General features: G+C 38.8%; 5 protein-coding genes across 13 annotated transcripts; 1 reads left to right on the top strand and 4 right to left on the bottom strand.

The window, feature by feature from the left end:
- Positions 1-16,151: 16,151 nt before the first annotated feature.
- Positions 16,152-23,982, bottom strand: MEIG1 (meiosis/spermiogenesis associated 1). Of its 2 annotated transcripts, XM_037511487.2 has the most exons (4): positions 23,802-23,982; positions 20,775-21,070; positions 19,687-19,853; positions 16,152-16,464 (listed from the first exon to the last, which is right to left on the bottom strand). In XM_037511487.2, the coding sequence occupies exons 3-4, from the start codon at positions 19,822-19,824 to the stop codon at positions 16,336-16,338; spliced, it is 267 nt and encodes an 88-aa protein (XP_037367384.1). In that variant the 5' UTR covers positions 19,825-19,853; positions 20,775-21,070; positions 23,802-23,982; the 3' UTR covers positions 16,152-16,335. The 2 variants fall into 2 exon arrangements, with proteins under 2 accessions (XP_037367384.1, XP_037367385.1); XM_037511488.2 differs by lacking the exon at positions 20,775-21,070.
- A 3,205-nt stretch (positions 23,983-27,187) lies between these two features.
- Positions 27,188-67,513, top strand: DCLRE1C (DNA cross-link repair 1C). The gene is made up of 14 exons (XM_037510655.2): positions 27,188-27,356; positions 31,174-31,225; positions 34,205-34,289; positions 36,310-36,369; positions 37,673-37,728; positions 38,530-38,631; positions 38,990-39,062; positions 39,226-39,366; positions 41,429-41,530; positions 43,803-43,939; positions 44,801-44,855; positions 51,264-51,352; positions 51,985-52,079; positions 59,151-67,513. Exons 1-14 carry the CDS (start codon positions 27,248-27,250, stop codon positions 60,074-60,076), a joined length of 2,082 nt encoding a protein of 693 aa, XP_037366552.1. The 5' UTR covers positions 27,188-27,247; the 3' UTR covers positions 60,077-67,513.
- On the bottom strand, positions 54,582-83,354 carry SUV39H2 (SUV39H2 histone lysine methyltransferase). Of its 5 annotated transcripts, none has more exons than XR_008551815.1 (8): positions 82,847-82,970; positions 80,476-80,621; positions 68,321-68,992; positions 66,162-66,308; positions 64,579-64,708; positions 62,999-64,356; positions 59,394-59,472; positions 54,582-59,278 (listed from the first exon to the last, which is right to left on the bottom strand). XR_008551815.1 is itself a non-coding variant. In XM_037510650.2 (6 exons), the coding sequence occupies exons 1-6, from the start codon at positions 83,270-83,272 to the stop codon at positions 64,250-64,252; spliced, it is 1,233 nt and encodes a 410-aa protein (XP_037366547.1). In that variant the 5' UTR covers positions 83,273-83,354; the 3' UTR covers positions 61,703-64,249. The 5 variants fall into 5 exon arrangements, 1 of the variants encoding a protein (XP_037366547.1); XR_008551817.1 differs by lacking the exon at positions 82,847-82,970 and adding an exon at positions 82,777-82,792; XR_008551816.1 differs by lacking the exon at positions 82,847-82,970 and adding an exon at positions 82,593-82,642.
- Positions 83,355-90,514: 7,160 nt separating this feature from the next.
- Positions 90,515-114,944, bottom strand: HSPA14 (heat shock protein family A (Hsp70) member 14). The gene is made up of 14 exons (XM_037510649.2): positions 114,780-114,944; positions 113,321-113,401; positions 113,164-113,246; positions 105,070-105,118; positions 104,831-104,936; positions 103,997-104,087; positions 102,978-103,082; positions 101,082-101,243; positions 99,698-99,853; positions 97,685-97,787; positions 95,720-95,932; positions 94,521-94,694; positions 91,470-91,540; positions 90,515-90,732 (listed from the first exon to the last, which is right to left on the bottom strand). The coding sequence occupies exons 1-14, from the start codon at positions 114,834-114,836 to the stop codon at positions 90,654-90,656; spliced, it is 1,530 nt and encodes a 509-aa protein (XP_037366546.1). The 5' UTR covers positions 114,837-114,944; the 3' UTR covers positions 90,515-90,653.
- Positions 105,464-113,203, bottom strand: MSANTD7 (Myb/SANT DNA binding domain containing 7). Of its 4 annotated transcripts, none has more exons than XM_037510645.2 (4): positions 113,164-113,193; positions 111,589-111,697; positions 110,442-110,930; positions 105,464-109,934 (listed from the first exon to the last, which is right to left on the bottom strand). In XM_037510645.2, the coding sequence occupies exons 2-4, from the start codon at positions 111,623-111,625 to the stop codon at positions 109,411-109,413; spliced, it is 1,050 nt and encodes a 349-aa protein (XP_037366542.1). In that variant the 5' UTR covers positions 111,626-111,697; positions 113,164-113,193; the 3' UTR covers positions 105,464-109,410. The 4 variants fall into 4 exon arrangements, with proteins under 4 accessions (XP_037366542.1, XP_037366541.1, XP_037366539.1 ...); XM_037510644.2 differs by having other exon boundaries at positions 111,589-111,700; positions 113,164-113,192; XM_037510642.2 differs by lacking the exon at positions 111,589-111,697 and having other exon boundaries at positions 110,442-111,199; positions 113,164-113,203.
- Positions 114,945-120,027: the final 5,083 nt, after the last annotated feature.

The raw sequence follows: 120,027 nt of genomic DNA, 5'->3' as shown, positions 1-120,027 counted from the left end.
AGAAATGATTAAATGAGTTGTTAAAACAAAGATCTGGAGGCAAAGACGGGTGGTAGGGATATGGAGAATTGCCGGTCATTACAAAGAAAAACCCCAATCCTTGCTAATTAACTCAACCAGATCTTAGAGGTGATAGATTCCACAATAAAAAAAAATTCCACAAAGGACACATCCTCCCCTGAGACCCACAAGAATGCTACATAAGAATACCCCTTATGTAGGGGTATTCTGAAAAACACAGCTCTCTGCCTGCCTTTGTCCCTTCAGGCTCCTCTTTTGTCCTTTCTGTTTTTCCTAATAAACCAGCCATTGCCTGTTTGTGTCTGTGCAAACATTTTCAGACAAGGAAAGTTGCTCAAAACAGACCACCCTAAGATAGGCAGAGTTGGCCCTCTCAAGATGCTCCACTCTGGCAGGATTCTTTTGAGCTGAAAATAGTGAAGAACTCTGGAGCTAAGAAAAAGCTCTACAACCTTTGCTCTACACCTAATCCAGGAAGCTATCATTGGTCCTCTACAACCTTTGCCCTACACCTAATCCAGGAAGTGATCACTGGTCCTTTTATTTATTTTTTTAAGATTTATTTATTCATGCATACAAGAACCGGGGTACAGGCCAGATGGGCAGAAGGGTGAGAGGAGTCACCAGAGATAGACGGGGGAACAGAACAGGCAGACTGGCTGAAAACACTGCTGAGGGGAGCAGCAGGTGAGACAGGAGAGGTCTGCCGCTCCATGTGGGTATCTCGCTGGCTGTCCGACTAGGATCGAACATGCGCTGTAGAGCTGCAGACCACCTCAACTGCCTGTGTCACCAGGGAAGGCCCTCACTGATCCTTTTAATGTACTAGAAGATTGTGGTCTGGAGTCACCACCCACTATGAGATCATTTCCATCTAAGAAAGACATCTTTAGGGTGAAGGGGATGTCATCTGCTCCTTGTCATTTGAAGTCCTCTCCCTCTCTCCTTAGTGCCCAGTAGGCCCCTTGCCTCATCCCATCGTTTAGGATTTAGACTCCTTTCTCCCTACATCCAGGACGGGATCCACATAATCATTGTTGCTCCCATGTACAGGTTATTAAATTAATCCCCCCACCCTGCTGCCAACTGCCCAATGCTATTTTTGATTACTTGAAACAGCTAGAAAAGGACCAGAAAGATTGGGAATTTTGCCCTGGGCACTGACAGAAGTAAAACCTAAATTTGTCACTAGGCGAGACCCTTTTTTAATGAAATAAAGGAAATAGTTCGGGCAAAAAGTAAATGATCTCAGATGAAAGATCTGAGATGCAAGAAGGAATGAAAAGTAAAGATGCTGGTTAATATGTAAGCAAGTGTAAATGAACTCTGATTGCACAAAATAGTAATTGTAATGTCTCGTAGGTATACACACACACGCACACATATATATATGTACGCACTATTCACAGAAAGGATGATGGTGTTATTTTCTGCATTTTGAAGATTTGAAAAAACCTAAAAAAACACAGAGAGGTTAAGTAACTGACTAAAAGGTACCTGTTGGCAGGGTGCCAACTCAGGCAGTCTGCTCCAGTTGTGCTGTTTGTGCTAATGCATCCCAACATTGGGCTGAGACACTAGCTCCAACAGCTAGTTCAGACCCTGCGGAAGACAGGATCTAGTGATTTATGGGATGTGGGGAGAAAGAGTGCCCAGGTTTCTGGCTTGGTCCGCAGGGTCCATGGTGGTGTCATTTACTAAAATAAGACATGCATGAGGAGGAGCAGATGGGGGGTGGGGAGGGAGGTGGGGATGTATTTAGCTTTGGATTGGTAAATCTGAGTTACTTATGGAGTCTTCAAGGGGAGTTTCCCAAAAAGTCTTTGGCCATAGGCATCTAGGTCTCAAGAAAGTGTCTGGAATAGAATAGGGTTTGTCTATATCAAGGGAAGTTGAAGCCAAGGTGATCAGTGTTCTTACCGGGGATAGGAAGTGGGATCAGAATCTCTTCCAAAATCAGATGTGTTGTATGGCTTTCTTTCTAGAATAACTGCCCCTGCCTAGTTATTGTGTCAGTGTGAAGTAACATTCTGTGCTGTGGGGTTGTGGATCTTCCCCCCAAAACCCACCAATGGACTCAGAGTCAGTGGATTTCAGGCTAGGTGTTACAAGAAAATGGGCTAGGACAGAGTCCTAAGGACTACGAGTATTTCAATGGCTGAAAAGCATACTTAGATGCGGAGACTGAAAGGGGGGATGAAAAGCAGAGAACTGGGCCCCTCAGGAAAGGGCCTCTTTGCAGCAGCATGTACCCCACATAATAGACAGAGTGCACACAATTGCATAGGACAGTGTTGGATATGCACAAATCCAGCTATAGGGGATTGCTAAAACTCTAACTTTTCTGAGTTATTATTCCTTCGTTAAGAAGTTAATTAATTTTGGGGACCTCCCTGGTGGTGCAAGGGGTTAAGCGCAACCTATGAAGCTGTCCATCGCCTCTGCCACACGATTTCGATCCCCAACCAGGGAGCTACCCACACGGCGAGGCAGACCTCTCCTGTCTCGCCCGCTGCTCCCCTCAGCAGTGTATTTCAGTCAATCTGCTTATTCTGTTCCCCACTCTTGTCTCTGGTGAATCCTCTCACCACCCCCCCCCACACCTCTGGCTTGTACCCCATAAATAAATAAATCTTTTTTAAAAAAGAAGCTAATAAATTTTGTAAGAGTTGCAAAATAGACAGCTGGCGTGATTGGTTAACATTCTTAAAACCATACTTTCATCACTCCTTCCACAAACCTTCCTATGACATTAAAATCTGTTCTGTCTCCTGAAGTCTCTTCAAAATCATTCACATTGCCCAAGACTCCTGTGAGGTGTGGTGTGTCATAGTTGGCCTGGGGGACTGGGCTGGGCAAGATCTCTCCTGAACTCCTGACCAGAGATGTTGCTGGCCTCTGGCAGTTTGTTTTGGCTGTACAGAGAATGCTTACAGCTCTTGCTCACAGCCAAAGTTTTAGGTAAACTGTGTAAAGGACAGTGCTCACAATGGTGAGGCCACTTACATTTAATGACCCTCAAATATAGAGAATTCAGGCCAAGGTACTTAGAAGAATGTAGGATTTCCATACCGTTCTTTTGCCCCACTCAGACTTTCCACTAGATGTGAGCAGCTCATGAGACATGGGTTGGGCCCAAATACTAACATAATTACAGTTATAATTAGTAGCAATTAATAGCAAGACAGCTGTAACTTCTTGCTCCTCTCTCTAGTCCCCCTCTACCTCTTGTCCTCTCCCTTCCCTTCCTTCTCTTTCTTTTTTTTATTTTAAAGATTTATTTATTTATTTATACAAGAACTGGGGTACAGGTCAGAAGTGCGGGAGGGTGAGAGGATTCACTAGAGACAGAGTGGGGAGCAGAACAGGCAGACAGACTGAAGTCATTGCTGAGGGGAGCAGCGGGCACGGCAGGAGAGATCTGCTGCACCATGTGGGGTTCTCCCTGGCCAGCGGGGAATTGAACTGGCGCTGCAGAGGCTGCGGACAGCTTCGCAGTGCGGCTCTCAACCGCTGTGCCACAGGGGAGGCCCCCTCCTCCTTCTCTTTCTTCTCCTCTTGTCCTGCATCTCTTCCTTCCTTTCTCCTACTCTACTTCTTACTATACATATGCTAATAATGATAAAGGGCAGAATCAGTGATGCTTTACCCTGGAAGTTAAGTCATGAAAGGATTTGACCTTCATTGTCACCCACTATCTTGATTAAATAGATCCAGAAACCAAAATTCATGAATTAAGAAATTAAATAACCGGCGCCTCCTTGGTGGTGCAAGGGGTTAAGCGTAGCACTATGAAACTATCTACAGCACGAGTTAGAGCCCCAGTCAGCCAGCGAGCTACCCACATGGCACAACAGACCCCTCCTGTCTCGCCCACTGCTCCCCTCAGCAGTGTATTTCAGTCAGGCTGCTGTTCTTCTCCACTCTGTCTCTGGTGAATTCTCTCACCCTCCCAACCCCACACCTCTGGCCTGTACTCTAGTTCTTGTATGCATAAATAAACAAATCTTTAAAAAAGAAAAAAAAAGAAATTAAACAACCACTGATCTCCAGCAACAATTTCTGCTATATATAAAATCCACAGTCAGTAAAATTGTTAAATGACATGAACTCTTTCCTTGCTTGCTAGGTATCAGAATGAAGCTTTCCCAAGAGACAGAAATATAGGACCAGATGTAGTTACCACTCCCTGAAGGTAAGAAGATGGTGACTTTCATGCCTTCTAAGAAAATCTTCAGAAATTATTCCCTCTGCTAGAAATGGCAATGGTGAGAAATCTAATGCATCCAGTGCTTGAGCAAGTAAATCACCCCCGTCTTGGTGGGATGGTTTCTATTTTGCATGGTTTATTTATGTTCTGATCAGAAAGTCTCATTCTAAGAACCAGGCAAACTGTCTCCACCTTATGGCAACAAAGTCATGAGCAAATAAGAGGCAGTAGGCCGGATGAGTATTCAGGTGGTTCTCATTAGTGTAAACACTTCCTAACTCTCTTTTATAGATTATGTTCAATAATGAAAGGATCTTAGGTAAACCATTGAAAATCATTCTGGAGCTTCCCTGGTGGCCAAGGGGTTAGGCACTGCACTATGAAGCAATCCACAGCCTTTGCAGCATGAGTTTGATACCTGACCGGCCAGGGAGAATCCCACATGGTGAGACAGACCTCTCCTGTCTCGCCCACTGGTCCCCTCAGCAGTGTATTTCAGTCAATCTGCCTGTTCTGTTCCCCACTCTGTCTCTGGCAGATCCTCTCACCCCCCCACATCTCTGGCCTGTACCCCAGCTCTTGTGTCCATAAATAAATAAATCTTTAAAAAAAAATTTTTTAAATCATTCTGGAAAAGACATAAAGTAACAGCATTAATTAAGCATAACTAAAATACATTTTCCCATGCAAAAAGTCTAGGTAGCTTTAGTTTAGAATGAATAGAAAAGCTATAGTGTAGACTTTGAAGCCAAGCTCTCTGGATTCATATGTGACTTTACCATCTAACCAGCTCTGTGACCTCCAGACCACTAATCTCTTTACTTATTAGGTTATTGTGAGAATTTGTGAGTCTCAAATGTTAGCTATAGTCCTTTTGGTTGGAAAGATACACCAAAAGTGTAATATATGGTAATATATTTTGTGTTTGGTGATGAAACCATGGGTTACTTTTAATTTTCCTACTTAGAAAAAGTTCTTAACGCTCTTCAATGAGTTTGTACCATTTCCAAATGAAAACAAGAAGAAAAATATTTTCAGCATATCCCACTTCATTCTGGTAATAAATTATTGTTATCTTTATACTATAGACCTCTATTAACAGCTTTAAACTAGAATCCTCTTTTGTTAGTAATCAGTACAATGTAATACTCATTTGGCTACCTAGCCATCTGGATTAGAACCATAGTACCAAGAGATGTAAAGAAATTAAGCTCGAGATTTCTGTCTCCATGAGTTCATAGTCTGATTTTGTGGGGTGGGGTAGGAAGATAATAAAACATATCTACAACAGCTTTGGGTAAGTGCTAAAAGAAAAAATTCGGTGAGAACTTGTCCAGGGCAAGGCCTCTAACTAAATAAGAGGGAGTGAGAAAAGCATTCCTCTGAAGTGAGATGAGGTTAAGCAAAAAAGGAAGAACAGGAGCAGCTCAGCCAGGGTGGATCATAGGAAGAATGTCGACCAACCAATGAGAAGGCTGGTTTGTACAAGTGTTATAGAGCAACCCCAATATTAAAACGGGTTCCTGGCTGTGGGTCCTCACCCGCGCGCTTTAAAGGGACTTATGAATACTCTACTACACACACACACAAAAGGTTAATAAAAGGTTTATTTACAAGAGAAAAGGAAATAAGGAAAATGTACAACTCAGGGAAAAAATAGGGAAATAAAGTCTTTAATGCGTCCTACCCGATCCGCCGACCTATAAACCCAAAGTCACTCTCAGAGCTGGGTGGACGCTGCGAGCTGGTGGAGAGCCAAAATGGGCGACCCCCTCCAAAGCCCACGTGTCTGCCTTTTGTATCCACCTGGCTGCTTAACCCCACCCTCAGGTCCCAGCCACCTTCCCTTTGGTGGTGATGGGATTTGGAGTTCCCAGTGTCTTTGGCTTTGACCTGGGGTGGGGGTGGAGTCCACAAAGCCTATATGGAATTAGCTTTGGGACAGCCTTTTCCCCTAACAATTCCCCCCTTTCACTTTTTGCCACCATTTCCATGGTGATGAAGATCGAATATATGGAGGTTGGGATGCAGTCTCAGATGAACATTTTGTCAGGTTCCAGTGTGAAAGAAAACCAGTCTCTCCAGGTATTTGTCCATTGTGGAAAGCAAAAGTCCTCCACTCCAGGAAAAATAGTTTATCAGTTTAAGCCAAAAAAAAAATCTGGAGGCATTAGCCAAAACAATACAGCAGATATGTAAAAATCACAGGAAAAAAAATCTTAAAATGGTTCAACCGATGTAAAACACAAATTTTCTCAACCTTGATCCCAAACTTTTAACAGCATAGCAAAAGTTTGCAAACTAAATCTACTTTTTAACCATTTTTCTTATTTTTGCATAAAATCACAGGACAGAAAATAACTAACAGCAATTTTTTAGCTGGCTTTGTTGAAATACTCCATACAGGATCAGAGCGAACCGGTGGCATCCAGTCGATGTATGCTTCAGGTATAAAGTTGGTCTCATCAGACTCCACCTGGGCTTTCCTCTTCTCGAGGGTACCAGGGCATTTTCATTGGCCGGGTTGTCCAGTCCTGCCAATGGAGGCAAGCTTCCTCACCTTCTTTGGAGGTCTCTGGAACCCTACAAACAAGGCAAACAGGTTCTCCTCTTCTTGGTTCAGTTCTTTTTTAACTTTTTGGAAGAACTCCACACAAAGCCACACAATCAAACTCACGTCCAATTTTTTTGTTAAAACAGACAAAATCCCTATGGAAGTTATGCAAAAACAGACTCTAAGATAAGTAGCAAAAATTACTACCACTATTTGTATGCCGTGTTGGTATCAAGGGGAGAGAAAATGTGACAAGTTAGCTTCGCTGGAAAAAAAAATTGTAACCTTGCTGCAGATCCTTGTTACTCAAAACAAAACAAAACAAAACAAAACAAAACAAAACAAAACAAAACAAAAACTTTGTGGATTCAGGACAGAATGCATAAAAAATTTCCAATATTATGTCAAAGAAACCTTAGTAAATGTCAGGTGTATTTTCAGGTCTATTTAGTCCTTTGTAGGAAAGTTTTTTCTCTCAGACAGTTCCATCAATAGGAATCTGTTGAGACCTTTTCTCCCTATATTTCCAGAAACAATTTCTGTAGATGTGAAACAATTGAATTATACAATCTTACAAGGTGACAATCACCATTGACAATTTACATACATACCAGATACTGAGAGGTTTTTTTCTTTTTAATACACATTTTAGAAAACTACTGTTAACATTTTGTACATACCAAAGTTTTACCATTTTCCCAAGTGACAATGCTTCCCTTCCAGTTTTACTCCATTAGGTAAAAGCCAAATAGAACAAATTCATGTAATGCCTTCCCAGGAGGAAAGGGAGAAACTTCGTGGAGTGTCTCAGGAGCTCTACTGAGGTTCCACAAAATTTCCTTGCATCAGTCAAATGACAGGCTACCAAATTTGTACTTGAATTTAGATTTCTGGGAAGCTTTGCCATAAATATCAGAAAATTAACAGAAACAACAATATTCAATCTCTATGAAGGCACCGGCTTAGTTCAGTAGCACAATGTTGACAATCAAACCATAACTTTTTTTGTTTTTCTCATAACTGGAGACTCTCTTTTTTTTTTTTTTTTTTTTTCCAACGTCTATGGGCACCATGTATACCAATTTGTCAATCACTGGAGGTCAAGACGGTTAGACACAAGGACATACAGACAGACAACATATAGACACAAAGAGCTCTTTAGTTACCATTCATCACGCGTGGGATATCCCATACAACTGCAGTTTGTCTGATAGGCCAAAGTAACAATAAAAAAAAACAAGCAGAAAAAAAAACTTCAAAGTAAAAAAAAAAACAAAAGTTGATAGGAAATAACAAAATCAAGATTAAAAACCTTTCTATGTAAAAAAAAATACAGTCAGCATATGCATGATCCTAGATGTTATTTCACATCTCCTAAACTTTGAAAGGAAGAGATTGGTTGGGCCTCCCCTGGTGGCGCAGCGGTTGAGTGCTGGCCTGCAAAGCTGCCCGCAGCCTCTGCAGTGCTGGTTCGTTCCCCGGCCACCGGCGAGGGTCCCACAAAAAAAAAAAAAAAGGAAGAGATTGGTTAGAGCATGTTAGTTTTTTTTCTCAGGGTTTCTTCAGAAAAAAAAAACGAGTTCTTGGGTATCCTGCAACAATAACTGGAAAAGAAGTCAGTAACATTCAAGTTTTTTTTCTGTTTCTTGAACAAATATCTCAAGTCTTCAATGGGTTCACAAGACCAATGGGACTTCGTCTCTGGGTCCGTTCCTTCTGGCACTTTCTTAACTCTGGAATGATGTACCCAGGGTTTTATACCTGCAAGTTTCAGAGAAGTATGTGTGCTTAGCAAAACGTCATATGGACCAGTCCATTTTTCTGACAGCTGGTTTTGGGCATCCCCACTCTGCCAGGTCTTCAGTAAGACCTGATCTCCAGGTTTGAAGGGATGCAATGGCTGATCAGGAGGCATAGAGATCCTTGAGTTTGCAAAGTTATGAATTACTGCCAGAACCTCCTGGATGTGTTTCACATATTGTGTGATCCGGCAATCTTGAGCTATTTCCGGACTGGCTTTCAGAACTGAGGCCTGGAAGGGTCTTCCGAACACAATTTCAAAGGGGCTTCATTGTAGCCCACTTCTAGGTGCCACTCTTATGCGGAGGAGGGCAAGGGATAGTACCTGGTCCCAATGAAGCTGTGTTTCTTGGCACAGTTTTGCCAAGGTTTTCTTTAAGGTGTGGTTCATTTTCTCCGTTTGTCCAGAAGACTGCGGTCTCCATGCAGCATGCAATTTCCAGTTGATCTGTAACGCACTGCTCACTGCATGAGTGACGTCAGAGACAAATGCTGGCCCATTATCACTCTGGATAGAATCCGGCAACCCAAAGCGAGGAATTATCTCCTTCAGCAGCTGTTTTGCAACCTCGGAAGCTTTTTCCGTCTTTGTGGGAAATGCTTCCACCCATCCCGAGAACGTGTCCACAAAAACCAACAGGTATTTGAAGTTGCCTGCCATGAGAAAAGGTAAGGTTGTGGAGAGCTTGAAGAAATGTCCTCTTTAGGGAGAACCAGTAGGATTTGGGGGCCAGGAAGGGCATTAAATCAATTCTGACCATCAGATTTAGGGCCTGGGCTACTGAACGTTCCTGAAAGGAAAGAAGAAATACAACAGCAACAGTCAAGTGATAAATTAACAAGTCTCTGAAGAGACTTCTCTGTCTCTGAGAAGCAAAAAGAATGCAGCCTTACCTTTGATGCCTACTCGAGATAATCACGAGGAGGTTTTGGGTGGTTCAAAGTTTCTTCTTGCTTGGCTTTAGAATTTTTCTTGTGCTCCTGATAAAGTTGACGCATTTTATATGCCAAGTGAGTTGCCAGACAGCCTGTAGGAATGCTGTGTGAAAAAGGACTCTGGGCTCAGCATGGGGTGAGCTGAGGTCACATGAATGTGCAAGGGCCAAGGAGTAGAAAATGTGCAACTGGTCCAAGTGAGGTTGTTGCCAGCACTGTCAAAAAGGAACATGCAAAGCTCTTCCAGAGAGTGAGGCTGGAAATAATTGCAAGAAATAAAACTAGAAACTCTGGTGATCTTCAGCTCCTCAACTATTATCATCCACATCTGAATCCCTGCTACAGTAGCCTTTGAACAGAAAGCTGTCTTTCTGCAAGCTTTGGATATTATGATATATTTGCTGTGTACCCTCAAAGCATGTTCTCCTATAAATAAATATAACCTGTTTGATTTATCTACATAGTCTTTTATCAATCTAAATCTATCAGAGGATTCTCTCAATATGGCAGCTAGACCAATATTTTCCTTCCTCTATTTATTCTTTATTTAAATTTTCCTTCTTTTATTCATTAGCAAACATTTCCTGTATCAGGCACTATGCTGAGGACTGGATACAAAAATGAATAAGCCATTATTGCTGCCCTGAGCAGCAAATCTGAGTAAATCTGAAATTCATGTGGTGAGACCTGGTAAGGTCTAGACTAGATCTGTTTTGCTCAGGTTTCATCCTTCAGGATTCAGCTTATGTCCCAATCTCTCCAGAAAGATTTCCTTAATTTCTCCAGCTCATTTTTCTTCTCTATTCATATTCTGGCATAAAATGTGCCACTGGACCCATTGTTCATTTCATCATGAGTTTATTTTATCACCTCAACTGGATTGTAAGGTTGTGTTAGTCAGGGTTCTCCAAGAAATAGGACTATAAGAGATGCAAGGAACCTCTTTTAGGGAGTTGGTTCAGTTTTATGGAGATTGACAAGTCCCAAGATCTGTAGTCAGCAAGTTGGAGAGCCCAGAGCGTGAGTTCCAGCCTAAATGTTGGTAGCCTCGGGATGTGAGAAGAGCTGATATTTTGGTTCAAGTGTAAAGGCAGCAAAACTCTATTGTCCTAGCCCAGCAGTCAGACAGGAGGAGTTCTCCCTTATTTGAAGGAAGGTCAGCCTTTTCATTCCATTCATATCTTTAGCGAATTGGATGAGGCTTACTCACATTTGGGAGGACAATCTGCTTTGCTCAGTCTACTGATTCAGTGTTTAATCGCATCCAAAAAATGTTCTCATCAATGCACAATACTGTTTGACCAAATATCTGGGTAGCCCAGACCCCAGTCAAGTTGGCACATAAAATCAGTGGTTATGAATGAAGGTCTAACAACGTTGCCAGTCCCTTTAGAAGCAGTAGCATCTGACTAGTGTCCAGTCCCCCGAGACAGGCCAGCCTAAGCTCAGTCATGGAATCTGGGAAACGTTTTCTCAGTGACTGTGCCAGTGATGCAGTCCTTTTATTTAACTTTTAAAAAATGATTGTTGTGACTCAATGTATTAATCATGTGAATTTCTGCTACCTGGATTCTGGGCCTTGCTTGCTCATGCTCACTCTGATGACTCAATGGAAAAATCCTCCCCCTTGACTCTTTTTTTTTTTTTTTTTTAAAGAGGCACGTATTTTATTTATTTATTTATTTGTTTATACATGCACTGGGTACAGTCAGAAGCGCGGGAGGGTGAAAGAATTCACCAGAGCCAGAGCGGGGAGCAGAGCAGGCAGAAGGATCGAAGTACACTGCTGAGGGGAGCAGCGGGCCGCAGGAGAGGTCTGCGCGCCATGTGGGACCCTCCTCCGGTGGCCGGGGAGCAGCTGGGGATCGAACCGGTGCCGCAGAGGCCGCGGGCAGCTTCACAACCCAGCGCTCAACCGCTGCGCCACTGGGGAGGCCCCGTGACTCTTCCTGGCTTCTGGTTGCTAACAACTCCTGGCATTCCTTGACTTGGAGATGTATCACTCCAATTTCTGCCCCTGTGTCATGTGGTTTTCTACGTCTTTTAATTCTCTTTCTTTTTATAAATATACTAGTCTTCAGATTTAGAGTCTACCTAATCCAGTATGACTCCTAATCCAGTATCTAAACATGATTTCATATTCAAAGACCCTACTTTCAAATAAGTCACATTCACAGGTTATAGGGGTCAGGACTTCAACATATATTTTTGAGAGTGAAATTCAACCCACAGCAGGTGATATTAGAATATCCACTGGACACAGTGTCACCCAGGATCAGCCTGAGACCTAAAACAAAACAAAGTAAAACTATGGGCTATAAAATACATGAATTAATGAATGTTGAACTATATGTCTATGACAAGTCATAAATCTATTTCACTAAAAGTTAATTTTGGGGGAAAAAACTTAATTTTTATATTTGTAAAAGTATTTATAAAATACTATGTGGCCTAGGGCCTCCCCTGGTGGCGCAGCAGTTGAGCACTGGGCTGCAAAGCTGCCCGCAGCCTCTGCAGCACCGGTTCAATCCCCGGCCGCTGGCGAGGGTCCCACATGGCGCCCAGACCTCTCCTGCTGCGCCCACTGCTCCCCTCAGCAGTGTACTTCATCAGTCTGCCTCTTCTGTTCCCCGCTCTGTCTCTGGTGAATTCTCTCACCCTCCCGCGCTTCTGACTGTACCCAGTGCTTATATAAATAAATAATCTTTTAAAAAATTAAAAAAATACTATGTGGCCTAGATTTTTGACACTGCTCTGTCATTCCCAGAAAGCATGAGCATTTGTCAAAACTTTGAAGGGAAAATTTAAAATTCTTTTAAATATAACAAGAAAAAAAATTTTAGAGTGGAGAATGATGCGTTTCAATCTGTTGCATGTGATATGGATGGGACCTCCAAAAGTAAGAGTGTCAAGGCTTGCAGAGTTCCTGCAGTGGGCCTTTCTCTTCCCACACATGCTGTCTACAGATGCCCAAGTTTGCAAGGCTAGTGAGCTGAAGTCATGAACTAGGAAAGCTATTCAGAACTGCCTTGGGCAATCCTCCTGTAATTAAGGACTGACTGAATTAAGTTATCCAGACTGAACTGGGTACTCTGGGAACAATGGGAAGCTATAATGGGGATACTAGAAAACATACCAGAAAAAAAGTTGCACTTCAGCCTTGGTAGAAAACAGCCCTAGCAGGTCTGTTAGCAGTAGCCCAAGGGATTGAATTTTAGATTCAAGCTTCCTAATTAAGACAACACACATCAAGAAAAAATAAATATTTGCCATCTCCCCCTTTCTACAGAAGATCCTCTTCATCAAAAGACATGAAGAGAGTAGACATGATCACTTTAAGACCCTTGCCTGGAGCTGAGGTCAGCAAAGAAGGTTATACATCTGCCCAATGACTCCTAGCTGAGCTTTCCTTTCTCTTTTGCCTATGTGCTTTGGCATATTTAGCAATCACCTGAATATGTTCTGTATGTCTGGGGTCATTAAGATAACCTCCCGAGTTGATGATTTAAGAGAGGGCTCAGAGGATTCAGCATATAGCTGTGCCCATGGCTATGATTTATTAAAGGGAGAAGATACAAAGCAAACCAGCAGAGTGAAACAGAGCAAGGCAAGGCACATGGAGATGAGAGGAAATGAGGTTCAGCATACAGAGTGTCCCAGCAGAGTCACACAGGATGTGCTAAACTCCTCCAGCCGTGTCACAATAACACCTATGGAATGTCTACCAGGGAAGCTCATTAGACTGGTGATACAGGTACCCCCTGCCTAGCAAGTTTCAGACTTCTAGGCAGAGTGAAAGCAGAAGACACCATACAATTGAGGTACAACGAGCCACTCTTATAAGGAATGGTGGGAGCTCTCCTGAAATCAAAGTTACCAGGTGCCACCCAGGACCAGCCTGGCAAAAAAGCAAAGCAAAACAAGCAAATGAAAAAAATAGGCTTTCTGAGGATTGTAATTTTAGCCCTGCTATGTTAATTTTTTGCTGCACACTGCTACTTTTGGCCACCTCTGCCTGCTTTTGCCACTTCAGGAGAAACACAACTTGAGGCCATATGACCTCAAAACAGTCAGATTACCCTCAGACAGGCTTTTTTAGAGAACCTTCCCTAGCAAATGGCAGGTGTCCTAGTTTCATAAAGTTGTCCCATAGGAGATTATCTCAGTCAGTCACTGATGGGAGGAATACAAGTTTCAGATAATGCCATGGTGATCTTCATAGAAGAGCTCGCCATTTTGGTTTACATTTTGGATTATATACCAGAGCGCCCAATGGCCCTGCTGTGGTTTGCCTTAATAAGCTGGCCAAGAGCCTTTGTCAGACACCGTTTCTACATAATTGCAATTAGATCTTGCTCAAGGTGAATTGTAGTACCCCACATGCGAGGGATGCTTCTCATAGCCATGCCTAAAATGTCTTTGTATGTACTAAGTAATTTTATGCAATGCAGGCCTGATAGTGGCAGTCAGGAATTGGTTGAATTTGGGTTTGGAATCCCATAGAAGTCAAGAATCCAGGGCAATTGTTTTCATGGAAAAATTTTGCTTTTGCATTTCTAAAACAAAAATCACTGCCTGTGTCCCATCTACAGTATAAATGGAAAAACTAAGTTTTTCCTTCCTCTGGGGGAAGTTTTCTTAACTTCTGAGCTTTTGCTTCTGGTGACCAAGTGGGTGGATCTTTAGCCCCACATCAAGCAATTCTCTTCAATACCAGTTGGGTATCCTCCAGCACAACTCAATTCTGACACTATCTACCCAGATTGCATTAGAGCCTACACATAAGGGCTTAAACTTATAAGAACTTCCCTCCCATTCTCTTATCACACATCCTTCAGGTGCCAATTGCAAGCCCAGGTTATCACTTTTTTCTTTTGCTTATTGCTATGGATCAGTTGTTCCTATTCACAAACCTTAAGGAAACACTTGCATTTACAGTTTATTAAAGGACGTGATAAAGGGCATAGATGAACATCCAGATGAATGGGCACATAGAGTAAGGACAGGAAGGGTCCCAAGTATAGGAGAGTCTGTCCTCCTGGAGTTGAATGAATTTGTGAAATTACATTTACGTGATGTAGGCTGAAGCAATGAATTTGTCAGAGGTAATGACAAGTTAATATAAAGAAGCAAGTCTTGGGCCTCCCCGGTGGCGCAGCGGTTGAGCGCTGGGTTGCGAAGCTGCCCGCAGCCTCTGCAGCGCCGGTTCGTTCCCCGGCTGCTCCCCGGCCATCAGAGGAGGGTCCCACATGGCGCGCAGACCTCTCCTGCCGCCCGCTGCTCCCCTCAGCAGTGTACTTTGATCCTTCTGCCTGCTCTGCTCCCCGCTCTGGCTCTGGTGAATTCTCTCACCCTCCCGCGCTTCTGACTGTACCCAGTGCTTGTATAAATAATAAATAAATAAATCTTTAAAAAAAAATTCCTATTTAAAAAAAAAAAAGAAGCAGCAAGTCTAGTGTATCTCCCTGCTGGTGCATGAATGTGTGTGCCCACACACATCAGAGGTTCTCTGAACCCCCAACTATTAGGCTTTTATGGGGGCTTCCTCATGTAGGTAATGAGCAATTTTTCATTGATTCATCATTTCCAGCCTTTCTGTCCTCTCTGAAGGACGGGAGTGCTGAGAATGCCAAGTTTCTAAACATGATTTGGTCTTTCTGGTAACCAGCCCCCATCCAGGAGCCACTGAGGAAACCACAGTCACCTCAATAGAACAAGAGATACTCCATGATGTTTGTCAGACTGAAGAAGCTCAACTTTGAATTGGGAAAACTAATGAAGTTCATGGCACAGATTGTTCTGGAAAATGGGAAGCTAACTGGATGGACAGGATCTCCTATCCAAAAGCTATTTAATGTTTTTTAGCCAACCCAAACCTATTTGTAATTTGATTATAAATGGTGACAAAAACTTGTATCATTGAAATAATAGTTACAGTGAAAAGGATGTCTTTCATCTAATCTCAAGCATTCAACACATACTCATTTCTCAAAGAGAGACTCTTTCCATCTTGAAGAGTAGTAATTACTGGCTTCCGCCCTGATTAGCACACAGACTGTTTCTGCTGATTGCAGCAGCGCTGGAACATAAGTTGTCCAGGTGGGGAACCCAGATGCTAACCCTCGATAAGGCTTCAAGTAAAAGGAGGTGATTCCAGAGGGAAAGAACCCTTGGCCCCGAGTCCAGGAAGCAGTGAGGGAACAAATGGACGATGTTTTCCAGTCTGATACTGTCGCCAGTGCCTAGGCTTAGTCCTGGGGAAACTGGGCACTGGTGCAAAACACACAACTCAGGTGGATTCCTGGTGAGGTGCTAGGTTGCTGGGCCTTGGTACACACAGCATTTCCACATCAGCCATTGGCTGAGAGCTGCTCCCATCACCTCTTTGCTGCTCCCTTCGCAGCTAGAGGCAAAGGGCTCCAGAGGCAAGAGAAAGGCCTCAGGCCACAAAACGCAGCTTCTGCAGTTCCCATGATGATCTTATAAAGCGGTAACCGCTGGGGGTTTGTGTGGCTGGAATACTGACATAGCTGTGACTAGCCTAACCATGGAATGGTTTCAAATGAGATCTCCTCCACCCCTCCTTCCATAAGGTTATTCTACACAGTTAAAATAGTCAGGAAGAACAGGACCAAAAGGAGTATACCTTTAATGCTTCTGCAGCTGTATCTTGGAACAGAACAGCATGATTAACAGACACCAAGTTTCAAAACTTCTGTTTTAAAACATGCCACTGCACGAATTATTTTGTAAAACTGCATGTATGTGATGTGTACTGAAACAAAGCAGTGACAAGACCTATAAAGTAGCAAGGCTAGTAGGCATAAATTTTCACTTTGTGGACTTCCTTGTCATCACATTCCCTCTGTTTGTTGTAGTAATAGAAAGTGTTGTCCCTTCTCTGAAGTTTCTTCACATATCCTGTCTCAGGCCAACGATCTACCTGCACATTGGAAAAACCAGAACACATATACTGTGATGCCAGTTTTATTTTTATGTTATATTTTACTATCAACTAGTTAAGAGTACCACTCATAGTGAAAAATTAAAGTTAAAAATAACTGAGGGCTTAGAGTCACACACACACACACACACACACAAGACATCTGAGGTTGCAACCTTACACTGTAGACCTCATGCGGGGCGTCTCTCGAGATCCCAATTTTTACATTTAAATTTTTACTCCGGTGCTCTGCACTCAAGGTGAAAATGTTCAAACTCTTTCTTAGGTTTAAACAAATGATTTCAAACATTATTACTTCCTAGCCTCCAAAAATAATACCCCAGGAGGAAATTAGGGTGAGGCACAGGTTCCATTCTCAAAGGACCTAGCTTCAGATGCTGCCACAGTCACGAAAGGAAGCAGCTGGACAGAAACTACTGGAAGTGCCTATGTATTTCTTCACATCATGTTGCCAGGGCACTTGAGACTCAATTTGTAATAGAAATTTGAGGTCAGGAATATAGTTTTTGTCTTCTCCCCCCTCCAATCACAGCCCACTTTTTCCTTGGGTGAACTTTTTTTCTTCGTGGCTTGTTTTATCTGATTTGGACATTTTCTTCCCTTTCTTTCCAAATTCATGTTGTACGTTTTTGATTAGTTCAATGAGTTTCTGTTGTTATATATGTTTTTCTTTCTGGATTTTGTGAGATACCATCTATCATTGTCTAGAAATCAAATCCTATTTTTCAACACCATCTACAGACAGCAGCTCTTGGCTTCTCCTAATAATGCCCCTTATAAAGCACAACTCTCAGCTGGAATATGACTGCATCATGAATACAAAGGTATATACATCTTTTATTTTCTAACAACACATTTTCATTTTCTTATCTCTTTTATTTAGGAATTAGTAAAATAGGGAACAGCATAGCTGATAAGCTTTGAGAGGTCTCTGACATACATTCGAGAAAAAAGCATCACTTCCATCTCTTAGCTCAAGCCTGCCTTCTGTTGCTTCCATTACCCTCAGCAGGGGATGGAAGGTGTTTCCAAGTCACCATCTCTTCCTCGCCCACCTAGTGGATATTCCCCGGAACCATCTCATTTAGTATGGGATGAGTCTCCAAACAGCCTATTGGTTCTCTGCTTATCCACCTCCACACAGTTTTCATTTTATACCTTTGCTGTTTGCATAATTTTGTTCTTTGCTTTTTACTTGACCTGTTTTATCTAGGAACCAACTGTCCTCAAGGAAGGAGACATGCAAACACTCAGAACAACCACAGAGATATGTGTAAAGACAAAAAACTTGGCTCAAACCCTTCAGAACACTGTATACAACTAAACACTCACCAAACTGGGTGAATATTTGCTTCCCCTTCTTCTGTTGACTGTGGAACATAAAGTTCTCTTTGTCAGAGGTAGGGCTGCGGGGGAGGCAAGGACTATCTCCAAAAGGAAGCACTTTATCTTCCTCTAAATCCCTGTGCTTTTTTTTTTTTTTAAGGCACATATATTTGATGTGCATTAGGATTTATTGTTCCTGTACTCAATATTCTCCGAGACGGTAAGAATTAATAAAAGCTATCATTTATTAAACACAGTGCATTCATTAAACAAATTATGGAGTTCCACATTGTCAGGCACTTTAAACACATGATTTCATTTAATTCCTGGGACACGTTTCTAAAGCAGTACTACACTCACCGTTTCAGAGTTGAGCTAAGGGAAGTTAGGAACTTTGCTAAGGATTGCCCAGCTAGTGAGAGACACAGCCAGGAGCAAACCTGGGACAGAATGTCCACCCTGCATTCATCCCATCAGCTCATTAAACTTCTTGGAATCAGGCATTCACTTATATTTTTATTTTCTAATGCACGTGGCACAAATATTTTGCACATTGCAGATGCCCAATAAATATTTACTGAAGTGAAATAAAGAACATTTCCATTTTTGCCAAATCATGTAATAAGTAAGGTGGCTCTTCCCTTCATCACCTTCATTCCTGCTCTCATTTTCTCAGACTTTTGGGGACTTCCCTTTTAAGGAGGATCTTTGTGTTTTCTTAAATCTAATTTTATCTCAGTCACAACAGTAAGGTTTAGGAGTGTGGATGCAGCCTAAACAATCACATTGCCTGTATGACCCTGAAGTATTAAATGGAGATCAAAAAATAGAATGAATGAATGAAAATAAAGAGATCTGAAAAATCCACACATGAATTAACAGCTAAAGATAACAAAAATAACTAAAAATTAAAAACCAAGGTAATAGTAAACACTGTATTGTAGCTCCAAACTCAGAAATTAAAATACATTTATGAATACTACACCATATTCACTAATCTCCTTAAAAACTGAGTCTCCTAGCATCTTGTAGATTAAATAAATGACAAAAAAAAAATCACATTGTAAACTGGTGCCATGTCTAGTCTAGTCTTGCCTAGTCTTTGGTCTAGTTTTTGTAAAACAAACCCATGTCTCTTATCTCTCAAGAGAGCCCGGAATTCATAACCAAAGTCAGGAGTTGTTCTCTAACAGATTTTTGTCACCTAATATTTAATAATTTATAGTTACTTATAATTCATGGTTAAAAATTTTAAGAACCTGGAAAGAAATAATATATAGCAAATGGACTATCTGATAACAGAATTACCTAAGTGAGGGAAAAGACTCCGATTATGGTCTACCATAAAAGATTAATTTAGCATAGCACATAGAAAATTCTTAATGTTTTGGGCCTCCCTGCTGGCGCAGGTGGTTGAGCGCAGAGCTGTGAAGCTGTCCACAGCCTCTGTAGTGCTGGTTCGATTCTCGCCCCGGGGCGGAGCAGCCCATATGGCACAGCAGACCTCTCCTGTCTTGCCCGCTGCTCCCCTCAGCAGTGTATTTCGTCAGTCTGCCTGTTCTGTTCCCCACTCTGTCTCTGGTGAATTCTCTCACCCTCCCATGCATCTGGCCTGTACCCCGGTTCTTGTATAAATAAAATAAATCTTAAAAAATTTTTTTTTAAAAAAGAAAATTCTTAATGTTTCTGCACTGAGGGTCTTCCCCTAGTCTGGCTGAAAATCACTCTTCTGGGCTTCAGATTCCTATCAATAAAATGAAAGAGTTAGAGTGAAATTCCTTTTTGATTATTCTCTGGTTCTTTAACACTTTTATTTTTTTTTAGCCAATCAACAAAGTCGTTTTGAGTTCATGTTTGTAGAGGCAGGAATCTTACCATAGAAACTTGTTTCACTTGTTTATATTCGATTTCATCCCGATAGCCTGCTTGTTGAAATCTGTACAGATTTTCTATCTCTTCTGACCATTTTTTGGCACGATGTATTGATTTTGGTTTCACATCAGAACTAGCCATGGCTATAGAGGTCTTATTACCAATTATCTCTGAAAAATGTTAAAATACATTAGTAGATAATAGTGACAATTTTGATAATATCTTTAAGAATGAGCAAGATTAATATTAAAAAATTTGGAATTAGGCCTCCCTGGTGGCACAAGGGGTTAAGTCTCAGGACTATAAATCTATACACAGCTATTACAGCACAAGTTCGATCCCCGGCCAGGGAGCTAACCCACATGGTGCAGCAGTCTTATCCTGTCTTGCCTGCTGCTCCCCTCAGCAATGTATTTCACTCGATCTACCTGTTCTGCTTCCCACTCTGTCTCTGATGAATCCTCTCACACACCTCCACACACCTCTGACCTACACCCCAGCTCTTATATGCATAAATAAATAAAATAAATCTTGGGCCTCCCTGGTGGCACAAGAGGTTAAGTACAGCACCGTGAAGCTATCCGCAGCCTCTACAGCACAAATTTGATCCCCAGCCAGCCAGGGAGCTACCCACATGGCACAGCAGACCTCTCCTGTCTCACCCACTGCTCCCCTCAGCAGTGTATTTCAGTCAGTCTGCCTGTTCTGTTCCCTACTCTGTCGCTGGTAAATCCTTTCACCCCCCGCACCTCTGATCTGTACCCCATCTCTTGTATGCATAAATAAATAAATCCTAAACAAAAATAAGTCTTTTAAAAAATTGGGATTGAGAATCCCATGAAATATATTATATTTAATATAATTCCAAGATTCAGACGGGTTCATGCTCTATTTTGGAAAGCAAATAAAATGGACCCTGAAACATACATAGAGAGATGTTTATTTCTTCATTTCTTCATTAAATAAAATGTATGCAGAGTTATGTTGTCCTAAATGCTGTATACCAATTCTAATGATCTAGGTAAGAGCTTAGTATACTTCCGAAACCACACTGTATTTTAACTGCTTAGTAGATTGTAAAAATATCTTACCACCATTTCATTTAATCATATGCAAAGCTGCATAATTCCCACTCCTTATTACATCCCCCCTCTCTCTCCAAAAAATCAATCTTCTGTTTAACAAGCAGAGGTTTCTTCTTCTTTCATTTTTAACTGTTTGAAGCCATCCCAATCACTGTGGTCTGTTTACTCAGGAATCTGTGGCCCAGCTCCTGTGATAGCCGAATGGGAGAAGACACACGAGCACCAGGTCCGCGAAGGCAAGGTAGCTGTCGCAACACTGAGGCCAGTGATTTTAAAACCACGTTGGAGGTCACCAAGAGTCTCTGAAATTCAAATATTTAATTCCAGTTCCTATAGTTGTCCAATCACCAAACTTCTACAGGCAGCCTGTCTAAGACTTAATTTTGTACTTGTTTTCTTAGCTACTTCTTAGCTATTCTATTATCAAAATCTGTCAGGCATTTTAATCACAATAAAATGCTTAGAATTTTCACCACAATTCCTTGAATCCATTCTATAAAAATACACTTCCATTGGTTGGAATACATTAAAATCAGATCTCATAAAGTAGACCCTCGAAGTGAATTTGCAATTAAAAATTTTTTTCAGGGCCTCTCCGGTGGCGCAGCGGTTGAGCGCTGGGTTGCGAAGCTGCCCGCAGCCTCTGCAGCGACGGTTCCATCCCTGGCTGCTACCCCGCCACCGGAGGAGGGTCCCGCATGGCGCGCAGACCTCTCCTGCCGCCCACTGCTCCCCCCAGCAGTGTACTTTGGTCCTTCTCCCTGCTCTGGCTCTGGTGGATTCTCTCACCCTCCCGCGCTTCTGACTGTACCCAGTGCTTGCATAAATAAATAAATCTTTAAAAAATTTTTTTTCAGTTATAATTATGTTATGCTCATTATGCTAAAGAGGTCAAGAAATGCATTAAAGTACAAAAAAAGGAAAAGGCAAAATAACATCATAACACTTAGAAATAGCCATCTTTGTCATCAGGTGAATATCATCCCAAACAAATGATGAGCTAGAAGAACAGATTTAGAATACTATAATAAATGCTTTTACAAGTGTGATCAATTTAGCTTTACATGAGAGAGGAAAGAGATGGAAAGGAAATGGATAACATTACCGAATTTCAGATAAATATTTCTTCAATATGAAAGATGCAGCATAAAAGTTCCCTCAGTGTTAATATAAAAACATAATGAAGGCTGTTGGGAGGCTAAGTCATTTGTTTGAACTCCATGTATAAATCACACACAAGTACTAATTAACTTTCTTCAATGAAAAATAAGAAAGTGGTTTTATTGCTTCTTCCAATACTTATTTTAACATTCTAAAATATGGCATTTATATTCTATTCCTAAGACATAATTCTCACAGTTGTCTGGATTTATTTAAATTTACCAGATTTAAATAAATTGAAAGCAAGTTATTTAAGTCACAGTTTTCACTTTGATATACGGTAACAACTACCTAAGTTAAGATATCATTAATATTGTTGCTTACATTCTTTCAAGTGTGCATATCAACATGTATAGTGACTGTACCAAAGAAAATTAAGATATTGTTAACATTTGACTAATTATCAATCATTATTAATTTAGGCTCAGGCTCATGTTAGATTTTAAGGTAACATGCTATTACGTTGTATATATATTTATATAATTTATATAAATTTGTAATACCTGACAAAACAATAAATAAACCATATTTCAGTAAATTCTTTGTCCTTCATTCCATTCATTTGAATGGGGGGGGTCACTACTTCATTGCTGTAAAATATACTAGAAAAGTGACTTGGACATATGTGGTACAGCTCGATAATCTATTAACATATATACTCATATATATCTTATATATAATATATATTCATAAAAAGACACCAAGAAACATAAAAGGAAGAAAGTGCACCCACTATATTAAAACTACTTTCGAAATCAGTCATGTTTTTATATGAATTTAGTGGCTGTATTATATTGCTTTTACAGATGAAGCATATTTTCTGAAAGTACTGGTACTGATAGGGGCTGGGAGGTGAGGGAGATCGGGGGAGACACTGAGCTGGTATCGTAGGAAATCTGCAGACACATACTTCTTCTGGTCTGCCTGCTCTGAGTTAATTTTCCAGCCTAAGGACACGTCTGGAGGAGTGCAGGGTGCCAGTGCTATCTGAAGACCAGCTTCAGCACACTGGGACGATGCTGAGGACAGGAAAATCTTAAGGTGCTAATTTAATCTAATAGAAACCTTTGATGTAGTGGGTCATTTCAAACTCCCTTCTATGAGAAAACCCTTTTCTCTCTGAAAAGTGCTTTTACTCTTAGTGGTATGAAATCCCAACAGTATTCGTGTCCTTTCTATTCCATTTCTTCCCCGTTTTTTTTTTTTTTTTTGTTTGTTTGTTTGTTTGGTTTTTTCCTGTTTCTATGTGCAGCAGGATAAGGGGGCGGTGGAAAACCTTAGCCAATGAATATCCCTGGGCTCTAGTTTGCTGAACTGCGAAAAGATATTCGTCTCTCAAGTCCTCACACGTCTAAAGTTTTGGGGATTCAGCTGAAAAACAAAATTGTTTCTCACCACAGGCCAGGGGTGTGAAGCTACACTTATGCAGCATAAAGCTCCTCCTTTCTGGGAGCACCCCCACCCCCACAAAGGACAAACGTGACTTCTCCGGTTCCTTAACCATTTTTTTTTCCTGCCATAAATTGCATCTGTAAAAATATGCATGCATAGGCTAAGCTGGAGAAATTAGTCTAGAAACTGGGGATCAAAATGATGGGGGCGCAGGAAGAAGTCTGAAAAGAAACCCCAGCATCGAGGCCCCTAAAGCCAAAAGAGGCGCAGGGTAGCCGGGAAGGTACTAGAGAATCACTCTCTGAAATTCAAGAGGATCAAATAAAACCCCTCCCCAAAAGAGGGAGCCAACTGGAAATCTGGCAGCTGGAGCAGCAGCAGAGCCAGCAGGCAGCCCCCGGGCGGAAGGGGCGGAAGGGGCGGGGCAGGGCGGGCTTCCGGGGCGGGCAGGCCGGGCCCTGCAGCGGCGCGTCCACCCACCGAAGGGTCCAGCTCGCGGGGCTTTCCCTCGCCCGACCTCCAGTCCTCCAGGTCGCCGGGGAGCCCCGTGAGGAGCTTGCAGGGAAGCGCGGCTGTGCTCGTCTTCCCCCCTAGGGATCCTCGAACTAGGCAGCGAGAGGCCAACTGTTGGGGCCTTGGCGACCCTAGCGTCTCCTAGCAACGCGTGGCCCCGCCCAGACGCCTAGCTCGCTCAGGCCCCGCCCCCTCGAGTGGGCCTTTGTGCGCAGGCGCGGGAGCTTGGCGGGGCTGGGGCGGGACCCAGTGTTGATCCAAGCATGGGAAACTTGCAGGTTGTCATCCTTGTACAGATGTGCACAGAGGCAGGTGTTATTTGCCCGCGTTTTCAAAGAGACAGAATCTTAAGATTGTGGCAGAGAACAGAGACCGTTGGTGTTTCTGACCCTGATAGTAGGTCCCTCCTTTGTCCCACCCCCTTCTCGTTTTGTTGGAGTTCAACCAACCAACCAGGCGAGCATAGTGCCTGACATGAAGTAAACTTAGAATCAACAGCATCTATAATTATTTTTGTATAATTATCTTCATTATTACATTTAAAATATTGTATTTTTGGGCCTCCCTGGTGGCGCAAGGGGTTAAGTACCGCACTATAAAGCAATACGAAGCCTCTGCAGCACGAGTTCAATCCCCGGATGGCCAGGGAGCTACCCACATGGCACGGCAGACCTCTCCTGTCTTCCCTGCTGCTCCCCTCAGCAGTGTATTTCAGTCTGCCGGTTCTGTTCCCCACTCTGTCTCCGATGAATCCTCTCACCCCCGCCATTTCTGGCCTGTACCCCAGCTCTTGTATGCATAAATAAATAAATCTTTAAAAATAAAATAAAATACTGTATTTTCTTAGATCCCCAAATGTGTTTCATCAGCCTGAATCGCTCTGAAATCTAGACTTGTATGGAGGTATATTCGACATCTAACAAAACAAACCCCCCTCCGAATGCCTCACCCCAAAACCTGCTCCTTCCACAGTCTTTCCCTTTCAGTACGTGGTCCCTAGAGTAGACTATTTCTCTTGTCCTGGGTAATCATCTGTCAGCAAGACCTGTTGGCTTCACTGCTCCAGTCCAGTGGAAGCCACCATCATCCTTCCCCGCTCCTTATTATAATAGTGCCTAATAGGACTTTTTTGTCTCCCCCAATCTATTCGCAACACCGACAGCGTGATCCATTTAAAACACAAATCAGGTGATATCATTTGTTCTGAATCCTGTAACTGATTTTCAATTTATAGAGTAAAACTCAGCAAAACCCTACAGGATTTGCACACAACTCCTCCTCCTTGCTTTGCAGAACTGAGTCATTTCCTCCAGTCACACTGGCCTCTTGGCTTTTCCTGACTTACCGCCCCCGGCCTGGTTGTAGCTGCTCCCTCTGCCTAGAATGGCCTTCCACCATTAATCCCCTTGGCTGGCTTCCTCATCTAAGTTACAAATACACTTTTTAATATATAGTATCTCAATTGTAGACTTCTAGTGTGATGCTTTTTTTTTTATTTTTTAAAAGATTTATTTATTTTATGCATACAAGAACTGGGGCACAGGCCAGAGGTGCAGGGGTGGTGGTGGTGGTGAGAGGACTCACCAGAGACAAAATGGGGTACAGAACAGGCAGACTGAAATACACTGCTGAGGGGAGCAGAGGGCGAGACAGGAGAGGTCTGCTGCCCCATGTGGGTTGCTCTCTGGCTGGCCGGGGATGGAACTCGTGCTGCAGAGGCTGCGGATTGCCTCATAGTGCAGTGCTTAAACCCTGTGCCACCAGGGAGGCCCCACATATTCATCATCTTGATGAGAAAATATATCATTGAGCAAATTAATATAATAAAGATTCCAGCAGAACTTCCAGCCCACGTGCAATGAACATTCCAATGCAGGCATAATCAACAAGTTTGCTTACTTACAGCTCCTTCCCTTTCAAGATTCATGGCCAGAGCCTCAGCACTCTTATCTACAAGGTTGGGCAGCTGGCCAAGCTGGTCTCTCTCTCCAAGGCCATCCCTGAATGCCTGCATCTTTCCACCCTTGCCTTTCCCCGCTTGTCTGGGGACTTTGCCACAAATGGTTGTGCCTGCTGAAAAACGATGTTATCAATGTAACAGATATGGAGACAGTTGTGTATAAAAGGAACCCTTGGTCTTCAAACTGATGCTCAGACCTTGCGGGGCTACCCAGGTCTGGGACATCATGCATGAGTAAACAAGCTTCTCCTGACCTCACCATTCCTGAAGTCACGGTTATTCTTCGCCTGCCTGGGTAAAAGTCTAGAATTTATTTCTACAACAATCTATGTAATCATTGCAATGAGTGTACAGTGCTATGCACCAACTAGGTCCTCAAAAGTGTTTGTGATTGATAATAATAAGTTGTCTAAGGAGACACGCTAGGAAAACATGTAGTTAATGCCTTTGTAACTACCTGGTGATTCTCAATACTTTAACCAACTTTTTCATAAAGTTGCTTTGGTGGTTAAAACATTGCAGATAATTGCCCCATCACCCTACTCTCCCCTCCACTTTTTATAAAAAGATTTTATTTATACAAGACCCAGGGTACAGGCCAGATGTGTGGGGAGGGCGAGAGGATTCACCAGAGACACAGTGGGGAACAGAACAGGCAGAATGACCAAAATACACTGCTGAGGGGAGCAGCGGTGGAGTCAGGAGAGGTCTGCCTCCTGATGTGGGTTGCTCCCCCAGCTGGTGGCACTGCAGAGACTGCGGACAGCTTCGCAGAGCTGTGCTCAATGTCCTGAGCTACCAGGGAGGCCCCACACCCCTTTTTTTTTTTTAAAAAAAAGATTTATTTATGCATACAGGAGCTGGGGTACAGGCCAGAGTTGGGGGGTGTGTGTGAGAGCGGATTCACCAGAGACAGCGTGGGGAGCAGAACAGGCAGATTGACCAAAGTGCACTGCTGAGGGGAGCAGCAAGCGAGTGAGGAGAGGTCTGCTGCGCCATGTGGGTAGCTCCCTGGCCGGGGGATGAAACGAACTCCTGCTGCAGGTTCATAGGTTGCGTCTTAACCCCTTGTGCCACCATGGAGACCCTTTTCTCCCCTTTTATACATCTAATTTGCTCTAAAAATAATTCAACGGAGTCGGGGAGTGAGAATGCGACGGGAGCGCCCCGCGCCACATCCTCCAGCTCTGGGCCCCGCAGCGGCTTCCATCAACCGCAGGGCGCAGCCGCAAGGGTCACCCGCGGATCCCCGCCCACTGTCAGTGACCGGAAGCCGCTCCGCGCCCTGGCCCCGCCTCCCACGCGCCGCGGGGCTCCTCTAATTGGCCGTGGCTGCTCCCGCCTGTCCAATGGGGAGGCGGCGGCTGCTTCCCGGAAGTGGCGGCGCGTTCTAGGAAGGAGCTGGGATCCCGGTGCTGGCGCAGGGGCGGGAACGCCGGGCTTGGCTGGAACGATGAGCTGCTTCGAGGGACAGATGGCCGAGTATCCAACCATCTCCATAGATCGTTTCGACAGGGAGAATCTGGGGGCCCGCGCCTATTTCCTGTCCCACTGCCACAAGGGTGAGTGAGCCCTGAGCGCCCCCTGCGCCCAGCGACCTGGGCTGCAGCAGCTCAGATGCTCAGGGGCCTGGAGAGGGGGAGGTCGGGTCGGGGTCAGGGCAGGTTTGGGGAGACCCGCGGAGACTAGCAACTGCTCCTTTTTAAATTGTGGCTGTTAAACTTCCCTGAGGTTTTATTTCCTCACCTGTACCGCGGGATATTGCAGCGACTGCCAATTGCGCCTGCATCAATGAGGAGGAGGTGTGATTAAGCACAACTTTCGGATCTTTGGAAAGCTCTCCTAGCGAGCCCCTAGCCCGAGGCTAACGAGGATTACTTAATTCTTCACCCACATTTTCGTTACCATGTTATAAAGAAGACTAGCTTCAGATGGAATTATGCCATGCCCCCCCCCCACCCCAACGTTTATTAGAAGTAGACATCCACACACTAGGCTATCTGTAAGCTGACCAAGTGCAAGCTCCTCTTTAGATGCCCTGTCCATATCCTGTATGAAGGGTTCATTTTAATCTAGAGGCAGCATGTGGTTTTCCTCACAGAAGGCAGGTCAGGCAACCAGAACTGGACACCATTAAGGATTAAGCCTGGACTCTCACTCCTGGTAAGACTTCCAGGCTAGGGGGTTGGGAGCAAGGCTGGACTCTGAAACTGTTTAGCAAATCTCCAGAGCTGGAATGCCATTGATGTTACAACCATTTTCCATTTTTAACATGTTATATTGACTAATATGTCTTTGACTTTGCCTGTGACAGCAGTTTTGATTTTCATGATGCTAATCAGCACAGTCTTTGGCTCAGATTAGAGATGAAGATAAACTGAAGCACTCTAGTAGCTGCCTGCTGGAGTGTGGACTTCCAGAATAACCTGTATAGGATGCTCCCTACCACTCCTTAGAGGAGTGAATCAGAGTGTAACAACCATGTGCACATACCTATCACAGGTTGTAATTTTAAGGTAAATCACAGATATTGTAGCTGGATCCCCTCCATTTTGTAAAACTCCTTTAGACTGAAAATTACAAGTGAAATTAAACTCTAGCCACCTTTTGGTCTCTCTTCCCTCTCCTTATGATTAACCATTAACTGGCTCTACCTGCTTTTGTGGGAACTTGGGAATGTGAAGCCCTGCCGGTACCTCGTATGTAATACCAGCGCTCCAAGCATTTCAGGGGGCCTGTTTTTTTGGAGGCCTATCCCGCCAACTCTCTTAATGGCCATCTGGAATAAAGTCCATGTGTAAAGACATTTCTTGTGGTTCAGAATTTGGCTTTTGATGGGAGGGAAGGGGGAAAAAAAGAATATGGCTTTCTGGGTGCAAGCAAAAGATCCAATTTGGTGGTTTACAACTTCAAAACACTGCCCTTCCTCACGGGGTTGGTGTGAAAACTAACATCGCTCTCAGGTGGTGTGAATTGTTGGTGGGACTACTTTCTTACACAAAGCCACCACTTATCTCTACTGAGGAAAGCCTGACCCTCCTTTCTTGATTTGCTAAATTGCCCTGGGAGCTTCCTTTCACCGTCTCTCTGCTGTGTCTTGAAAGCGTTTTTTTTTTTTTTAATTTTATTTTTATATTCCCCATAAAATTGCAACCCCCTTATTTTGACCCCAATCCCTCCTTTCCCCACCCCCCATTCCCCAGAGAGCGTTTTTTTTTTTTACATTTTGCTTTGTTTTTCATTGACTATCCCTTGCTGGGTGAGGACACCCCACTTTTATTACGTTTTGTGTTGTTTCACTGAAGTTTCTGAACTCAAAATAATGATATCCATGGTGAAAGTGTGGCTTGGAGGCCTGCTTTCATGTCTAGGAGCAATGAGTTTGAAGGATGTAGCACAAGCCCTGACGGTTGGGTTTTCTCTTTTTGTAGCTTTCATGCTGTGGTACCCACTTCAAAGAGGGCTGTGCCAGCCACAGGACCTGATACAGAGCCAGGCCTCCCTCCCAACTGAGGTGCCTTTGTTTTAGAGATCTTGGCTAATTTCAGCACTTGCCCTATTTGAGCTGCTTATTTTCCTTTCTCTTAACTGTGCTTTAAACTCATACTTTTATGATTTTAACACACCATTAATGAGGCCTCTAGGCCCCAGACCTCCACCCTTGGCCCCAATAATTGCGGAACCCTAGACCCTAGCTTTTGCTTCATCTCCCTCTCCTCCCCCACCCCACCTCATTGTTTGGCCCCAGGTGTGCTGGGTAATACCCTCCCCCTCCCCCAACCTGGGGCCAATACACTATTTTAATGTATTTAATTTGAAAAAACACTTATTTTTTCAAAGCTTCTTGATGGCTGTTGCTAAAGGGCTTCTTGCCATCACATTAAGAACCTCCAGAGCTCATTCAGCTGCAACATTGTTTATTGATAGGCAGAGACCAGTATAAAACAAAGAAGTCATCTAAAGGAATTTGTGAAATTGTCATTATCGCTCCCCCCTTTTGTACTTTCTGGAAGCTGAATCTGTTGTTTGGGCAGGGTTTACTAAGCATTGGTAAGGTCTGGAGGATGAGAGGTGACCCGGAGCTGGAGATGGGGAGGACCCCTCCAGGATGGACTTAGGATGATTTGCTGTGGTCTGGGGACAGAGATCTGGAAGGCAGACTTTGGGTACAGTTCTAGCAGCACAAGGCCAGCTCAGCCATATTTTCTTGGCTGTCAGTCAAGAGGGGCCAGGAGTGGTGAGAGGCAGTGTTTCATACAGCAGCTGCAAGAGACTGACTTAGTGTGGGAGCATGTGTGTTGGTGATAATTAGAATAATTAGAACTGGTTTGATTTAACTAAATAATTTGAAATGTTTTGTTATTGTTAGCTAGGCCGTAGTGTGCTGAACTTTCAGAATGAATTAGAATGCACCATGTATTTGATGTGCTATTTGTTTTTTTATACTGTTGGACTTACCTCTCCTTAAATGCCATCTTTTTGTGTCTGTTAATTTGGAGGCTGTGGTGCAAGCTTGTGTGGATAGAAATTCTCCACCTTTCAACTGAGTAGTAGCCATGAACCGAGGAGATAATGAAACTCTTATTCTGGTCTTAGCCTTAATGGTTGGGTTAATGTTGATGATATGATGTGTGTGTTTGCCTCCTTGGGTCTGGATTAGTATATATAAAGAGGACAAAGCTGTACTAGAGGATTCCCTGGGAGTAAGCTTGAATTTCCAGATGGGTGAACTTAAATGACTAGACTTGAATAGGTCACAGAGAGCATGACCAAAGATGGGTTGGGTTGAGGTTAGAGAAGAGAGTAAAGGAAAATTGCTAGAAGCCTTTCCACATGAGTCCTTGGTCACTCATTGTTCTGTGGCTACTCAGAACCATTTAAACTCTGTCTGAAGGAGGGGATCATTGTCATTTTAAATGATTCCAGATGGCTAGAGTTGGTCAACTTTTAGAGATTGCTGTCCTCTGTTCTAACAGATTCTTCACCAACAGAAGAAGCTGATGGCCTTTATGAATCAGTTCTCTTATAAAAGTGACCCTCTCATATATTTTCTTTTAAAAGGAAATTTAAAAAGAGCAGAGGGCCTCCCTGGTGGCTCAAGGGGTTAAGAAGCAACCTGTGACGCTATCCCCAGCCTCTCCTGTCTCTCCTGCTGCTCCCCTCAGCAATGTATTTCAATCAGTCTGCCTGTTCTGTTCCCCACTCCGTCTCTGGTGAATCCTCTCACTCCCCACACCTCTGGCCTTATACCCCAGTTCTTGTATGCATAAATAAATAAATCTTAAATAAAAAGTAAGAGCAGACAACTCAGTTTTCTTAGGCAAAGGAATCCTGTGAAAAAAATAATGTGTTTATGATTTTTGTTCCCTTTGTTTTCAGATCATATGAAAGGATTAAGATCCCCTTCTTTGAAAAGAAGGTTGGAGTGCAGGTAATTTATTTTGCTACTTAGTTGTATGTTTTTTAAAGTAAACATTTTCATTGCGCTGTAAAAAGTATAGAAAAGTGAATACAGGGCCTCCCTGGTGGCATAAAGGGGTAAGCAACGCACTATGAAGCAGTCTGCAGCCCCTGCAGCAGAGTTAGATCCCTGGCTGGCCAGGGGGCAACCCACATGGCTCAGCAGACCCTTCCTGTCTCTCCCGCTGCTCCCCTCAGCAGTGTATTTCAGTCAGTCTGCCTGTTCTCTTCCCCACTCTGTCTCTGGTGAATCCTCTCACCCCCTGCACTTCTGGCGTGTACCCCAGCTCTTGTATGCATAAATAAATGAATCTTTTTTAAAAAAAAAGTGCATGCATCATGAAGGACAGACGAGTGAACATTTACAAATGAACACATCTGTATAGCTGCCACCCAGATCAAGACATAGGACAACAGCTGTCTCCGAGGACAAACCTCCCAGTCAGAGCCCTCACCCAAAGGTCATTCTGTTCTGACTTTTGTCATCATGGGTCAGTGTTAGCTGTTTTTGAACTTTACATACACAAAATAACACTGAATAGGGTCTTCTGTTTTCTTTCATATTTGTATGACTCATCTCTGCTCCTGGCTGTGGCAGTCATTTGTTCATTTTTGTTTCTATAAGTGTGTGTATGACTGCTCTGTTATAAAGAATCACATACGCTTGTTGGATCTTTTCTAAAAGCTGAACTGTTGCATGCTTTTCCTGCAGCCACTGCCTGAGTCTAAGTTCCATGTTGCCAAGATAGTATTTGGAAAGACCCTACTGACTTTTTGACTTTGAATCAGTGGGTCTCAGGCTTCACCGCTAAGTGATACCAGTAGTCTTTGATTTCGATAATGAAAGTTAATACTAACAGAGTATTTACATTTATGCTGGTCACTACATATTTATAGCCTAGATGTTTCTTTTAGTGCCTGTATGACCTAGGCACTGTACTGGATGTTGAGGTGTTTTTGGGGTAAAGTATGTCCTGAGCTAATTCCATACAGGCTTTGTGGATTCCACCCCCACCCCAGGCCAAAGCCATCAAGACATTGGGAAAGACAAATCCCGTCACCACCAAAGGAAAGGTGGCTGGGACCTGAGGGTGGAGTTAAGCAGCCAGGTTGGGTATAAAAACCAAACACGTGGGGCTTGGGGGCCCTCTCGCTCGCCTCCTGGCTTCACGGCTCCTGGCTTGCGGCCAGCTCTCAGAGGCCATTTGGGGTTCCTGATCAGCGCATCAGGTAGGACGCATTCAAAACTTTGTCTCCCACTTTTCTCCCTGAGTTGTACATTTCCTCATTTGCCCTTCCCTTGTGAATAAACCTTTTATTAACCTTTCTTGTGTGCCTGCAATAGAGTATTGATAAGTCCTTTTAAGCGCGCGGGTGAGGACCCATATTCAGGCAACCCGTTTTGTATCAGGGCTGCCCTGTAACAGTGTGACAGTGAGCCACACCAGTGAGAATCCCTGTGTTCTTGGTGCTGATATCCTCTTCAAAGCCTCCTGACAACCTTTTGAATAGATCTTATTATGATTTCTATTTTACAGATGAGGAAACTGAGGAGCCAGAGAGGTTAAATTAGTTGCTCAAGGTCACTCAGCCAGTCAGTGGCAGGACCAGGATTTCAACCAGGTCTGTGTCATTTTAGAACCCGTGTATTGGTTCTCTTGCTGCGTAACAAATTGCCCCAAATTTGGTGGCTGAAAATAGCACTAACCGTGTATTGTTTCTCTCCATTTCTGCAGTCAGAATTCTGGTAGCATTGGGTGGGATGGTGGGCTCTGCCTGACTGGGTGGTAGAGGGGACTAACATTATCTGAAGGCTCATCATCCACTGTCAGACATCTGGGCTGGGGCTTCTGGCACCTCTCTGTCTCTTGCAAGTCTCTCTAGAATGGTAGTTTCAGGAGAGCTGATACGTAAGTGGAAAATCAGGGCTTAAAAGGCATATGTCCCAGGGCCTCCCCTGGTGGCGCAGCGGTTGAGCGCTGGGTTGTGAAGCTGCCTGCAGCCTCTGCAGCGCTGGTTTGATCCCCGGCCACCGGCGAGGGTCCCACATGGCGCGACAGACCTCTCCTGCTGCCCGCTGCTCCCCTCAGCAGTGTATTTCATCAGTCTGCCTGTTCTGTTCCCTGCTCTGGCTCTGGTGAATTCTCTCACCCTCCCGTGCTTCTGATTGTACCCAGTGCTTGTATAAATAAATAAATAAATCTTAAAAAAAAGGGGGGTGTATGTCCCAAGAGACAGATGCTTGGCAATATGGTAAGCAGGAGGCCATATTCGCCGGACATTGAGCTTAGAAAGTCCTGCCATGTTACTTCCATCACATTCTGTAGGTTAAGGCTGAAACAAACACCTGCCCAAGTTCAAGGGGAGGTTAAAATAGACCCCACCTGTCAATGGGGGAAAGGAATTTCCATGTTCAATTTGTAAACAGAGCATGTGTGGGTGGGGTACTTATTAGTGTAGCTCTCCTTGGGACTGTCAGAGACTAGACTCCTAACCTCTAAGTTATGCTGTTGAATTTAAAAAATTTATTATGAAATTACTTTTGGCTCACTAATAGAATGGCCTCCATTGAAGTGAATGTAGAAGGCTTCTGTCCTGCACACTCCCATTCTTGGAGTTAGCTTAATGTTTGGTGTGTCTTTTCAGAAATACCTGGTCATGTGCAAACGTCTTTAGCATAACTGGTGAAGGACAGACTCCCTTTTGAGGGGTCAGAAGGCACATGAAACATTTTCTTCATCTTCTTCCCTTGTCCCTTCACACTCTTGGTGGGGTGGAGATGGTCATTGGAGTGTTGGCATATTGGGAGCCACTGTAACATTTTTGTACCAGCTCAGTTTCTGAATTGAATTATTTGAGAAAAACTGCTATATGATTACATGTATTTTCTAGTCACCCAAGTGACTCATGGATTATACTGAAACTGTTCTTTTTTTTTTCTCTCTTGCAGCTTGAAGGTTTACTTATACTGTTCTCCTGTTACTAAAGAGTTGTTGCTAACTAACCCAAAGTACAAATTTTGGGAGAATAGAATTGTAAGTTTTACGTTTTGAATGATACTGATTCTTTTTTTCTAAGTGGGAAATATTTTTCAAGGTAAAGTGACAAAAAACATGGAATATTAAAAGCCCAGTTCCTCACATACTGTATTTGACCCATATTAATCTCAATATTGATAATTAGTCTTTCGTAGTTTAGCAGTTGAGGTTGATGTTTTCTTGTTTGATTTTTTTTGTTTGTTTATTTGTTTTTCTTGTCCCTCAACAGTTTGATCAGGGTTCTTAGTTTTAATTTCATTTACTTTGTTGTTAAGATGCATTTTACTCTTTAAAGTGTGAAATGTTCTTTTATGTCTTTGATTTTTATTTAGATCGTGGGATGGACTAGAAAAAATTAACACAATTTATGGATTTTAATAAGAAAAGGGTAATAACCAGAATAAAATAGAATGTTTGACTTTGAATATGGCACAATAAAATGGCTCTTTCCAATGGAAGATAGATAGTAAAAAGAAGCAAAACAAAGGTATGGTACATAGAGAGTAAGAAGATGGCATTCTAGTATAACAGTAGTTACTATGGTGGATACTAGAAATATGAATGGATTTAATTCATCTCTCAAACAAAAGACAAATTTTCAGTTTGGGTTGAAAAATAAGATCCAGGGCCTCCCCGGTGGTGCAGCGTGGTTGAGCACAGCGCTGTGAAGTTGTCTGCAGCCTCTGCAGCGCAGGATTCCCGGCTGGCCAGGGAGATTCCCACATGGCGCAGCAGACCTCTCCTGTCGTGCCCACTGCTCCCCTTAGCAGTGTATTTTGGTCCTTCTGCCTGTTCTGCTCCCTACTCTGTCTCTGGTGAATCCTGTCACCCTCCCATGCCTCTGGTTTCCAATGGTGCATCAGTTTTCATTTCTACCAACAAGTGGTAATTCACCGAAAGATAAAAATTACTTTCATTCATCAACTTCTTATTGATTGCCTCGCCATGCCAATTGCTGGTCTAGGGAAATGTGCAGGTACTCTGCAGACCTCTGTGGCACTCGAGTCTGTGGACTAGGCCGTGTCATGAAGTGGTCCTGCCTGATCTGCAGACTAAACCTGATCACATGGGATATGTGATGTCGTGTTTTACAAATATGCAAGCTCAGAGGGAGGGAGGGTTAGATGTAGTAGGGGTGGGAGATTGAGGAAAATTGAATCCATGGAAATAGAATTATCAAAGGATATATAAACTTGCCAGACACTTAATATGTATTGTCACCTTTGCTTCAAGGATGATATTATTTTAGCCTTATATTTTAAAGCAGTAAAACATTAGAGTGAAAGCAGAAATTTTTTTTTAAAGATTTATTTATTTATTTATACAAGCACTGGGTACAGTCAGAAGCACGGGTGGGTGAGAGAATTCACCAGAGCCAGAGTGGGGAACAGAACAGGCAGACTGACGAAAGGCACTGCTGAGGGGAGCAGTGGGTGTGGCAGGAGAGGTCTGTCGCGCGCGCCATGTGGGACCCTCACCGGTGGCCAGGGATTGAACTGGCACTGCAGAGACTGCGGGCAGCTTCACAGCCCAGTGCTCAACCGCTGCGCTAACAGAGGCCCTGAAAGCAGGAAATTTTTTTTTTTTATAGAGGCATGTTTTATTTATTTATTTGTTTGTTTGTTTGTTTATACATGCACTGGGTACAGTCAGAAGCGCGGGAGGGTGAGAGAATTCACCAGAGCCAGAGCAGGGAGCAGAGCAGGCAGAAGGACCGAAGTACACTGCTGAGGGGAGCAGCGGGCGGCAGGAGAGGTCTGCGCGCCATATGGGATCCTCCTCCAGTGGCTGGGGAGCAGCCGGGGATCGAACCGGCGCCACAGAGGCCGCGGGCAGCTTCGCAACCCAGTGCTCAACTGCTGCGCCACCGGGGAGGCCCAAAGCAGAAATTTTTTATAGAAAGTTTGTGATTTCTTCTCTTAGTCGCCTTTCTGTGTTTGAGATGACTTCATGTAGTCATGAAAAATGTGAAAATATGTGGTATATTTACATGATCTCTTAATTTTATTTTTAATAGCTATCAATTGAAATTGATACTCCTACCCAGATATGTCTAGTTGATGAAGCATCAGGAGAGGTAACTGTTAAATATTGTTTGTTTAAAAATATATTATTTAGTGCTAAAATTATTATCTTTCTCCTTGATTTTGAATGTTCATTCAGACATAAATAAAAATGATAATTGAGTGAGTTTTTAGGAAAAACTTTTGCGATTTATTTTCTACATTCAAAGGATTGAACATAATTGCTCCTTTTTAGTATTACATGCTAAGGATGAGAACTACGTTGTTGATTTTACTACTTTATAGTATTAAATTGCTCCTTTTTAGAATTACATGCTAAGGATGAGAACTACAGTTGCTCATGTTACTACTACACTGTCACTGTCACATTTGTTGCATTTATTGCAAGGCCCAGGATATAAAATGGTGTTTAAATATTATGTATGTTGTGATTTGTTTTCTCAATCACTTGCAGGCCCCCTCCTTCCCCATTTTAAAAGGACAGATTTATTAGGAAAAAGAGAGAAACAGATGGGCAGGAGAGCTGCTGAATCACTTTCTTATTCAGGAAAAAGATGCTCTCCAAGTGTACTTAATTAATTTTTGTCCTTACATTTAGAAGTAGGTATTCTTGCGTTGAGTTTTTTTTTAATAGTGAGTAGGGCGATCAACCTACCTTTTATTAATATTTTTTTTCACTTCCAGTTGTATTTAGGGTTAGGAGGTATTTTCCTGTTGTATGGCAAATCTAGTTAATTTGCTCTGTAACTGGATTATTACCTACTTTGCCGATGTGTCTAATTCGGAGGGGTGTCCTTTGTCCTATAGCTGTGATCGGGCAGAGACTGGACTCCCTGTTTCCTGTTTGGCGAAGATCAGGCATTTGAAGTTCACTGAGTCCTCACTTAACATAGTTGATTGGTTCTTGGAAACTAGATGAAAGGACATAAACGAAAGCGGATCCTTTAATAACCTCTTCCTTCTATATTAATGTGCATGGTGTTCTTATCAACATTATAACTAAACAGCATCATTTGAGGACCTGCTGTACTAATCATGTTACTGTCCTGAGGGAGGACTGTAGAACTGATTTAGGGCAGTGAACATAGATGTAGAAGTTTTTGTGTGGACAGATATTTTCATTTCCTGTGTATCCCAAGAGTGGAATTGCTAAGTCTTGTAATTCTATATTTAACCATTTACTTTGTAGGCAAGGATAGCCACAGAAAATTTGTTTTCAGTATTTGAAGAATAAGGAAATGAGGGAGAAAAAGGATATCTCATTTTTGAGAAGTACTTGCTTATTTTCTTTTAAGAGCTTTAACGGGATTCCTAGTGACAACTTCTGTTATCCTCTTTTTTTCCTTTTCTTTTTAGAAGGAAGAGATTGCTGTGACCCTCTTGCCAGCTGGTCATTGCCCAGGATCAGTTATGTAAGGGGGCTCATTTATTTTGCCATTTTATTATATGTAGATATGTATTACATTTGTAGAAATAAAACTTTAGGATCTAGAAAGTAATATGTATATGATTTGATTATTCTTCTGGAAATATCTGTAATTTGTAATCTTTGTTTCCAATTTAAACTTGGGGGACTGAGACAAAGATCAGGTTTGAAAAGTGGCTTTCAGGGCCTCCCTGGTGGCGCACAGGGTTAAGTACAACACTATGAAGCAATCTGCAGACTCTGCAGCACGAGTTCCATCCCCGGCCCACCAGGGAGCAACCCACATGGCGAAGCAGACCTCTTCTGTCTCGCCTGCTGCTATCCTTAGCAGTGTATCTCAGTCAGTCTGCCTGTTCTGTTCCCCACTCTGTCTCTGGTGAATCCTCTCACACATACCCCCCACCCCCGCATCTCTGGCCTGTACCCCAGCTCTTGTATGCATAAATAAATCTTAAAAAAAAAAAGGCTTTCTTACAGTGGAAGCCTTCAATAGCCATTTCTCCACTGACTTTGCATTTTCTAATCACATGAATTTTTCTCTTCATAAATAGGTATGATCTCAATATATAGTTGAGAGTGCTGAATTTATTAGGGGATAGCCATTGTGTTACTTTTTTTCTGTCTAGGGATGTACTGGCAGCTGAGTGCTAGGTATGGTCTGGAGCCATTAAAATTCCATGAACACTGTTATAGTAGCTGTGTTTGACGGAATATGTTTGCTGTGGATTTAGCATGTATTTGCTTTATTAGGATCTTTAGCAGTCACTGAAATCTATTTCCTTTTCAGGTTTTTATTTCAGGGCAGTAACGGAACTGTCTTGTACACAGGGGACTTCAGATTGGCAAAAGGAGAAGTTGCCAGAATGGAACTACTGCACTGTGGGGGCAGGTACAGGGCCTTGCATAACTCCTAATGGAAGACCGTGTCATTTGAAAAAGTCTTGTTTGCTTTCTTCCCTCAACACGTTTGTTTCTATTAAAAACTGGACTTGAATGTTTGCAATAGTAAAGCAAATTTTCTATTTGAAATGGGGTTGATTGGGTTGGTAGTTGCATGAATTGATCAAAATTTACTGACATATATGCAAACATGTATTGTATGGTATGAAAATCATTTCCCTACCGAGTTGATTTAACTGAAAAATTTAAAATGGAATCAAACACCTTATAAAACATCTGAGCGTTTAACTTTTACACAGATTTTATGTCACATTAGATCATTAACACAATTTCTTTTTTGTTTTCAGAGTGAAAGACATACAAAGTGTATACTTAGATACTACCTTCTGCGATCCAAAATTTTATCAAATTCCAAGTCGGGTAAGTCTTTCTGGAGAAACAAGGTGATAACCTGGCTGTGACCTTGTTTCTAGTTGGAGGTTTGCAGGAGAATAAATCAGGTCATAATTGTCCCCATTTGGCTGGGAAAGGACAGGGTGACATTCTTAAAATTATTTAAATGTCTTTTACAAATCCTGCCCAGGCGGAGTGTCTGAGTGGAATAATAGAGCTGGTTCGAAGCTGGATCACTCGGAGTCCCCACCATGTCGTGTGGCTGAACTGCAAAGCAGCGTACGGGTATGAATATCTATTCACCAACCTCAGTGAAGAATTTGGAGTACAGGTATGGTGATGGCTCTTTTTTTCTGTCACTCTCCCCCATCCTCTCAGATGTATTGCCTCCTGGGAGGAATTCACAGAGCCCAAATGCCAGGAAGAACCCTTGGGTGTAATGTCCCACAGGAGGAGGATTTTGTCAATTGTGGTTTAGGAATGAAGTATAGTGATTGTGACCGGCATGGAAAATAAATTTGCACTGGAAAATATGAGTGTATTGCTTGCAGTGATATTATTAGCATGTGGATGTGAGTGATGCCCCGTTCCCACAGTGCTCACACAGGGAGTGGCTTCTCCTTTAGCCTCCTTAGAGAAGGTTTTTCTGGCAATGACCAAACAAAAGGACATGCTGGAATTGGGACAACATTTCACTGGCTACTCTTGTGTTTTACCTTTTAATACTGATCCCTCAGCTAACAAACTTGTGCCAAGAATTTAACGAGGTACATGTGTAATAAATAAAAAAATCTGCTTTTCCGGCGTTTGAATTCATTCCCTAGTGTCCTGCCACCCTTTGTTAATTAGTGTTGAGGAAAAACTGAGAATCAAAGCACAATATATGGTGCTCAGTAGTAACAACAACAAAATGCTCCCTCCCTCTTTAAGTCTTTGCTTCCTAAGTCGTTCTTCCCTTAATTTCTTCCATTTACAAGCCTTTCTGCCGAAATATAAAGTTGCCAGTTCTCCACTTGAGGAAGGCTTTGCTTCCACTCTGAGATTGTCTTTTCCATGTTTCTTGTTATTAAAATGGTGTATACTTATCTGTAGTATCTTATCTGCTTTTTTTTTTTTTTTTTCTTTTGTCCTCTCAGCCAAATATAAAGACAGCAGTCACTTACTGGTCTCAAATTTGCATTGTAAATCTTAGTGGTGTGTGAAGTCGAAAAGACTGCAAGCTCCTGCGCCAGTGGTCTGGCATAAGGGAGCCATGGGCTGAGGGGGGCCTAGCCGATGTGGGGAGCAGCCTCCATAGCAGCTCTTTCATGGTGGCCTCAGAGTCGCCCTGGAGGCAGCCTGTCTTGGGGTCTCTTAATCCCTTTGCAGGGATAGAGTCAATTTCAGATCAGGAATTGAAAAAGGGACAACAATGGGATTTGTGAGTAAAGGACCTCAGAAAATGATCGATGGCAACTTTTCAGGCTTTTTTATTTTTGTGAGGATGAAAGTTTCTCTTTCTCCACATGTCAGAATTTACCCCTTATCTTAGTCCTGAAAAGCAAATTTATTGTTAATTCTTGTTATTCATTAGTAAACAAGTGGTGAGAGGAAGAGACTGCGGGATAAGTAAGCACTCACTCTTTTTACACTTGTCTCTCTACTGCCATAGCAATTTGACGTTATTCTGTTTTATTAGACTTTGAAATGAGACTTCTCCACCCCCCCCCCATTCACTGTCTTAATATCAATTTAGGTGCTTGTTACTTACTTCATAGTACCAAAGAAAAGCAGCTTTGGGTAAGACAGACACATTGGTTTTAACATTTTAAAATATTTGTCTTACAATTCTAAAAGAATTCTACCCCTCCCCGCCCCAAGTCTGTCCTCTCCTTTTAAACCAGCTGAGTGGTGTGTGGTAAGGGAGTCTTGGCTCTCCCACCTCCGAGTCCAGTTGACATCTTCCTAAGAGCTGCCCGTAGAGGGCGTGTTCTGTTTATGTCTTTATCAGTAAGTCGTTCTTGATGGTTTTTATCTGCTGTATTCACTGCTGTATTCCCAGTATTTAGAAAAAATTTTGATCTAGAGGAGAGGGGCACCATAAATAGTAATGTAAAGTCTCTTGATGGACTGAGGACAATACTAGTATAATCCAGTGAAACCCACAAACTGCGCCTCTGTGATTTTTCATTTCCACCAACGATAGGTGGTATTCCTGACAGGTAGGGGCAGCTCTTCGCCCTTTACCTGCTGACATCCTGGCAGAACACTGATATGCACTGAAATTATTCAAAAACTAGGTTTCAAGAAAGAAAAATAGTAACTAGCCAGATGATTTGCCCCAGCATAATTACCCTTGAACAATTTATAGGAAATACATTTCCCCAAATAGGCTTTTATTTTATTTTCTTTAGGTTCACGTGAATAAACTCGACATGTTTCGAAACATGCCCGACATTCTTCATCATCTCACAACAGACCGTAGCACTCAGATTCATGCGTGTCGGCACCCAAAGGTACAGAGTAAATTGTTTTTCTTATTGTGTTATCCATGGGAATTTTAGATCTAGAAGGAACCTTAGAAATTTCATTTTCTAGGCTCCTTAAATTAGACATAATAATTGAGGCTGAGATTCCTAGGATTTTAAGCCCATGGTGATGCAGTTGTACATGGTTGTATTCCATTACCATAAACTTCGTAATTTGTAAATAGACACAGAAAACTTATTTTTTAACTAAGTTATTTATACACATTTGGTACATCTTAATGAATTATGTAATGAACAGCTTGTAATGAGATTAGTAATAAATTATAGCACATAATTTAAGAAACCATTAATTCATTCCTTTTATTTTTTTGAGATGATGTGCACTTTACCAGCATTATTTTTCTTCTTCTCATTTGAGATAAAAATCCAGATATAACTTGGCTTGGAACTTTGAAATATTTACATGTGTTGATGGTCCAGTTTCAATTGAATGTTTCTAGTGTCTTTGCCACTCGTAATTTGTTTTCGGATGCCAGCATAGAACTCCTATTATTTTGAATTTGTTTTTAACATTTTTAAAAATTTTAATTTAGTCATTCAACATCACTGATATTCACTAGTGATTTTCAAACAGTGGTATGGGTGATCATACATTTCCTCTATATTTTAAAGTATCTTACACTCAAATGAGTAACATGAGTAGCATGTCTATGTATCCCACATATATATTTTAGTATCCACTGCATTTATACATTTATTTATTTTTAAAAAGATTTATTTATTTATTTATACAAGCACTGGGTACAGTCAGAAGCGCGGGAGGGTGAGAGAATTCACCAGAGCCAGAGCGGGGAGCAGAGCAGGCAGAAGGACGGAAGCACACTGCTGAGGGGAGCAGTGGGCGGCAGGAGAGGTCTGCGCGCCATGTGGGACCCTCCTCTGGTGGCCGGGGAGCAGCCGGGGATCGAACTGGCGCTGCAGAGGCTGCAGGCAGCTTCGCAACCCAGCGCTCAACCGCTGCGCCACCGGGGAGGCCCTCCGTTTATACATTTAGATAATCATTGTGGTAGTAACATTGGCTCTTCAGGCAAAAACTATGTTGCCCAACCCTAAAATAAAGCATAATTTTAAACAAAACAATTTTTATCTACAGACTGTTTTACTTCAGGTCTCAATATAAGTGAGCTACACAGTAAGAAATTACTTTTGATGATTGGTAAGCTATATAATTCATGAATTTATTTCATTTTGTGTGTGTGGGTATACATACGTATGCACACATATACATAAGTATATGCACATACCCATTGAATTCATGGAAGTATAAAAATATAGTTACAAAACAAACTTTTTTTTTCTTTTGGACTTGTCCTATTAAGTCTTTTTATTGGCAAATTTCTTTTTGCTGTGTATTTTCTCATAGCCCACTGAATACCTTAATTTGTAACTGCTAATCTTGTACTTTCCTTGGAACACTTCTAGTGGCTTTTGGCATTTCTTAGATCACATAGCCTTAAAATACTGATTAAAAACAGAGCCTGCAGAGCTCTCATCCACTGCCTTATGTACAGCCTCATCAGAAACAGCATCAGAGGCCCTCAGTGACATTTGATTTGGGTGGAATGCTAATGGTTTTGAAGGATCCATATCTAAACATAATGTCTTTGGAAAAATAGTCCCCTAATTTTTCAACCTTTATAAAACACCTTTGTTACTTTTTTCTCCTACTTTATTTTGAAAATTTTAAGACCGTCAAGTTGTAAGACTAGTACAAAAACACCATGCAGTCTTCATTTGTATTCTCCAGTCAGCACTTCCTCCTCCAACCCATTTGAGACTCAGCTGTAGACTTTATGACTCTTGGCCCTAAACTGTCAGCACATACTGCTGTAGAAGCATGTGTTTTCATGCATAAGCACAGTACTGCCCACTTTCAGAATTGACATTGATATTGTAATACTAGATATTTGATAGTGCATAATCAGATTTCCCCAGTTGTGTCAAAATGGTCTTTTATAGTTTGTGGAGTGGGGAAGAGGAGCATTTGGGGTTTAAGAATTGGGTAGTATTCACTCATGCCTCTTTTGTCAGGGCTCCCACCTTTTAAAGGTTTTCTTCTAAGAATCCAGGCCAGATATTTTGCAGAATGTTGCTTAATTTGGAATCGTGATCATTTCCTCATGTATACATTTTTTTCCTGTCTAAAAACTTATCTCCATTTGTTCTTGAGACTGTGCCCATAAACATATTTCATGAAAATGTTGAACTGTTTTTCTATATATTTTAAAATCTTTTTCAGGCAGAGGAATACTTTCAGTGGAGCAAATTACCCTGTGGAATGACTTCCAAAAATGGAATTCCACTCCACACAATCAGCATTAAGCCATCCACTATGTGGTTTGGAGAAAGAAACAGAAAAACAAATGTAATCGTGAGGTAAGAAAACAAGGTTTTAGACATCTTTTGAGAGATGTTTTGCTTTGAGGTACATTGATAATAGTTTAAATGTAATCTAGTGCAAGTCCAAGAAGAGAATATAATTGTGGAAAATAATTTCTGAATGTTAATAGTTTAAATGTAATCTAGTGTAAGTCCAAGAAGAGAATATAATTGTGGAAAATAATTTCTGAATTTAACCTGTTTAAAGAGACTTGCTGGGCCTCCCCGGTGGCGCAGTGGTTGAGCGCTGGGTTGCGAAGCTGCCCACAGCTTCCGCGGTGCCGGTTCGTTCCCCGGCTGCTCCCCGGCCACCGGAGGAGGGTCCCACATGGCGCGCAGACCTCTCCTGCCGCCCGCTGCTCCCCTCAGCAGTGTACTTCGGTCCTTCTGCCTGCTCTGCTCCCCGCTCTGGCTCTGGTGAATTCTCTCACCCTCCCACACTTCTGACTGTACCCAGTGCTTGTATAAATAAATAAATCTTTAAAAAAAAAAAGAGAGACTTTGCTTCTAATCTAATGCCTAATACCCATCAGTCCATTTCCTGAGGTCTGCTGTAGTTAGGTAGATAATATGGTTGGAAACTGCGTGTGTCTTGTTTGGTAAGGAGTTGTAAGTTGATGTTGTGGAGAACAGAAGCCCTTGGTGGGGTAGAGGAGTACCTTAAGATCATCATATTCTAGAAACATTTCCTTAATACTGACTGTTCATAAGGTTGGCAACCTATTTATATTTTTGGAAAGAGTTCCCCTCCTGCCTTGATGATAGGTGGTTTCATTTGAGTAGTCTAAAGCAGGAAGACTCAAACTTGAGAACTTGGTTGGTTTGGATAAGTGAAATTGTTTTTTCATTCCCCTTTAGGACTGGCGAGAGTTCATACAGAGCATGCTTTTCTTTTCACTCCTCCTACAGTGAGGTAAGAGGATCGCGTGTACTTAAGACATCACGACTTACTACTCTTCATGGCTGAGAACAGTAGTCCCCTGGACTTTTACAGGCGTCTTTTTCTACTGCTTAACATTTATTGTGGCATTTCCTATAGACATGCAGGGAGAATATCTCAGTGGATGAGGTAAATACACAGGAAGTTGCTATTATCTCCTGTTCTCAGCCTCAACATGGAAGAATATGTATGATTAAGGTTTTCTTCCCATCTTGCTCCCTAAATTTATTTCTAACTTCCCTGCTTTAGTAGTTTTGTTCATCTATCATGAACGAATAAAAAATCTTATTGAGGAAGTACTATAGATAAAAGCTCATTATGACAAACCTTCAGGTACTTTCCAGATTTTTGGTCTCTTCCAAAATGTCACTGTTCTGAAAGCCATTTAATAACTAGTTCTGGATATTCAGCAAAGCAGAATAATAAAGATGATTGAGATATAGACCTCCTTCTTAAGAGGAACATATTATATTGGAATTGCTCAGTTTAAGGAGGATTAAAATGTTTTTTGTTATGGTACTTTTTATATAAGAAATTGACTGCTACACCACCAGCAACTTGATATATGAAAATACACATGTATTTTCAAAGTATTAGCAAATACAGAGATTCAGTAATTTCATGTATTAGATAAAAAGCAATATAAAAGCAAGCTTTTATGACACTTTAGGTCATAGATAAGTTTAGTGGTACCATTTCTGCACCTAAAAATCTCTTTCCTGGTAAATGTTATTTTTGTACTTGGGATACATGGATACAGCTCTTCAGTAGTGAGCCATAGGTCTGTTAATGATGTGAACAATGGAGTCTTGTAAAGTGCTAGGTAGTAGCATTCTTACCAAGTCAGCCATAATACTGTAAATGATTCTTCACTATATTCCCAAAAATATCACAGTGACATCTTTATTAAATAACTGGCCTTAACTTTCAGGTACAAGGAGCTTTTGAAGTTACTCATTTTGATGGTATCATTTAGCTAGTGTTTGTCAACTTATTCTGGCTCTTGCCTGGGTTTGGCATTTGGCACAGCATCAGTGTCCCTTCCTATTAATCACTCAGTGGGTGAGTTCCTTTCTGTTTCAGTCCTAGGGAGGACACCCAGTCAAGAAAAAGGGTAGACCTTACCTTTTCAGTTAAAATTACTCATCTCCTTTCTCTTCTTCAATGTAGTTAGAAGCTAAGTTGGGATGCATAAGCCTCCTGAGATTTTGTAAAATTACCTCTCAATAAGGAGGTTATTTCTCTGATATTTGCAAAGAGAGAGGATGCAGCTGACTGCCTTCCTTTCTTCCTGCTCTCCTGAGATACAAGCTAGTTGGTAAGAGGCTTTCCTGCAGACTGCATTTATAATGGTCTGTATCCATAAGACATTTAAATAAATTTAAAAACATAAACTCTAGGTTTAAACCTCATTTCATTTCAGATATTTTTTCTAAATACAGTTGATTTCTCATTAATCATGCATTCTATATTTGCAAATTTGCGTACTCACTAGAATTTGCTTATAACCCCCCTAATCAGTATTAGTGGGGCTTTGTGGTCATTTGAAGACATGCACCAGAGTGGTAAGAAATTTGAGTCACCATGGGCCTCCCTGGTGGCGCAGCGGTTGAGCGCTGGGTTGCGAAGCTGCCCGCAGCCTCTGCAGTGCCAGTTCGATCCCCGGCTGCTCCCCGGCCACCAGAGGAGGGTCCCACATGGCGCGCAGACCTCTCCTGCCGCCTGCTGCTCCCCTCAGCAGTGTACTTCAGTCCTTCTGCCTGCTCTGCTCCCCGCTCTGGCTCCGGTGAATTCTCTCACCCTCCCACACTTCTGACTGTAACCAGTGCTTGTATACATAAATAAATAAATCTTTGAAAAAAAAATAAGAAAGAAAGAAAAAAAACCTGAAAAAAAAAAAAAAAAGAAATTTGAGTCACCTGGACTTACAGGTATCCAACAAGATGGTGGCAGAGTAAAGCCCACAACTGCAGTAAAATAAAGCCAAAAACTCTGAGGGAAATATGGATAGCCACAGCACACACTTGGAATAACACTGACAGAAAAGGTAGGAAGAACTCTAAGCGAACTCTGTTCATAGTAATACTGGGACAGTACTGGCGCCAAGAGGGAGGAGCAGCTGCTGTACAAAGTGACCTCCAGTTGTTGACTTGTGCACTGCTGAGATCTGGGGCTGCACTGGAGAGGGTGCTGCATGCATTGGCACCCAGGATGAAGGGTGCACTGTTGGAAAGCTGAAGGTGTGGTGATTTAGAGTGAGGGTTACTGGCTTGAGCCTGAGGCACTCCACATAGAACAGCTGGGGCCTGAATTGGCAGGGAAAAGCAGGTGGGAGCACTGTATGCTGTTAGAAATAGAAAACCCTAAAAACTCCATCAAAAAATTACTAGAAATAATGAAGGAACAGAGCAAAGAGGCAGGTGACAAAATCAACATAAAAAAATCCCTAGCCTTTTTATATACAAACAGCAGACAAGAAGCAAATAAATTAATAACTAATATTTATTATTAATTCCATCTATAATTGCTTTAAAAAGATCTATATATCTCAGAGTTAACCTATGGAGGGAAAAGATCTATACAGGACCTTTGAGATGTTATTAAAGGACTTGGATAGTGACAAAAGTGGAAGGAGATCTCATGCTCACAGATGGGGAGAATCAATATAATCAATGTTGCTATCTTGCCTAGAATGATATATAATTCGGTGCAATCACCATCAAAAGACCACCAGTATTTTCCAAAGAAATTGAAGAAATAATATTGAAACTGATAATATGAAGCTTCAAATGGCCTCAAATTGGAAAAGCAACCTGGAGAGAAAAGAAGGTATCATGTTATCTGACTTCAAACTTAAATATACAGTAACAGTACTAAAAAAAACTATGATGTTGGCACAAAAATAGATACCTGAATCAGTGGAATAGAATTGAAAGCCTGGAAATAAATCTCTATACGTACCAGCACCTAATTTATGATAAAGCAGCTGACCATAAATAAAATGGCAAAACAGCAGTCTCCTTAGTAAATGGTGATAAGAAAAGTGGAAAGCCACATATAAAAGAATGAAGTTGGATCGCTTGGTAACCACGTACACAAAAATAAAACCCAAATGGATTAAAGATTTAGATGTAAGATCTGCAATTATGAAATACATAGAAGAAAACATTAGCAATATGTCCCATGATATCAGCATAAAAGTATTTTTGGTGGCTCAATCCCTATGACAGGGGAATTAAAAACAATTTGGATTACCTCAAGTTAATAAGCTGTACAGTGAAAGAAAAGAGGTTTAAAAAGACATCATATTGAATAGGATAAAATGTACAATACAGACTGAGCAGCAGTTAATACCCATAATAAAAAAAATTCATACAATTAAACAATAAAAAATAACCAAATTAATAAATGGGCAGCAGATATAAACAGTTAACCAAAGAGGATCTTCAAAGCCAGCAGATGTGAAAATATGGTTGCTTTCAGGAACAGAGAGGTAGGTTAAAAGCAGAGTAAGGTACCATATCTCACCCATTTGAGAATGGCATATTCAAGACGGCCAACAAGTAGTGGAAAGGATGTGGAGAATAAGAAATGCTGTTACACTGCTGGCGTGTGACCTGGCAGTCCCCCTGTTGGGCATATATCCAAGGAATATGAAACCATTAACACAAAGCCCATGTGTTCCCAGGAGCATTATTTGCAATAGCTTGTTTCTAGGACATGGAAGCAGCCTAAATGTCCAACAGAGGTTGACTGGATCAAAACGATGTACATCTACGCCATGGAGTATTATATAGCCGTAAGAATGAACTGCATTCATTTTCAACATGGAGGGAGTTTGTGAGAATATTGTATATAGTAAAGCAAGTCAGAACCATAAAACAAATGCCGGACATATACACAACAATTTGATAACAAAACCAAATTTAAAATACTAGTGGAGGGCCTCCCTGGTGGCGCAGCGGTTGAGCGCTGGGTTGCAAAGCTGCCGGCGACCTCTGCGGCGCCGGTTCGATCCCCGGCTGCTCCCCGGCCACCTGAGGAGGGTCCCACATGGCGCGCAGACCTCTCCTGCCGCCCGCTGCTCCCCTCAGCAGTGTACTTCGGTCCTTCTGCCTGCTCTGCTCCCCGCTCTGGCTCTGGTGAATTCTCTCACCCTCCCGCGCTTCTGACTGTACCCAGTGCATGTATAAACAAAACGAACAAACAAACAAATAAATAAATAAAAACATGCCTCTATAAAAAAAAAAAAAAAAAAAAAAAAAAAAAAAAAAAAAACTAGTGGACATCAATAAACATGATGAGGACTCTGAGGTTAAGTTGGAGGAGAGGGAAAGGGACATGGGGACATACGGGCTGGTGGTGTCAAGACAGACAAACTCCTAAATCTGAAAAAGTTTAAATGAGTTATTTGCAGGAAAAATAGTTGCCTGGTATACACATTTCCATTCTGATTTCTTGCTTTAGCGCTTTAAACAACTGTCCTTTTCATATATATATTTTTTTAAAGTGATTTTGCTGTTTGAAAGAACTCCCAGAGATTGTGCTGAAGTACTGTCTCGTGTTCCTAAGTGTGAGGAGTGATGCGCCTCTTGTGGAGGAAGAAACACATTTGCTAGATGAGCTCTGTTAAGGGAACACTTACAGAGCTGTTGGTCATGAGTTCAGTGTTAATCAATATTTACTTAGTAAGGTTTTTAAACACATGAAACAAGGTGATATTTTGATTGTTGACAAAAATGCAGTGAATGGAGGCTCCCAGGAACCTAACTCTATCTTCCTTAGAAGGAGTGGTTCAGTATTCTCTAATTCATTGTTTGAGATGATTTTATAGAGCATATCTACTGTGAATGAGACTTGTGTTAATTAAGACAAAGGGGCTTCGATTTGTACAGGTGGGGGAGGCAGCCTTTTATTGGGTGTGTCTGGTTACCAAGAAAAGTTAAATCATTTCCGATAAAGGCTTGATCTTACCCTCTTTATTCTTACTTCCTTCAAAGCCCCACATATCAGCCAGTTTTACCTTTGGGTTGACTGTACAAATCAGAAAGGGTGTGAACAGATAAATAATGGCTTCTATTTGCATGCCTGCTCTGCAAGTACAGAAGAAAATTTTTTATGAAAAATGTCTCAAGAATGTATCCTTGCTTTTCTACTATCTTAATGAAGGTAGCCATTTTATTTACATATGGATTTATTGATAATTCTTTGGTTCAAACTCTTTTGATTTGGTCCTTTTATTTGGAAAACTAGGGTCATAATAATTATTTTGTGCCCTAGTCTTCCCCATTTGTAGAAAGGAATTAAAATATCTGTTGTCATTATCAGCTTTGTAATGGATATTTTATGTTTAATCATGTATCAGGTACCGATCTAAGCACTTTATATGCATTATCTCATTTGTACTGTTAGATGAAGAATCTAAGAATTAGGAGACTTTAGGTAACCTGACTGAGATCACAAACTCATCAAGGTCTAATAAATGGTAAAGTTGAAGTTGTAGAGATGTTTTGAGGAAGAGTGACAGAATTCCTCTGTTTAGCATTCTGAGCTTTAGAGAAATTCAAAGTATTTGTGAAATTTTTGCATGTAATTGTTCTTGTTTAGATTACAGTAAGTCATTAGAACAAATTAAGCAGCCTGGAAGATGCAATCCCTTTGGTATTGCTAACAATTATTTGTGGAAAGAAATGGCATTATAAGACCTTGTTTTCTTTTGGGTATTGTAATTAATATTTAGCTAAATTCTAACTTACTCAAGGGGATTTGTTAAATAGGGTGATTGACCTCCTTGGACAAGATACAGAATCTTTGAATCCCATTAGTTATTCTCAGTCCTTACTGTGGAACAGAATTACCTGAAGAACATTTTAAATATACTGACTGCCCACCCCCTTGTTGCTCAGTGTTAAAAGTATCTTTGGAGATGGGGCCTAAACATGGGGTTTTTCTTTAAAGATTTATTTATTTATTTATACAAGCGCTGGGTACAGTCAGAGGCGCGGGAGGGCGAGAGAATTCACCAGAGCCAGAGCGGGGAGCAGAACAGGCAGAGTGACGAAATACACTGCTGAGGGGAGCAGCGGGCGGCAGGAGAGGTCTGTGCGCCATGTGAGACCCTCGCCTGGCGGCCTGGGATTGAACTGGCGCTGCAGAGGTGGCGGGGCAGCTTCGCAACCCAGTACTCAACCGCTGCACCACTGGGGAGGCCCGGTTTTTCTTTTTTCTAAGAGGTCCCCCAGTGATCCTCATGTGCAGCCAGCAAGGAGAATCACAACTATGAGAGTTTTGCTTCTCTTACCCCTGATCTATGTTGAATTGTTTCTCTAACACTCATATTTTTCACTGTAGAGGTAATCGATCCATTTTATTTTCTTCTAGATTAAAGATTTCTTGAGCTACATCTGTCCTGTGAATGCATATCCAAATGTCATTCCAGTAGGCATAACTATGGATAAAGTTAAAGAAATGTGAGTAGTTACTACTGGTGGAACTTGTATTGTTGAGTGGGATGGGTCCAGGCAATAGTTTTGGGTCTGAGAACAGAACCAAGGATGAAAATTGATGTGCCTATAAATAGGTTTTAGGTTGGAAGCATAATTACGCTGCAAGTGGCTATGTTTAATGCTAAAGGCTTCTGGGAATCTGGCATAAGGATGCAGCTGATGAGACCCTCAAAAAAGGGCAACACACCCTTAAGTATTATTTCTGTACCTTCTGTATTTTATCTCCACCATGTAAGCTTAGCTTTCAGTCTGTGGAATAGACAGATCAAATTTGTGAGATTATTGCAAGAGGTAAACAAATCACAATAAATATAAAAGGGGAAAAGCTAACTCTACTCTATTCCCTAATGGCAGAAGATGCCATTACTGTATTAAACGTTGTTTAAAATAGGGACCACTTTCTGAGTTTTTGCTTTTCCTCAATCCTACAATTAGATAGGTATCTATCAGATTGTTTTAAAATGCACTTTACTATATTGCAGTATTAAATTTTGCTTTTTAGTTTTTAAAAGTTCCTTTTAAATTTTTATAATTTTTATAAATGAAGCTTACATTCCAGCAGCTTTCAAGAGGAAAAATATTTGTGTTCATTTTAGCTTGAAGCCTTTCTGCCGATCTTCCCAAGATACAGAGCCAAAGTATAAACCACTTGGAAAACTGAAGAGAGCCAGAAAAACACAACCAGCCTCAGGTAAGAATGATGACCCTGCGTTCAGAGGTATAGGTTTCCCTTAAAGATTGCTTTTCAGCGTGCTCTTGTCTGGTCAAAGGTGGATGGGGGAGAGGTGGACTGGAGACCCATTGTAATTCAGACTTGTCACATGGTCTCAGGAAGTGCTTTGACTTCTGTTTGCAACCTATAAAATCAGGAGTTAGATCTCTGTCACTGGTTTAAAGCAAGTGTTGAAGAGAACTGAGCCTATATAGAACAATGTTCTTAGCTTTCTGGAAAAATGCTCTGTGGTTATTATGACCATAAGGAGAGGCTGACCTGTTATCTTTGAACATTTCCTTTAAGACACTAGTAAATGCTGACAATGGGAACTTGTCACTGCTTGCAATCAGATTGATCAGTAGTGCCTATGCAAATAAATTTTCTTATTTAGTTTCCTACTTTCCTTCATTGCTACTTTCATTTTCCAGTGAAGAGTGGTGGTAAGCTCTGATGTGGAAATCAATTTCAGATTCTTAGCAAAACTGCTGTTCTACAGCAGCCAGATTTAATGAATTTTCATTGCTTTGGTCGAGAGCCAATTATTGTACCATACAGCTAACATGTCTAAATCATACTAGAGAATACTACTTCTTATTAAGCTTACTGTATGGCAATTGTTATGTTAGTTTCTTTACATATATTATAGCTAAAACTCAAAACAAACATATAAATAGGGCTAACAATCCCAGTTTACCAATGAGGAAAGTGAAGCTTAGAGAGCAAGGTAAAGCCCCCCAAAGTCCAGCAGGTTTTAGTGCTGGAATCCGAATCCAGGCTTGTCTTTTCAATCTCTAATTTTTTCATTTCCTCTCATTTAGAATTTATTTGAAAAAACATTTAGATGCCAATTCTAGAATTGACATAGTAAGCCTATTACTGTTGGCTGAAAAAAGCACATTTGTTTATTGTTTGAGTAATTAAAATGTTCCAGGAAAATAACTCCATTAAATTCAAATGTTAAGTCTATCATGTAATGCATCTTCTAATCCTTCTCATATGCAAACTTAGTATTGTTTAAAAAAACTTTATTGAGGTATAACTAACGTACTAGAAATTGCACATTTAAAATATTTCATTTGTGGGCCTTCCTGATGGTGCAGGGGTTAAAGTCTCAGTGCTATCCAGCTATGGCCAGCTGGCCTGAGTTCAGTCCCCAGCCAGGGAGCTAACCCACATGGTGCAGTGGACCTCTCCTGTCTTGCCCACTGCTCCCCTCAGTAGTGCATTTCAGTAGATCAGCCTGTCCTGCTCCCCATTCTTTCTCTGGTGAATCCTCTCACCCCCTGCACCTCTGGCCTACGCCCCAGTTCTTTTTTTTTTTTTAAATAAATTTCATTTTTATATTCCCCATACAATTGCAGTCCCCTTATTTTGACCCCAATCCCTCCCCTCCCGCCCCCGCCCCCCTAAAAGTGTCTCTGGTTCATAGTTTTTTGTTGATTTTGATTTTCACTTTCTTATAGTTATTCATTTTCCTGGTCCCTTATTTAAGTTTTCTAGATTGCTGCTATGAGTGAGACCATCCGGTATTTTTCTTTTTCTTTCTGGCTTATTTCGCTGAGCATGATCCCTTCCAGCGCCATCCATGTTGCTGCAAATTGCATGTGTTTATCTTTTTTGAATGCTGAGTAATATTCCATGTACACCCCAGTTCTTACATGCATAAATAAAAATAAATCCTAAAAAAAAATAAAATCTCATTTGATATTTTTGCAGTTCATACACTTGAGAAAATATAATTTAAATACTAAAAATACCAGTTTGCCAATTTATGCAAAATGTCCACTGCTGAGATTCTGTGTGTGTTAAGTGTAGTGATCGATTTGAGAAAAATTGATCTTGAACTTTCAGATCCACGATTATGGTATATCATTGCCCTTTATTTAAGTCTTCTTTTAATTTCTCTTAATGTTTTGTAATTTTTAGTGTATAGGTCATGATCATCTTTTGTTAGATTGATCCGTAAGTATTTCCTTTCTGATACTATTGTACATAATAATCCTTATTAAGTTTCTTTTTTTTAAGTTTCTATTTTAATAGAACTTGTATTCTTCAACTTTATTAATCCCCACTTAACAGTTCTAGTGTTTTTTCTGTAGATTCCACTGCATTTTCTATATATATTATCATGTCCATGAATAGAAAGTTTTTCCTTTTTCTTTCCAATCTAGATGTTTTTATTTCTTGCCATATTGAATTAGACTTCCAGTACAATGGTGAATAGCAGTGGCAGGGGTGGATGTCTGCCTTTTTCTCAATCTTGGTAGGAAAGCATTTGTTGTTTTACCATTAAGTATGAAATGTTAGCTGTTTAAAAGTTTTTCATTGATGCTTCTCATCAATTGGAGGAGGAGAAAGTTCCCTTTAGTTCTAATAGTTTAAAGAGATTTTATCACGAATGGTATTGGATTTTGTTAAATACCGCTGCATTTACTGAGATTAGTTTTTCTATTTCAGCTTAGCAGTATGGTGAATTACACTGATTGCCTAAGTATTAAGTCAATCTTGTATTTCTGGAGCAAATCCCATGTGGTTGTGACATATTCCTTTTCAGATGTTATTCAATTTGATTTGCTAAAATTGTGTTAAGAATTTATCTATTTTCAGGAGGGATAGTGTTCTGAATTCTTTTTTATCTCTTGCATTATCTTTTTTGGTTCTGCATTATATCTATCTCAAATGATTGGTAGAATTGCCAGGGAAGCCACCTGGGTCAGTTTTCTGTGGAAAGGTTTAAAATTACAAAAGCATTATTTTGGAATAAACTTGCTCGTTATGTTTCCTTGATCCTTTTAACATCTGCAGAATCTAGTGATAAACTTTCACTCCTGATACAAGTCTTTACTATTTTTTTTCTTGATCAGTCCTATGATTAGAGGCTTGCCAATTATATTGATCTCAAAGAACCAACTTTTTGTTGTTGTTTTGGTTTTGTTTTCTACCTCATTGTCTGTCACTCTGAACTTTCACTGCTTATTCTGGGTTTAATTTGCTATTCATTTTAAAATTTCTTAACGTGGGAGTTGAGCTCATAAATTTGAGACCTTTTCCCCCTAATTCAGGCATTTGGTGCTGAGTTTCCCTCCTTACATTCCCCAAATTTGACTTGTTTCCACTTGCATTCAGTTCAAAATATTTTCTGATTTTTCTTTTAATTTCTTTTTTGATATGCATGGGTTATTTAGAAGTGTTTCTGAATTCTGGAAGATTTTCCTGAGATCACTGTTACCTAAATTTTATTGTGTATTAAAAAAAAAAATTCATGGTCAAAATACTTTGTATTTTTTTTACATTTTAAAAGGATAGGTTTATTAGAAAAAGAAAAAAAAAAGAGACACCTGCATTGATACAGGTGGAGAATCTTGGGACAAGAGCTGCCAGAATACTATGTATTTTCACTGAGATCTATGGTCCAGAATAATTGTCCATCTTGTTTACTGTTTCATGTATACTTGAAAGATGTTTTATTGATATGGTTAGCATACTGCTGTTGAATGAAATGGCCTTTAAATAACAATTAGATCAATTTCATTGATAATGTTCTGGCTTTTGATATCCTTGATTTACTTACCCTCTATTACTTATTGACGGTTGTTGAAATCCCCAGTTAAAATTGTAGATTTGCCTATTTCCCCTTGGAATTCTCTGCTTCATCTTTGAAGCACTATTACTAACGGGTTTTGGGTTACAGTCTTTTGACTTCATTTCTAAAAAATAACTCTTTATTATCCCTGGTAGTATTTTTAGCTCTGAAATCTACTAGATCAAATACTAATAGAGGTACTACAGTTTCTTCAGTTTAGTGTTAAGAATATTTCTTTTTGCTATTTTTAATTTTTTGTCTTACATTTAAAGTAGGTTTCTTATTTTTGTGTGTGTGTGTAGAAGAACTGGAGTGTAGGTCAGAGGTGCAGGGGGTGATAGAATTCACCAAGACAGTGGGGAGCAGAACAGGCAGGTTTACTGAAACACACTGCTAAGGGGAGCAGCAGGTGAGACAGGAGAGATCTGCTGCACCATATATGGGTTAGCTCCCTGGCTGGGGATTGAACGCAGGCCATAGTGTGATAGTGCTGAGACTTAACACTTAGGCCACCAGGGCGGCCCCTAAAGTAGGCTTCTTATAAGCAACATATTGTTGGGCTTTGTTTTTTATAGCCAATCTGATAATTTATGCCTTTTAATTGTAGTGCGTAGATCATTTAGGTTTAATGTTATTGATATGTATAGTTTTCATTAATTATATTGCTCTTTTTTCATCTGTTCATTTCTTCCCTCTTATGCTTCCTCTTGATAAAGTTGTTTGATCTCATTTAATCTCAGCTTATTGGTTGTAACATTTTAGTGGTTTGTAGTAGACATAAATTTAACACCTCAGGGCATACCTACTATAGGTATGCTATAAGAAGTCTGTAATAGTGTACTTTCATTTCACCCTCTCCCAGTTTTTGTGCTATTGTACATTTTACTTCTATCTTACAAAATTTTACATTGAACTCAGTTTTTTAAAGCTTTATTGAAATATAATTTATATACCATATATACCTTTAGGTGAACATGTCCCTGATTTTTACAATAGCAGATTTCCACAACTATCACCACTAATCTCAGAACATTTTTATTACTCCATGAAGAAACTCTGCCATTACTACCTCCAGCCTTTGGCAACCACTGATTATGATCTATCTGTATAAGAATTGCCTCTTCTGAACATTTATGTAACTGGGCTCATTCAACATGGATCTTTCGTGCCTGGTTTTCACTTTGCATTGTATTTTAATAGTTCATCCTTGTAGTATATATCAGTACTTCATTCCTTTTTATTATCAAATAATATTCCATTGTATGAGTACACCACATTTACCTATTTAATGGTTGAACTTTTGGGTGGTTTCTACTTTTTAGTTGTAAATGATGATGTTACGAATATCTGCATATAAATCTGTGTGTGGACACATTTTCTTTCTTTTGGGGTGAAAACAAAGGAGCAGAATTTCTGGGTCCTGTAGTGTCTTATTTTATTTGGCTTGCTATAACAAAATATCCAGGGTAATGGCTTAAACAATAGAAATTTACTCCCCACATTTCTGAATGCTGGAAATTCCAAGATCAGTGTTCTTATAACACAGTTTTATTTTGAGAATTCTTTTGGCTAGCTGCCATATTGCTATGTGCTCACAGTACCTTTCTTGGGTGCATGTGCCTGGGGGTGGTTGTAGAGTGCTTGCTGATGTCTATTCTCAAGAGGACACTAATCCTATCAGATCAAGGTCGTGCCCTTACGACCTTATGTTCCTAGAGGTACATCTCTAGATATGGCTATACTGGAGGTTAGAGTTTCAACAGAGGATTTTGGTGGGAAGGGTAGAACATATTTAGTATATAACATGATAAGTCTGTCTTAACATTTAGGAAATAGACAAACTTCCAAATTTGAATACATTTTGGATTGGAAGTATACTTATCAGATTGTGTAAATGTTATTAAAAATTTCAGTGCCTTCATATTTATTACATTATTTTCTCATTGTTATGAGAGGTATTAAATGTTTATATGGTTATAATAGAATACATGTCAGAATGTCAATAAACTAATAGTACAGAAACTTGTTTTTCAGATACATATAGGTGAAGTAATGTGAAAATGTTGACAGGTTAAAACATACCATGATATTGATGGTCATGAATCCAGAAGAACATGGAACTATTCAACTTAGAAATGATACAAAAAATAACAAGTTAATCTTGTAAAACTAGTAATTCATGAGTTCAAGGCATATGCTGGGGATTAGGATGATCCCAAATATTGTAGCCAGACATCTTAGTCTCCTTAAGTGCTTTAGAATGGGATGAATAGTTGCTTATTTAAACAATTATACTATACTCTAAAAAGCCAGGAACCACATCTATCTAGTTTTTTAAAAAAGTTATCAGCTTTAAAAAAGAAAGCTGCCACATATATAGTAACTTCATGAGCATTTACTTTCATCCTTAGCTTAGGTGCTATAAAAGGATAGGAAAATATGTTCCTTCCTCAATTATGTGCCTTTTCATTATGGTAATTTCATACTCAGAGTAAGGATCCTTATTGGAAGAATTTAAGTGGACTGGGCTAACTAATATCTATTTTTCTTGAACACAAAGTGGCTATTCAGTATTTTGGTTAAAGATATTCTACTCCATATATCTACTCAGTATTTATCATAGTGTTGAGTACTTAGCTCTGGCTGCTCTAACAAATCACAGAGACCAGATGACTTACTAACACCTACATCTCAGTTTTGGAGGCTGGGATTTCCAAGAGCAAGGTGCCAGCAGATTTTGTTTCCTGGTTTTAGTAAGAAGGTATGTATGTGCTATGTATGTCCTTTGTGCACTTGATGGAGAAATGTCTTCCTTTTCTTACAAGGACAGCAATCCCATAATGAGATTCCGACCTTCATGATCTCATCCGAACCCAATACTTTCCCACAGATCCCATATAATCCCAAAATCATTACACTGGGATCAGGGCTTCAAATTATGATTTTGATAGGATACAAACATTCAACCCCTAACATGCACAAAGTAGGAATCAAAATATGTATAGAAATTAAATATTACATGACCCAAATCATTGAGCTATTTGCAGAGCACATAATTTGCAAACCTTCTAGTCTAGATGACTCACAAACCTAGCTGATGAAAAAAATTACTAGGTCTCACTTTTAGGTATTCAGTGGACCTGAAATGGGATGTAGAAAGCTGTAGTTTTTAAAAAGTTCTCTAGATGATTCTAATGTTTAGCTAGGTCTAACAAAAATCACTGATATAGTCATCCTTGTCTTATTTGGGGAATACAAATCTATACTCCCAACTTACAGTCTGGTATTATAAGTTGAAGATGGTAGTTAAATTATTCCATATAGCCTAAGAGAGTGATCTCTCTATTTACAGTTCCATGTATTAAAATAGCTAAAATGCTACCAGTTGAATTTTTACTTTTTAAAGCAAAAATTGGCTCTCGGCATTTTGTGTTTCTTATATACCTGTTTTACTTGTCCCGCAGAGGAGGAGGAAGATGATCTCTTTGATGATCCTCTGCCAGTACCTTTAAGGCACAAGGTTCTAAACCAACAAACTCTGCACCCTGAGGTATTTCCAATGACTGCAGTATCACAAAATCAGCCTGAAAAACTGAGACAAAGTACAGGATGCTTCAAAGCAGAAAGTATACAAACCTCTCTTTGGACAAACTTTGTGGATTGTGAAGAATCCAACAGTGAAAGCGAAGAAGAATCACAAGTCTCACCTTCAGCTCAAGGAGATCTGAGTTCTGCTACATGTCACCAGCAAAAGACCGGTGTGGAAGTACCACAGTGGGAAGTATTCTTTAAAAGAAAAGATGAAATCACAGATGATGGTTTGGAAAACTGCCCTTCATCCACAGAAGCAGGGGCCTCTCAGTCACCAAAGCTTTTCAGTGACTCTGATGGGGAATCAACTCACATCTCTTCTCAGAATTCTTCTCAGTCAACACATATATCAGAACAAGGAAGTCAAGGCTGGGACAGCCAATCTGACACTGTTTTATTATCTTCCCAAGAGAGAAGCAGTGCAGATATTACCTGCTTAAACAAAGGTGGCTGCAGACCAAGAATCAAAGAGAATATTTCTGCCTCTCAGATGGAACAAAATGTGCTTTGCCCAAAGGATGGATACTCCGATTTGAAAAGCAGAGATCAAGATATAAATATAGTTCCTGGTGTTGGAGAACCAACTACTTTAAGCAGTGGGAAAAAAATACCTCATGAAAAATTGTTGCTAAATCCTAGTACCAATGCAGATTCACAGAGCTCCTCTGATTTTGAAATTCCCTCAACTCCAGAGGCTGAACTACCTAAACGGGAACATTTAAGGTATTTATATGAGAAGCTGGCAACAGGTGAGACTATAATAGTTGAAAAAAGAAAAAGCTCTTTATCAGATAACTAGCAATTAAAAACATTTCATTTTAGAGCAACGACTAAAAAAACCTATACAAATAGGCAAAGTCATAATAAATGAAAGCATACTAAAAACATTTTATATAACCTAATAGGAAGCAGTAAACAGGGAATGTAGGAATCAAAGAAAGGGAAAAAACATGGTACAGTAGAACTAAATCCAAAGTACAGTAATTACATTAAAGGTAAAATGGTCTAAGCGAAACAGTGAAAAGTTGGGGGAAACATAATCTAATTATATGCTGTCTTTAAGCAACTTACTTCAGATGACACTGGGTTTTAAAAGTATAAAGATGAAAAGATATACTATATAAACAGTAAAAGAAACTGGTAGTGGCTATATCAATATCAAATTACTAATTATAAAGGTCCAATTCATCAAGAAACAATTTAAAATGTGTATGCACCTACCAGTTTCAAAATATACAAAGCAAAATTGAAAGAATAAACCACAATTATAGGTGGTGATGTTAGTGGATACTCAGAGGAATCAATGACAAGAGGACTCAGTCAGTTTTCTCATTTTTCCAGAAGTAAATGTTCCATTCCCAGATGTTATGAAAAAGACAGATTAGCTCTTTTCCATTTGCATTGGGGGAAAACCTGGACAGTTATGATACATGATGGGCTTTTGTATACATGCCTATAAACATTCTGAATATTTTCTTGGCATTTGATAATCATACCATCAATTTAATATTACATATTGCCACATTTTTATTGTTTTATGTGAGTCTGGCATAATAAATTCTGGCTGAATGAATTTAATAGATTTTAAAATACAGGTTTATATTATAGTACAGAATAATTCCTAATGTTTCTATATGGTGCTTTGTCAGTGTTTTACTTGAAAAAACACCCTTTGAGGTAGATAACATTATCCCCATGCACAGCTGAGGGGGCCAAAGCACAAATAAGTTATTAACTCACGGAGTTAACCATGGGGTTACGGGCTAAGTCAGGACTCAGACAATTCAATATAGAGTCTGTGCTCTTAACTATGATGTTCTAATCTATAATGCCACTCAAAATGCAGGATTAATTGCAGTGGCTACTTGATTTTTACTTGAAGAACTATAAAATATAAATGGAATAGTGGGGGGAAAAAAGTTTGAGTGCCAAGACATATCACAAGAAACCCAGAAGTTTGTCATGTGCCTTACAGAGGTATTCCACAACTTAGAAGTTTAATAGTAGATACTGATTTTTAATGCCTGCCTGGAGTTGGTTTAATGTTAAAAATTAGGTTTAGTTTACTGCCTACTACTGAGTGATTATGGGCATGTCAGTGTTACCTATCCAGTGTAAATTTATTTCTGTGTATGTGAGTACATATGAAAGACTTATGGCTTGCTGAATGACTATTACCTCTACTTTAAAAATTCCTTTGCACTTTAAGGCAGTACAGAGCACAGTATGTTTGAGTATCTGGTAGTAGTAGCAGATATCTCACTCAAAAAAATTTTAGAGGTATTCATCCACACTCAGTAATACTAAGTGTGAGATTCTACTTTAATATTCAAATGCTTGAAGCATGACAATGATACTTTTTTTTAGAATTTCTTACAAGGAAAATAACATTAATTGTATAAAGCATTAATAGCAGGTTGGCAGGAATATATCAGTATTTTCCTACCTCACTTGTAGCCTTATTAGAAATGACAGCAAAATATTCAGAAACAAAATTAAGTAATGAAAAATCAAATGCAAATCAAATGCAAACTAAATTTATTCTGCTAAAGAAAACTGCTGAAGTGTAGGAAAATTAAGTAGAGCCTGGAGTTTGCATGGGATGGGGGGGGTGGCAGGGGAAACCTGAGATTACCTCTTGTGTTATCACAATCCTGTGTAGATATGAGAAAAAATACAACTTAAATATGAACTTACAGTCTAAGTTTGATCTAAATATTGTCCTTGAATATTTGCTTTATATTGAGAATAAATTCTAACAACTTAGGAAACTAAAAGAAGCTAAATGCTGACTTAAACTAGTTAAGGCTCCTAACAGCTTCATTTCAAGTTTCTATTATTTTACTGTTTAAGTTCAGCATTTTATTAACATAAGGGTAACAAAGGTATTTAAAAGCTCAAAGGTCCATTACATTTCTATTAAAAGGACAAAACAAGTTTACTAAAAAGAGTAATTTTCCCTTTGCCCTTCAGTTTTACACCTTTTTTTTTTTTACACATAAGAGAGACAACATCAAAAAGTAAAGCACTTTATAAGAATATTAAAATTACATCTTTAAACTCATTAGAACTATCATTCAAAGTAAATTGGGAGCAACCTGTAAATCTGTGACCCTTTCTCACTGCTAATTTTTCATAAAGAAAACATAAATGGCACTAAAAAATGCATTTTCCCTCAACACTTGCAAATTTTGGTTAGCAGATATACTCTTGAGGCCCTATAATGTAAACAATTAACACTGTAGTATCCAAAGAGCAAAGTCATGTGATGGTGGTATAGTGAAAAAGAATAAATGGTAGCTTGTCTCAAAAAAAAAAAAAAAGAGGTTAAGGATTAAGAGGATATCTGAAGTGCTGCATTCTTGAAGTCAATTCAGTTTTACCTAAGCTAATTTTAGATCATTAAGCGTAGGGTAGTGAGGCCTCTCTGGTGGCGCAAGGGGTTAAGATGTAACCTATGAGGCCACTGCAGCACGAGTTCAATCCCTGGCCAGCCAGGGAGCTACCCACATGGTGCAGCAGACCTCTCCTGACTCACCCACTGCTCCCCTCAGCAGTGTACTTAAGTCAGTCTGCCTATTCTGTTCCCCACTGTCTCTGGTGAATACTCTCACCCCCTCTACACATAAATAAATCTTTAAAAAAAAAAACAAAAACCTAGGGTAGTGAGCTTAGATAGGACTTAATTAGGAATACAAAAGGCTAGATAATTTGCATTTACCTTCATATTGGACATCATGATTAGAAATCCCAGAATGAAAAAGAGATGAAAACAGTTTTTCCTGATTGAAGTTTTACTATTCAGAAAAAAAGACAATATATTCCATTTCAGTATATTTCAAGTAATAAATGGACTTAAAATTCACTTGGACCAAGGCAAGTTTAGCTTAATCACATTTAAAAAGTTCATGTATAAAATTTCACTTCAAAATAAAGATTACTTATTAAAGACGAGTCTACAAGGAAATATAAAAATGATTAAATTTGGTATAAAGAAAATGTTAAACCTGCCTGAAATCAGGAAGATATAAAGTTAAAGTACTGTGCCAAACAATTATAATTAGCTACAGTTGCTCTCAAGGGTACTCTTGTTTTACTCTTTAGACCAAAGTTACTCAACACGGGTTTTCTAATTCATGTTCTTAAGAGGGGCCCTTAAAGCGCTCCATTTCCCCTACCTGGCACTCAGAAACCCCTCTGGTCCCACTGTCCTGATCTTTCAAAGAAACAAGGGTCAGCTGTTACAGAATTTTAGAAAGCTTTTTAGAGATTTTTTTCTACAGGGTTAAAATTACCTTATAGAAATACTGGCTCATACATATACCCCTCATATCAAACCAAAGCATGAAATCAAGCTGTAATTAAAGTTTTTTAGATTTAATTTTATACCTTAAATTCCTGTATCACTGAGATCTTTAGATGAAGTATAAAATAGAGTATAATTTAGTATCACTTATTTGTTTTAAATACAAGCACAGTGAGAACTAGGTAAATAGTAATGACAACACAGTAACAAAAATAGAACTTGAGTATTTGCCCAAACTGAATTAACTATTTCTCTAAATCAAGGTATATGGCACGTTCAAAGTTTGATCTTAGCAACTGTTACATCATTTTAACACTTAAAACACTGAAGGAGGCATCTCTATTCACATAAGCTTCCTAAGTGTGTGTGTGTGTGTGTATATATATATATATATATATATATATATATATATATATACTGATCTGGAAGTAGTTTTGGTTCAAGTTTGGTATCTCATACCAAATATATGTTCATTTCAGATTATTTTATGTGACCTTATATTCCTCTCTTCAGAAGCATCTGATAGTCATTTGGCCAATGGTGTAAAACAGGAATTGTAATTAACAGTATATAATCTTGGTAATATGAAAGAGTTCCCAAATATTAGGAAAAAAATTTAACATTAGAGAAAAACAATTACAAATATCAGTTCTATTTCCTGAAAATTCAGTTGAGGTAACCTCTGCAAGTCACAGCTCCACATTTGCACACAGTTCTGACCCTCTTTTTGGCTGGGCTGTGGTCAATAGAATCTGAAGATATATCTCCAGAACCTGAACACATAGAGAAAGAAATATAGGAAAAGCGAGTTAAGACAATTCAGAAAGAGTTTCAAATTTTCCATCAATTTTAAAGTAGCTAGCAAGGTTGCTTACATATTCAATACCATCATAGGAAGTCAACTTCTAAGGAAATCTAAATTCTTTTTTTATATATCAACAAAACAAGTTTTATGAAACAATTAACATCCATGAAACTGTACTTGGAAATCATACCTTTCATTTGATAATCAAAAGTGAGTTCTTCTCCAGCACTTATGGTTCTTGTGGAAAATAATGCTATTCGGGGAAGACGAGTATCGAGGTTATCAATGAAAACATTGAACACTTGAAGATTTGGATCACACTAAAAAGGAATATTAGATCCATTTAATTAAAAATGATGTGAACAAGCTCTTCTACATGCCATATGAAATCTTTAATTTCCAGAGTAGTAGTTTATAAGTTCTACTAGAAATTTTAGTTACTATTGTTTAGAGGTTTTTGAAGCACACATTTAAAAAGACTTCACTAACAGAAAATCTCAGACATACATAGAACTAGAGAAAATAAATTCACATGTTTCCACTCTGTAGCTTCAATAATTTGCCAATCATGTTTTAGCTAATCCTTTTAAATTTTTCTGGATAATTTTAATGCAAACTCAGATATACCATTTCATCTCTAATTCAGTAAGGCATATTTAAAGAACTGCAATATTTTAAAAATCAGCACTTTAGAACTCAAATTTTCTACTCCATGGGGTTTCATTGCTTAAACTTTCACTTGAAATTGTCCAATATCTTGAGAACTCAACGTTAAATTAAGGAATATGCAAGAAAGATGCAGTGAATTATACAAAGAAATCAAGTGTTTAGTTGACCTTGAATGAAATACATTTTGATAGTATCTCATATTTGACATTAAGAAAAAAATTAATGTAAAAATGGGAAATCTAATGAGGAAATCAGAAAGTCTGACATTTTACTACAAATCATAAACTAGTTTCTTGGTATGAAACCTATCAAAAGTTTAACATGGTCTGCTGTCCTTATGTGGTCAGCTATACCACATACTCTGCATTTTCCTTGTAATCTATAAAAATGGAGATAATGTCAACCTCATTGGTCTTATCACGTTGTCAACTTGACATGTACTAGTTTATACTGTGTAACAGATTATTACTATTAACCTCTCTTATTTTGAGAAGTTTTTGTAGTATATAAGACTCTGGAGTTTAGGTTCCAACTTTAAATTCTTTTCAAAAAATAATTAAAAATCAAGGAAGAATACTAATTTATAATTTAGAAAAATAGCCCTAAATACTTCAATATTCTATAAATTCTTAAACTTTATAAAAATGTTGACTTATTTACATTTTTAGAGAATACCTCTGTTTTTAGTGTACATTCTAAAACTATACTTGATCTTAGCCAAAAGGCTGAGCAGTGATAATACAGCCTAAAATTAGATGTTAACTTCTGAAATAAACTTGCAGAGTTGTGATTCTTAAATTTATTACTTAGTTTTTATTACTTAGCTCATTTGCTCATTAATTTCCACATCTGTACATATACCTTATAAAGTTGGAAAGTTTAAATCAAGTAACTTATAAAGACTTTTTGCAAAATGTATTTGGTAGGCACCTCAAAGGATTTTCCTAATATAGCAATAATATTATGACTTAACAGAAGAAGCCCTCAATATTACAATATTTTGGAAATGTTAAAAGGGTCCATAGTTTAAATAATTCCTCAACTATGCAAAAATCATCAAAAACAATACTAAGTTAAATTATTAGTCCTGTCTGTATTTCTTACACTGTGATTCACAAAATGAGACACATTTCCATAGCGAGCTGCATCTACTGTGAATTCATCAGATTCATAGTCCAGATCAAAGAGATAAGTGATTCCTTTGTTGTCATATAACTGCCCCCGCCTTTCAGCTTCTTCACTTGTGATTACCTAAAAAGAAAAAACTGTATTAAATAGTTATTGCTGAACTAAAGAAACATTCATAAATTCATTAACATACAAATGTTTAAAAAGAAATTCAAGTGCCATTGAAACAAACATTCACTTAAATTTGAAGGACAAGACAGAAAGAGGTGGGACACCAAGGAGAGGAGAAATAATGATGCACCAAAATTAGGACTGTTCAGGTATTAAGACAACCCAGCAATTAAGTTGAAACCATTGTAATTTATTGAGCTGTTCAAAAGGCTATAGATATAACTACAGCTCTCTGTAACTGAATGTAAAGGACTGAATTTAAAGGATATAACTGAATGTAAAGGACTGAATTTGCCAAGTGTATGTGCTCTAAAGCAACATTTTTCCTGTAACTAATTCGTATGCAGTTATAAATGGAAGTTTATTACAAATGCAGAATATTTGTATGTTAAGTTTGTAGTCAACTGCTTTGAAAGCTTAGTTTTGTATAATAGGTTGTTTTTCATGAAATTCTGAGCTCAAAACCATCATCTGTAGTTCTGCTCGTAAGCACATAGCTTTACCAAATGCTCAACTTAGGTAACCAAAAATAAATTGTGGTATCAATGAAGTTTAGCTGCTGCATTAGCTGAAAAAAGGTGGGGGGAATAATTTGATTATATAAGATCTAGTATCCTGAATGATTAGTTATCTGCCATTGTTTTAAAGTTTAAGGGTCAAAAGGTGTAATTTAATCTCAGAATTCTGGATTAATACATAGATAAAGCATTTCCAAACAACACTATGTTTTAAAATCAGTCAGATTTGACAGCCCTACATGATGCAGTCACACTTATTTTTTTCTAGTCACAGCTTCACCCACCATTCAGTTTGAGGTGGGGTGGTACAGGGATGGAATGCACTAATTTTGGAGCTTTGGTTTTGAATCTTGTCTTTTTTACTACCCTCTGATCTTGGGCAACTTGTTCAATTTTCTGTGCCTCACTTTCCTTATCTATAATAATGAAGATAATGGTGCCACCTCAGAGTTACTGAGAGAACTGTTAATATATAATGTGCTTAGAATAGTATGTTGTATAGGATAAATACTATTTTGTATATATAGTATTGGTGTAAAAATAAATTTGCTAGTAATGGTAATTTAGAGAATGCTAAAGTTATAAAAGTTTGGACTTTCTTATGGATGCAATAAATGTACATATGTTTTATAATATGTATTCAGGATTGGTCTACTTTATATATCTTTGATGTTGATATAAAATTGATTTTTGCAACTTATATATACATTTTAAAATTTTTTTTAATTTTATATATTTTTTACATCATTCTTCATTTTTGTACAATGTATGCTTTCTCATCTCGGTTATAGTCCCCGTGAAATTCCCACCACCAGTTCACCCATGTACCATCACCATAGTCTCTTATATTCTTCCCACCCATTTTGATCCTACTCTCCTCTTTCTCTTCTCTTTCTCCAGAATATCTCTGGTTAGCTGCCTGTTGATTTTGATATTTATTATAATTACTTTTTCCTTTTCCTTATCCGTTATTTGGATCCTCTACATTCCTCCTAAAAGTGAAACCACCTGGTATTTTTCTTTTTCCAATTATATTTACCCATTATTTAGACGAATGGATGAAGTAAATGACAACTGAAAAGTTTCAAAGTCAGCAAGTATTAGATCTGATTTTTTCCTTAGGACTTTTGTGTAAAAATAGTTATATTTTAAAATTCAAATTGCCAGTATCAATGACTATGAATGAATATTTCTTAGAAGATGATTATTAATTTCACTTATTACTTTTTTGTTCTTATTATTACTTTTTATTATTTTTTATTACTTATTACTTTTTTGTTCTTATTATTCAAAACTATGCCAGTGAACCCTTCTTTCATATCTGAATTTTCTACTTACGAATGACACCAAAATTTAACAAATATTTGTTACCAAGATAAAATGGGAACTTTCAAAAGCTTAAACCTTAGGTCCACATTATTTGCTATGTGGTTAAGTTGAACGTACCTCTCCAACGTATTCCATAACAAAACTCATTCTTTTAATCTTCACAAGAGTTTTTACACCCCAGCCACAGCCATTGCTAGTTCGAAAGATGCACAGTGAATATGGTGTGCCTTTTTGTACAATCCTATTAGGACAATCTGGCCCACACTGACACCTTGAGTTGCATTCATAAATGGGGGTACCAGGTGGGATTTTAATTTGTTGGTTTTTATTATAAGCCAAAAGAACTCCAGCTTCTGCAGGACAACATTTCTCAAAGAAGCAATCTGTGCATGAACAGCCAAAAGTAGCTTCATTTACTAAGCTGATTCCAGGAGCTGGTTTGTATTCATTTATGTAGAAGAAGTCTGAAGGTGGGCCCTCCAAGTCCACAGTATTCTCAACAAAAATCATTCCTTTATGATTCTTTCTTCTGTTGAGTTCATCTTGCCATCTCTGCAAAGCTATCCTTTGTTTAGCCTTCTTTACAATGTATTCGGCAATGGCAGGCCTCAAAGCCTTGTTATTGTCTTTTAGAGTTATTGCTTTGCCTTTCTTTACCTGAGATAAATAATTATGCTTGTCTTTAGAGAACTGCTGAAGTAGTAATGGACACTTGAGATTTTGCAAAGGTTCCCAAGTATTTGTAGAATCTGGCCATCCTTTCCATTTTACAAGATAATATTCCATATCCTTAAAATATAAAAGAAAATGCAAATCAGATTACAATAGTTATTTAATAGTTTAATATCTAAAGAGTAAGGTATCCATTACCATTTTGCTCAATAAAGTTTAGAATATACAGTTACAGGTCTTTATTAGATGTTCAAGTCATAAAAATAAAACTTTATATTACATAAAATATGTACAGAATTTAGATGTAGGTAATATATTTACCATAGACTAAAGAGCTGCACCTGAAGAAAAATAAAGGTACTAAAACTGCTATTTTACCCAATGGTGATTAACTTAAACCAAAAATTGATCACGGGAATAAGAAGTCCCCAAAGTATTAATGTATGCTACGATAGTTACATGACAAACTAAATGCCTACTTTCTCTACATTGTACATGGTTACAAGGGGAAGTTCTAACATCATGGGTACACACCCCCTAGATATTCTAGAGATGCACTGTCCAATACAGTCATTCCTAATGGTATGTAGCTCTTGAGTCTGAAATATGGATAGTATGAGTTGACATGTGTTTTAAGTGCGACATACACTGAATTTCAAAGACAACACAAAGGAAGAATGTAAACAAATATTTTAACTTTTAAAAATTACTGATGTTAAAAATAATATTTATTGGATTAAATACATTGCAATTTCACTTGCTTTTTACTCTTTAATGTGATTAGCACAAAATTTAAAAATCTACCTATAACTCATATTTCTCTTAGTATATGTCCATACAATTCTTATTTAGACTCACCCATGACTCACTCAAGCCACCAAAGATAAAATAATCTTAGAGAATGATCACCATGTACTGGAATCCTGCCATCCTACCTCACTGACATGACTGTTTTCTTCCATTGTCAGCCAATGTCATGTTAAGTTTCTCTTAAAAAGATAGCTAAGTGTGCATAATAAGAAATTCTGAAGTACAGTCTCAATTTTTCTTTTGCTTTTTGAGATAAGTTAACATGTACCCATGTGCCCTATAGTAAAATCCCTTCAGAAATATGAAGGTGATTAAACTACATTGTAGTTTTCAGTTATTTTTATTCATAGATACTGGTAAAACTTAATTGACATGCATTACCTTTTCCCTCAAATTTTTAATTTTTTATTATAAACTTTATTATAAAGTAAGGATACTCATAATTGTTTTGCTATTCATAATTAATGCCAAATGACCTAGGAGGTCTAGGACACATGGTAGTAACACATGTTGCTGAGGCATGAGTTGGTCTGAGGTAACTTCGCAGGAGCAACTGTCACCTTGTTAGTGAGTGGACTTATTTTCTCCCAACTGTCTATATCTCAATGTTTTACTATATTCTCTGCAATAAGCAATTCTCTGAATAGAACTTTGCTTATTTATAAAAAATGGTCAAAATGTTTTGTTTAAAAATGTTAAATTATGGTGTAAGATTATGCACCAAAATGGTATATCCATTGAAATATAGGTATGGGGGGGGGGAAATATACAGGTACAAGGGGAAAAAATACACACATATATGTGTATACACACACACACACACACACCCCCCTAAGTGTTAGTCAAACTGGCTCGTTAAGATGTAAAATGAATATTTCCCTTTTGTCAAGTAACCACTACAATTTGAGATTGTTATCAGCGAATATTTGCCCAACAATGAGATCTACTTGGCAGTATCTAGTATATCTATTCTTAATTTAAAAATTTGAATTTTTCCTAATTCCAAAAAAAAAAAAAAAAAAAGCAATGCACCCCTAAAGTCCCCCTTTTCTGACAGTTTTTGTAACCACAATCCTGGTATGAGAAAAGTTGCCAGCAAACAATGAAAGAAGCAAACACTGGCTTCAAGTCAGATGAGTAAGCTAAATTATCACTTGGCAAAACTAAAAACACCATGCCACTGAAGTCTGCTTCCAAATTTTGTATTGTTTAATGATAGTCACTTCCATTTTTAGTGACTTAAGTTTTCTATGTTTATCACTTTGGCACCTACTACTACTTTATGGATAGTGAAGATGCTTATAAAACATGGGTGTCTTTGGTAAAAGCATAGAAATATTTGTAATATTTTGTTTCTACTTTGTAGATATTTATAAATATATTTTACTTTTGAAATCTAAAAATGGTATTTCCATTTTGAAAAATAAATTTTTACATAGGAAAATCAGTTTGACTTAATAAATTCAATTAATTCAATACCCTAAAATTCCAAATAAAAGTAAAAAAAAGTTAATAAGCCTCATATATTGTTATACAATCTTATTCTAATATGCAATCAACTCTTGATTACCTATAGAAATGGAGTCCAGTCATGAAAATTATTCATAAGTCACTCCTGTATAATTTGAAATGCATCATAAGAATTTTTTCTTACATTTTCCCCCACTATGTTTGGCTTAAGTTAAATTCAAATCTTAGTATTTCTAGTAAGTCTGTGAGAGTTTGTCACTGAGAAAAGAAGGCAATAATATGTGAAATAAGTGGCAATGCAAGGCAGCACTTTTAAATGTCAAAGCCAATAAGATAATAAATACCACTAGCATATTAAAAGTGGAATCAATATAGATCAGACAATCAGAAAAGGGCACAAAGGAAGTAAAAAACTACACCCAAAAAAAAAAAAAAAAGTTAAATGAGATAGGGGGCAGGGTAAGTGGGATGAAAAATGTTAGCAAAAGCTTGGAGCTAAGATTTGCATGAAGTAGCCAGAAAACAGTGAAGAGATAGACTTTGCTAGCTTTAAGGTTCAGAATATTGAAGCAAAAGATAAGATTGTAATGGTGAGACAAGAGCAAATTTTAGACAGCCTTGAATACTTGGCTGAGGCATTTGAATTTTATTTTAGGCTTTTACAATTCTTAGGGAACGATGGCGTTCTGTGGGAAGCTTCATTAAATACAAATATACTTAACTCCATCTTGCTTACTAGGAACAATTTCACCAATCTTCTAATTGCAATGTCAACACTCTAGCCCTCATCTTATTTGAAATCATGATTTCTCATTCTTGTTCCTTTTCAGGCTTCTTTGCTGAGAACACTACCCATCACTGAAGAATTTATCCATGGCCCCCTTTCATACTACACAAATGCTTATCCCTTCTGAAAATACAAAGAAAGTTATGGATCATTTCCTAACAAAAGTCACATAAATAATATCCTGGGTAGTTTCATAATATTTGGATTCCAGGATAAATATTCCTGTTCAAAATGCCCTCTGGGCAACCTCTTCATTCCAACAGTTTTACTTACATGCTGAAGACTCCCCAAATTTTATCTTCTGCAACGCAACCTTCCAATATGGCCCCATTGATATGGTACACGACACCCTCTAGCAACACTAAAATGCTGCTACTGGTCATTCCAGGCTCTGTCATACATTTCTGCTGCCTTGTATACAAAGTTCTCTCCAATTAGAATGGCCTCTTCTAATTGCCTAACACTTATTTCACTCATCTTTTTATGTATTAGAAAACCTACTAAACTTTAAAACTCAATCTTTCCTGCTTCTCTTGCCCAGGGAAGACTGACCACTGTCAACCCTCTTTTGTTCCCATTTCTAATCTAAACTAAAAGCTACTTGTGGGAAGGAATGGAATCTTATTCTTTGTAGCACCAGAAAGGAGGATACTTGCCTACTGTCTGTCTTTGACTAAATGTTTTTGAATGTATAGCAAAAAAAAAAAAAAAAAAAAAAATCACCAACATACATGCAGTATTCACAACTAAATACAGTGTAACTAAATGAATCCTTCAAAGAAATACAAAGTGTTGGAATTTAACCTGGATATAGCAATTAATGGCTTTTCAACACTGGCTCTGTACTTGCTGTCTATAGCTAAGTAGTAGCAAGCACACAATCTTTAAAAAATTCTACCTTCCCATTAGCCAGCTTTTTTTTCCCTGTAAGTTTTGAAATTATCATAATATTCAGTATTAGTGATAGAACAGCCTGAGTCTGATTTTGAAAATACCAGTGTTCTGTGGAAGCACAATATGAGAAATATTAGGGTCAATGGGAAGTCACTGGATTTTCATACAAATAACTAACAGAGTAGGGGTTGTGAGACTTGAGTTAGAGACCCAGCACTGACACAAATAAGCCACATGACCTTGAAGAAGTCCTTTCTCAGAGCTCCATTTTTCTGATCTCTAAAATTCAGATTTTAGTCTAATGATTTCTATACTATTATAGTTCCTCACAAACCACTTGAAGTGTAGTCAGTCTTAAGTATATTAATCTAGGGGCCTCCCCGGTGGCGCAGCTGTTGAGCGCTGGGTTGCGAAGCTGCCCGCAGCCTCCGCAGCGCCGGTTCGATCCCCGGCTGCTCCCTGGCCACCGGAGGAGGGTCCCACATGGCACGAAGACCTCTCCTGCTGCCCGCTGCTCCCCTCAGCTGTGTACTTCGGTCCTTCTGCCCGCTCTGCTTCCCCACTCTGGCTCTGGTGAATTCTCTCACCCTCCCGCGCTTCTGACTGTACCCAGTGCTTGTATAAATAAATAAATAAATCTTTAAAAAAAAAGAATATTAATCTAGCGTTAGATGTGGAATATTCTGTACATCTCATGCAATATAGTGGTGATTCTAGCATTACCTGGATATTTTAAGAAGTCAAAGCTTTGGGTAATATTTCTTTTTTACCTTATTTTTACTGAGAGAAGAAGTCCTACCAATAAACAATGGGTTTCATGTTCTTCACTAAGCTCAATAGGTTAACGAAGAGTACCCATAGTTTTGTCAGAAAATTTTCCATATGAATGATATGGCATGTACGTTGCACAGGAAAACCACAGGTACTACTACAATTCATGTTGAGTTCAACTAAATCTCCACATGAACTTATAACAACGCTGGTGTTCTCCTAGTAAAAAGTCTTTCCAGGGGGCCTCCCTGGTGGTGCAAGGGTTAAGACACAACCTATGAAGCTGTCCGCAGCCACTACAGCATGAGTTCAATTCCCCGCCAGCCAGGGAGCAACCCACATGGCGCAGTAGACTTCTCCTGACTCGCCCGCTGCTCCCCTCAGCAGTGTACTTTGGTCAATCTGCCTGTTCTGTAACCCACTCTGACTCTGGTGAGTCCTCTCACCCCTCTGCGCCTCTGGCCTGTACCCCAGCTTGTGTGCATAAATAAATAAATCTTTAAAAAAAAAAAAGTCTTTCCCTTTCCCAAGTTGACTATTTCAGACTTCCCTCACTTAGCTTCATTCCCTATCCCTTTTCTCCGCCATTCTTTTCAGTAGCACACGCCATTGTTCCCAAAGAGTAAACAGAAACTGCCAGACATAAGTTCCTTTCTAGCCTTCCATGGTCATGTAACTAGAGAAAGTGGATGCAGACGCAATAAAAAAGATGTACTTCCTCCATCAATTATCACTCCTCCTGTCTTTTCCATTTCTCCCTCTTCTGATTCTCACTAGTATTTAAGCCACCTTCATTTTTTTAAAAGTAAAATTAAACTAAACCTCCTTAGAGATATAAAAGCGTGACTATGTAAGGAATCTCTAAAAGCTATGATAAATTACTGAAGTAGAGAAACCAGAGAATAAAATATCATAGGTGTGGAAGATAGCATTTTTTATATATAAGGCCTTTTAAATACCTACTTTAAAAAAATCACACAGATATACACACCTAATTGGATTTAAAAAATCACAGACATATACGCCTAATTGGGTTAAATTTTTTTTTTTTAGAATTATAGACACCCTTATACCTTACATTGCTGATATTATATCTCCCTCAGGTTTCCATGACTGACTATTAGGAACTCATTCCTACCTTTCTTGTCAATCTTAAGTCTCCCTGACAGTTCATCCTATGGGTCCATCTTACTGTTTCTCAGACCTTGATTTACTCTTCTCACATTTTCTTTGTCTGTCTGGATTTCTGCAATAGCCTCTTAGCATTTTCAATCCACTCATGGCTAAGTAGCCAGAGTAAGATTTTTAACATTTTCATCTCGTGATTTCACTCCCTGGCTCAAAAATACAGTTGTCATTAAAATAAAGTTCAAAATTCTTTTCTTAGCCTATTAGGAGTTGCACTTTCTGGGTCCTACCCAGAAAAGCCCACCCTTTCCACCTCATGTCAATCTCTCTTGCTACTTATGTTCCACCCTCATTTTCTATTCCTTGAAGAAATTAGGCTGTCAATGGTCTCAAGACCATTCCCCATGTATCTTTCATTCTCCATTAATACATTTAAATATTTCCTCACAGTATCTGCCTGCACTCCTTTTTAAGTGACATCCTTCTGTTACTTAGCATTTATCTCAACAATAATTATGTACTTTATACAATTACATTTATTTCTATCCTAAGATCCATGGTATCAGGGACAATACTCTAAATCATTCATTACTGAGACCCTAGTTTTTAATCATGACATGTAGATAGCCAATGAACAGCTGCTGAGTTAATGAATGAGTAACTGTATCCATTTCCAAGGCTTTACTTGCTATCTTCTTGCTAGACCTTCTGTTTCCAGTTCTCCTGATTGAGAGCAATATCCCCCACTATATTCTGTTTTTCTCATACTTAAAATGTTCTTGACTTTTTTCTTCAAACCCAAATTAGCTCCTCCTCCTATATTTCTGTGTCTTGGAGAGCAGTATTATCCACACCATTGCAAGTCAGAAACCCTTGTTTTCTGTGATGTGGCTTCCACACTGCCATTCCTCCACCCAACTCCATGACAATTAAACTAGGTTTGTAAATTTTCCAACTTTATTATCATAGTTACGGCTTTAGTTAACACATCTAGATTATTATAACAGCCTTTTCTTCAGAATGTATAGTCGGCACGTGTAATTTCCCTTCCTGCCAATCCACTTTCCTTAGCCTAGAGAGAAAGTTATCATTTACAAATTTGATTGTATCATTCTTTCATAATCTTTAAAATGACTTCTGTCATAAAATAGAATGGCTAAAAGATCCTTCGATCATTTCATTCTTTCCCACCCCCCAGATCCTACCATTCTATTCTCTATACTAAAGCCATGATCAATCACAATATTTGTCTTTTCCTCTTCTGGGAAGCTTTCTGTGGTCTGGATTAGATATGCCTCCCACACATTTTGTAATGATATCAGCCAGAGCACTATACTGCATTGGATGATTCACTTGCCAATCTTTCTTACTAGCCTGTGAATTCCTTAAAACGAGACACAGTTCTTATTAACCTTTACTTTCCAAGTACCTAACATAATACCCGACACAAAGAAGAAACTCAAATGTTTACTGAATGATGATAAGAAAGAAGAAACAGGATATTTACTTATTTACTAATAAGTATTAGTAAATACTAATTTACTTATTTGTAAATACTAATTTATTTATTAGTAAATAAGTAAATATAGTGCTGCTTTAATGTAAGTATGAAGCTATGAAGGTCTAGCCTAAAAGTGATTGTATTAAAAGAATCACTGAAGTAAAAAATTCAATTCACTAACCACTAACTAAATACTTGTTATGTACTATGGACACAGAAAGATAGTCCCAGCCATCAAATAATTGACAAATTAGCAGGATATGGAGGACACAAAATTATAAAATTTGACAAATTCTACACTGATTAAAAAAAAGTGCTTTTTAAAGTCTCCAACATAAAACAATTTTGCTGGAAGTGGGTAAGGGAAAAAGGCTTTACAATAGGTGGGTAACCTTTCAGATAAATGTTGAAAGCCAAGAAACATTTTTTTCCAAGGAGAGAAGGGACATGGCTGTATTCCAGAGAGAGAACTGGATGAGTAAAGCAAAAGGGGGGACAGGGGGCACATGCATTCAAGGAATTAAAATAGAAACTATATCTGTTTTTAAGCTATGTTTCCAGCGCTTTGAAGAATGCCTGGCTGATGACAGGTACTTAGTAACTCATATCTAAATCAAAGAATTGACAAGTATTTCAATATGGATAGAAAATGTGAATAGGATTTGTGGCAAGAGATGAAGTTGGAGAGGTTACTAGTGCCCTTAATCCAGAGTGTCCAGCTTAGATTGGTAGGCAACGGGGAACCATTAAAAGGAACCATTAAAAGCAAGGTTCTAATCAAAGGGTACAATGAGAGTTGTTTTAGAAACAATTTTAATGGCTTTGTAGAATATGGTATTGCCTCTTTTTTTGACTAAGATGGAAGGGAACACACAAGTTAAATACAGGGTCACAAGATATTTCACCTGCCCTGAGTTTGAGAAAAAGGAAAAAAAAGTGGTGGTATGTTGAATTAATACTGGCTTTGTATTAGGCGGGGAAGAAATGGGAAATATGAAGTAGACCAATGAGTGTAAAATAAGTTAACTTATTCCGAAGCAAGGAACCAAATGGAACAATGAAAAAGAATAAAGAGAATAACACAGCAAAATTATCCAAACCAAAATATAACACTGAAATTCTCTAGGAGAAAGAATCTTGGTAGCTCCTTTGTTGTAGTACAGAACCTAGGTAGGTAATTCTGTGTAAGTATAATAGGAATGAAGAAGAGAACACATAGAAAAGGAGAGCTAAGATTCTAATGACTTATTAGATTCAGAAGGCAGAAAGGAAGAATTAAAGATTTATGAAACTATAAAGTCAGGTAATTAGAAGTATTATGATTCTGTTAACCTAGACAGGGAACACTACAGCAGGATGCAGATTAGAGGGAGGAAAATGGGTACAATTTTGAATATGTTGAATACCTGTACAGTATTCAGTTAAAAGTGAAGCCCAGAAAGAGGACAATACCTTACAAAGATCTGGGTGTTAGGAACCAAAGAGATTAAAGTAGAAATCATTGGGAAAGCAGTACTCTACGCACAGCAACTCCAAGTTGAGATATTAGAGGATCAAAGACAGACCTTGGGATTTATCTACATTTTTGAGGAAAGACAGATAAGAGAATAAAGGAAATTCAGGAAAAACAAAACAGTAAGAAAAACTGGTGGATGAAAGTGGAAACAGAGGAAACAATACAGAGGGTAAACTCATATAGCATTATCATTACAGCTCAGTCTCTGTTGTAGGCATTTCATCTCTATCAATTCATTTAATGTTAATAATAACCCTTGAGTTAGGTACTTTACCTAGCCTCATTTCATAGATGAAGAAACTGAAGGACAAAGAGGCTAAGTAACTTTTTGAGGGTAACATGACTAAGGTAGAGCCAGACTTTGAACCAAGGCAGGACTCTATATAGATTTGTTTCAATGAAGACATGGTAGCCAACAATGATAGATACAGTAAAGAAGTGGAGTAAGATATGAACTCTTCAAATCCAATAATTAGAAGGCCATGATGGGGTAGAAATAAAAAGTGAGTTAAAAAGTTATGAAAAGTTACTGATAAGACAAACCACAGGAAGAAATTTTTGCAAATTGTGTAACATTTTGTAACATTTAAAGAAACATTGTGACTCAATAATTAATACACACCCAATTTTAAAAAATGGGCAAAGAATCTGGACAGCTCTCCAAAGAAAATACACAAAAGGCCAATAAGCACATAATAAGATGCTCAGCATAATTAGCCATTAGAGAAATGCCAATCAAAACCACAATGTAGCATCACTCCATATTCCATAGAATGGAATTACTCAAAGTGAGATAATAACTGGTTTTGTGGTAAGGATGTGGATCAACTGAAGGCTTCATGTACTGCTGGTGTGGATGTAAAACAGTGCAGCTGTGTTGAACAACAGTCTGACAGTTTCTCAAATGGTCAAACATAGAACTACCATATGACCCAGCAATTCAACTTTGAGGTTTATCATTCAAGAGCAATGAAAATTTAGCCACACAAAAACTTACACGAGTGCTCACAGCAGTATTTTTGATAGTAGCTCCCATATAGAAACTACCCAAATGTCTACCAAGTGATCATGACTGAATAAATTAAACGTAATAAATCCATACAATGGAGTATTTGGCAATAAAAAGGAATGAATAATTGATATATGCTACATGAATACTTGATAACATTAGGCTAAATGAAATAAAGGACTGCATATTGTATGATTCCATTATACAAAATGTCTAGATAGGAGAATCTGTAAAGAAAACAGATTAGTAGTTGCTGAGGGCTGGGTAGAGAGGTGACTGGGGAGGTTCAGTGGCTAATAGCTAAGGGGTGTGGAGTTTCTTTCTGCAATAATAAAGATGTTCTAATATTGATTGTGGTGATGGTTCCCCAATTCCGAGAGTATACTAAAAGCTTTCAATGGTATACTTTAAGTTGGTGAATTATATGGTGTATGACTTATAGCTCAATAAAGCTGTCTTCAAAAAGTTAAACGGGAAGGTGAGGCAGACCTCTCCTGTCTCGCCTGCTCTTCCCCTCAGCAGTGTATTTCATCAGTCTGCCTATTCTGTTCCCCGCTCTGTCTCTGGTGAATCCTTTCACTTTCCCGCACATCTGGCCTGTACCCGGTTCTTATATAAATAAATAAATCTTAAAAAAAAAAGTTAAATGGGAAATTAATTGGAAGGAAAAGACAGAAAACGCTTGATAGGAGAGGCAAGGTCAAATAATTTTTGAAGGTTAAGGAAGATGTGAATAGGATTACTGATTGAGATAAATTAGTAGAAAAAAGACATTCAAGAGAGAGATCACATATTAAGCTAAGACCTAAATGGGATGGTTAGGAAGGAAAAAAGAAAAATGGCAATGAGCAAGATACAGGTAAGTCATACTATTTTCCACTTAAGCAGTAGAAAAAGAGGTCTTTACTTGAATACCAGAGGGTTGTGGATAAAGTCCTAAAAAAATAATAAAAAGTTGGGAAAACTGTTGTTAAGAATAGGAAAAGAAAGCGAAAGATAAAAAGTCTGTCAAGTAGAACTGAGCAGTGTGAGAATAAAGACAAGCTCAACTGAAACTGAATTCCTGGAAAGGGATATGTTACTAAAAAAAATAATAATTATTTTAAGGTTTAGATCAAAACGGCTTCTTAGAACATCTGTCATTTTTAAGAGGACTAGAATGAAGTGAGGCCAAGAGAAATTAAAGCACTTTGCTGAAGTCACAAGGTTCTAAAAAAAGACTATAGAAATAGAAATGACTTTAAACTGTAGGCCATTCTTTATGCCACAGAACCTCACTGGCTACTGGAGTTGGACATGATGGCAGGAAATCAAATTGTGATACTTTTTGAAGAGATTCGGTAACACTAACATTGATTTGGATTTCTAAGTTCATTTCAACTTATAGTGGGGAAATATGACTCAGGAACAAAGTGAAAAAACAGGAGAAGCCAATTTGAGATAAAACATTTGGTAACCACATGGAGATAATCAAGAGTTGGATGTAGAATGATATAAGCACCTTAAAAATATTCTAATGCAAGAACATTTTATGCTTCAAAATCCTCTCATGTTATTTGGAAATACAGTTAACAGGGCATAAAAATTTATTAAGGCTTAGAATTTTAAATAGAGTTTTGCTTACTTTTAAGGTTCTTACTAAATCACAGAAATATGAAATACTGAGTTAAAGTGTGATTAGGTCTCTTTTTAAGGGGCTAGATATTTGCCTTACCTTTACTACCTTGTAGTCACACAAGTATTCCACCTCATAATTGTTTAGATTCCTTGTGGTGATTCCAATCGACTTACATGTGAGTTTTTCTTTTCTACATAATTCCTGAAGAGTATCAAGTGAAACTAGGCAAGGCACACACCAAGCTACAATAAGAAAATAAAATTCTTTACTAATGAAATAGCTAATTAGTTAAAACAAAAAAAGAAAAACTTAAGACCTCTATGTCCCCACCCTTCAACTGGCAATTTTACATGACTAAAAATTCATAGACAAAAAATCATTTATGTGCTTTAATGAAAAAGGTAAGATTAAAGAACCATTTTGGTAAACTGGTCTTGGGTTTTATCTTGGGTCTCTATCTTACTATGTTTAACTGATGTCAATTTCTATTAAGCCACTTGAATAAAATGTTTCCTATCATAAGCTTTCTTAAGATTACATATAGATGCAAAGATCAAAAGAAGTAATGGTTTTGACTTATCCATTATATTCTTACACAGAATATAATTACTATTTTTAATAAAACATCTCTGGAACATATTAGAAATATAGCAAATGTACTTTAAAATAACTTAATATAATTTGTTAAAAACTAACTTTTCCTCTTTCTCTTAGTTGGAGGCTAAGAACTGAAGTCCAATTGAAATATAGTACTACAGTTACATACTCATACATGCTATGTCCTACTTTTCCCACTTTGAAATATTGCATGAAATTTTAACACCACTTATTTTGTCCATGCTGCAATGTTAATAAGATGAATAAACCCAAGAGTTATGATATTCAAGAACATACTGATATCACTATCAAGAATATATTGATTTTCTTAATACTCATTTCATGAGTATTTAATATTTAAATGAGTATTTAAAGCCAGGAATCACAAAAACAGAATATTCAATTTACATAATCCTATACCAGCTTAAAGAAAATCAAACTCACAACCAACCTTATAGAAGCCAGTAACTATGCTGAAGATTTTACCCTCAAATTTCTATAAATAGTAAAAATAAGTGAACATAAACTGTGTTATATGATATAGATATGTAGTAAACTTAGTTTAATGCCTAGTGTTATTACGGTAAGCACTAGAAAAGATGATCAAGACCCCTCTCAGCCTTTCCCAGGCCCCTTAGTAATAAAACTTTAGTGAATTTTCCATCTTTTTGGGTTTCATATTCACTGAGGGAAAAAAAAAAGGCGAGGTTTGAAGTACATGAGATTACCAAACAAAATCTATTGGTAAAATCCTTTTTCTTGGTAGCTCTCCAAGGTAGTTGTGTTAATCTTTGTGTTTTGAGGTTATTGCCAAAGAGAGAACACAGCTGTAACATCATTTCCTCACCCTCACAACTCAGGGATTTCATTGTCAAAAACTCTGAAGTGTGATTTCCACCCTACCCTACGTCCTACAAAGTGAAAACTACATAAAGTGAAAGGTTTTTTTCACCCCCTCCAAAAAAAATTGGGGTGGGGAAAAGTTGCTTGCTTTGGAGTGAAGATTTGGGGATAGGAGGGTGGTAGAACAGAAATGATCTCTTAAGTCCTTTCATTTAAAAACTTAAGGATGTTTTGTATTAAGCTCATTATGCTGATCACGTGCATAAGAGGCTCCTCTCCAACATCTACTTAAGGTGTATTTGCTGGTAATAACATTTTTATCTAGTTGACCTAATGTGAGGATTTAAGACACAATCCTTGATGGAAATGCTATTTTTGAGAATGAGAATAAAACTGCAACATAAACTGCAAAGCCTTGATAACAGTTCCAATTGTCTATAATAACCTAGAAAAAAAAATTATGGGCAAGATTAAACATTTCATTACTGGCACAAAAAAACTTTCATTAACACACGGTAACCCCTCGTGGAAGAAAAGGTGAGGAATAATGACTTCATAATCTCTGTGATGAGAAGGAATGCTTGAAACACCTTTAAATTCTAGAATGCATTGAAAGTTCCACTATTTCAGAGTGCGCCCACGCACACCCCCCTAATTCAGTACCTAATTCTTTGATATCCATGCAACACGCAAGTTCTTGGGGGTGGGGTGGGGTGGGGTGGGGTATAAAAATTAACCAAAGCCATAGACTGCGCCCTCAAATACCCACTTACTGGGATCTTTCTCCAACGAGGATCTTAACCTCCTGGTGCGTCCGAATTTAGGGTCTCCTCACTTTCTTTCTCAGCGTTCCTACGTTAGCCCCAATTTCTTTTCCCCCCCGATACTGAGGTCACCTTTATACTAGCAAGCACGTCCCTCTTCCCAGCTGAAAAGACAGCCCGAGCACACACGTACCGCTCAGATCACCACAAAGGAGTCACGCCACAAACGTGCCCAGAAGCCCCGGAGCCCCCCAGAGGATTACCCGGAGCCGCTGCGGCCGCCCGAATATCTCCACTCGGCGACCAGGCGGGGTGGGGCCTCGGGTCCAACGGGCAGCGGGGGTCGGGCCACGGAACCCGCAGAACCTCGACGCGGGGAAAAGGAGTCGACGCCAGCGCCGTCGGGCGCACGGGCCGGCCCCGCGGGTGCCGGGCGCCGCCGACTGCGCGGACCTCACGGGCCGAGCGGCGAGCAGGGTCAGGGGCCGGAGGAAGGGGGAAGCCCGCGGCGCGCACTTGGGGGCCGGGGTGTCAGCGAGGCGGGAGGCGGCGAGTCGCCGCGTCGCGCTCAGGCCGACCGGAGCGGCCCGGCCCCGCTTCCCGGGCCTCGGGGGTTTGCCCGCAGGCACAGCGAGGCGCGCCGCTCTCCATCCCGCACCTCCTCGCGCCTCGGCCCCCGTTGCCGCCATCTTGAGGCGCTTTCATTCAAACTGGCGCGGTCAGACCGGATAGCTCAGCTGGCCCGACGCCCCGCCCCTGCCGGCCGCGCCGTCGTCCGGGGCCAGGGCTGGAATCCGCGAGGCGTCTTGACGTCACAGGAGGCTGACCCCGGCCGCGGCGGCGAGTGCGCGTGCGCCCTATGTCGCGTCCCTGCGCGACGGACTCCACGGGTGGGGTCGGGGCGGGAGGCCGGCTCAGGGTGTGACGCGCCGGTGGCGGCCCCCAGCCCCGCTAAGCTCGGTCGCGCCTGACTGGGCAGTGCGGATATCGGGCCTGCCCACGCTTTTCAGTCCTTTTATATGGGCGCTTTGTTCGTCGTACGAAATTCAGAGCGTACGGCGGGGCTTTATGATGCAGAGTACGTTTACTTTCTTGCCTGTTGCTCAGCCACCTAAGTCCCACCAACCGTTGTTTCCTAACAGCGCCTCCCCAGACCAGTTCTCAAAATTAGTCCAACGTTCAATCACTTAGAGATTTTATTGGGTTCCACTCGCGGGGATTGATTTAATTGTTACGAGCTGTGCCCCGCCGGCATTGGCATTTCAAAGGTTCCCCAGGAGCTTGGAATACGTAGCCCAGGTCTAGTTCGGAGCTTCGCACACTTGAAAGAGCAAAGGTATTAACCCGATCTTGTTAAAAGGCAGCTTCGAATTTGATGGGTCAGAGATTCTGCTGCTGGGAGCTTCTAGGTAAATGTCATTCAACCCCCAGCTCCCGCAGCACGACAGCTCCAAGAGTTCCCAACTAATCTCCACTCCCACCTCCCTCCCCCCCCCCCCGTCCCCCTATCCATTGTTCACACCGCATCCATGGTGATTATATCCTAAAAAATCTAAAGAAATGTCAGAGTAGTAAATTGTTAAAACTAACGCCATTTGACATATACCTCGGATTAAAAAAAATCCCCAACACGTCAAAGAATCACGTAAAATTTTGAAATATTGGCAATAAACACAACTGTTTGATCGTTATGAAATACTGTCTAGTCATTAAACAGATTTTGATGAAGCTTTCCGTATCTTGGGAGAAGTGTTGAATACATCATGCAAAACAAAAACTCAAACTATAGTTTGAACCGTGTAAGAAATAATGTATAGGAAGATAACTAAATATAAAATGTCTGGGGCATGATTTCCCTTTTGACTTCTCTTTACATATTTAACTACTTTCTATGAGCATTTTAATAAGGAATAAAGGGTCTCATCCAATCCTATCACACAGAATGCCCCTTTTGATACCATTTCGTGTTCATTTTTCAAACCTCACTGCTAATCATTTCCTCCTGTTTTAACTTCCTCTAATATTCCCAGTTCCCAGGACTTTGGTCAATCCTGTTTTTTTTTTTTTTTCCCTGCCTAGAAAATGCCCTCCACTCCCCTATTTTAGCTAGAATTATTCCTACACATCCTCTAACACTTGGATTGAGTCTCACCTCTTCCCCAGGGCTTCTCTCCCTCTCACTCCCTAAGGCTATTCACTACCTCTTCTGTCCCACCCAAAGCATCAATCCTTACTCAACTTCTTTCTTGGTTTTTCTTCTACCACATTAACAACTTTCCACTTTCCTTTTTAGCTCCCTTTCCTTTATTCAACCGAAATGTCTGGGTTCCTCAGGGTTTGGCTCCCGGATACCTCCTTTGCCCTCTCCCTGAAAGGACTGCCTCAATTCCCACATATTTAAATGCACCTTCGTGCTTGAAATTCCTAACCTTTGTCTCCAGCTCTGATCTCTGCCCTGAATTCCACACTGCCTCCTTCACATAGCCATTTAGGTATCCCACAAACCTCTCAAACTGAACATCCTCGTATATTATTCTTGAATTTTGCCTTCAGATCTGTTCCCCTCCACTGCAGGGCACCACCACATCTTCATGTGTTCTCTGTAAGAAAACTTATGTGTCGTTTTGATTCACATCTTCTCTCTAAATTAATTCCATTAGCAAGTTTTATCAATGCGATGTGCAAAATATAACTTGATTCTGCCTCTTTTCTCCATCTTTACTATTGTCTTAGTTTAGGCCATGAAAAATCTAACTTGCTCCAATTCCACTTTTGCTCCCCTCCAATCCATTTTGCATACAGCTAAAAAAGTAACCTAAAACAAAGTGAACACTTCCTTCTGTTTTATTAAACTTTCTCAATACACCTAGAATTAAACCTTTTGATAGCTGATGAAGCTTTTTGTGTAGCCTTGTTTTGTCACTCTCCATTGCTCACCATTCTCAACTTGTTCACCATTTTCTCAACTCATTCAAAAGACTTTGTGCATCTCCAGTGCCAGGCACCGTATGAAGTGCTGGAAATATAAGTGTGGAGAAGAAAGAAAAAGACCATATCCTCGTGGAGAGTATAACGAAGCAAGGAAATAATTTAAGACAATTCTAAATTACTTCCTAGTTCAGAAGACATGCTCCTCCATCTTTTCATAAGGCTACCTTATCACTTGAGTGTCAGTTTAAATGTCATTATTCAGAAGCCTCCCCTGGCTACCCTACTTAAAGAAGGTACTTGTTGTCTTGCCCTCTCCTTTTGATATCCTTAAAAAGTCTTCAAAATTTGTAGTTATGTTTTACAGATCTTGAGTACTTTCAGTAAAACTTACAGGATGAGTATTAGACAGTTGTTTTTTTCTAGTTTTGAATCCCATTCATTCTAGGACACAGATTAGGCCTTGTCTCTAACATTAGGCACTGTATCTACTATCTAAAGCAGAAGTTCCCCTGAATATGATATAGGGGCCTGGTGACTCTTCATGAAGTTCTTAACAATACCAAGATATTATCTGCCTTGGGCCTCCCCGGTGGCGCAGCGGTTGAGCGCTGGGTTGCGAAGCTGCCTGCAGCCTCTGCAGCGCTGGTTCGATCCCCGGCTGCTCCCCGGCCACCACCGGAGGAGGGTCCCACATGGCGCGCAGACCTCTCCTGCCGCCCGCTGCTCCCCTCAGCAGTGTACTTCAGTCCTTCTGCCTGTTCTGCTCCCTGCTCTGGCTCTGGTGAATTCTCTCACCCTCCCATGCTTCTGACTGTACACAGTGCTTGTATAAAATAAATAAAGAAATTTAAAAAAAAAAAAAAGGTGTTATCTGCCTTCTTCATTCTTCTCTTGAGTACACAGTGGAGTTTTCTAGAGGTTACACAGTTTGGATATTGCAATAGACTGAATGAAGCAGCAGATAGCAGAAGAGTGGTATTTTGTAACACAGACATTGAAAAGATTTGAAAAATAAAAATCAGTTCCACCCTTGACACTAAACATTGTTTTTAAAGTTACTTTTCACAGAAATGTTACTTATACTAACATGTAATGTTTGTTATTTTAAAATTAATATTTAAAAATTTTTTGGCTTTGTGTTTTATATGGTAAACAACTATATATACACATATATGTTATATACACACGGATACACAAAAGCTTTTTGGTTTTTGATAATTTTTAAGAGTGTAGGAGGAGTCCTGAGGCTGAAAAAGTTTGAGGGTCTCAGTAAATGCTGGCTAAAAATGAATGGAGAGGGATCTAAAAGGCCACACACAATCCAGCGTCCTCAAGAGAAAAGCACAGAATTATGTCCCTACCGCTCAATTTTTTTTTCATAAATACCACAGAAAACATGTTTTCTACAGATTCATCAAGTATCTTCTCCATTTAAATAACTGATTTTCTTCAAAAGGGTGAAAATAGGATGGACAACAGAAAATGAAAATTTAAATGAAATACCTATTACATGCTTTATACTAGTAAACAATCAAGACAAATTATCCAAAAAGAAGCATCTGAGTATTAGTTCAAAATTTACCATTTATTTACCGAGAAGTTGGGAAAGATTATTTAACTTCTCTGAATACATTTCCACTTCCAGAACACAGAAATACCTGTCATATTACTATCTACCTATTACAACGAGTCATGGAGTTGTGGTAAGATCACAGTTAAAAGATGAGAATATGAATTAAAAAAATAAACAGTAGCATTTTTAGGTTATATACATATATATGGTACATACATAAAATAACAGCAAGTTATTGCTCTTATTTTAGAAATCCCGACCTTTCCCTGCAGAACTTGTTTTATTCTGATACTATTTTTAAAAATTCTTTTAAAAACACACATAAAAGTTTTCAGGTTTTGGGCCTCCCTGGTGGCACAAGGAGTTAAGTACCGCACTATGAAGCAATCCGCAGCATCTGCAGCACAAGTTCAATCCCTGGCCAGCCAGGGAGCTGCCCACATGGCGCAGCAGACCTCTTGACTCACCCACTGCTCCCCTCAGCAGTGCACCTTGGTCAATCTGCCTGTTCTGTTCCCCACTCTGTCTCTGGTGAATCCTCTCACCCTCCACATCTCTGGCCTGTACCCCAGCTCTTATATGCATAAATAAATCTTTAAAAAAAAAAGTTTTCAGGTTTTGATGAAATATGTTGTGGCCTCAAAAAACTTTCAACATATTATATACAGGCATTTCTTCCTATTCTTGTACTTGACTGTCCTTTAGACAAGGTCAGATATGTAAATAGCAAAATTATAATTTGACATTATCTTTTGCCAGTAAAGTGCTCAAGTTTTTAAATACATATGTAACACTGCTAAGATAACTGGCAAGTGCATGAAAAGATTATCAAGATGTCCACCAAATATATCAACAATTATTACACTCTGGATGGTAGAACATAGGATATTCATATTTTCTTTTTTAACTTCAATTTTATAATAAACATGTACCACTTTATAATCAGAAAAGTGGATATACTACTTTCACCTTGAAAATTTGTTTTAGAAACTAGAAATTTTGAAATTGACAATTTTTTTTACATATGCAGAAGTAAAACACTCGTCACTGAGGACACAAGAAAATATGGGCATTTATTTCATTAGGCAACAGAGCACATTCAATAACAACTTAGGGGCCTCCCTGGTGGCACAAGGGGTTAAGACACAACCTATGTTGCTGTCCGCAGCCACTGCAGCACGAGTTCAATCCCTGGCCAGGGAGCTACCCACATGGTGCAGCAGACCTCTCCTGACTTGCCTGCTGTGTATTTCAGTCAGTCTGCCTGTTCTGTTCCCCACTCTGTCTGGTGAATCCTCTCACCCCCCGCCCCTACTCCAGCACCCCAGTTCTTGTATGCATAAATAAATAAATCTTAAAAAAAAATAACAACTTAAAATTTGGTATGTTTGGGAAAAAAACTTGTGCAAACCTGACAAAATCAGCAGTAGCAGTTTTTCTTTTTTACTATGTTTACCATGTTTCTAAACAAACTATAAAGTAAGGTAGAGATGTAGTCACTGGCTATTGTCCTATAGGAAACAAAGATGACATTGCTATTTTTTCTTCCATGTAACTTGCATAAATTATAATGTATTGTGTAGGTATTGTTCTAGAGGCTCTACATAATGGTGACTGAATCTGAGAATCGCTCCTCTCACAGTGCTTAGTAATCAAGTAGGGAAAATGGTCCAGTAAGCCAATTATTGTAAGGATATGGAAGAAAACTCTTGAATAAATTTTTGTATTTTATCTGTAAGTTTCAATAATCTATTTCAGAGGTTGACAAAGTTTTTCTGTAAGAAAGGGTCAGGCAGCAAGTATTTTAAGCTTTGTAGGCCACACAGTATCTGTTGCAATTACTTAATTCTGCCATCGTAATTGAGAACAGCCACGAGCAATACATACATCATTGACCATGGCTGGGAGCCAATAAAACTTTATTTACAAAAACAGGGTTGGGGTAGAACTGTCACATTGGCCATAGCTTACCAATCTGATTTAGTTTAAAAAGCTAAAAGGGGTGGCTGGTTAGAGCATGGAGCTAATAAAAAGCTAAAAGCAACTACAAAGTAAAACCCTAAAGGGCTTTTCCAAAGCATAACTAGACATATTTAGTGTTAGCAGTTCAACTAGTTCATTTGATATATTCCAAACACATTAATGTCATACATGTATTTATTTTATTTCAAAACTTTTATAACTTTGGTAACTGTGAAGTATTCAGCCTTAGGCAAATGGGTATGCCTTTGAGGCTGCTGGTTTGTAGACTTATGATCATGTTTGAATTCTCTCTGTGGTTCTATTCAATAACTGTTGATGCACAATAAACATGAAAAAATTCAAAGTTTGGTTTCTTATCTTTAGAAATAGATATGATATTGCTACCTATTGCTACCTAAACAAACTACAATAGTAAAGCACATATGCAAAGAGTGAACAGGAGGAGAAAAAAAGCAATTTTTAAACCTATCACCATTTGTCTTCTTAGGTCTGCTGGGAACCAAAATGAGAAGTGAATGGAAAATCCTCTCCTTGGAAAATCTAGAGTCTGTTGTGCACTGCTTACTTTTCAACTTTCCCCTCAACATGGGCAGATTAGTCTTCAGCGGGTTGTTTTTATTTGAACTTAAGAGATACAAGTGTTTTCATCAACATTTCAATGAACTAGTGAATGTTCTCTGATGAACAGAATGTGGCTAGCAATCTCTTATTTAAAAAAAAAAAATTAATGGCAAAAGAAACATGTTTGTTAGAGGAAAAACTCAAACTGAGCAAAATTATAAAAAGAAAAGTGCCTCCCCTAGTATGTCCTTTCACAAAAAGCAGCTTTTTAACTCTGGCTTTTGACACTTTTTCTATGTGTGTATCACACACAAACACCATTGCTGAATTTGTGAGTTTACTTTTTTAAAGCAAAAATGGCATCTTTTCATATGGTTCTGCAATTTTTTAGATCTAATATCAAATACCTTTAAAATGTTCTCTTATTCAATAAGAATAAAATACTTATTGAAGACTCCCCGGTGAGGCAGCGGGTTGAGCATAGTGCTGTGAAGCTGCAGCCTCTGCAGCACCGGTTCTATTCCCGGCCTGCCAGGGAGATTCCCACATGGCCAAGCCAGACCTCTCCTGTCTTGCCTGCTGCTCCCCTCAGCAGTGTACTTCAGTCCTTTTGCCTGGTCCCTGCTCTGTCCCTGGTGAATTCTCTCACCCTCCCGTGCCTCTAGCCTGTACCCCAATGCTTGTATAAATAAATATTTAAAAAAAAATAATAAAATACTTATTGAAATTAGAAGTCATGGAAGCAAATTTTTACAATGCCAAATTTCTAGTAAAATGTCCTTCAATCAACTTGAGTTAATTCTAAATTGCTTCATAACAAAAAAATTTCTTATATTTCCTACTAATATTTCATCTTGAATGAAAAACAAAAAGGTTCCAACACTTACTAATGTATTGTAGCTTAATAGAAACACAGATTATAAAGTTCATTCAAAAAGTATTTTAATATAAACATCACTTATAAACAAAACCAAATAATGTTGATATTCTGGTTTTAAAAAATTCATGGTTTCTCTAAAACACTAAGATGCCACCTCAATAGTGATAGCTTCACATTTTCCAGTCTCTTGATCTGTGCATGTCACATGTAAAGATCCATCCCTAAACAAACAAAAAGTAACAATTCATAAGCTCATTTTATAAAACAGAAGTCCTTAAGAAATTATTTAAGGACTGAATAGGCAAGAGATAGTTTTAACTTTTCCAAAGAAGACTATTAAGATAAACATTTTTTTCAGTCTCCTTAGTATCAGATGCTATGATTAGATAGTGGTACCTACAAGTTTCCTTCTACACCACTGAGGCAAAAGTTGTATTCCTTGAAAACCAATGATGATAAATAGATCTTACCATTAAGACTTTATGTAAGTTCAAGATGCATCATGCCATTTTCAAGCCCAGGTCAAGGCAAACCCACCCTAATGAATTCTTTATTCTTCCTAAGTATGGCTGATGGAATGAGTTGCTTATAATGTTAATTTGGAAATGATTTACTTGCAAAACACAGTGCTAAGGATGAACTATTGTTAGGGAAATCTGGTAATACCTGGATTTAGTTACTAATTTATTTCCCAGAGAAATGTCTATAATAGAGAAAAAAACTTTTTCCTTTGCTAGATAAATAATATTACATAAACCTCAGAAAATTATGTTTGAAACTGATAAAAATTATGTCACTAATTAGCATGGATTAGTATTACAAGGTTTATTACATCCAAAATAATTAAAGAGTTTATAATAATTTTCCCGGAATGAAAATGGATGGAGAATCAATAAGGGAACAACAAAATTTAGTCTCAAAGAGTTTTCTTAACATCAGAAGTAATATAATTTTTTACCTTTTCATAGTAAGAACAGCTAATATATCACGTAATCCATTTTCTTTTTTATCTAAATCCTGGAGTACAACCTGTTTATGCAAAAATAATACAAAAAAATTCATTATTTTAACATATTAATGAATTGATGATCAAATATTCCAGCAGACTAAATCTTGCTATTACAAAATTAAACCATTTAAATGTGTCAGTTTTCAATTCCCCTACCATTTATTTGTTTGTTTGTGTGTTTATTTATTCATGCATACAAGAACGGGGTATAGGCCAGCTGTGTGGGAGGGTGAGAGGATTCACCAGAGAGAGTGTGGATTCACAACAGGCAGACTGACCGAAATACACTGCTAAGGGGAGCAGCGGGCAAGACAGGAGAGGTCTGCCGCGCCATGTGGGAATCAAACCGGCATTGCAGAGGCTGCGGACAGCTTCACAGCGCTGAGCTCAACTGCCTGAGCCACCAGGGGAGACCCTCTCCTATCATTTAAATGGAATTCAGAGAAGAGGAGTTAGGTATTCTTAACCAAAAATGTGTTCTCTAGAAGGAAAGCATGTAAAATAACTAATATATTTGTTCTTCTTAAATGTCATGTCCTAGATTTAAATGACTGTTTCTATGAAGTACTATTTGTCTCAGAAAATAAAGATTATTCTTTCAGGTAATTAGGTCATTACCAGTAAAATGTAAATTTTTGTTAAATCTTCTATACATATTTATAAGTACAAGTATTTTAAGTACACTTGTAAAGTGTACTTAAACATGTGGACAAAGTCTTATAAAACAAAAATTACAATTTTTTAGTAAGAGATATTAACAAATTTACTACAAAATACCCTGGTTTTCTAAAGAAAGGTATACAAATAAACCAAAGTGGGAACTGATTACTCAGATTTTGCCAATATTAAGTTTTACGACCTCGGGCAAGATACTAACATATGATTTACTCATATGCAAAATGAGAAGGTTAGAACTGATAGGATCTCCAAATGATCCTCTTTAAATTCAGTCTTTTGTGACTAACTCCTCCTTGTGACATCTGTAAGTTAGGTTACAATGATAGAAGTTGCAGTATCAGAATAGTGTGTGAAGAAAAAAGGTAACAAATGTTCAGCTAATGAAACAGTAAGACTGACATCTTTAACCCCAAGTATGAGAATCTGGTGCATAAAAAAGTGTGTAGGCCTCCTGGTGGCCTAGGGATTTGTCTCATTGCTATCACCACTATGGCCTGAGTTCTATCCCAGGCCAGGGAGATAACCCACATGGCGCAGCAGACCTCTCCTGTCTCAAAAGCTGCTCCCCTTAGCAGTGTATTTCAGTAAAATCCTCCTGTTTTGCTTTCCACTCTATCTCTGGTGAATCCACTCAACCCCATACCTCTGGCCTACACCCCAGTTCTACCAAAAAAAAAAGTTTTTTAAGGAGTGTTAAATAATTTTAATGAATCATCTTGAGGAGTGTTTAAAAATTTTAAGTTAACTCAGTAGATTCCAAGATGTTAAATGTGAGGTGGAGCCCAGACATATTATATATGTATATATTTTCATTATTCTTTTGCTGGAATTAGAAAATAGACATAATGCTAGAGATTCTACACATTTTCATGTTATCTACATTTGTTTTATTTTTACAAAAGTAATTTATGCTCATATCCTGTGCTAATTATAAAAAAAATTCCATATAGAGCCTCCCTGGTGTTGCAGGGTTGTTAAAGACAGCACTATCAAGCTATCACCAGTCACTGCAGCAGGAGTTTGAGTCCCCAGGCAGCCAGGGAGGTGACCCACATAGTGCAGCAGACTTCTCCTGTCTTGCCCGCTGCTCCCCTCAGCAGTGTATTTCTGTAGATCTGCCTGTTCTGTTCCCTAATCTGTCTCTGCTGAATCCTCTCACCCTCCCACACCTCTGGCCTACACCCCTGCTCTTGTATGCATAAATAAATGAATCTTTAAAAAAAATTAAGCATAAAGAGTCAGAAAATAGAAAACCCCTCTTGGTATCCTCAAACCTACCTACCTACTCACTAAATTTCCTGAATACAGTTCAAATACTTGTAATTTCTTGGCCTCCCTGGTGGCGCAAGGGGTTAAGCACCGCACTATGAAGCAATCCGCAGCCTCTGCAGCATGAGTTCGATCCCTGGCCGGCCAGGGAGCAACCCACATGGCGAAGCAGACCTCTCCTGCCCTGCCCGCTGCTCCCCTCAGCAGTGTGTTTCATTCAGTCTGTCTGCTCTGTTCCCTACTCTGTCTCTGGTGAATCCTCTCACCACCCTGCAGCTCTGGCTTGTACCCCAGCTCTTGTATGCATAAATAAATAAATCTTAAAAAAAAAACAAAAAACAAAGAAACCCCAAATACTTGTAATTTCTTCTGTATCCATGCATGGATGTCTAAAAACACAGATCAACCCAAACACCACTCTCCTCCCTTTTCTCTTTTTATTTAAACACAAATAACATCATATTGTAAAATGGTCTATAGTCCTGTGTATGCCTTTTAAAGTAAGTATATTTCTTGGGCATATTTCTATGCAAATAAAATGGTTCCACTTCACTCTTTTTAAAGGATGCAGCGGACCACATAGTGTGAAATATGCAAGTGACATTATGGAAAAGCAAAGTTATTCTGAAACAGAGGCAGAATGGTATAATGGCAAGAATATTGGTCTGCAAATGAAAAACAACCTGAGGAGAAATCTTAGCTCGACTAAGACAATAATGTCTTTACTACCATGAGCCTGTATGTACACCTGGCATTTGACAAACAAAATTCTGTAATTTCTCCTGTCACTTACCTTATTACGAAGAATGTTAAAAGCACAAACAGAAACAATATAAAGACAAATTATCTTTTGTTCCTATTTTCCTACAGCTCTTTCAAATTAAAATCACCTATTTATTCTCTCTTTCAAAAATGAGTAAGTAGAAGTAATCCATTCCTAAAAATGTATTAAGTACCCTATATACATCTTTATTGAAATTAAGATAATCTAATTCAGAAAACAAGCTAACTAGTTTCATGTGACTAACACATTGTTTCATTTCATGTATTTACCTGTGCAAATTTATTTTCCTCTTTTGCAGAGTTTTCCCCCTCAGACTCATAGAGTTCAAGGCATACTGATGATATACTTCCAGGGGCTTGTAATGTGTGTTGTCTTCGAGCTGGCAAAGGAGTCCCTGATGGAAATAGTACTGTGAAACTGTTGGCTCCTGATTCATCCACTCCCTAATAAGGAAGAAAATAACATGCACTTATCTTTATAATTAAAAAAAAATCACTTTAAATCACTATTATAAATGCAATATATATTCCTTGCTGATAATCTAAAAACTATACAAAAGCCAAGAGAAGAAAATAGAACTGATTCTTAGTACCAACCACTTTATTTTAAAAAAAAACCTGAAACACATACCTATCTGTATTAGAAATTAAGGATTAAAATTACATAGTATTGAGAAATTAACATGTTAGCTAAGTATTAAACACAGGAATATAAAAAATTCATTAAAAGTAAAATTATAGGGGCCTCCTTGGTGGCGCAGGGGTTAAGGGCAGCTCTATCAAGATACTGCCAGCTATTACAGCCCAAGTTTAATCCTCTTCTGACCAGGGAGCAACCCACATGGCCCAGCAGACCTCCTGACTGACCCACTGCTCCCCTCAGCAGTGAATTTCAGTACCTCTGCCTGTTCTGCTCCCCACTCTCTCTGGTGAATCCTCTTACCCCCCATACCTCTGGCTTTCACCACAGTTCTTGTATGTATAAATATTCTTTAAAAAAGAGTAAAAATATAGGGCCTCCCTGGTGGCACAGGGGTTAAGTCTCAGCAATATCAAGCTATAACCAGCCACTGCAGCATGAGTTTGATCCCCGGCCAGGGAGCTACCCACATGGCACAGCAGACCTCTCCTGTCTTGCCAGATGCTCCTCTCAGCAGTGTATTTCAGTAGATTTGCCTGTTGTGCTCCCCATTCTGTCTCTGGTGAATCTTCTCACCCCACCCCCACCTCTGGCCTACACCCCAGTTCTTGTATGCCTAAATAAATAAAATAAATCTTTTTAAAAAGGAGTAAAACTATAAATTTAAATATTTTTACTAGTATACAAAATTTTATTATGAAAACATGATATGTTGAAAATTTATGACAATAAACTTGAAGTACTTATGTTACAGGGCAGGGAGAGGGGCCTTCCCCTTTCTTGGGGACCACCCTATTACACTTTCATGAAAAAGTAAAGCTAAACATACCTTAACTAATATATCTTTGGCTGAACACTCTATCTTAAGAGAGTCTTCCACTGAAAGGCTTTCTTTCCCAATAAGAATTCCTGCTTCTATAGCAGCACCAATAGGGATAACCTCATCAGGAGGAATGGAATTTAGAAGCTCAACAGCTGGGAAAAGATCTTTTATCAGTTGCTGTAGTCTTGGAATTCGAGAAGACCCTCCACAAAGGACAACCTAGAAAATAAAATTAATTTTCCATTTTTCATTTTTTGTTCCTCATTATTCAATGTAATAGGCTAGGCTATCTTTATCACATGAAAATGGTAAAATAAAAAATGCCTATTTTAACATTATTTTATGTTATACATACCATATAAAATGACACACAAGTATTAACCACAAATATTCATTTCAATTAATACATTATAATGTTCTACATAAATATTATAGCACGTTTGTGACAAAATAATCTCATTCTCCCTTTGTGAAAAAAGAGACTCTTGTCTTCATGATGAATGAACCAATTAAGAACAACTATTTTCTTGAGGAAAAAAAGATATTTTACAAAACAGCACCTTAAGTTTCTGGTACCATTTAATTAATCTGTTATCACTGAAGAAATTCATATGAAACTCCTTTATAAGCTTGTCCACATCTAGTGCCCCAACTTGTCACCTGAGGAATGGGCCCCTAACTGATAGCCAAAGGGGCTTCCATTCATGAGTCCCTACAGGACCATAGGAAACAAAAAAACTGAGAATAGACTTCAAATTCTAGAAAAAGGCAATGGGCTCGTGAGAATTAAAGTGTGGGTTACCAAGGCAGACTGCCTGAGTTCTAGTCCTAGCTTCCTTACCTACACGCCAGCCTTCAAACAGTACTTAACCTCTTCAAAATCTCTTAATTTCCTCACCAGAAAATGGAAATAGTATATAGCTTCTGGTGCTACAGTGAGGATTAAGTGTTTTAATGCATATAAAGCCGGCTTTCCCTCCCTCTTCCCTTTAAGAGGATTATACATCTCCGCCCATTTCCATTAGTTCTGACTTTGCAACCCTTCTCTGTAGGAGTAGATTTCCATGTCCTATTGTCAGGTCTGGCCCGAATCTTCAGCTTCGGCTAAATGAAATGTGAGTAGTCTAAAGCACACCAAATCCAAGCTGAAGCATGTTCTGTTCCCTCCCACTTTTCCCTCTGCTAGAACTGTATTTCCCATATTACTACTACTCTAACCCGGCTCTCTGAATGAGAAACATGTAGAAAAGAATCATAGCAGTTGACCTACACCCAACTTCCAACGTGTATCAAAGATGAGAAAAATGTTTACTGCAGAAAATCACCTTGATATGGGCCATTGTTATTGTAGCTAAGTCAACAAACTAAAGAGATACTCCACATTTTAAGTTCTTAAGTGTCTATAGTTTAGGAGTATCTGGAGTGAATATTTAACAAAGTTTTTAATCCTAAGGATGTGTTCAACTTTAATTCAAGCAATTGAGAACTGATTCACTTATGAGACCTAAAAGTTAGGGCTTAGAGACCAGTTAATAAAGGAAGAAAACTACAGTAACTGATGACTACACTATGTCACATATGTCACTCACTGTGCCATACATATTTCATCCAATCCACTTAACAATACTACAGAATAAGTTATAATACTTAGAAGGTAAGTCTTACTCATCTTCCTAATAAGAAGAGACAAGTAAGCCTTAGGAAATTAAATGACTTGCCTAGGCTAGCAAACTAATACCATGAGCCTTCCAATTCAAGTAGCTCTGTGTCCAAACTCATTCACTTCCTTACAACTACCTTGCTACATTATACTTACTGTATGTCTTATTCTGCATAATCTACCTCCTTATCCCCAAACACCTAGCACAATGCCTAGCACATGTAAGTATTCTTTCAGTACTAATGCTCTATTTCCTAAATTTCAAGTGTGAAACCACTCCTAAATTAAGAAAAATAGAAAGTATTAATTACCTTGTTGATATCATCCGCTGAAAATCCACTTTGTACTAAGAGTTCTCTGATTGCATCTATGCACTTATTAAAAAGCGGAGAACAGAGAAGCTCAAATCTTGCTCTGTAGAGCACAAACACATACACAGAGAAGAGAAAGACACAGGGAAAAGGCTTAGTATATGTAAAGAGCTAAGACAAAACGTAATGAGACAAGTTTTCTTAATAGGTTTATGACCAGAACAGGAAATTTAATACCCAGCAGTACAAACCCACAAGGCTGGGGGGAGGGGAATACCTAAGTTATTTATCTACAAATGTATTGAAGACATTTAATATCAAACTCAGGTGGGGGAGTCTTGCTGTGGACTACTTAAAGCTATCAAAAAACTAGACACACACACAAAGTATGGCATTCTCAACAATAAATGCATTGATCCAAATGGAAGTTTTCCAATTTTTACGAGTTTTTAAAATTATTTCTCATTTTTTTCATCGACTGAGACTAGGTTGCACATGGTTGAGCTCTTTTGCGCTACCTGAGAAATTTGAGTCAGGTATAATTTCAGTAAAGCTATGTTCATAAAAGACATACTCCCTATTTTATGCTGAACTTCAGAATGCAGAGGACTGATTTTTAAATTTATTTGTATTATCTCTAGATAATGAAACAAACTTTACAGCTGAAATCTTAGTGATAGAGCCAACATTTTCTTAATGAAAAATCAGAAATTATTTCCTTATTAGTAACAAATTATTAAATAATTTATTTACTGATAAATTCTATTTTTTAATTAATAACAAAACATTCTGAGTATGTGGGTAAACTTAGCACGAAGTTAGGAATTCTGGAAATAGAAACAATATTAAAAATCTCTGTCCATGGAAGAGATTTCAATTCAACACCTTTTTAAGCTTCTGGTTTATAGATTGATCTCTCTAGAGCTATGCTACTCAAAAGAACTTTCTGTAAGGTATTAGCGACATGAACTTTGATGAGTGCCACCGAGAAATCAAATTCTTAATATTATTTACTTCTAATTAATTTAAATATAAATAGACACAAGTGGCTAGTGGCTATGTTAATGGATAGTACAGATAAAGCTAAACTACAAAGATCAGATGAAGAGAAAATTTTTTAAAGAGTCAGTGTTCAGAAAATAGTGCAGTTAGTACAATGGTGGAAATTTTCATTTTGTTTCCAAGTCACGAGTTGTCGGGAAGTTTAAATAATGTTAGCTAATGGCAGTTATTATTATTGCTAGCAGTATGTAACACAAAATGATATGGTAATGTTTTCCCTTTGGACTTTCTGGGTAAAGATGCAAGTCCATTAATAAACAATGTTTTGGGTTACATAAAAGACTTAAATATTTATTTATTTTTAAAGATTTGTTTATTTATACATACAAGAGCTGGGGTGTATGCTAGAGGTGCAGGGAAGAGAAGATTCACCAGAGACAGAGTGGGGAGAAGAACAGGCAGATCTACTGAAATACACTGCTGAGGGGAGCAGCAGGCGAGACAGGAGAGGTCTGCTGCGCCACGAGGGTTAGATACCTGGCTAGGGATCAAACTCGCTCATAGCTTCATAGTGCTGAAACTTAACCCCCTGGCCACCAGGGATGCCCCACCTAAGTATTTAAAACAATTTTATACACACTAAACCTGAGCAAAAAAGTTATTAGAATAAGGGGCTACATGGGTAAGATCAATTCTGTAAGAGAAATTTTAAAAATTCTAACTTTAAATCTTCTCTTACCTATCTTTAAAAGATCTAGGATGCTTTTTTCACACACTGCTATTTATAGTTGTAAAATAACAGGGCAAGCAATCACAACTGATATAATTGCTTTGGGAACAGTTTAGTGTGGCAAAAATTGGACCCCAGAAGTAAAGATAGGAAAGCTCTCCTACTGACTGATAGCTAATATAACTCTACGGAACAAACAAAACACCCAAAATGGAAGAATTCTACCTAACTATGAATGCACTAGGTATTGTTAAAAAATTTTTTTGAACTTTAGTTTTTACCTGGACACATTGCAGTCAAAATCTTGACCTTCATATAATGAATCAAGGAAACAATTAGCACTTCCTAAGGTTGACAAAGAATGTTTTGCAATGTCAGCACTGTTCATCAATTTCATCATGGCTCGGGCATTTCCTTTCACATCATGTTTGAAAGATCTAAATTAAAAATAAAGTCTTTGAAATTTAAAAATTACTAGGTTATTTAGAATTTATTATAAAAGAAATCTGGATAATCCCTATTGGGATAACAATAATCTCATGAATCAACATTAATACCAGATCTTAGTATGTGTCTTTCAACCCTCTAAAATTTCCTAAAAGTCTCTGCAATTAAAAGAAGGATTTCCTTAAGAAAAATGAATAACTAATATACTTAAAATTTTGAGCTGCTTGCTGAACTTTATAACCACAATCACAGAAGAAAACAGAGTAGCTGTCATCTTTTTGCAGGTGAGAAAAGGTTGAAGATTTATGTAATGGGGTCAAAGTTCACATCTCACCTTTTGCAATCATAGCACACTCATTGCTTAATAGCATAAAATTTCTGTCCAGCATTAAAAAAAATATATTGCTTCTCCAAAGAAATTGAACAAAATATCGCCAAAATAGCTAATTTTTAAAACTCACTCTAAGTAGTGATCAACAGCTCAGTTTCTAAAGATGTTTAATAACTGGACTTGTAGTAAAATGAACAATGCTCTACACCTTGAGTTGGAACACATTTATAACAAAAAAGTATAGGTATTTATTAAACAAATAAATAATTTTTCAAGACTTTTAGCCAGTCAGTTTAATCAAATTGATAAAAATACTCCTGAAGCTACCTTATTTTTTTAGAGTAGCAATGTGCAAAATATAACCTTTATATATTTGACTTTGATGTCCCAAATAGGATTAGAATCATTTCCACCAAAATACTACAGTATTCCCATGATAGGCAGATCAGTAATTAAATGAACACTATATAAAACATTAAGTCACTGGAAGGTGACTATAACACAATGTAATCTCCATCAGATATAAACTATTAAAAACAGTTCAGAAGTTAGTGAGTTCTCAGTGTGTCCCTTATGTAGACATAAGAATAGCACATGAAGAATTAAAACAATGATTCAAATTCACACAGTTCAATTTCTGGCGGCCCCTCACACTAAATACAAACCCAAGCACATTGCTGGGCAATTTGGCTTCTGTTTCCCCTCAACTGTTTGGCTTCTGTTTCCCCTAGACATGCCATTTTAATTCTATAGACAAATACAGGCAATTCAATGAAAAAACATCCTCCTCCGAGCCTCTGAAGCACAGCAATTTAAAATAAATCAGGAATAAAGAAACTTGAAGAGAAATTCAATTAAGATATATCATCAAGCCCATTAATACCCACCTCTGAAACTCAGAAGCTAGATACTGTGCTAAGGTTTCTGTGAAATGTATACCTCCAATGTTGTCATCAGTATTTGTTGAAAGAACTCGATATATTCCACTGTTAACCTCTATGACACTTATAGATAAGGATGTTCCTCCAAGTTTAAACACCAAAATATTGCTGAAAAGAAAGAGAGCATGAATTATGAAAGAATTACATTTTATTTTTTTTAATTTATTTTATTTATTTTTTTTGTATATTATATATATATATATATATTTTTTTTTAAGATTTATTTATTTATTCATACAAGCACTGGGTACAGTCAGAAGCGTGGGAGGGTGAGAGAATTCACCAGAGCCAGAGCGGGGAGCAGAGCAGGCAGAAAGACCAAAGTACACTGCTGAGGGGAGCAGCAGGCAGCAGGAGAGGTCTGCACGCCATGTGGGACCCTCCTCTGGTGGCCGGGGAGCAGCCGGGAATCGAACCAGCGCTGCAGAGACTGCAGGCAGCTTCGCAACCCAGCGCTCAACCGCTGTGCCACCGGGGAGGTCCGAAAGAATTACATTTTAAAGCCTGCTTGGGCATTAGAAGTCACTTATTTTAACCATTGTAAATCACAAATTAAAAAACTGAAAATCTCTCACACAAATAACCAAGTCATGACTCAGTGATAAATCAAATCTAGAACTCAGATCTTCTAATTCTAAGTCAAAATTCTTTTTTGCTTCATTGTGCTGGTAAAACTGTATTCTTCTAGGCAAATGGAGTTCAGAACATTAATTTTTCGAAATAGAGACTGTAATTATAACAAATTATAAGCGGACCTCCCTGGTGGCCTAGTGGTCTCAGCACTATCAGTGCTACCGCCTGAGTTCTATCCCTGGCCAGGGAACTAACTTGCATATGGCACAGTAGACCTCTCCTGTCTCACCAGTACTCCCTTTATCAGTACATTTCAGTAAATCTACCTGTTCTGCTCCGCACTCTGTCTCTGGTGAATCCTCTCACTCCCTACATCTCTGGCCTACACTCCAGTTCTTCTATGCAAAAAACAAATAAACATAACAACATCAGTAAAAATCCCCACCAAATTATAAAAGAATCAAATAAAGAAATTTTGTGTTAATGTTATTCAAGTCATTATTGCAATGTTACATTCTGCAAAAACAGAACACATTCTGCACAAACTGGAAGTTAATTTCCCGTGTATCAAAGTTCATAATTTCTGATATCCTACATTTATCTAGTTAGTTTAAAAATAATTTCCCAGTGATATACATATCCTAGATTCTGTGAAATATGAGAAGTAAAATAATCAGGGAAAATTAACATATCTGAACTAATTTCTCTAAAGTTGCATGATGTCAGGTCTGAATTAATTTCCCCCATAGTTGCACTATATGCCAGGCCTATTAGGCAAATTTGGTGAGTAAATTAGGAGTTTGTCATACTATTTCATACAAAAGAAGTCTTAAAATTTCCATGCTAGATTTTACCCCATCTCCTACCAAGACAAATACATATAAAAGTACTCACTATTTCTAAACATGTTTAATAACTGGAATTGGTAGTAAAATTAACAGTGTATTTATTTGAGTTAAAACTTGGCTGAACTTAAAAAAAAAAAACAAAACTTGGTTGAACTTAAAAATTTCAAGTCTTTATCCGAAGAGAAAAAAATTTGGGTAACAAAGGCCAGAAAAGTTCACTCTTCCCTCTGTTATGCCCTTTCTCTGATTTCCTAGGACATCTTTCTCATCTATTTAAAAACTCTAGGTAAGAGTTTTGATGTCTTTTCATCCATAAAGGCTTGGAATCAATGCATTACAGAACAATCCCTATTGACACAGTTGCTATAATCTAAATTTTTTTCTGCAGTGAAGAACTTGAAGCTGCAAACATGGTTTTTACCTTTTTCCAGTGGGAGAGTCTTGCCCAATTCCATAAGCCAGAAGAGCTGCAGATGGTTCATGGATTAGCCGCAAAACATTAAACCCAGCAGCTCTGGCAGCTTCCCTGTGGACAATTTGCTTTTGATGAATTTAATATTACAAGTTCAAATCTGTGTTTTTAGAAATGCTCTGCTCAAGATTTTAATCAATAGCACATAATACTTTGCAAGTAAAACATGAAGGTTAGTGATCTTTAGAAGCAAGATAATAGAACACAGAAATGGAAATAAGTATAGAAGTAGATCATTTTCTGTCTAAAATAATAAGTCTTTTTTTTTACAAAAATAAAACATGTTTATATTGAATAAGGAAAAGAAAGCTCTCAAAAAGTCCATGCTTACAAATTTAGAAAGAGATTAACACAAATCTGTAACACCTTTAAACTTTTCCAATTTCTTTCATATAGGATCAGTCTTTGACATTCTATAAAGTCAAATAAATAAAGCAACTCTCTACCCCAGAAGTAATTTAGATGTTTCCCAAAGTCCCATAGAAAACTCTATATGCAAAAGTATGCATGCTCACCAATTAAATTTACCTAGTGGTGTGTAAAAACTAAACGCAACTTTCTGTTTAGATGTTTATGTCTAAGGAGAAAGAAAAAATAATTGCAAATATTTTCTAAAATTCCGTATTTTTATATAATTCCCACATAAATGCTAGTTACATGAAACTAGGACAAACTGATCCATAAATATAAACTTTACCTGATAATTAAAAACATTTCCAATCAAAAAAGCTATGAAACTACATCTACTATTATGTTCTTTTGGCATTTCATAAAAGATAGGAAATATTAATGATCATTACACCACGTTTTTTAGCATACTATCTACCTATATAAATATACACATTGTATTTACAAATAATTTTATTGTATAAGGTATTTTCAGATAAAATTTGATCTTCTACTATAGTGATATTGTGAAATTTGTATTTCCTATAACTAAGCATAGATAAAGTCCATATTATACTTACCCAAGAGAATTTTTCTGCTTTTCCCCAAAATCAAATGGAACAGTAATAACAACATCATTTGCATCTGAGCCCAAGACAGAATGTGCTGTTTCTATATATAAAAAATAAATAAATAAATTCTGATAATACAAAAATATTTCATGACTTTCTGAGGTTTATTAATTTGTGCCAAAGTTTTTCTCACTATCAAGATTTTCTAATTCAATTGATTGCCCCTTCTCCCACCTCTACTGATTTTCTTTGCTTGGTCTTTTAAATCATGTACTACTACTACCTTTTGTGGTTCTGTATATCATTTGTGGACCGGGAACTAGGCTTCAAAGTTTCTACCATCTCCCAATTTAGAATGAATTTCTAATGCATCAATGTGAAGACATAATAGCATGTTAGTTCTACATATTAAAGGGCTGTCTTCCTTCTTGCAAATTTAAACATAATTCCAGAGCTCAAGTAAAATTTAAAATAATCTACTTCACAATTTCCCCAATTGTTCCACAGAAAGTCACTCAGCTTTGCCTAATGACTGTTGGGAGTGCAATGTCAGCCTTGCCGAGAGAGGTATAATTCTCACTATTCACCAAGCTTGGCAACTTATAGAATTTTTCAATATGCTAACCTGGCCCAGTCTATCTGAATTACTCCTAGGGAAACTGAAGTCAGAGAAGGTAAGTCATTTAACCAAGGTCACATAGGCAAGGAGAGGCCCAATCAGGTCTAGAGTTTAGATCTCCTTACTGCTAACCTGCTCACTCCAATTTTCCCCAAATCAAAAAATACCTCTAACTCTTTTTTTTAAGAGGAACTTTTAAAAGATCTTCTCTTTTTGTTCAGTACCTTTCATTTTGCTAAATATCAGTCTGGCAACATCTTCTGGATTAACAAATTTTGTTTCTTCTCCAGTATCTATTTCATATCGTAATTTCCCATTTTTTTCAATGACCTATAAAGAAATTATAAGTGTCTTAAACAAGAAATAATTTTAATAAAAATGCAAAGTTCCAAATCAATATTATAAATTATGACCTTACTAGTTACTCTGTATAATAGGGAAGTAATGATAGTATTATACTCACTAAACATTTACTTTCCGCGATGTATTTCTGAGCTTGTGGATCATCAGAGCTGTCCATAAAGACAAAATAATTAAGTATTAAAATTAATATTGTTAATATATAAGGCTTAAAAGAGATTATATTTTTCAATACCAGCAAAAAATATGAAAATGTTTTTAAAATTGCTTATTATTAAAAAAAATTTCAAATATCAGACAACAGAATTAAATGGACTATTTACAAAGGTTATAGCAATTCTCTTATTGTTAATCTTTGCATTTCACGGTAAATAGCTCTTACTTGTTCTGATCCTGCTGCTATTAACAGATGTTATACATTTGGGGGTGCTTTTTCATAATATCAACGTTTATGTCATATACTTTCACATCTGATTCTGAAGACCCAACCACTGAGAGGAAAAGGACAAAAGGATGTAAGATTGCAAAGTCAGGGCAAATCAGAGTGCCTAACACCACACTTGTTGCTTGGTTTCTGAACATGAATTAACATTCAAACCCGAAACATTGAGCAAAAGCATGAATGTTACATACAGAAAGGTACAGAGTACTATAGTATATATATAGATATATATATATAATGTCCTGTACATAATAGATATTAAATAATTGTGCACGGCAATGAAAAAATTAAAATGAGTTTTGTTGCTCAAAATAGTAATACCAATTTATGCAAACTACAAAATGTTTTCACATTTATTACCTCATTTGGTCTTCACAATGCCTAAGTGGGGTTAGTTTGACAGGTATTAATTTAGGTTTAACAGGTTTATAGGGAGAAAATAATAAGGGGTATTGACAGTACTTGATTCGAAGTCATCTCTACCAGGCTTATTTACACTGTACCACTGCCTGGCACTAAGATGGCAAATGACTAAAGCACTTCTGCACCTTGAACAGATAGGAGTCCTTGATCCTTGACTCAATTTCACCTAGCAATTAAGATGAATTAGACTTCTAGTAAGCCCTTTTCTAAGGGAGCTGTGACAATTCTGTTTACAGACCAGTCTTAAATGTTCAACAAGACTGAAAATTACAGGCTAATGATTGAAGGATTACTAAACATTTGAGACTGCAACCTGTATGAATAAGAGGAAGACAAAAGGAGGTTAAAATGGATTAATTCAGCTTAAAACTGTCTGGAATACTAGCAGTTAGCACTTACAAATTGATAGGAAACAGGTAATTAGCTTGTCTGAAGTCACATGACTAAGGACCACAAAGTTGACTGGAATTCAGGTCTTTCAATATCCTTTTCACTAAACCCTCTTTTTCTAAATCTAATATATAGACACCCTGGGCAATTATTTTAAGGGTTAAGAAACAAAGATGAATTGTGCCCATAATTTTTTACACTAATATTACAATTTCAGGATGACACTTAATGGTTCTGTTGAGAACAGAATTTAAGCCAACCAGGGTAATTTATCCTATGTAAAGGTCATCTATCACTCAAACAAAATAATTTGCCAGGAAAGGATATTTTATGGGATTAATAGAACTCTTAGATATGGAAAATTTCTCAACTGTCATGTAAAGAGGGCCTTTCTCATGTGAGGAAGGAAACACAGGTAGCTTTTAGGGTCATATATATGCAAGACACTGAAGATTAGCTAGCAGAGGAGCACACAGCAGAGGATGGTGATGAGAAATGATCACGGTAACGCCAGAAAACAGGGGACTGACCCACAACTACATACAAGTAAAAGCTTTATTTGTCCACACCAGGATCCAATTACTTAACAGAAAAACAGAGTGGTGGGAGGGTGATACACACAGCACCTCATTTACATGACTGTCTTCAGGAGGCAGCACATACATCCTACCATCGCCTCACCACCTTTCCCAGCAAGGTCATCGCTCTTCCTCTTCCTTTGTTAAATGAATTTTGCAGTCCAAAGTCAGGGCACATATAGACACTAATGTGCTATAGAATCTTCTTTACTATTGTCACAGGATAGTGCATTCTAGTCCTGAAAGTATTTTTATTCATTGGTTTTGACCCTCACAGCATTCCTGTGAGGTACTGGACAGTTATTAGTTTTCCATTTTCTAGGAACCTGAGCTGCAGAATGGTGAAATGACCTTGCTAAGGATGGACAGGTAGTAATGGTGGGGCTAAGAGCTTAGGAAGGATTCCTAGGTTGGTGTTCCACATAATCTCCCCTTACTGCAACTTTCCTTCTCTTAGTATTTTAACCAATTTGTGTTACTTTCTTCCAAATATTTTCCTTTAGCTTTTGTCCCACATTAAGCTTATTTCATCCACTAGATTTTCACACTACTGCCTCCATTTTAATTCCACTTTTATAATTTAGCACTTTTTACCTCAAGTAAATCCTTGAGTACATACTTTGCTACCGTTAATAGATTAATAAAGCACAGGCCTAATTCTCCAAGTACTTCCTTGCTTTTCCAGAAAGTCTAACTTATCTATTAGTGTTATCCAGTTATAACTGACACAAATCCTTCCATATCATGGTCTAGAAAAATTGAGAAAATGTGTATGTACTATCTATTTCAATACCATAACATGTTTCTTTAAAGGAAGGACTATATCATCTGATGTGGTACTCGAAAGTCCTTGAGTATATTAAAACCTAGAGCATGTCCCTATAATTGCTATCAATATTTCAAATGTACACTAAAATGCTGTTATAACTGAACATATTTCAATTACAATTTCATTTTTATTTTGCCATTTGTTAGGCTACTTATCATAGAATTTTTTTAGAACTGAAAGGTACTAGAAAAATCATCTATTACAAATCCCTCATTTTAAAGAGGCACAAAAAGGGCAAACGTTTGCCCAATGGGACAAACTATGACAGGATTAGGACCCAGAAGTTTTAGCTAGATTCCAATATATTCTACCTCTTTAGCTGACTCAGTCCCCCATTCACCAGTTGCTTGCTTGCTTGCCATCTACTCATGGTTTCAGATGTTATCATTGCTGTTTTGACCATTTTTCCTGTATTTAGGGAAGTACTCAGGCCTACATGTAAAACAAAACCTCTCCCAAGCTCTTTGATTTCCCCCTAGCCTCTAGTGTGGAGGAAACTTTTAAATTCCGAGAGTTCTAACCGTATTTTCTGGAAGTACTAAGTAAACCAATAAAAGCTTTAAGTTTAATGGAGATTAATAAAGGTTTCTGTTCTACAGTAAATTGGAAGTATGGCTCAATACCTTCATTATCTCCCAAAGGAAGTATGTGTGTTTTGAGGTTAAAAGGTGATGTATTTGTTGAGGGCTTGTTAGGAGTTATTTATTACAGGCCGTCTTAATACACAACACCCTCAACTGCTACACCATTTGCGCCATTAACTAGGTCAACTTTTGTCTATACCACTTGAAAAATGTCTTTGGAAAGTTCCCCAGGACTTGCTTTATGTAATATACTTGACAGAAAAAAAGGCTAACAAAAAAACATGAAATTAACTAAAAGCTTAGTCCCAAGTGATACCTAAATTGTTTCCATGATGTTCAAATGGAAACCAAAACTTAGAGATACATAATGCATGTAAAGGAACCCACATAATATGGAATGCAAAGAATTTACTTACATTTAATATTTTATAAAACAGCCAATATCAAAGACTATCAATATGAACCATAACACACAATTATGGCTCCCTGTCAGTTCTTAATTATATCCTTATAGTGATAAGAGACTAAGAACTAGTAAAATGGAGGGGAAATGGTTTGGCTGTTAAGGGTATTTACTAGCAAGTATGTCACAGACACAGCAGTGAAAATCCAAGAGATAAAGGTACAAATACATATTGCATCTAATTTAGCCTAATGAGCTATAGAGGAATTTATAAAATAAAGATCTCAAACTCCAAAGTTTCAAGGAATGAAGTAATGATATACAGCCTACTTCTACATCTTGTCAACTAATGTGCCTCAACCTAGCCTTACCTCGGCCAAAGTCATATGCATTAATAACTTACAAGTGTATAGTGCTTTTTTAAAACCCTTTCACATCTATAAGCCATTTGATCCTCACAACAACCCTGTGAGGTAGGCAGGTCAGGAGTTATTACTTAGCCCCCATTTTACAGATGAGGAAACTGGTAGAGAGGTAAACTACACAGACAAAGCCATGTGTAACGAGCTCTCTGGACTTGGCTCCATCAATTTTCTACTAGGCCACCTCTCACATTTCTGAAAATTCTTTCAATTAGCTTGGAAACTAGCGTGTATATTTCTACTACTCTGGCATATTAATGGTTCATCCATTTTTTTTTTTTCTGAGGATGTGGAAAAGGAGTCAGGGTACCAGAAGGCAGGTGATGGAACTGTTACTACCAGTTTAGGAAATATACTTTTTTGTAATCAGTTCCTAACTTTTGGTATTTGAAATTAACCTCTGCAGCAATTTTTCAAGCCCTAGCTGAAAAGCACCGGTGGCCTCTTCCACGGCTGTCGCCAAGCGTCTGACTGCGATCACAGCATCCCTGCGGAGCTCGTTGGCAGTGTCTTGCTGAGCACTGGCCTCCTCACCAATAGCAATCAGCCTGTCCAATTTTTCTTCCTCACGCTTTGAAAGTTCCCGTGCCAATCTCCTGTTTTCTGCCAACTCAGCAGCAATAGTCCTGGCCACTGACCGCCTTCTTCGCCTTGCCCACTTTGGAGGGGGCTCACTGGTCAAAGACCTATCCCCACCAGAAACAAAAGGAACTCTGGAGGAGGAGACTGGAGGCCGCTGTGGGGAGGCCACCCCAGGAGTGTTTCGGCTCGTGCTGGTGCAAGGACTGGGCTCACCGGACACAGCCAGTCTGGTCATGGGGCTGCTCTGACAGGGAGCAATTGCACCTCTGAAAAGGTGGTGGGATCTGCTGTAGCTGGGGGTCCCTTGAGAGCACCCTGAAAAACAAAGCAACAATGTTGCAAAGAGGACATTCCTGCTAAGGGAATGTTTAGAGCCAGCAGAATTGAAAGACAACTACAAAATTATGGTAGTTCTCGGAAAGGCCTCTTTCTACAAGGGATTGGGAAGAATTTATTTCCTTAATCTGGATATTCTGGTCTGTTACATTCTTACCTCTCAAACCTCCCCCTTGACCTCCTGCACCCCTTTCCACATAGTATTCAACCCACTCTATATCCACATATTCCTAAGTACTCATTATAAATAATGCCCAAATTAGCTTGGGACTAATGAGTACTTCTAGGTTAAAAGTAATATCTTATATACTTAGGGTCAGAGCTTTGAAAAACCTGGAGCCCTTTATCTTACCATTAATTTAAAAAAGGTAGTGGTAGAAAGGTGGCAGAATCAAGGGCTATACTGAACAAAATACCATCCTAACAGCCTGCTGTTTAGAACCAAGTGACTCTGGGACCCCAATCCTTCACATACTTGGGAGTTACCTGCACCCGAGGATTCATCCCAGGAGTCATCAAGGTCACTGGTTTCTTGCATCTGGTCACTGATTCTCAGTTGACATTCCTCATCTGATTCCTTAACTGTTTTCAAGACAGGCTGATGATCTGCTGCCTGAATCCTTTGTGCTCTGAGAATGCTGATTCCCTCTTCCCCCGAGGTATCAGAGGCCACTACATTTTGATCACAGTGCTTGGCCCAAGCAGCATCCTCCATTAAGTTGTCTGGGTCAGTCACTATCTGATTTCGGAGAAGCTGATCCAACGTATCATAAAACGGACAGTGTGGAGGATCACCCATACTTGTAGCATGGGCAACATATGCCTTTAAATATAATGCCTTCAGAACTTTAAACTTGGAACGGCACTGACGTTCGGTGCGGCGGAAACCTTCCTGCTGCATTCGCTTGGACACAGCCTGATAGACATCTGCATTATGATGCACCGTCTGGAGGCGTTGAATATACTCTGCCTCGCCTAATATGGAGAGAAGAGTTCGTGTCTCCTGTCTGGACCACCGGATGCCCGCACTGCTATTGGAACTGGCCATAGTGGACTGGGAGGGAAGACTAGCTGAAGGAAGCTCCTGGGCAGCAAGGTGCAAATCTCAAGGTGTGGGGAAGCTCTGTGTGCGCTCAGTGTATTTCCAGGAGCCAGCCGATTCTTCCCTTTGAGGGCTAATTGCTGAGAAGTCAGGTCCAAAGGGCTAATTGCTGAGAAGCCAGGTCCAAGGACCGCATTTCTGGCTGGAAGGCCATAGGGGAATGAGAGTTACAGGGAGGGTGTAAGGATAATAGTGGCAGCAAGTTAAGTGGTACTACCTGTAAGTAGGTCACAAACAGGCAGGATGTCAAATCTGAGAAAGCCCCACTCTGGAATTTGGCCCGGTATGGATACTGGACAAGGGGCTACAGAGGGCCATACTGGGTTGGTAACAAGAGGACTGGCTCCTCCACAAAGGGCAGAATGCTTCCAAAGCTGAGACCTGGCACAACTGTGTATCTGTAAAATGTTTCTTTAAAAGCAGACAGATCATAGGAGGAAATACCTGGACCATGAAGCAGCTCACTCTGGAGAAGTGCTAGCAGGACCACAGTGTATTATTATGTCTCAAGGGAGTTCATATTTTACTAACCTTGGCCTAAGCAGCATGTGGTGGCTAGGTTACCCATCTGACTGTCACCATTGCACTCCTTTATTAAAAGGTACCAGTTCAGGGCCAGAAAAGTGAGCTTAAGTTGTTCCTGCTAATACAAAGTTTTTGTGTAATATGGTAGAAAACAACCACATCATTACTCCGATCATCTGCCCCAAAATAGTAGCATAAAACAAACAGGGTTACCAGGGGATAAATCTTTAGAAATGTTTTATATGTTGATTGTACCAAAATCAATATCCTGGTTATACTATTTTATAATTTTACAAGATGTTAACCATTGGGAGAAAGTGGTAAATCTATTAATATAATGGATTTCCTTGTATTATTTTTTACAACAGTATGTAAAGTTACAATTATCTTAGAATACAAAATTTAATTTAAAAACATTCTGCTGGCCATTTACAATGATTCCAGCTTCAAAATTTATACAACTATATCTACCTAAAATTCCCTTTTTTCCAGAGTTTACACTTTGAAATTTTTCAACTGATTTATTTTCAATAAGCTCAGTACTAAATTTTGTCAACAGGTAATGGATTTGGAAGTACATTAATCACCATAAAAATTTGAATTCTAAAATACTAGTTTTTGGTTTAGTGCATAGATATTAGGAAAAAAATGAATATTAAGTTCAGTTTAACTAAACACAGATAAGGGCTAATAAAAAAAAATCCGTAAGTATAAAATAAATAATGAATGCTCAACAGAACAAAGTAGAAAGAACCTAGAGCTAGGATCAGAAGACCTAAAATGAATTCCTCTCTAGCTTACCCCCTTGCTAACTAAAGAATACCATAACTTCTGGGTACCTTGAATTTTTCATTTATGCACGGGGAGGGACAAATCTGTCCTGTCAATCTTATAGGTATTTCAGAGTATTAAATAAAATGGTAGATATGAAAGCACTTTGAAAATTTAAAAACACTATATATCAAGTATTATTACGCTAGTGAAAATGAAAAGCCCTAATTACTATGGTAATCTATAATTTGAAGAGACAGAAGTCTGGGCAAGGAAGCCTCTTTAATCTTTTAATTGAAGTTACAACAGATGATTAACATGATTCTTACTTAAGACATTAATTAAGGTGTTCCTCTAATGATTAAATTTGTAAGCCAACTGGAAAAGTTAGTTCCCAGAAAGTGTCACAAAAGGACTTGAAAAAATCAGTAGCTCCTACATAAATTATGACCAATTATAATTAATTTTGTAAAAGTCAACGACAGTGCAAAGAAATATAAAAACATGCAAAGTCCAATTGATTGCCTCTGAATGACACAAATTATCAAAAGTAAATGAACGTTGGCATTTATCAATACTAACAAAATGTTAGCATGAACAGCTATGTGAGTAAACCCCTTTCTTGAGAAGATTCAACACAAATATTCCAAAGAAATAGTATACTGGAGTACATTCTGAAATGGCTCAGTCATTAATACAACAAAACAGTTTCTAGTTTCATTTTACCTTATGCTTAAGCCTATGCAATTTTTACTACTACACATAAAAGCAATCTTTTTATACTTTATATAAAAATATTTTATTCCATACCTTCTGCCAAGGATCTGCTTTACTTTCATCACTGTATTTGAAATATTTCTTATTCTACTTTGTTTTGCTGCCAATCCAACAACCTGAAAAAGAATGAGATATTACAGTACATGCACTTTTTATTTCTTTCAAAATACAAAAACGAGAGAATTAGTACCTCTTCATTTTCCGAGTAAGCAACAACAGCTGGAGTAACTCTGTCACCTGCATCATTTGCAACCACATCAGCCCGGCCATCCTGGAGAAAAATATACTATATTAGTGCTTTTGAAATGAAATACACAGTCTCATTAGCCACATTCAGAAATATGCAGGCTGGTGTTAATTTTCCAAATATGTGGAAAGAAAAATTGCTTTATTCAGTATTTTTAACTTGTAGCTTTAATCAGCACTGTTCATTTTCGAGACTTTTACAGAAAGCCTACATTCCACAAAGACAGGCCTCATTTTCGGTCTGCTCCGCAGACAATAAACGGATCAAACTTAGTAACAATCTACAACATATAAATTAACAAGTTCTATTTACTACATCCCCTTCCTTCCTTTACTACTACAACTTTCTATCCTTTTCTTCAAATGAAGCAGTAGGACTAGTCTTTTAAAAATCACTTGAAATCAGTGAAAAAAAAAATAATAACAGCACAAAACACAACAAAGCAAAAACAGATGATTATAAATCAGAGACATCCTGCAGGGGAGGAGGCGGGAGATGGATCAGAGAGGGAGGGAGGGAGGAGCACAGGGGACTGAGGTGAGGGTGCATTGGTGAAGGAAACTATGGGGACTACACCTGAGGGGGTGAGGGGAAGCAAATATTGTTTAAAAATGAACAGTGCTGTAAAAAAAATTTAAAAAATTAATATAAAAAATAGTAAGAAAAACAAAAATCTCAATAAAATAAAACAAAATAAAATCACTTGAAATCACTTGACATTCAAACGTGAGACTGGTACCAGGGGAGTTCATTATTACCGTTCCTTCCACCTCTCCCCAGACGAGAGGAAGGCCACAACGCCTTGTCAAGACCTCATTTTCAGAAAGGCCAAGGCAGTACAGAGCACGCTCGCAACGTTAACTCATTTCGCGGCATCAGCAGCTTGGGTTCCAGACAGCGGCCACCCCTCCCCTTCCCGGCAGACGTCCTGAGACCTCCGGGCCCCAGACTTTCAGGCCCCCCTCCCGGCATCTTGCAGCCGCGACGTCTCGGGAGCCGCCCCCCTGCCTGACTCCCGCGTCCTTCACTTACCCGAGACCCTGCGGGCGTCCCGCAGCCACTACGCCCCCGGAAGCGCGCCTCTCCAAGCTCCCGCGCCTTTCCACATCCCAGAGCCGCCCGCGTCCACCTCGGACCCTCACGTCCCCGAGACCGCCCCCCACCCCCTCCGCCCGGGACGCCAGTGGCCTTAACTTTCCTCGGCCCCGCGCGCCTGCGTGGTCCGGCCCTGAGCCGGTCCGCCGGTCCTTCGCCTGGAAGCTTCCCCGGTGTAACGCCTCCGTGCGAGACGTTCCGAGGCCAACGACACACTCTCAACCCCCCGTAAGTAACCTAGCCCCGCACCCAGAGAACAGGGTGGCCGGCATTAAGCCCCGTAGTCCAGCTCCCATACAGTCCTCACCTTATAGACGGCCACACAGGCTGATGTGCAGCCCAGGTGAACTCCGATGGCCGCCATGAGGCGGCAGACGCGGCAGCAGCAGTGACGTGTGGCGCGCCCGCAGCGACAGCTCCCGGCCTCGGAACAGCCCCATCAGGCACCGCGGAGACTTCACGTTCGCGCCCGCCCACTGCGTCCGGTCCATTCGCCGCGGCCTCCCGCTTGGCCGCCAATTAGGGGGAAGGTCCCGCCTTCCCTCTCGAGAAGTTGGCGAATGGTTTGAGGGCGTCGCTCCCGCCCCTCTGGAAAGTCACGCTGTGGGCAGCAGCGCGCACGCGCCAGCCGGGGAGGGCGGGGAAATGGCTCCTATGCCCCGCCCATCTAGGCCCGGTCTTGCGAGCCAATGAAAATTCTGAGTTGTTTGTGCGTCATTTGCCCTAGCAACTCCCGGCAGATATTTTTTCCTGTCACCAGCTTGACTTTGCTGATTCCTGGAGCAGCCCCTGGTGGGATCCCGCGTGGCTGTCGGTGGACGCAAGCTATATAGGCGTTTGGAGTGGTTGGCTCAGCATGTGGTGCTCTGGCCCAGCCGCATTGGTGGTCTTTTGCGCCGGCCTATGGCTGTTTAACCCCGGGCCGGTGCGAGGCCAGGAGGCAGAGGGGTGGCCTGGGGCCGACTGTGAAGGTGAGCGGTGTGAAAACTGCTTGCATGGCCGTGGCACCCCGCTGCAGCGCCCTAGTTGTTGGCTTTGACGTCTCTCAGCCATGGCTATAAATAACATTTCGCCCAGAAATGCAGGCCCTGTCACTGGTGTCCCACTGCCTTGGCCTGAGCATTGGCAAAAGTTCCAACGGGCCCAGTGACACCATGAGTCCACCTTCTGGTCTTGCGGTGACTTTGTGTTGCCACAGTCAAAACTGGTGGTTTGGGATTTGGATTAGATTTTGTGCAAATGCAACCACATTCGGATGACCTGGGCGCTAAACTGATTCTGCTGCTCCTAACCAGAGAGATTTGCCTCTTTTTTTGCACAGATTTTTTAATTGGACACCCCAAAAGGCAAATAAAGTGTAACAAAGTGGTAACTGAGTTGAGGTGGCTTAAATCAGGACACAACTAACAACTAACTTTATAGGGGAAAGTTGCATTGCTAAGGAGTACATTAACCCCTTAAAGAGAGGAGAAATGCAAAAGAATGTTTCCTTCTCTGTTCACAGAATTTCATGCATTTGCAGGCAGAACACATGGGTCTAGAGCTCACCAAGCCATCTGCCTCTGAGGTCATCGAGTGTACTTGGTTTTCGAAAAATTAGCGTTACTGTAGTTCAAAGTTCTGTTGACAAGATCAGAGAAGAGAATTATCCTAGTCCCTTCCTCCTGGACCACTGTAACACCTTCATATTTAATTCATTGAAATAACTAGTTTAAATGTATATACGCCTCACCTTTCTGTAAGCTCAGGAATCTATCCCTACTTAACAAGAACTTGTAGGTTCACAATAAGTGTTGGTTGAATGGATGGGTGTCCTCTGTACACTAAAGTCTTCATAATTGGAGTTCAGCTTTCTATCAGCCTGGCAATACTTACAACTTTTTCTCCAGAAATTTAAAATATTGACATATTAGTTTAAAAACTTCACATAGATATGGGTATTTATTTAGCTAAAGTTACAACTTTGCGTAAAGATCTCTTGTAATTGTGTCCTATACATTTAAAGCAAAATTTGTGAGTTATAAATAAGTTATCAGATTAGTCATTTGTAATTTCATTTCTGGAGCTACACCCAAAAATTTTCAGAAGAACCAGAGCTGAATGTGAAGCTTATGCCATCTTTCCTGAATTTATTACAGCATAATGTGACTATCAGCTTGCATGTGTGACTAACCTGGGTATATATTTTCATTGTTAAGGAAGTTGTAGAATCAGTAGTTTTATAAGAACACCGTTCTAGATCCTGTTCTGTTGATGCTAATGAACCTCTATGTAACTTAATTTTCCTTGGGTGAATAAGTTTAAAATGTTACATTATATATACTTTAGGGCAAAGGTAAGAAACTGATAGTTCATGAGCCACATCTGTTGATTTTATTACATCTATTGTAATAAGTAGATCTAAAATACAATGTATTTTATTAAGTTCACACAGTATTTTGAAGAATATTTAGATTATTGAACTACATTTTAAATTTGAGAAACTTGATATTTAAGATTTGTGGCTTCTCTTAAAAAACCAGGTGGCCTGGCAATACTAGCCCATACGTCCAAGAACTGGAAATTTATTGTGGCTGCTCGTTATAGAAAGGAAATGTGTTTTCCAGGATTTTTTATTTTTTCCTACACTCAAATTGCTTTACCCATCATTTTACTTGCCTGAATTTTTACATTTTTGAGCCCTGCTTTAGGTAATATGAGATTTAAGTTTCTCCATCTCTTTAGAAGGATTGTATTGTATTATGGGACTATTTAAAATACTTATTATTTTGAAAAATATACAGATTCACTTATGATAGTATATAGATTCACTTAATAGAGCATGTCCAGCAGACATTGTTGCAGCAATAAATACATGCTTTAAATCACTAATTTGTTAGGAGATTATGGTGAGATTCTTCTCTTTATGAAACTCAAGGGATGCGTTTCCATTCTTTACTTCTCTGTGTCATATGAAGAACTGGCTTCTTTCTTTTTTAGAAAATTTCTTCCCTTAATGACCATGCTACTTTTCCCCTGCTTTTGAATTCTGTCTCTGTACCCACTTGTCTATAATATCTTTGTGGGTTTCCAACCCAAAACTATAGGCTCAGTATTAGAATTTTCCAGAGTTCTGTCCTCTGACCTACTCTTCTCAGACTAAATATTGCTTCATGCAATCAGAATTAACCTGTCTATAGCCTGATTGAGCCCAAATGTTTCAGAGAACTTACAACCAAATGAATTGACTGTACACTCCCACTTAGACATCGTATATCTCAAACTCAAGAGTCAAAAACTAAAGTCATCACCATCTCTGCCTCTCTGTTCCCCAAACCTGTTTTGCTTTCGGTGTCAGTATGTACCTGGTCAATTAGGATAGACTTCTCTTTCTGCCTGACCCCCTATGCACATCAGTCTCTGTGTCCACTGAATCTACCTTCTGATTGACCTTTTCTCCTTCCTCGGGTTCAAAGCTGTATTAAGATTATTATTATTATTATTTTTTAGATTTATTTATTTATACAAGCACTGGGTACAGTCAGAAGCACGGGAGGGTGAGAGAATTCACCAGAGCCAGAGCGGGGAGCAGAGCAGGCAGAAGGACTGAAGTACACTGCTGAGGGGAGCAGCGGGCAGCAGGAGAGGTCTGTGCACCATGTGGGACCCTCCTCCAGTGACTGGGGTGCAGCTGGGAATCGAACCAGCGCTGCAGAGGCTGCGGGCAGCTTCGCAACTCAGCGTTCAACCGCTGCGCCACCAGGGAGGCCTTTCACCAATTATTTCTTACAACCACAACAGCATCCTTCCTGCCACCTTGCTTCCTCCTCTAGTTCCCTGACAGGTTTATCTTATTACTCCCCTATTTAATATCTTTTAGTGATTTACCAATTTCCTTTGTTTTCTCTCACCACATCTTATCAAGCAGCTACCACAGTGCATGGACTATGGCAGGCACTCAATTTCATTGAACAAATGTATGCATGTATGATGTGATAAAAATATCTGTATGTTTTAGTGAGTCAAAGTGTATCTTTCGAAGTACAGATTAGATCTCCCAGATCTCATTAGTTGCAGTATTGAAATCATATAAAGGTGTATGTGAGAATAGAGTAAGAGTTATGAGGCATTGGAACACTGGATTTCTTTTGTGGGAAGACAAGAATTAGAGGTCTCTGGGAGACTTAATTTCTGCTGACTTGTAGTTCTGGTTATTACAGCAGTCTCTCCTTGGCATACTTGATGTTTTTGCTAATTAAACTTAGCAAAAATATTTATTGGCAAGGTCTCATTTTTCAGTTCCATCAATAGCATTTAACAGCTCATCAATCATTTCCTTTGGGAATATACTCATTCTTCTTTCTCACCAGACCTCACTGATTGTTTCTTTTAGTCTTTTTCTCTCTTTGTTTTTCTTTTCTGGAAAAAAACTCCAATTTTCAAACAATGGATTTTCACAACACTGAGATACAGACCATGTCTTTCTTCCATCCCTCCTTACTCTGTGCTCTCTCTCATCTTATAAATACCACTGAATGTTGACAACTTAGAAATTTATGTATATAGACCTCACCCATGAACTGCAGATGTAGGTATCCAATCACTTCCTCAATAATATAACCTGCAATAATATAATAAAATATAGAGAAAAAACATGAATGTTTCATCACATCATTGTTAAAGATGATTTTGGTGTCTCGATCCCTATGGCAAGGGAAATAAAAGTAATTAGGATTATCTCAAGTTAGAAAACTTTTATGTGTAAAAAATTATTAAAAAGATATTTTACTTACTTGGAGAAAATATTCATACAATATGCAACCAACAAGGAGTTAATATCCAAGATATATTAAAAATTTAGGGAATTCAATAATAGAAAAACATACAACCTAATTAACTAATGAGACACAGATACAAACAATTTGCCAAAGAGTGTTTATGTGAAAATGAGTGTTTATGTGAAAAAAAAGTTCATCACCACTTCCAATAAAATAAATGCAGATTAAGACCATAATGAGTTACCATCTCACACTCATTAGAAGGGTCCCCAACAAGTGCTAGAAAGGATGTAGAGAATGAAGAATCCTGTTACACTGTTGGTGTGACTGAAATTGGTACAGTCATTATGAAAATAGGTCTGAATTCATCTGAAAAAACTGAAATTGGAAATACTCTATGACCCAGCAATCCCACTTCTGGGCATTTATTCAAGGACATGAAACCATCATCAATGCCCAAACCTATATGCATTACAGTGTTTATTGCAGTGCTGTTTATAATATAATAGCTAGAAAGGACATAGATACAGCCCAAAGACCATCAATAGATGATTGGATCAAGAAAATGTGATATATCCACACTGTGGAATACTATTCAGCCACAAGGAATAATGAAATGTACCTATTTACAGCAAAATGGAGGGAGTTTGAGGGAATTATGTGTAGTAAAGTTATCTAGAATGACAAATACCGGACTTTTACAATAACAGACAATTTGACAAAGTAAAATACAAAAACTAGTGAACATTAATAAATTCAGTGAGGGTTCTGAGTATAAGAGTGGGGGGAGAAAGGGAA

The sequence above is a fragment of the Talpa occidentalis genome, unplaced genomic scaffold (assembly GCF_014898055.3).
Source record: "Talpa occidentalis isolate TD23 unplaced genomic scaffold, MPIMG_talOcc4v2.1 talOcc4.14, whole genome shotgun sequence".
Classification (NCBI taxonomy): Eukaryota; Metazoa; Chordata; class Mammalia; order Eulipotyphla; family Talpidae; genus Talpa; species Talpa occidentalis.
The sequence above is the reverse complement of the archived record's forward strand: the minus strand, read 5'-3'. Positions and strand labels throughout refer to the sequence as shown.

Bases quoted from the DNA above. Each gene is read 5' to 3' on its own strand.
- HSPA14 (XM_037510649.2), bottom strand. From the start codon at position 114,836: ATGGCGGCCATCGGAGTTCACCTGGGCTGCACATCAGCCTGTGTGGCC. The intron at 101,244-102,977 runs GTAAAAACCATG...CTTTCTTTTCAG, and splicing joins GACTCTCCCACTGGAAAAAG to CAATATTTTGGTGTTTAAAC. The intron at 97,788-99,697 runs GTAAAAACTAAA...TGTGCTCTACAG, and splicing joins TTTGACTGCAATGTGTCCAG to AGCAAGATTTGAGCTTCTCT.
- MEIG1 (XM_037511487.2), bottom strand. From the start codon at position 19,824: ATGGCTAGTTCTGATGTGAAACCAAAATCAATACATCGTGCCAAAAAA. The intron at 16,465-19,686 runs GTAAGATTCCTG...TCCAATGTGCAG, and splicing joins AAGTGAAACAAGTTTCTATG to GTAGATCGTTGGCCTGAGAC.
- DCLRE1C (XM_037510655.2), top strand. From the start codon at position 27,248: ATGAGCTGCTTCGAGGGACAGATGGCCGAGTATCCAACCATCTCCATA. The intron at 31,226-34,204 runs GTAATTTATTTT...TCTCTCTTGCAG, and splicing joins AAAAGAAGGTTGGAGTGCAG to CTTGAAGGTTTACTTATACT. The intron at 39,063-39,225 runs GTAAGTCTTTCT...AATCCTGCCCAG, and splicing joins TTTATCAAATTCCAAGTCGG to GCGGAGTGTCTGAGTGGAAT.
- MSANTD7 (XM_037510642.2), bottom strand. From the start codon at position 111,003: ATGGCCAGTTCCAATAGCAGTGCGGGCATCCGGTGGTCCAGACAGGAG. The intron at 109,935-110,441 runs GTAACTCCCAAG...TTTGTTTTTCAG, and splicing joins GGATGAATCCTCGGGTGCAG to GGTGCTCTCAAGGGACCCCC.
- SUV39H2 (XM_037510650.2), bottom strand. From the start codon at position 83,272: ATGGCGGCAACGGGGGCCGAGGCGCGAGGAG. The intron at 80,622-83,241 runs GTGCGGGATGGA...TTCTTATTGTAG, and splicing joins GGGGGCCGAGGCGCGAGGAG to CTTGGTGTGTGCCTTGCCTA. The intron at 68,993-80,475 runs GTAAGGCAAATA...TTATATTTTAAG, and splicing joins GTGACTACAAGGTAGTAAAG to GATATGGAATATTATCTTGT.